This window comes from Poeciliopsis prolifica, unplaced genomic scaffold (genome assembly GCF_027474105.1).
Source record: "Poeciliopsis prolifica strain line A6 unplaced genomic scaffold, Auburn_PproV2 SCAFFOLD014, whole genome shotgun sequence".
In the NCBI taxonomy this organism is placed as follows: domain Eukaryota; kingdom Metazoa; phylum Chordata; class Actinopteri; order Cyprinodontiformes; family Poeciliidae; genus Poeciliopsis; species Poeciliopsis prolifica.
Window position 1 is genome coordinate 3,258,458 of NW_026562389.1, and position 126,543 is coordinate 3,385,000.

General features: G+C 39.2%; 6 protein-coding genes across 16 annotated transcripts in view; 3 read left to right on the plus strand and 3 right to left on the minus strand.

Moving 5' to 3' along the window:
* The first annotated feature begins 697 nt into the window (after positions 1–697).
* On the plus strand, positions 698–5,341 carry LOC129365735 (gamma-glutamyl hydrolase). The gene is made up of 9 exons (XM_055039163.1): positions 698–929; positions 1,037–1,151; positions 2,427–2,477; positions 2,571–2,655; positions 3,079–3,217; positions 3,401–3,507; positions 4,521–4,614; positions 4,711–4,848; positions 4,927–5,341. The coding sequence occupies exons 1-9, from the start codon at positions 812–814 to the stop codon at positions 5,043–5,045; spliced, it is 966 nt and encodes a 321-aa protein (XP_054895138.1). The 5' UTR covers positions 698–811; the 3' UTR covers positions 5,046–5,341.
* A 404-nt stretch (positions 5,342–5,745) lies between these two features.
* On the plus strand, positions 5,746–22,713 carry rnf122 (ring finger protein 122). Of its 3 annotated transcripts, none has more exons than XM_055039166.1 (6): positions 5,746–6,209; positions 12,391–12,547; positions 19,358–19,403; positions 19,481–19,522; positions 19,600–19,679; positions 20,763–22,713. In XM_055039166.1, exons 1-6 carry the CDS (start codon positions 6,185–6,187, stop codon positions 20,875–20,877), a joined length of 465 nt encoding a protein of 154 aa, XP_054895141.1. In that variant the 5' UTR covers positions 5,746–6,184; the 3' UTR covers positions 20,878–22,713. The 3 variants fall into 3 exon arrangements, with proteins under 3 accessions (XP_054895141.1, XP_054895140.1, XP_054895142.1); XM_055039165.1 differs by having other exon boundaries at positions 5,747–6,209; positions 19,597–19,679; XM_055039167.1 differs by lacking the exon at positions 5,746–6,209 and adding an exon at positions 8,156–8,484 and having other exon boundaries at positions 19,597–19,679.
* Positions 22,714–29,783: 7,070 nt separating this feature from the next.
* On the plus strand, positions 29,784–35,391 carry LOC129365738 (chondroitin sulfate N-acetylgalactosaminyltransferase 1-like). The gene is made up of 10 exons (XM_055039169.1): positions 29,784–29,891; positions 30,448–30,968; positions 31,049–31,149; positions 31,433–31,611; positions 32,339–32,555; positions 32,706–32,807; positions 33,423–33,604; positions 33,675–33,769; positions 33,854–33,935; positions 34,854–35,391. Exons 2-10 carry the CDS (start codon positions 30,606–30,608, stop codon positions 35,132–35,134), a joined length of 1,602 nt encoding a protein of 533 aa, XP_054895144.1. The 5' UTR covers positions 29,784–29,891; positions 30,448–30,605; the 3' UTR covers positions 35,135–35,391.
* Positions 35,392–35,863: 472 nt separating this feature from the next.
* sh2b3 (SH2B adaptor protein 3) lies at positions 35,864–93,975 on the minus strand. Its single transcript, XM_055039168.1, has 8 exons — positions 93,645–93,975; positions 73,480–74,592; positions 46,249–46,350; positions 44,922–45,010; positions 40,526–40,617; positions 40,208–40,422; positions 39,923–40,100; positions 35,864–39,045 (listed from the first exon to the last, which is right to left on the minus strand). The coding sequence occupies exons 2-8, from the start codon at positions 74,563–74,565 to the stop codon at positions 38,687–38,689; spliced, it is 2,121 nt and encodes a 706-aa protein (XP_054895143.1). The 5' UTR covers positions 74,566–74,592; positions 93,645–93,975; the 3' UTR covers positions 35,864–38,686.
* Positions 93,976–99,337: 5,362 nt separating this feature from the next.
* On the minus strand, positions 99,338–102,553 carry pheta1 (PH domain containing endocytic trafficking adaptor 1). Of its 3 annotated transcripts, none has more exons than XM_055039942.1 (3): positions 102,434–102,553; positions 101,946–102,026; positions 99,338–100,340 (listed from the first exon to the last, which is right to left on the minus strand). In XM_055039942.1, exon 3 carries the CDS (start codon positions 100,309–100,311, stop codon positions 99,442–99,444), a length of 870 nt encoding a protein of 289 aa, XP_054895917.1. In that variant the 5' UTR covers positions 100,312–100,340; positions 101,946–102,026; positions 102,434–102,553; the 3' UTR covers positions 99,338–99,441. The 3 variants fall into 3 exon arrangements, with proteins under 3 accessions (XP_054895917.1, XP_054895916.1, XP_054895918.1); XM_055039941.1 differs by having other exon boundaries at positions 101,946–102,029; XM_055039943.1 differs by having other exon boundaries at positions 102,130–102,553.
* A 6,259-nt stretch (positions 102,554–108,812) lies between these two features.
* Positions 108,813–126,543, minus strand: part of prr16 (proline rich 16) — a 19,022-nt gene continuing 1,291 nt past the window's right edge. Inside the window, exons 2-5 of one of the 7 annotated variants that reach the window (XM_055039731.1) lie at positions 117,287–118,335; positions 112,994–113,184; positions 112,432–112,518; positions 108,813–109,644 (exon numbers count right to left, since the gene is read on the minus strand). In XM_055039731.1, coding sequence (XP_054895706.1) covers positions 117,472–118,335 — 864 coding nt within the window. In that variant the 3' untranslated portion in view covers positions 108,813–109,644; positions 112,432–112,518; positions 112,994–113,184; positions 117,287–117,471. Of the gene's footprint in view, positions 112,519–112,993; positions 113,185–114,254; positions 114,332–117,286; positions 118,336–126,543 lie in introns of all 7 variants that reach the window. The other 6 variants (XM_055039733.1, XM_055039730.1, XM_055039734.1 and 3 more) reach the window with 6 other exon arrangements.

The window sequence follows — 126,543 nt, forward strand, 5'->3', positions numbered from 1 at the left end:
CAAAATATGTAATGATCATAATTTGTACAGACCTATTAACCTGTACAAGGCAACATTATAGGTCACTTAATTTATCCAGGATGGTCTTTTATTAGTGTTAACACAGCAGTTGAAGTTATTTCTGCCAGCTTGCTTTACTGCCATTTCATTGTGCTCATATTGGCCAATGAAGTTTCCTAACTTTAAGAAGTTGTGCCCTAAAGTTATGTAATCCGAGAACTTCACAACAGGTTACCTAATAAGTTATGTTTTCTTGTAGGTTTTATAAGCGGGAAGGTTTTTTAAATGCACATAAAAGCCCCAGATTTTCCTAAACGCTCGTGCAGCTCCATTGGAATAAGTTTGGAGTTTCTCAAACTCTCATTGTAATCACTGAAACGGAAACAGGCTGTCCAAAGCCTCGGCCTTGAACCACTGCTTTCATTTTCGCACACATGACCTTGTCTGACACCGCATTTCATGGTTTCCACTGAGACCTGCAACAAGTTCTTCAAGGTGTAAAAACCTTAATTGCAAAAAGCCCGTGTCAGATGCATGAACCTGGACCGTTTACAACATCAGCAGATGAAACTTTTCCCAAAAACTCCATGCCATCTGCAGGATATTTTGTGCTTACGTCAGCTGTGAACTTGTCCGACCGGCATGTGCAGTAAAACAGACATCACATGCAAAGCCGGGCATTCCTCACTTCCCCTTTCTGACTGTATCCGCCTCTACTTCTACATATATAAGTCTGTCGTTGCTATAATCACAAACTGAATCTTCTGGCAGGTTTGTAAGAATCATTTTTGCTGAATTCTGCAGAGGGGAGATGCCTGGCAGAAGATTTTTAATCTGCTTCTTCCTGTTTTCCGTTTGCCTCATCTGTTGCCATGAAGCCATGCCTGCTAATCTCAAACAGGAGACGCTGAACGACAGACCAGTGATTGGTAAGAAACTTTATTGAGGAGCTTTGCATGTAAAAAAAAAAAACCACGCAAAATCAGTTGGTCACAGCCACGTTTTGATTGTTTTTGTGATTTGTTTTGCTGATCAGGTGTTTTGACTCAAATGGTCTCAGATGATGTCATGAAACCTTTTGGAGCGACATACATACCCGACTCTTATGTCAACTACATCGAGTCAGGGGGAAGCAGGGTGATGCCGATCAGGTGGGTTGAAGGCGCCGCTGGTTTTACCTGTTAAAATGGCAGCAAGATGATAAGAAGAGGTTTAATATTGTGAGGGGAAAAAAATACTTTCTATTTGCAGATTTCTTTTTAAACTTTTTGATTTTGTGATGGAGAATGTTTTCCTCTTGATAATGGCTTTTGAAGAAACAGACTATCCCCCCTGTGACCCTGTAGTGAAAGACAATTCCACAATACATGAATGGATTAGTCAAAAACTAATGTAGTACCTGATTTTAACATGTTTTGCACCAACAACTGCTATCCAGTTTGTGATAACTGCAGTCATTTACCTCCATGTAGAGAAAGTTTAGTCCTCACATCTTGGCAAATTGTTCAGTTTAGCCACTTTTGGGGCTTACAAGCTTGAACGCTCTTTTAAAGTCAGGCTTCAGCATCCTAATAGCATTTAATCCTAGACTTTGACTAGGCCGCTTCAAAAACTCCAGTTTCTGAATTTAGAGTCATTCAGAAATGGACTAGCTTCACTTGAACGTAGCCTGACAATTCTAACATTATTGTGATAAATTATACCACTGTAGTTCTTGAAACCATTTTGAAGTAATGTAAGATCAATAAATCTCAATTTCTAACAACTATTTAATGCTAGGAGACATTTTAAATATGCAAAGTGAATAAAACAAGAAATATAGTGAATGAAACATTAGGTCATCCACTCTTTGGTAGAAAGAGACACATGAGAAAAACAAATAATCATGCTTGTTTTGTGTGTGATACATTGATTATTGCTTATTGAAGCAAACTTGCACACACACCATGTTTGTCTCCAGTGCACACAATGTCTTACTGAAAATCTTTGGGATTTTGTTTGAAAGGCGGACAGACTCTGTGTCATTTTTGTCCAGCTGCGGTTCTGACTTTAGACCAGAACCTCAGTGATGAAGCAACGGCGCTAACGCTTATTGCATGTTGTTCCTGGTTCTTTTGTGACCTGGACTATTTTTAGTGGATAATCCTGGGAAAGTTCACAACTTTTCCATGTCTCCCCCACTTGTGTACAACGACTCTCACTCTCTGGCGTCCCACAGAAATGGCTTCATAGCTCTTCCTAAATATCCGTTAATAAATTATTTATAACATAAAATAATACACTTATTTTGGGTGGTTAATATTTAGCTTCTGGAATGTTTTTCCCAATTCCTCATCTCAATCCAATTGAACGTTACAATAAAACCATATAACAAATGTTTGATGATTTTTTAAAATGCGCACTGACTGTGCTGCTGTGTTTGACAGATTGACTCTTCCTACTGCGGAGTATGAAAGCATCTTCAAGAAGATAAATGGGTGAGAAAACCCAACATATTTATCATTCTGCAGGAGAACCATTGAATCTTTCATTAAAATGTTGACCACTTTTAATTTCTTTGTGGTGTTCAGTCTGTTTTTCATCGGTGGAGCCGTAGATTTGATGACCTCAGACTTTGCCAGGGTGGCGAAGATTTTTTATAAACTTGCTCTGACGGTGGGTACAACGCATCAGGTTTAATTTTCTGCTTAATATTCTTAAAATTTTCTCAGCACTGACTGTGATTTGTTCTTCATTTTGTTAATTGTAATTCTTGTGATTCTTCTTCAGCCTCATTTTGCATCCTTTTCATTACCAATCAGTTTCTTTGCATTCATTTCGGGCATCTAAATAGAAAACTTTGCATGCTCTTAAGACACATACATTTATTTATTGTCATTCATTGTTTAAGTTATTTGTGTTTCCTAATTTGCATCTGCTTTGCTGACTCTGTGTCTTAGACTCAGTCAGTAATCCAGCTATGCTCTTTGGCTGCAAAGTGAGAAAGATTTCATAAGCAGCCTTTAAAGGTTATGCATTGTTCTCACGTTTCTTTTGTTTTCGGAGCGCAGGGAAGTAAAATGAGTGTGTTTGTTCCAGGCCAATGATGCAGGGGATTTCTTCCCCATCTGGGGAACCTGTCTGGGCATGCAGCTGCTCACTGTGCTGGTGGCCGAAGAGAATCTGCTCTCTGCAACTCCAGCTACTAATGTGGCTTTGCCCCTCAACCTAACCACAGGTGAAACCTTTCTGTGGCATCACTGATGTCTTTTAATTGCTTGGATTGTTTTTTTAGGTTAAGAAAATATAAACTGTTGTTAAACTTCATGGTTCAGTATGTATCTAAACCTCTTCAGTTTTAGTTTTCAACATTACTTAGATGCATTTTCATGTTTCTAAATTTATGCTTTTATTCCTACAGAAGCCTACTCCAGCAGGATGTTTCAAGGTTTTTCTAAAGAACTAATAAAGGCTTTGACAGAAGAACCTCTGACTGGCAACTTTCACCATTATGGCCTTACAGTACAGGTATCTTCCTCTTTTGTTGTTTTTACCATCAAAAAGGATAATTCGTCATATTTTTTATGCAAATGCATATTTTCTATTGAAAGTGCGTGACACAACTTGACACAGACGCAGTTTTTCTTGCAATCTGTTTGGACAATCAGAGATGGGCACCTCAACCTCATCCACAGTTAAAAACAGGCGTTTTGTTGTTCTTTTAATGCCAGAGTCACATCAAATCAAGCCATCTATCTGAACTGTACAGTAGTGAACGCTGTTCGCAGCTTTTGACAGCAACTAGAATAATTAGAATAAAGGCAATTTTATCGCACTGCTTGAACTTTTCCATATTTTGTTCCATATATATGTTTTAATTTGGTCAACCAACCACAACGTAGAGAATAAATGTGTCTGAATGAGATGGTTTTATACCAGAACAAATAGCAATGTGACATAGTCATTAAACAACTTGTACCATTATGACCAATAGGAAAATCTGACTGCCTGAGCCAGGATTCAATCTCAGCAGTGAAACCATTTAGGCAGATTAAACAAATTTACACAAAAACATTACAATAAAACCCTAATTAACTTACTTAGGCAGTTTGTCAGCAAAAAAGGAATGAAAAAAGTTGATTTTGGGTTTAGTTTCAGTTGAGACATTTACCCTAAACATTCAACCACAGCTGCAAAGGAAGAGTTCAGATCAGCACATGTTCTTAAAAGTTACAATGGCCTAGTCAAAGTCCAAACCTACATTCAATTAAGAATTTGTGGCAAGACTTGCTGTTCTCAAATAGTCTCCATTCATCTAATTGAGGTTGAGCTAATTTGCAAAGTTCAGCCTGAAAAACCTGCAGACGTGACTGGAGAAAAAAAAAATTGTGCTTGCCACACTTCTCAGATTTTCTGTTTTCTTCCAACCTCACAAACACAAACTACTTTGTGTTGGTCTACTACATAAATACTTTGGCTTTTCCAGCTATCATGTGATAAAATGCTGAAAACTTAAATGGAAAATGAAACTCTTCCTCCAGACTTTCCAGGAAAACGAGAAGCTGAGCGGTTTCTTCTCCCTGCTGTCGACGAACGTTGCCGAAAATGGAGTTCACTTCGTCTCCACCATTGAAGGTTATTCGATTATTTGAGTGTGGAAGTGAAAAGCCGGAGTGTTGCTCTTGAGTCGGGCGGTGACAGAATGTCCTTTGGTTTCCGCTGCCCTGCCAGGTAAAAGGTATCCGTTCTACGGAGTGCAGTGGCATCCCGAGGGGAACCGCTTTCAGTGGAACAGAAGGTTAAACTTTCCTCACTCCAGTCATGCTGTTCAGTTGTCGTCGCAGCTGGCTGAGTTTTTTATCAGTGAAGGTGAGAATTAAGTGAGAACTATTCTGTCATTACATGCTTAAACTGTGTATCGCCTTTGATCGTCTGTGCTTTGTTTAGGACGGAAGAGTTTGCATCATTTTGACTCCCCTGAGGAGGAAGACGCCTCGTTGATCTACAAGTTCACTCCTGTCTACACTTCAAACTTTACTGCCTATGAGCAGGTCTATTTCTTCTGAGTTTCGGAGGATGCCAAAGCCTGCTAGATGCCTGTATTTCATTTTGAAATGTGAAAATGTGGCTTGAATTTAGGTGCAACATTAAATACTTTTATTGAGAAAAAGATTATTTAAAGCCATGATAAGATCAACGTCAATGATATTGTGGACTTATGAAGACAGGTATTTCAAAAAGAGAGCACTTTTTTTGCAATATGCAGCAAAGTTGAGGGTACATATTGCTTCATATTTTCTTTTATTTTAGAGGTTTTCACCTTCTTGATAACTTTGTATGAATTGTATTGTCAAATAAAGTAAACTGATTGATTGTTATACATACTTTAAAATGTTATTATTGATATTAAAAGTATTTTTTTCTTTCTGAATGTGGAGTGCTGTAAAGAAATAATTTGACTCCATTACAGGTATCTTTTAATAACACTTAAATATTTCAAAAACAAATACAACCAGATGCAGACAAAAAAAATATGCATGAATAAAGAAAACATAAAACAGTGAATAGATTTGTGTTGTATAATGTATGTAAAAAAAAAAAAACAACAAAACAATTATAAGTGCATTTAATATTACTGATTAAATTAAACAGAATTTAAATTGGAGCTATTATTCCGGGGGGACCCTGCGGTGCCCTGGTGCCGCTGTCTGAACCGATTCGCCCCTGAAAGCCAACCCAGTCACAACAACGCACCGCCAGGCGGGCTGCGGATTGGACTCCCCGCCCGCCAGCGGCGCCTGTCGGGGCGGGAGCAGAACCAGAACCAGCGCTCCAGTTTCCCCGACTCATATCGATGCTGCCGCCGCCACTGGGTCACTGCCATGCCGCCTGTTAACAGAGACCGACTCACAGCAGCCAGAACGAAATGAAGGAATCACAATAATCAAAACACTTTCCGCGTTTCTGCGTTTCTTGACTGCAGAGATGATCCATCGCGCAGGCAACGCGACACAACAAAGCTTCTGGATTTGGTGAAAGGCGAAGCGTTTCCCCCCCCTCGGAGGACCAGGTGCTGCTGTCTGGCTCACCTTTCACCCAGCTGCTCCGCTGTCATCCCGGCCTTCTGGGCGCGTTCAGCCGCACAGGCGTTTGCGGCTTGTTGGTAAACACGAACCCGGCGGCGAGGACTCCCTCTGGTGCATTGATGCACCCGTTTCAGTGGTGTAACGGTGAGGATTCATTTCTATTCGTCTGGGCTTTATTGTGATGAGTGGACCGTTATTTACACCCAGAGACTCACTGCGAGGCGGTTTGTCGTTGTATAAATGTGACCTAATTTGACTTAATCAACATTTATTATGACCGAGATCATTGGGGATGCTTCCAATTTAAATAGGGAGTCTAGTAATTGATTGTTATAAAACCGTAAATATATTTCTGTGCAAACAAAATGCATTTGCATGTATGATTATATAGCACTTGCAATGATTTTTAATGAGAAAAACATCAAAAACAGCTGTGTGCTCTCCTGTCATGTAATAAAGGGTTCATTGTTCCAAAATCGGGTCACTTTTATTACATTTTGGCTATGAATTTAATTAACGTTTGCATTGATTTGCGGGATACAGAACTCTTTAATCAATGTGATCCTTTATTTTCATCCCCTGCTGTTCCAGCGGGGATCCACACAAAGCCAGTCTTTGTGTTCTCTTTGCAGCATCTCAGGGTAATCTTGTTAACACAGACTCGCTCTAACTTCAACCTATCACTTTCACCACTTGGCTTGCGGCGCTCTGGGTGTCTGAGTGGTGGCAAAGTTTGCAGAACTTCTAATTTTGGCTCTGTTTGTTGCAGCAAATGTTTTGGTGCCCCACTGTGACAGCTAGAGCCCGTCGAGGTGATGGATTGCAGGTCTTTTCCCATTAGCTTTGCATGTTTCAATGCAGCAGCCTTGTCTGGGGATTGTTGGTTGGTGCTGAGACAAAAAACAATTCCCCCCTTTGTGTGGCTCAACTCCCCTGCTATTCATAGCACACCCGCAAACACAGAGAGCAGCACACGCAGGGACACTCTGCTGGAAAAATAAAATAGTATCAGGGCGTTTGAGCTGAATTCTGTACTAGTGCAACCATGTATGAGGAGATTTCAGGGCATTGTTACGTATTTTTCAGGCTCATAGAGCTGTTTCACAGCACTATACTGCTGTCAATTGTTGTAAAAATGTTGTGCATATGAAAATTGACTCAAAAGTAATTTGACGCCTTGAAATTGGGCCTCTGTCCCTTTAAGAAGCTCCTGCTCCTTCCGATAGTCCCCCTTCAGCACATCATTACAACAATGCTGATGCTGCAGGAGTTTTAGACTGAAAAGTAGTTCCTATGATAAGCTCAGTAGACTTCCAGTTCCACCAGGTGTTTGCTAATTGCTGCTGCCGCTAGTCTGAAGGAGCTGAGTGGGGGAAGGAAGGCTCTGTGAGGTGGAAGCTAACTGCATGGAAAAGGCGGCACTTTGGGAGGCTAATTTCAAGGTCCTAAATTACAAATTCAAACTTCTTTCCAGTCATATTTGATATGTATTGCATTTTTATAACAACTGATGGTGGCATATAATTTTGCCATAAATAATATTCAATTTTAGAAGGATTTAATTTAGCCCTGTTGAAGCTGCATGGGCAGCACAGTGGCGCAGTTGGTAGCACTGTTGCCTTGCAGCAAGAAGGTTGTGGGTTTGCATGTTCTCCCTGCGCCTGAGTGGATTCTCTCTGGGTACTCCGGCTTCCTCCACAGGTTAACTGGTCTCTCTAAATTGTTTTTGGGTGCGAGTGTGTGTGTGCGTGGTTGTGTGTCCCATCTGTCTCTGTGTTTCCCTGCGACAGACTGGTGACCTGTCCAGGGTGAACCCCGTCTCTCGCCCGAAACGTTCGCTGGAGATGGGCACCATATACCTTCCACCCCACTTAGAAAATGGATGGATGAATGAACCTGTATCTCTCTAAAACTTCATCCACATTGATAAACCTTAACCTGTCCGTGTTTTTGACTATCTGCTCCTATTTACTGTTTATTTATCACGCGTGTCATCGTTTTCATTTTTTCCGACTTTCTCCGTTAGACCAGCAGGAACCGGCTTGCGTTTTTTTTTCCCCCTCTCGTATGAAATGCTGAATATTTGATGTGGAGTTCTGTCTTCAGCGCAGGCAGCAGCAGAGGCAGCTTTGTGTGAAATCGGCGTATGTAGGACAAACCCCCACCGGCATCTCGTCTCAGGGAGACATCCTCCGTCGAGGTGTTTCGCAGCTCTGCCAAATCACAGACGGGGCTTCCCAGGCTCCCTTCAAAAAAAAAAAAGAAAAAAGAAAAATGACAGCACAGGAATCTGTCTCACACAGATTTCCTTTGTCCTCAAAATGAGAACTTTCCCTCGCCAGAGCCGTCGTCCTCGCTCTGCATCTGCTACTCCCGGCGCCATGGCAACGAGCCGCCTCGTGAGAGAGCCGTTATATAGGTCAGTGGTCATGCAACGCTCCACCCAAAGCAAAATATTACACATAGCTGTCTGATACCCACACATGCAGAGGTAGAAAGCAGACAAAAGAAATCTGCCTGCACTGTTAGTCGCTGCCTGATGAAGATGCATGAAAGCTTTTGCTAATATGACCTACATTTGGTGTCTGCAGCAGCTTCAGAGCTGATTTCTGGCCTCATCTGTGCAGTGACATAAATACAAGAGCCACAAAATCCTTCAGTCCGTCCTTTGGTGTTTGCGTGCCTCTGTGTCTTCAGATGTTCTGCGTGTGGCCCAAAGATCGACTGAGTGATGGAGGAAAATGAGGGCCAAGCGTCTGTTTGTTTGCATGCTCACATCCTCGTGTGCGTCCAGCCTGGGGTGGGGCTGCTGAGCTCATATCCTCAGGGATATTCCCCGAGCAGGACTATCTGAAGCGGCTGATATTTTACAATGAAACATGTGTTTCTCATTATTTAACTTTGTTTTTTAAAAGCCGGAGTAGAGATGTGTGGATGGATGCTGTGCAGGATTTAAAGGATGCTTGACTGATAGTGTTGATTAATTTTTGACTGATAACAAAAATTGGATATCAAACGAAGGCCCAACACAGACAAAGGCGTTTTAATTTGAATTTGATCAAGGTGAAGCCAAAACTGCCACTTGAGGAGTTCATATTTAAAGACAGATTTATTTTTTTATTATTATTTGAGTATTCTTTTGTACAGTTTTGTCTTAATTACTGCTCTGACTGTGTTGGTCTTTCAGCAAACCACAGTCTGTATGCTCTGATCAATCGATTACTAAATTAGTCGATGATTATTTAATTAATCATTTCATCTAATTAATTATTTCAGACCCCAGATTTGATATTTTTCCAGTAGCTGCACTGATTTGTCACTGAGGTTTGTGTTTGCAACCCAAGCAAAACATTCGCCAACATTATGTCATGTTGCAAGTACGTCTAATATGTTGCTGCCTTAATCCCAGCCAAAATGAAACATGTTTATTTCGCCCTTCTCTAATTGGTTCCAGATTTCATTTGCTTGGATTTGTTTTTTTTTTATTATTGCAGTCTTTTCCTCGACAGAATTGATACTCCAATTTCATTAGGAACTCACTAACATTGAGATGCTTACAAACACATCTGAGTTTTTGTTTGTGTATCTGACTTACAGTTTTTGCTGTAGGGCTGATTTGTATGTAAATGACTGTGTATTCACGCAGTTTCCTCCTCCATCCTTCATCCACCTATCACCTATCTTCCTTCTCCATCATCCATCAAAATAAATAAAAACTCTGACCGCCTTCACACCGACAGAGTAGACACTGTTGGCCGTTTCTTTCTTTCAGGTTAAACTGAGATTTCATTGATTACCTCACAGGCAAGGTGAGCTAATAAGACACATTAGCTGCTGTATATGTTGATGGAAACATATTTGAGCGGCCTCTGACTCATTATCTCTCACTGGGTTAACGTGACCGTAACATCGGCCTCACGCAGATACCGACTGCTACTTTTTACTTTTACTTGACTAAATAGAAGTTGAAGAAGTGCTACTCCCTCTGGAGTAAAATGTTTGTGTACTTTACAAACCTCTCCCAGCTTCCTAATGGGAAATCTGACTTTGGAGGGCGTTCCAGTTAATTTTTAGAAACTGGAAAGTCAGAATTTCCGATTTCAATACACTTCTGTTGTGAATGAGGTGGATGGAATACCTGAACTTAATAATTTGGAGGGGCGACCCAATCCTTTTGTCTGGTTAACATAACAGCATTTTATTCCTAGAGTTTAGTACAGCTATGAATGAATCATAGGTCAGGTTCAAAAGGCGTAAAAAACCAAAAAAATTCTCTGAAAATGTCCAGGTTCTTGACAAAAATGAGCGAAGAAGCAACAAAAGTCCAAATAAAGCTCCTCAGTGATCGACTACGATCTGTCATGTTTGAAGGTTAATAAATCACTAAAGCGCAGAGACTAAATGTGACAAGAGGAAATGTTTTGACAGGGTTTTAACAGTGTGCACCAAACTACCTGGTGTCCAAACTACCAGGATTAGCAACTTTTCTCGGGGAAACCCTGATTCAAACAATAAATAACACAAGAACTTATAGCGAGAATCGCAGGAAGAACAATGGCAGAACAATGAAGGGACCAGAGGATCTAACTGGGGGTGATGAGGAACAGCTGCGGCTGAATGAAAGCAGGGAAATAGAGGAAGGTTACGTTCACACAGCAGGACTTGATGCTCAATTCATATTTGTATGCTTTGTTTCTGTGTTGATACAACTAAATAAATGCAACTGCAATCAGATTTCTATGTGAACGGTTGTCTATGGATCTATTTTAAAGTTTAACCAGCAATGGGAGGAGACAGGATTGTCACAAAATTATAAAAACACAAAGAAAGCAGAGCTAATGGGACTGCAACTTCTGATTAGATTGTGATGCAATTCACCCACACAGACTTCTTTCATAATGTCATAATTATAATTTGCAGCCATTGTTTATGTCCGGATTTACTCTGTCTGGCTTCTTCTGGTCCGGAATGTAAAGACGTAAAAAACATAACCTTATTAACACAAAGCGAAACTCAAAAGGAACCACAAACCAAGAGGAAAACAGCCTGAAATTAACATAAATTAATGAAGCAAAAATTCATGAAGGACCACAAAAAAACAATAATATTAAGATAAGAAATTAAACACAAATGAACAAACTGATGTGGCAAAACCCCAATGTCACAAATCAAAAACAGGACATGACAAAACCTTTTCAAACAATAAAACCACAAATACTAAAAAAAAACAAAGAAAGGAAAGTTTGGCTTCTCGGAATGAAAACATAAAGAATGAGAAATGAATTGTGACATTTTTTTAGAATAGTGTAAATGCTGCTCTGACTGAATGTTTTGGTGTCTGGACAAAAAAAGATTGTAATTAAACATATGTGGTTAGTTATATTTCAAACATCAAAGTCTGTTATGGACATCGTTTGCATTCAGTTGCTTTTTTTTAGGAACATTCTTCTTCAAAGGGGATTTATTATGCAAAATTAACTTTATGCGTGTTTTTTTTTACTTCCATTTTGATCTCAGCTGCTTCCAAAAACAAGCACTTAGAAAAACCACACAGCATTTTTGTTTTTGGTAATAAGTTAATGCTTTTTTTGTTATCTGGAAAATGAGTCGTTTCAAAAACCTCCTGATTGTTGAGTCACAATTAATTGGCACTGTGTTGTTACCTTGCAACCCCAGCCAAGCCAGATACTGACCGGGACAAACCGGGTCAACAGAAACAATAACACTGAATTCAGAGGATTTGTGCTAAAACTACAACAACAACGCAAGAAGTCCAGATTCTATTTATTCATTAAAATCAAATCAAATTTAAGGTCGAATTAAATTACATTTAAAATGACCTAATATGCATAAATTCACATTTTGCATGTTTTTCTTTTTCAATTAGAGTCCATACTGCTGCTAAAAACAGCTAAAGTGCTTAAAAAGACTCTCAGCTGTTTTTGGCAATAGGTTTTTGTTTTTGGTGCCTGGAAAATAAGCAGTTTAAAAAAAAATCCCGATTGCTAGGTCACGTTGGACGGGTCACCAAAGTGGAGCTCCAGCACTTTTGGTCAGCTGGTTTTGCTGCTATCCACGCTGCAGAATGGCTGCTTCAAAAGACAACTTTTAGTTGTTGACGAACCATTCAGAAACCATTTGCTGCATTCTTGTAGGCTGTACAGGAGGCTCTACTTCTGCTTTTCACATGTCTACTGTTGTATAATTGCGCTTCTGTTTGCATCCATTTTCAGTGGAAATGTTTTTAGCTCTTTGAGGCCCTAAATAGGTAATCTTTTTCGTATATGTAAATAATTCTGTTCATCCTCTCTCTGTCCTTGCTTAGGGTGCTTTTGTGGTCTGGGAGTGGTTTACGCAAACAAGTCGTGCACCATGCCGCCCATCACCTTCCAGGACCTGCCCCTCAACATCTACATGGTCATCTTCGGGACAGGCATCTTCGTCTTCATCTTGAGCCTCATCTTCTGCTGCTATTTCATCAGGTAAGAGAAATATGAGCGTTAACCGATCAAAAACAACCACTCAAAACGAATTAGCTAAATTCTGACTCAAACGAGCAATAATATTAACATTGTGTCTCTGAAAGTCAAGCTAAATTAGCGACTTACATGCTTATTTTAACAGGAAAATGACACGGATTTACAAACAATTGTAAATAGATTAATAGATTTTTCAAAAGCTGTTAAAGTGGTTAATTTAATAGGCATTTTTTGCTTACACTTTGTGTGCCTCTGCCCCGTTCAACATGGGGATTGAAGGCAGTGGAGAGTGAATGGCAGATGGAGCTAAATGCAAAGCAAACTAAATGCTGCAAAAGATTTAAGATGCATGACAGGACTTACAATTAAAGCTTATAGAAACAGTTTGACTGAACTTGAGCTATTTTCCAATGAACAACCGTCCATATTAATCAGTAAAAAGACTTGGATCAATACCTCCAGCAGCAAGAACCCAATAAATTATAGACATTTATGATTGAAAAGTGGCCAAGATGAGGAACGTCAAGGTGTATGACCTGCAGTTTTTGTTTTTCAAAATATAAAGTCATTGTTTCTGATCAAACACACCAATTAACAGGAACAGTGTGTTTGTTGTGTTATGGCCGGTAGGACTGTTACCTTGCAGCTGGAAGTTCCTGGTTTCCTCTTTTCTGCTTCCCTTCAGGTACTCTAGCTTCAAAAACACACTTATAGGTTATCAGTAAATCTAAAACTATGTCTAAAACTTCCTCTGGGTATGTGTCTGTGCAGACATGTTGTTTCTCTCTGTGAGCCTTCACAGCCTGCAACAGGTTGGCCTCCACATGTGACCTTACAGGAATAAGCAGGAGTGGATGAATTGATAACAATTTAACTTCAAAACACTAAATAAAATGCCAAAGTCATTACATTTAGTGACATGCGAGAAATAAATGTGACAATTTCATCACAATTCAGCCAAAGGCTAGTGAGTCACTTTCTAGAAAACAACAGGAGTCGGTGATGGAAATCAGGAGATCAACAGCCTGACAGATCCGTCCCTTTTTTTTTAAATCTACTGACAGAGAGACATTGTGTGTGTGTGTGTGTGTGTGTGTGTGTGTGTGTGTGTGTGTGTGTGTGTGTGTGTGTGTGTGTGTGTGTGTGTGTGTGTGAGTGAAGGCGAGGAACGCAGTGAGGGAGGGGAGGGAAACAAAGGAGAACATGGTGACCTCTCCTGCTGTTGACTGTGAACTCCCCCTGATGAAACCCGGAGACGTATGTGTCCAAAGGACGGGATGTGAGGCAACAGGAAGCCGCTGGTCACAATGTGTGAGGACAGCGATGAGCTCAGAATAACCGTCGTCTGAATAGCTCTCAGTGGGCGCGCACACAATCGTCACACAAAAGCTCACCAGGAAACACCAACACCTGTGGGAGGGATTTGCCTGGACGGCTCCGTATTTAGCAAATTGCCTGGCGTTTGATGTTGCAGAGGGATATTTTCAGACAGGGAGATAATGAAATCCTGTTCAAAGGGATCATAATGTCTCAGGTTGAGACATGTGTCAGCTGGAAGCAGAAAGGACAAAAGTCCTGTCCGGCTGAGTGACATGAGGCGTTCTTCCAGTAACAGAGTTAAATCACGTTCTTTATTAATCAAGGCACGAGGCTCTTGAAATTTATGAAGTAAGATATACATTTAATCAAGACATTTAAAAGTGACCTATTATACTATTATATATTCCTTGAACATTTCCTCTCCAGAAAACCATTCTTGGATCATGATATTTTAATCTTCTCGGTCTATTCTGAGATCCTTTCAGAAAGAGATATTTTGGGACGTCTTGTCACTTTAAATAAGTTTTGGTTGTCCACGCCCCCAACTCAACGTTTACACCCGCGTGTGAAAATGGCGGCAAACGCATGCACAATTATACAATCACACATCTTTGATTAGCAGAAGAAGAGTCTCTTGCACAACCAACAAGAACGCAGCAAGTGGTTTCTGAATATTAAGTCAACAACAATACACTTGTGTTTTGCAGCAGCCATTGTACAGCAATTAAACCGGCTGATTATACGTGCTGGAACTCCACTCTGGGAGCCCATCGAGGTTTTTCAAATAATTAATTTCCCAGACACCAAAAAACATCAACCTATTGCTAAAAAACAGCTGAGTGTCTTTTGTTGTTTTTAGAAGCAATAGAGACTCAAAAGGAGGAAGAAAAATGTACAAAATATGAATTTTGTACGTTCCCTTTAAATGTAATTTAATTTGATCTTAAATCTGATTTTAATGAATAAATTAAAAATTAAACTATTACTGAAGAGCATCTGGATTGTTTGCCTTGTTGTATTTTTAGTTTTAGTTTACCCCGGTCATTTTCTGGTGGAAATCATAAAGTATCCTATTGGAGCTGATTTGTTGTCAGACCTTTGACCCCTGGCTGTGTTGTTAAACTCTCACATCACTTCTGTTTTCCTCGAAGTTCTCGTCCATGAGTCACAGTCACTGAATCACTTCCTTCAGCTGCATTAACTAGACGATTGCCGTCTTTGTTAGAAGTGGGATTGTGAATTTATTTATAGAGCAGGTGAATCATCTCATTCAAGGCTTTCTGCTATCTCAACCAGCGTCTCTGGCAATCCTGGGTGGGAGTTTGTGATGTTTGCTTTTATTTTTTTTTTTTACTCTAGAGAGTGAAGAGTCTTTAAAGGCTCTTTTTGTCTGCCTTTCAGAGATTTAATTGTTCCCAGTTCAAGGAATGAAAAACAATTTCACCTTTTCAGACAAAAGAACAATATGACGAAACATGATGATGACAAATTTGCTGGAGAACAAATTGTCTTGGAAGTTGTTGCAATAAACAATAATGTTGTTGCTTTGGGACCTTTTTAAGTAATATAAAAACAACGGCATAATAATGCAAATAGATCCTTTCAGAGGTTACTCAACTTCAATTTCTAACGAACATTTAACAATGGCCCTTTAAGGCATTTTAAATATCCAAAATAAATAAAGAAAACAACCAAAACAGCAAATAAAATAGATACTGAAATCATTTAAACCATTTAGCAAGATTGACCTACATTTTGTTGGTGTGTTACATAAAATCCTGTTAAAACACATGAAGAATATAACACAAGGTTATATTCGGCAGGCGAGCAGCTGCTAGCTTGCCGTTTTGTCTAGTCAAAGTCTTTCCACAAAATTCTCTTGTAGTTAAATTATTTTCCCTAGTGCAGCAGAAATTCTAGGTAAAATCTTGTTTTTTCAGTGTTGCAAAAGGATGAAAATACAAGATTTCTGACTGCAACCAACTGAAGCCAACACCTTCACCTGCTCCAGTCGTTCTTTGCTTATGATTACACACTTTTATACTTCAGAAAGATGGTGAATTAAATAATGATAGATGAATAATAATCTGCAACACGTTCAAAAAGATGTGAAGTTTTCTGTCAGAGAAGCCTCAACGACACGAAGCATGTCGTCTTTGTATGTCGCAGTTGAAATGGTTTAGAAAGTGAACTGCCTCACATAAGACAAAAACAGCGTGAAGAGTTTCAGGAAATTCAATGAAACAGCAGAGAGGTCATGCTGGAGGTCAGTGTGAAGGTAGGAGCAGAGGCAGAGGTCTCGCTGGAAAGAAAAGGAAAACTCTGGCTGTGAGCCGACGCCGCACAACAAACGCTCGCTGTGGAAGTCCTCCTGCGCTCTGCCTCGATGTTGAGAAGACGACTTTGTTTCCACTGCGAATCGAGGCTGAGTTAAAGTGGCGTCGGGGAGCGTTTCTGATGCGTAGGGTTCACGGCTGAGGAGGCGAAGCAGGCTGGACTGAAAGGAGGGTGAGTCATCTGAAAACAAACTGCAAGGACTCAACTCTGAACGGTTAACGTTTTAAATCAGCCTCAGACAAAGCTAACCAGTGAGAACTGCAGATTTTTATAAATTATGAAACTACTTGAGGCTGGCGAGCCTCATTTCTGGCATTAAGTCAGGAGAGATGTGGAGTTATGCTTCGGTTTTTCAGTAAGAGTTACTTCCACTTCTCATATTTACTTCATGTGAGAAGTTGATTCAGACTCTAAAATGACACAATTTGTACACAGTAAAGTATTTAAAACGATGTGGAGGGCAAACCTGCAACTCAGTTGATTAGAATATTAACAAAAAGTTTCATTATTTACCTAATTAAATCCAAAAAGTGAAACTCGTTTAAAGATTTATTACATTTTAGACATAATTTTTGACAGTTAAGGCCTAAAGCTAATGAAAACCAAAAATTCAGTTTTCTAATCATGCAAAAAATGCTAAAAATTGTTTAACTTCAACATAAACTTGTTAGGAAAAGTTGTACAAATGTTGAATTGGGAAATTAAGGTATCTTAACTTTTTAGAAAGAGCTCAGAGACATAAAATCCAAGTCATGATGGTTTGGTGATGGTTTTGGTCGCCATGCTGGTTCTGGTCCGCTGTGTTTTCCGACGTCCTCAGTCAGTCCAGTATCTACCAGGAAACAGTAGAGCACTTCATGCTTCCTTCTGCTGACAAGCTGGATGCAGAGATGCTGATTTTATTTCCCAGCAGGACTTGGCACCTCATCACACTGCCAAAGGAACCAAAAGCTGGTTTAGTGACCACGGTGTTCCTGTTATCGATTGGCCAGCAAACTCCCCTGACCTTTAACCTCACAGAAAATCAATGGGATGTTGTCAAGAGAAAGATGAGAGACACCAGATCCAACCAGGCAGCTATCAAAGCAACCTAGGTTTCCATCACACCTGCGCAGCGCCACAGGCTGATCGCCTCCATGTCGCGCTGCATGGATGCAGTAATTCAAATATCGAGTGCATAGAAATATGCATACCATATTTTTGCTTAAAACATCCATTTTTGATTGGTGATATTCCAAGTTTTTCTTTAAAGCCACAATCATTAAAATTGAAAAAAGTAAAATCTCTAAATATTTACTCTATAAGTAATGAATCTCCTTTCTGAGATGACGGACAGTAAATGTTTAAGCAGTGTTAAATATTTTGAGATGTCGTAGTTTCTTGATTGAGCTGTAAAATGGCGCCAGGTGACAGGAAAGTACATCACGACCTCCGCCTTTTAAGAATCATGCGAACTAAAAGGCCCCTGCGAACAGTTCTTTCAAATCAATTTTATTTTTCAGATGAAGCAGTGAAATCTTCGCTCCCGTCCCCTTTTCTCCTTCCCCACGTCATTTTCCACCCATGGGAAATCTCAGCGGATTTAAACTGTGTATCCTCACATTGTTCATGTGAAGCGCTGTTAGCGGCAGTCGGCGTAAACAATAAACCAAGCGAGAAAAACAACTAATAACTGTCGTTTCCTCACTCCTGCTTTCTCGCTTCATATGTATTCTCTGCACTTATTTTTCACGATTTGAATTTAGTTGCCGTTATTTTTGCCTCCAGTCTCAGAGGTCGGGGCTGCAGGCATAATGCCAGGCCACAACTGCAGACAGTGACGGATATTTGGGTCTAAGTTTAGTCGTGTAAAAACAGGAGGCCAAAAATAGCCGGTTGAACCTCGGCGGCTCGCCAAGCGATAAGGATCTGCTCTCCATTGTTGGTGTTTTGGGGGGTGGAGCAGTGATTCAAAGACTTAACGTACTCATTAGCTGTGTGTGTGTGTGTTGGTGTGTGTGCACTGTTGCATTCTGGGTGTCGTTCCACTACTGTTTATGTGTGTTTGATAAAACGAGGCGGTGTTTGCTGTGGAGCTTATATTTTGCCTGTAGCCACTGTAGCTGTTCAAAAGACCTAAATTTGAAATATTTTTACTTATTTTAATTGTACGCAGTTCTTCAAATGTCCTGTGAGTAAATATATTTGCCCATTTGTCCATTACAACTGGAACTTTAAATATATAACTGGCTAGCTATCGTCGGCGCGCCGTTGGGGTTTTAATAACACACACTAACAATTTAACTCTGGAACTAAAAAATAAGCTGCTTGATTCAGATCAGCCATTGTCTTTTTTCATGTCTGTTTAATTTTTACTTAACCCTTTTTTTTTTTAAATCAAGGGATAAGTGCAACATCAGCAATTATTCATAGTATTTTTTTAAGTTAGACATTGCTTTATCTGGAGAATTGTGGCACCCACGTTTTTTGTACAATGTTTCATTACATCGATTCTGTTCTATTTTATTTCTTAAATACAGCAAACTGATATTTTTTTTGCACTTGTTCTATTGGTTTTTAGATAAATTTATGTGACAAATTTACTGTCAAAACATGACTAATATATAAAACTAATCTCTTAAACACACAGTACCTATGAAAAGTAATAACTGTTTTATAATTTATCAATAAAATTTAGCTTTATTGGCCATATGCAAAAATGTCAGACTAAAGACTGATTTCTACAAAATAATGACATTTAAATAAATGAGGGATTGCATAACGGACACAACATGGCGTCAATATCAGGTTTTAGACAAAGGAAGAAAATCTTTGAACGACCTTCAGAAATCCTGGAGAACTATTGATCAAGACCAACTTTAAAAGGGCCATGCTATGCAAAGGTACAAAGAAATAAGACTTCTTCAGCCTCTTCTCCACAAATCTGGACCAAATTTTCTGAAAACTGCACAACAGCTGAAACACCGACTTCCTTTAAATTCAGGCACATTGAGAAACATTCTGATGTGGTAACACCACTGGACAAAATGATATGCTTCAATTGTTGACTATGTGTCTCATGACTTTATATTTTTTTGTGCGTTTTTACCATCTAAAGTACTTCGAACTGCCAAATGAAGTTGATTGATTGAGATGTTTCCTTTTTCTCGTTGACAGCAAGCTGCGCCACCAAGCACAGAGTGAACGCTTTGGATACAGAGAGGTAAGGCAGGAAGTAAAACCCAGCAGCACGGCGAATCCCACATCACATTTCAAGGTGTGCGTTTGTTACCTCCACAGGTGGTGCTAAAAGGAGATCCAAAAAAATTAAATCTTCATGGGGTAGGTTTTGATTTCTGCTGGTAGTTTTCGAGCGACTGTCAGTTCTCACTCTGTCTCGTTCGTGTCTCTTGCAGCAGACGTGCGCCGTGTGTCTGGAGGACTTTAAAGCGAAAGACGAGCTGGGGGTGTTACCATGCCAGCATGCTTTCCACAGGAAGTGAGTAGCGGCACAGGGGAGTCTTCGCCCTCATTCGCCACCTCACACGCGACTTGCTAAAGCTAAATCTGTTTGGGTTGTTGGGGAGGTCAGAGGTCAGAAGCGAGAGAGGGCTTTGAAGGTTTTAACATCGTGTGATTGGGAATTAAGGATTCCCAATCACACAACGTTTCACTACTTATGGTACAACAAGCACCAAATTAAAAGAGATTACTGGTGAAATACTCATTCAAGCCTAACATTTATTGGCTTTATCACCAGTTGACCTAAAAATGAAACTGAATGAATGTTTCATCTACCAGTTCCACTGATAATAGGTGATGTTTAGATGATTACTTAAATGAAATACATTTTTAAAAAGTAGATTACAAAACATCATAATGCCAATTTTAATACTTAAGAAGGAAGGAAAAGTTTTATTGTGACCGGTGCATCATAATAAAACAAACATTACAACGAGAGAGGCAACTAGATCTCGAATAATTAAAGATCGGGTGTCAGTGACAATCTCGGCAATCCACATGGGGGGATCTATTCAGTCTAATTCTATACTTTGAGCCCTGAGCGACGTTATACTTTATAATTTATTTTACATTATATAGAATTCCTAATTGCACTGGCTGAACAAACTAAAGTTGTGTTGTCTTTACAGGTTTGAACAAGCTATTGGTGTATTTAAGTGTGCTGTACTGGTGCAGAGTTATTAAATGTATAATTCAGTACATTTTACAGTATGTCTGTGTTTTGTTTTTTAAAAAAAGGTTTGTTTTAAGTCATTTTAGCAGTTTTTTCTGTATCGGCTCGGTACTGACTGATATCCCTGGTTACAACTTCATTACCCAGAGAAATGTTACTAAAAGGAAATAAATAGTAAGAAATACAAATAAATAAATGAAATAAAAATATAATAAAGTGTATTTACAATAAGAAAATGGTTTTATCAAGCTTGGTCTTCCCAACTTTGCCACCATAGACTAAATTGTTCAGTTTTATGATTATCCATCGAATCATCTATGGTTGCAAATCATTTTCTTGCAATGCTAATGTCATTTTGTACTAGCGTGCGTTCCTTCTTCTTTGCAGGTGTCTAGTAAAATGGCTGGAGGTGCGCTGCGTGTGCCCCATGTGCAACAAACCCATAGCGGGCCCTCCCGAGCAGCATCACAGCATCGGGACTCTGCTTGATGAACTGGTATAGCCTTCAAAGCCCTGCCAGCCTGGGTGGGAGGCCGGTGCTCAGCGAGAGCAGGGACACGCCGCTGACACTCAGCGAAGCACCAACACAGGGTAACCTAGATACCACCTGGAGAAAAAAAAAAACCCTGAAGGTTGCTGCGAGATTTTCCTCAGCCGCCCACACACCCCTCCACCACTCTTCCTTCAGCATCCCTCCCTCCCTGCACCCGTTCCTCCACATCCTCGGCTGCTGCCTGCAACGAGGCCAACGGCGTCACTGAGGTGGAGGAGGCAGCTGTTCCATCGCCAAGCGGACGAAAATGAGCGTTGAGGGGAAGAAACACGCTTCGTCGAGGAGTCGGCGCTCCAGCCCTGCATGTCACAGTGGGCACAGGCATGAAATTATATCCATACCCGCCGAATCCCGCGTGGAAAAACAACAACACCAGCAGCCGACGCCTTTCAGATGAGGAGATCTGAGGGGGAATAAAAGCCACATGCAGACAAAAATCTGTCTGCAAATTGTAAAACAAAAAGACGTAAAAAGGACAGGTAGAAAAAGAGCGACAAGCTTTTCTGAAGACTAAATGTAATCCCGTTGTTAAAAGGTATTTAATGATTATTTCAATGTAATTTTTTGTGGGTCTATGTGATTAATTTCCCCTTTTCCACTGGGAAAAAGTCTGAAGCACATTGTAAAAAAAAAAAAAAACGTCTCCAATTGCCAAACTTTTACTGTTTACTGTATAAATACAGCTGCCAGTATTTTAAAATAGACAGGGTTTTTTTTACAGTGCATAAAAATACAACTAATTTTATGAGGTCCAATCTTTATCCCGACAACCACAGTTATGGATATTGTAAATTATTCAGCTATTCACGACACGTTTATTACTGCCCAGATATGTATTTGTGTTGCAATAGATGGAAGAAATCACAAAGTTTCTCACTGTTATAAATAATAATTAAAGCTTTTCGGAGGACTAAGTAAGGTTTACACAAACAAACTTTAAAAAGATAGGTTAAAAGTCACTCTTTTATTTTATTTGTTTGTGAGATAAATTACCTTCACCTCCATTTATTCAGGAACAAATCTCCCTCAGCTTCCTTCTTGTGAAACCGAATTCATGTTTTTATTCTGTATAAGTTTAAATAACCTTTTGGTTGTAAAGAATAAATTTCACATGTTAAGGAAATTTAAGTTCTAATTTCAAGAATAAAGTTGAGTTGAATGTTTTTATATTACGCTGAAATGCTATTTCAAGATAAAAGTGAGACTTAATGAAATAATTTTTTTCCCTCGAATTGTATTTTATTTTACAAATAGAGTTGTTCTTGAAATGTTCTTTTCTTGTTCCTTTAAACTGTGAAATAAGCAGTTTGTTTTTCTTCACCTAACCCAAATTCACCATTTTAAGTTCATTAAAACAATGTGGATAATTTTTACAGATTGCACTAATTGTAGAAAATGTTCTAATTGTATAAATTGAATAAGTTGAGGGAGAAAAACAGAAATCCAGCCTTACTGTGTCATCGTTTGTCATGATTCTCCTTTGCAGTCCTCCCTAGTTGTCTTTTATTTCTTAAAAGCGTAATACTGCCTGAATTAAGCTCAGAACTCACAAAGCACATTGTTGGGTCACAACAGACACCTGCACTGTGATTAAAATGCTGAGTGAAGTAAAAAAAAATAATAATAAAAAGATGGAGGTAAAAGGTGATTCTGTTGCATTTTTGGCAAAAAGAAAACAATAAATGATGCAAATGTTCACTCTGACTCCAGTCACATTCTACCTTTTATAAAACAACAGATGTAAATACTTGAAAAAAGGAAAAAATAAAGTTGTTTGCTCAGCTATTTTGCTTGATTCTTTAGCTGTGAATGTGGCGCCATCTTCAGGTAACAGTAGAAAACCCAATAGGACCCTTTGCTTTTTTTTTTTCACCTGCATGACTAATTAAAAACAAGTTTTAAAAATGTCACCCAACACCTGAAGTTGTCTTGTAATGTTTATTTTTTTACTTTATGTATCAGAGATTGTTAAAAGATCTACAGATCTGAGAGAAGACCTTTATCATATTAATATTTTCAGTTTATTAACTAAACTTCAGCACAATTTAGTGGTAGAAATATGAGAATGACAAATCTGCCTCAGCAGTAGTCTATTTTTATTACACCACTTTTAGTTTGTTCGTGTTAGAGCTGCAGGCCCAACTTATAGCGCTGATTTTAGAGCATCTTATATGCATCTGGTTACGTCATGTAACTACTATGCATCGTGTCCTTTACGAGTTCTTCCACTTCCAGCTGAACCAGGCGGAGGTGAGGTCAGAGTAATGATCTAGTGTCAGTGTCATTACAGCTAGAAACCAAAGATCAGCCCCGAAATCTGGGAGTAATGATGGACTCTGACCTCAACCTTAAGAGCCACATAAAGACAGTTATAAAGTTGGCCTTCTATCACCTGAAGAACATTTCCAGGACTAAAGGACAAGATCTATAGCAGTAGTACCCAAAGTCGGTCCTGCATGTTTTAGTTCTCTCCCTATTTTAACACACCTGGATCCAATGACGGCTCATTAGAAGGCCTAAAGAAGAGCATTAACAGACTGAAAAGGTTGTTATTACCAGCAGGGAGAGAACTAGAACATGCAAGATGCCGGCCCTAGAGGACTGAGTTTGGGCGTCACTGTTGTAGAGAAACTCATCCATGTGTTTATCTTTAGTCACGTCGATTCCTGGAACAATGTCTTTACAGGTAAAAAAAAATAAAAATCCTCCAGCTTGGGCTGGGGTTAACCTTTCTGACTAAAACCAGGAAGTTAGAGCACATCACACCAGTTCTAACATCCATACCCTGGCTCCTTGTAGCTCAGAGAATAGACTTTAAAATACTGTTGTTCGTTTATACAGTTCTGAACAGCTTAACACATTAAAGATTATATTAGATACATTAAAGATCTGCTGTTGTATCAACCTTCCAGATCTCTCAGGTCTTCTAGTTCTGGTCTGCATCCCCAGATCCAAATATAGAGAAGCCACATTGTTGGGCCACATGCAACATTGGTTCTTGATCACAGTGGATGCATTATGATGGGTAATACTGCACTGCTGTTTGTGAGGGGCAGTTATTGTAGTAGTTGTCTGAAATTAAGGCACAATATCTGTATTAACATAGGATTGTTTCTGTTGACAAAGACTATGAGAAAAAGAGGCAACAGGCTACCAGTTTAGAAGTCACCATAGATCAAACTCAACCATGAACAATTTCCATCAAATCTGTGAGAAGTTTGAAAACTACTGAAGCAAATAAATCCTCCTGGGGTCAACAGCTTAATGCTGCAGAAATGTGTTCGGTAAATAATTTTTTTTTTTAACTTGTCAGTGCTTGTAGTAATGACATGGTAATGTTTTTCAGTACTCATGTATAGGACTTTATAGAACATCAGCGGGGAAAAAAAGTCATGATGTAAAAAATAAAATCTCCACAGACAAGCAGTGTAAAAACATTGTGTTGTGCATGAGGACATATATGACGAATGCATAACATTGTGAGAAATCAAGTTAATAAAAATGCATTTATCTTCAAATTTTCTTTCCTAAGCTTGCTCAGGTTTTAGACCAAACCAGAGATCCAGGTGAATATGTTGCTTGTGCTGAAGTGCAGATCCTGACTCAAAAAAATATGAGTCAATATGAGTCTGCCTCAATGAACAGGTGAGTTTCAATATATGTCAAGCCATGTGTGTGATAAAGCCATTTTGCATATCATGAAAATATGATTTCTACAATTCTTCAAAAATTCTGAACTCCTGTCTGAAAGCTGTTGAGAAAATGTGCAGCGACAAGGTCGGTAAATTTATAGAATCTACATCTGTTTCATGAGAGTTAGGAGTCATAAATACTGAATGAGTAAATTCCATAAACATTTAACAGTAAAACTGTCATGATGATGAACAGACCCGATGCATCAGGAAGAAAATGTTTAGGTGTCATGAAGTGTGGTGTAAGTGCAGAGAAGAAGTCGGGACTGAGAAGTGGTGCGGCGAGAGACGAGCAGAGTGCCGAGACGGACTGGCGAGTTGTGAATGAGAGAGAGGAGCTTAAGTACTGGAAGGTAGTAAATAGAACAATAGACCTAGCTAGATGAGACGACTGATTGCAGGTGTGAGTAATTGGCACTGGAGCCAGCTGAGGGGTGGAGAGAAGGAAGGTGGCACAGGGAGGCTAAGAAGATCTGCTGGGGAATACAAAAAGGAGGAAACACAGAGCTGAAAATACTTCTAACACTGAAGACACACTAAGAGTAAAGATTGATTGTCCTTTTTGTTGCTTTCTTTCTCCAGGGTGTCAAGGTTTTTGCAAGAAATGGTAATATTCCTGGTTTCCACTCAATCCCCTTAATCCAACACTACATCTCCCAGTACATATTATTGAAGAATTTATTTTCAGCTTTGAATGTCGGAGTCACCATAATTTATGTTAATTATGGGGTTTAATTGTAAACCACAGGCACAAGATTTAGAATGGATTCTGATTACTGTATGGCGCCCTGGACATTAAACACTTGGTTAGTACAATACTTATTTGATACTGACCTTCATAATTTCTGCACATCTTTGCACTTGTCTAATTCATGTATTACTCGGCAGTAGTGTCATCATCAGGGTGACATATTTTTTCCAGATTGTGAAGCCTATGCATAGGGAGTTTTTCTTCCTTAACTCTGTCAATGGCACTGACTTCGTAGATAAAAACTACATCAAAACATTAAGGTTTTATAGGAGTAAGTTTGACATGTGTTCAGTTTGTTGTTCCGTTGTTACACGGAGCATTAATCTTCATGTTTGTGTAACAAAACTTTTCAAACTTGAATTTGTGATAAATGTTTTAATGCTTGAAATTCTAAAGACAAATTTTCTAAGCAGTTTACTTCTCACATAGATTGGGTTAAAGCTGGGCCATCAAGAGACTGTCCTGTCTCACAACTTTCTTGCATTTTCATACATGTTTATATATATTTTTTCTTTGAGTACTTATGTTGTGAAATATGCAACAATGTTTAACTTACAAACTTTATATGATCAGATAAGTCTGTTTTTAGTTGTCATCTGGACCATGGACAGAATTTCTTGCCAATGATGTTAAGGTAAGTGTTTTGGTTGGACCCTTGAGTTTCTTTAGCGCTGCTTGTAAGAAAAATTATCACGAGACAAAATCATTGCTCTTTCACTTGCTTACTTGTATAGAGCATCTTTCAGAAATCAATACAAACTAGACTTTATGGTGTGGCTAGCTCCATGCCTACCTCCACACCTACCTTCACGGCTTGCTCCACGCCTAGCTCCTCGGCTAAGTCCACTCCTAGCCTCACGGCGAAATCCATGGCTAGCTCCACGAGTAGCTCAAACCCAACCGGGATAGTGTTCTCTGACAATGTCAGAGCTGCCCCAGCCGGGGTAGTGTTCTCTGACAATGTGAGACCTACCCCAGCAAGGGTAGTGTTCTCTTTCAATGAGAGACACTACACAGCCGGGGTAGTGTTCTCTGACAATGAGAGACCTAACCCAGCCGGGTTAGTGTTCTCTGACGATGTATCCAACACTACATCGAAGGTCCCCCCCTCGTCGTTGGGGACCTTCACTTGCAGAAGATATGTTCCCAGCCGGGTCCACTGTACTGCCATGTAAATTTGAATCCGTTGTGAAATAATTGAACATTTTCTCCATGCCGGTCGTCATTATGTAGTCGATACCCCAGCCAAGTGGGACTGCGAAAGGCACAAGTGTGTGAGAAAAATTGAACATTGTTGAGAAATACTCAAATCAAATGTCAATGAGCCGTCTGGATCCTGAATGCTTCAAAGTATTGAGAATCCAACATTTAAAGGCTCTGAACATCTTTGATCTATTGTGACGTATTTGATGTCATCAATGACCAGTGGTCCAGGAACCACAGTTTGAGAAAGACTGATCTAAAGCAAGTAATGGTCAACCTCACATTACTTATTGGACCTGTTCTAGTTATCACTTCTAATGAAGGTTTTTGAATATGATAAAGCCCCCAAAAAGGCCCCTCTTTAGGGGGGCAGAATAATAATAATAAGAAACAGTACAAAAACAATAGGCCTTCGCAGCGCTTAACTGCTCTGGCCTAATTATTAGAAGTACAAAGATGTTAAAACTCATGGCAAAATGCTAATTAAAATAGCCTGTAGTGGCATTATCTTTGTATTGAGAAATGAAATGCAGAACACAGGCATCTCTTTTCATACAATTTCAACCTTGTAAACTGCAAGTTTTAATTTATAACATTTTAAATGTACACTATTTAAAACTATACTTTTAAAGTATTGTACATTAAATTTATTTAACAACATTAAAACATTTTATTCTGAATTATTTAAATGTTTTTAAATATACTATAAAAACATTTAAATAATTCAGAATAAAATGCTTTAATGTTGTAAAACAAATTTAACAATATTAATTTGTTGTTAATTTTATAAACTAGATTTTATAAAATAGAAATATTTCCAATCAAAATTATAAAAAAAGTAAATCACAGAAATCATAAGTTATTCTTATTTAAACGAATCAAAATGCCGTAACGGAACATGAGGCCTACTACCGTTAGCAACAGAGCTAAGCTAGTTAGCCAAACACTCTTCACACATCACTTTATTGCAAAACAAACTACTCCGTGTTGCAAAACAAACTAAATACATACAAACACAAACATACAAGGTTAGCATTCATCCACATGTCATTCTCCTTAAAATTTGATCTCATTAATTACCTTAAAAGAGGAAAAATTGTAAGAGAAAAGATCACGAGAGGAAATCAGGCTTTCACCTATTTGCTTGTATTGAATGTGGAAAAAGAGCGCACGAGTCCCCCTAGTGGATTCTTCCGGTTATGGCGCTAACTGTCCCTCTTCCAGACAAAGAACTTAATTACATCTTTTGCACATCTTAAACCAAGTAATGCAGATACTCAAAATAATGGAATCTAATGTTAAGGTAAATCTGATCAGTATTATACCCAGCAACACATCCCCGATTTTAAAGTTTATAACAGATACTGTGTTAAGGCTGTTGTACTTTACCTGAATTTGATGGGAATTAGTTCCGCAGTTCTTCAAGGAACCATTTACCCATTAATCTTTTTTAAGGACAGCAGAAAATTGTTTGCCACATTTTCATATCGTAGGAAACGGCACAAAGCTACTTCTTCCGGTTGAATGTTTTTCATCACATTCTTTAACGAGCCTGCAAAGCTCAGGACTCACATAGTTTCCTCTGGTGGTCATCATGACACCATACTTTTCCACTTGGCCGCTTGGCCGTGTTCCTTGAGGTCTCCATGTTATTTCATTTTATTACTTTTGCATGCTTCTTGTGAAGAGCTTAAATAGGATTGTGTTTACAGCAGCGTGCACAGACAGATCAGTTGCTCGGCTGTCTGGCTCTGGTCTGCTCACTTGTTCCCATACACCTGCTCTTTCAGGCTGAATACAGAAGTGATTCCATGGAAATAACACAGGGACGGCTCATTTATTCATTATCCGTCTCCCCCCAGTAGTTTTAGATTGAAGAAGCTGATCTGGGGTGAACTTTGCTGTGCGGTGTTAGCTTTGACTTGTTGCGGTGAATACTTACAAACTGTTGGATGACATTCTATTCTTTGGTTTTGATCGGAAGACATTGGGACTAAAACAAGACTCAAATCATTCTTTTGTCTTTTTCTGCTGACTTCCACATTAGTGACCCCAAACATCTGCGATGTCTGAACATGTTTTTTAACCAGAACTCAGCAGATGCTGCCGCTGCTTCTGCGCCAGCTGTGGTTTCGGACCCAGTTTCTTGCCAGGTGGCTGTTACTCCAAGCGCCGCTTCTGTTTTTTCTGCCGTTATCAAGCTTCCCGAGTTCTGGCAGAAGCATGGTTCCAGCATGTGGAAGCCCAGTTCCATCTCCGTGGGAAAACCACAGATGAGACCAAGTACTTCCATGTAGTTGGACTCCGTTTCCACCCGCCGTCTGATGTATCTGCTGAGGAACCCACCAAGCGCTGACCAATGCAATGCGCTCAAGGCTTTGGCTCGACCAACTGTCAGATGCGGAGAGGGCCGATCGCTTACTCTCTCTGAATGGCTTGGGGGATCGCAAGCCCTTCGAGCTGATGGAGAACATGCTGGCTTTACTTGGCTCGGGAAATGTTTCCTTCCTTTTCACGCATCTATTTCTGTGCCAGATTGCTCCACCTGTTGGCACCGTGCTGGCCAGCTCACTGCTGATCCGGACAAAGGATCATCGCTCCCTGGCTGAAGGAACATAAGAAATCGGTTTATATTGTTATATTAAACACTCACACCATCACAGAGTCATGTAATGTCCCTCATCGGGCCAGATCTCACTGCTCACGGGCATAAATCAACGGTTGACCCCAGAGGCCACCAGCTGACTCCAGTGTTGAGGAAGCCACAGAAAACAGGGGTGACATGACACCTTACATGTACTTCAAGTGATTTGTCACTGATGAAATGCTCCAGGAAACTGCAGAATAAACGAACATGTATAGTATTCAAAAATAGCGCAAGTCAATAAACACAACTGAAAAGGAGCAGGTTCTAGGCACGTATCTGTATTTGGGTCTCGTTCAGATGCCCCCCTGTGGAGCCTATTGGGAGATGGAAACAAAGCTTCCTGCAGTTTGTGATGTGATCTCTAGAGATCGTTTTGAAATTGCTGACCCTAATTCACTTTCAGGACAACTTCAGTGCATCTGATATTGCAAAAAAAAAAGGACAAACTGGTCAGGCTGTGACCGCAAGGTAAGCAGGTAACCGGAGAGGGAGGCACTGGAGAGAGGTGGAGACTGAGTGGAGGGAGAATCAGTTTACTCCACCAAAGTCACTTCAGCGTTTACTTTCAAAGACCTGCTTCATCATTTCCTCCTGAAGACACAGTCTAGCGCAACAGCTGTAAAGTTCAATTGTTTCCATCGATCCTTCTCTTTGGGTCGTACAATAGTTGGTGAGTACAAATTGGATATTTCTCTGATATTAATTTGATTGCGTAAGCTTTGGTTACACACTATAAACTTCCTCTGGGCAAATACGAGAGAAAACTTTAAAACCTGACATCCAAGGAGAAAAGCACAGCAAACTACAAAGAACTTTTATAAGTTTTTCAGTCTGAAAAATCTGCACATTTTACGCTGTAACATTTTTGTTTTGTAGGTCATGACTGCTAGAAAGCTTGTGTAAATCCGCCTTCACACACACGTGCACACACACGCTTGTGGGGAAATATAAGCAAGTCATTCATGAAAATGGCCTCTACCTGAGTTATAAAGAGCCAACTGTGTTGTGAATAAACTGATTATCCTGCGTAAGGTGGAGGCGCTTACAGAGAGAAGCTTGTTTCTGTCCCTCTTTGGCTTTGCAGCATGTCAAAGCTGAGGTCAGCGTGTTTCTCTGCTTTCTACAGCAGCAAACCCAGCAGTCAGATCGAGATTGAATTGTGACCTGATGTGAAAATAAAAAAAGTTTTCTTCCTCCTGTCGTTTCGTCCGGTTCTCATCTTGCAGTAAAGTCGGCGATCGGACCAGAACCAGCTGCACCAGTCACTGAGTGCCGTGAACAAACTGGACGACTTCCAGCAGCTGCTTGGCTCTTTATCACAGCAGCAGGTGTGCATGTTGGCAGCTGTTTAAGCGTTTCTAAATAACTTGAGAGACAATCCGGCATGTTGAGACGGTGGCTGCTGGCGCTGATGGCCCGGATCGGCCTCGTCACGTCGGGCTGCTGCTGCTTTCTGCTGCTCTTCTACCTGCTGGGCTGCAAGCCTTCATCTCACAGCAAACGCCCGACTCTGCTGTGGCCTGGAGGGGCCACCAGTAAGGAGGGCTACCTGGCCCTCCTGCAGGAGAGAGAGGACTCTCACAGACACTACATCAGCAGTCTGACGAAGCAGATAGCGGAGCTGAAGGTCGCTCTGGAGGAGAGGACGCAGCAGCTTCAGGAGTCCCTGGAGAAGGCAAAAAGTAAAGGGATTCTGCCTCAGGGCCTGGAGAGTCTGCACAATACCCCTACAAAGTCTGACCTCAAGGTAGGAAAACGCACTTCTGGATGATTTATTGATGTGAGCTGGAAATACACCATATAAATGCGACGCATTGTGTTCTTCAGGAGTTCTTCCGCTCCCAGCTGAAGCAGGCGGAGGTGAGCTCAGGTGTGGAGCTGCCCAACGAATATGCACTGATCCCTTTTGATACCTTCACCCTGCAGACGTGAGTACAGCTGTGCAGTCAGGCCTCCATCAGAATAAAACGAGAGGCGTTTAACCATGTGCCAGACCTTTTCTCCAGATGAACAAAAACAGAGCTGAAGTTATCTTTGGACCAAAAGGGGAGCGAATTAAAATCGGCGTCATTACAGCTAGAAACCAGAGATCAGCCCTGAAATCTGGGAATAGTGATGAACTCTGACCTGAACTGGCTTGTTTCACAGTTGGTGTCTGTACTGAAACATGCTGCACAAATGAACATGACGTAACTTTCCGGCGCTGCTCAGGGTTTACCAGCTGGAAACGGGGCTGACGAAGCATCCGGCCGAGAGACCCGCGAGGAGAGACCGCAGAGACGAGCTGATCGAGACGGTGGAGACGGCTCTGCACGTCCTGAACGGACCCCAGCAGCATGCAGACGACACCAGGAGGAAACGCACCTACTCCCCTTCAGACTTCATACAGGGTGAAAACTATGGATTCAAGTCACTGGCATAAAACACAAGACGACAGAAAATACTGCAACACAAAAATCTGCTTTTCCACTTATTTTATATGTAACCAACATGCAGTGTTTAGCTAAAAAAAAGAAATATTATCGTATTGAAGAGAAAATTGTGAGTTTTCTTTTGCATGGAAACCAAATCTGATGTAACCTCACTTTATAGGTCTTGGATTTCCTTTAATTGACAGAGAATTCAAATCTTTAAGTCTGAACATCTATAGACAGAAAGCATCTCTAGAGAGCACACATCTAATGTGCTAATAGTGGAGCTAATTTTGGGTTTTAGTGCTTTAGCATTCGAAAACATTTAGCTCTAGTAGTTTCCCTAATTTGGTTTTCTGAAAAATTCTAACCAGCTCATTAAAAACTTGGAGGTTCTGCATAGAACATATTAGAAAGAAAATAGATTTTTATCTTAAAAGCAAAATGCGTATATTTTTTGTAATTTGGCTTAATTATTTGTCAAAGTATGCATGCCCCAGTGAAGAATCGGTCGTTTATCAAACTAGTTGACGATTCTGCAACCAGATTAATCCGATTAATCGTTTCGGCCGTAGTTCCTTACAAAAACCCGACTGTTACATGAATCAGTCTTTAAAATCTCCCTCAGGAGTGAGTGTGTGCTTGCATTGTTGCCCCTGGGATCTGCGGAGGATCTGCGGAGGAATATTTTGGTTTTTGGTCTCAGGTTTGACTCGCACGGAGCGGACCAGAGGGACCGTCTATGAGCTGACGTTCAAAGGCGACGGCCCACAGAACTTCGCTCAGCTCGTCCTCTTCAGGCCGTTTGGGCCTTTGATGAAGGTGAAGAGTGACAGTGTGAACACACACGGCATCATCGTCAATATAATCGTGCCGCTGTCCGGGAGAGTGGACGCCTTCAAGCAATTCATGAACAACTTCAGGTAACGTCTGGAGGCGGACCAACAAAACTCTGGTGGGAAACTGTTGACCTGAGAGATCTGGGTCAAAGCTCATTTCTACCAATGAAGAAGTTAAGGAAAAAATGTTTAAATGTGGTATAAATGTGTTCTTGTTTTGTTTGTTTGGTCCAGGGATGTTTGCGTCCAGCAGGTCGGCCGGGTTCACCTGACTGTGGTCTACTTTGGCCGAGATCAGATCGACCAGGTGAAGGCTGTGCTGGATCAGATCACCAGGTAATGCTAACATCTAGGGCTGGAAATAATGACGATCAATTACTCTATTCATTATTTTGACAATTAGTGGATTTATCGGATGAAAAAATTAGCACATTCTCCAGCTTTCTCAATAACCCACTACATCATGTATGCATTTTTGATTTGATCATCTGCAGCAAATGATGCATCTGCAGCTTAAACAATACTTCCCACATCAACATGTGAAAAGTTCGTCCGTTTCTGCTTGTGAAGGGCCGATCTGGTTATTTATGGGTTAACCAATAAAAAACTGAACAGCAAAAGGTGCTTAATATCTTTTTTTTTAACTAAATTTTAACCAGATGGAGCTAAAACTATGCTGGAGTTCTGGGTAAAAGAAATCTTAAATGCAAAATGTTTACATTTTTTTGTAGTTTTGGTTTAATTAAAGCTCTGAGCTCATTTAGAAAGCGTCACTTTTTTGAGTCTGAATCCTCCAGTTAACAATTAATTACTAAATTACTTATTTCATTTCATGTTGGCATTCAGAAGCTAATAAAGATGGAAGAGAAAGCCTGAGTACGCACAAGGAAATGAAAGCCTCGCAGCTGAGTAATTGAGAGGCGACGGCAGACGTTTTGTCCTGTGTCTCAGGGAGACTCGGTTCAGGAGTTTCACCCTGATCCAGATGAACGAGGAGTTTTCTCGCGGCCGAGGCCTCGACGTCGGCACCAGGGCCTGGCGACAGCGGCAGAACGTCCTGCTCTTCTTCTGCGACGTCGACATCCACTTCACATCAGACTTCTTGACTTCCTGTCGCTGGAACGCAGAAGCCGGTGAGGTCGTGTCGCTCGTTTCGCATCAATCGCTACCCATAATGCTTTATTGCATTGTTCATTGTTTCAGGTAAAAAAGTGTACTACCCTGTGCTCTTCAGCCAGTACAACCCATCCATCATCTACAGCAATCACACACACATGCCCTCTATAGAAGAACAAGTGGTGGGTGAAGGAGCAACGTTTTGACTCTGATGGAGAAAATGTAGATAGATAGAGGCTGATTTAAACCTTTTCCTTCTGCTTCAGGTGATAAAAAATGAAAATGGATTCTGGCGGGACTTTGGATTCGGCATGACATGCCAGTACCGATCAGACTTCATCAATGTTGGTAAGGCACACCCACATGTTCATAGATTACAGAAATACTGAAATACCTTTAATAATTGTACATGTTTTTCATCAATTTTCTGCCTAAATTAATTGTAAGAGAGGTAAGTAAATTGTTATCGATTGTTTTTCATCATGAAAACAACTGAAAATCTACGGTAGAAATATGCTTTTAGTCTCGGAGTTTGTTTTTCTTTAAGCTAAAGGAGATTACTTCATATTTTTGGACACTTTCAGCTGGCAAAAATATGGCAAGAACTGAGAATATATTAGAATAAATAAAACATTTTCATAATTTTATCAGAGATTGGAAAAACAACAACCCATAATTAAAAAAATACTTCAAAAGCGTACACTTTAAACTAATTTGAATAATTAACTGATCCCACTGTAAAGTTTAAGTAGGATCAGTAGAATGTAAGATTGAATTGAAATAAATTATTCCTTTGTAACGCGAGACATTTGTTGTGGATTGGCAATATGTAAATAAACTAAATTGAACTGAAGTAAAACAAAATGCAAAAAGGACAAAACCTTTCAATGACCTGTTATCTTTAATATCTTAAAAATTATTATTATGGTTCCACAAAAACATTTGTATCACAATCGAAACACAAACGCCATTTTAATGACTAAACTTAAAATAAAATAAGTCTTTTACTGCATCTGAACATTCAATAATATGTCCACTTTCTAGACAAAAATGTATATAATTTTTGCTGTATACTTTTCATTCAAACTCTAAAAACATTGGACTGTAAGATGAGGTAGAAACTACATATCGACATCGTTTATTTTTGTATTTTTACATCATTCTGTACATTTTCTGCTCTGGAAGAGACCAGTCGCTGTTGTCTGAGGATCACAAGGTTTATATTTAATTTAATAACGCATCAGATTGTTCTACTCTCGCTGACAGGTGGGTTTGACCGCAGCATCAGGGGCTGGGGGCTGGAAGACGTCCACCTGTACAGGAAGTATCTCCACAGCAAGCTGATGGTGGTTCGAGCTCCGTCCAGAAGCCTCTTCCACCTGTGGCACGAGAAGAGCTGTGCGGACGAACTTCCTCCAGACAAATACAAGATGTGCATGCAAACCAAAGCCATGAGCGAGGCCTCTCACGGCCAGCTGGGGGCGCTCTTCTTCAAACAGGAGCCAGAGCTCCACCTGAACTCCCAGAAGCAGAGCAAAGAGATCTGATGCGGACATTCAAAGAGCATGTAAAGGCCAAACGAAGGCTAAAAGCTTCCATGCTTTTATTTTGGTAACATTCTGTATAATGTCTCTGATGGAGACAGTTAACCTTCTTAACAGAGAAGGTTAACTGCAAAAAAACAAACAGGTTAATAGCAAGAAAAACGCATAAAAGGCAACATGAATTTAAGCTTCTGTCAATAAGGGAACAAGGTAATGGCGATTGAAGTTAAAAGTTTTTTTTATTTTGTGAATCATTCTTTTTATGAATGATTCATGAAAATAATTATATCAATGTAACGATTCACTAACAGTACAAAAACAATTGTGATTTTTATTTCTCTTGTTTAGCTCTTACAGGGGTTGATTACAAGCATGGCTTTAATAAATCATTTCACCATATATGTATATTTACATATAAATATATATATATACACTCATTATGTATATTTGAAAGAGAGAAATATTCAGTTTAATACAATACCAAGCATGAAAATAAATAAATAAATAAAAACAAGCAAAACAACACTCAGGTTATTTTTTTGGTTAGGTTTATTTAAAAAAAGTCAAATATACAGTAATATATATATATATTTAATATAATTTAAATGCTCGTAACTGAAAGGGATGGCGACTCAATAGAAGGTGTGAGAAGCTGCTGTGGACATTGATGTGAAATGTTTACAGTGCGAAGTTAACAGACAGGATGAACAGTATTCAGAACACATTACATTCATTCATCGACTGGATGAAATCAGCAATACGACGGGGAGGGGAGGCGATCAGGGCTAATGACACCTTGATAACACTTTAAGCTGGTATAGAAGTATATAAAAATAAAGTAAAATCTGGCAGCTGTGGTTGTTTTGCAGCAGGTTTTCTGTTTGAATTTGACTGGTTTTTTGGTCTACAAGCGGATATATAAGCACCTAATTCTTCCACGCAGCGCGGTGTGAAGCATCTTTCATTTATTGCACGGCACGATCACACCCTGAGCTCTGGAGGAGGGGGGAAAAGCAACAGCAGCTTTCTGGCAAAGGCACAGTCACTCTCCCAGGAATAATAATAATTATCAAAAAAAGACATTAACTAAGAAGAGCGAGAGAGGATACGAGACTGGTGCTCAGAATAGTTTTCTTCTCTTTTATTTTTTGCGTTTACCGTTGCTCTGCTTTAGCAGAAATGAAACAGAGGTGACGAAGGAATCTGTTCAGACACATAAAGGCAGGAAGACCAAAAACAACCTCGTTTTTGTTCCCCTTAAAAGATGTCAGTCTAGATCACAATAACACAGGACGCAACAACCATTAAGTAAACCAACAAATGTTAACTTTGGTAGAAAAAAAAAAAAAAGATAAAAAAAAGAAGCTGGTCTATTACTACAAAAACTATCAAAACCAAGAGGAAAAAACGAAACAGGAAGCTGCAGAGAAAGACACACCAAACTTTAGGCGTAAGTTTACTGTGAGCAAATGTAAAATAATCTGCGGGAGTTAGTGTTAAAGCAAAGTTAGAAGATCCCAAACTCATCCCGCCGCGAGTGGATGTGAAAGTTACAGATAATCTTTGACTTCTCTAAAGTTTGGGATGGAGAATGACGGAGAACGCTGGGTTTTGGTTAAAGGCTTCATTCACTAAAACGCACACCTGAGTTGCATATTGTGGTCAAAATTATGGTTTTAAACCTTTCATAAAGGCACCTTTAATTATTAATGTTAGTGGTTCTGCAACATCCCACGCCACATTTAAACACCTTTCGAAACTCTGTTTACAAAACTTTCCTTTTAAAAACATATAATAATCGATTAGAAAATACATCTAGTGTAAAAAAAAAAAAAAAACATGACTCTTTGCAGCTCTTTTGGTTTCAGCTGCTATGGTGAAGTGAGAGAAAATACAAAGAATTAATGCTGTAAGTGTAAAAAAACGTAAAGCTAAGACATAACGCTGCTACCAGAATGGAGGAAGGTGCCTGAAACTGGGGAGGGGAAACGTCACCGAAAACCAAACGTCTCTGTTGGAAAGAGGACAAATCATGTGGACTCTCGATTCAGTCCAATCATTGTTTGTGTCTGGAAGTGCTGCGGAGTATTCCCTCACCGTATGCCACAAAAACAAGAAAGTGGAGTCAAGTTCTTCACGGATTGTTTAGCGCTATTTAGGGGACGAGACGAACGCTCGCCCCTTAAATATGTGAATATAGCTGGATCCTGCTGCCCTCGACGCCCTCCAGGCTGACTCTGATTTGACATTATAATTTAATAAACATGGAATAATTTATGCAGCGCCTCGAACAAATTTTTTAGTCCAGGTAAAATCAACTTCTTTACGGAAAAAGTCGTAAAATCCTTCCATAAAAACAAAACGAACAAAGACACGTTAAAATTAAAAGATGTAGTTTTAAAATGACGAGTTTTCTAATGTTAAATCTAGTTTAAAATGCTAATTCTGTAATCATTTATCTATTTTAACATGTTAGTTTACAAGCTGCTGATGTAAATAATGACGAGTCAGCAAATTAGTGACGTTCAATCAGACGAGAATCTAGTGTAGAAATGAAGACATTGCTCTTATTTCCGTTCATCTAACTCTGCAAAACAGTGAAACGTTTCACCACTAATGCATAAGCGACGTATTGGACAGGTGAGATTAAACTGATCGAGTGATTTCTAGAAGAATAAACAGCTTTCTGTCAGAAATGATCATTTCTCAGGTTTCTGCAGCAGAATGTGGAGCCAGCATTATGGCCAACGTTAAAATCCAGATTTGAACATTTTCTAAACTTTCACTGTCACTCCAGTTTGTTTGATTTTGTGGCATTTTCTTTTAATTCATCATCATTTTGGTGACATAATTTCTTTACGGTTCGCTTTGCTCATCTCACATCCAGACTCGGATCACAAACTCAGCTTCAGCCGACATGAAAATCCCGAATCCTGTTTCTTCTTTTTAACAGCGATCTAGATTCTAGAACTACCTCTTTTCTCCTTTTTAGTTATTTTCAAAAATTTTTCTACAAAAGATTGAGTGTATAGAAAAAATACACAAAGTGTACAAAGTGCACTGACACTGATGCGCACTTAGATGCTTAATAATGCACAAAGAGGAAGAGCAGAATTTGATCCCACGAGGAAAAAAGAGCGCAGCTTCGTTTGTGTCGAAAGGTGGAGGCTTTCCTCCGCTTTGGGAACTTTGTGCGGAAAGTTCATGCCCTAAGTTTTCCCAAAAGGAGCGCAAAGTGATTTCCCATCGTTTCAGAAATAACATCAAGTGCACTAACAAGAAAATCACAACAGGTGTTAATAAACTTTCTCTCTTTCGTCGATCGAAAACAAGATTAATCATCGTCGTCAACACTCTTATTAAAGTCCAAAAATACATTCATTGTGGACACTGGAGGTTCTGAGGGTGAGGCAAACTTGTTCTTTTGCGTATTTTGCATTTGTCCGTCTTGTTTGGATTCGTTCCCTCGTGTTCGTTGGCTTCGTTCTCATCCCGATGAAGGCAACGCTCTTCATTCGAGCGATCGCTGTGACCGCGTCTTCACCGAGGGGAGGGTCAGAGCAACATGTACTGGTTGTCTATCGCCCGCTTGCGACCGCGGTCGGGCTCCAGTTCGTAGTCCGAGTCCCGCTGAGGGATGATGGGAGTGTGAGGGTTGGGGTTGCGCAGCAGGGGCCGCCTCCCCACCGACTCGCTCCGGCGCAGGTGGGCGGGCGCCGACGGCGCGGCCTCCGGGTTCGGGACGGCGCGGCCAAACTGGGAGAAGGAGCCGGGGCCGGAGGTGGTGCCGGTGGGGGACGGGGCGAAGGCGGGGGGCTGGCTGGAGCTGCGAGCCAGGCTGCAGCGAGCCAAGCTGGGCTCAGAGCTCCACCGATGGAGGGAGAAGGGGACGAGGAGCGCGCCGGGGAGCTGGCCTGAGGAGCAGAGACAGGAAATGAGCCGAGGAGTCAACGCATCACAACGCTCATCATTTATTGTGATAAACAGCTTAGAGGAATTTTGATTCATTGTTGTCATGATAGTTTAAAAAACCCCAAACTGTCCACATAATCATCAGGATTATTTGTTACTGGTTTCTCAAAATGTGGGAATGTTTGTCAGGAACCGTGTTTGTCTTTAGGAGGTGGTAAAAGCTCCGTCATGACGGCGCTACCTAAAAGAGGTGAAAATACGTTTTATCGCCATTGTATCGCTAAAGGAAGGCTGCATTATTACATTTTAGACAATAAGTTGCCTATTTATTATTTTAAATGTATTTATTTGTATTTTTTAAATCTATTTCTAATACCGTATATACAACTTTAGTTGAAAAAAAATTCAGAATAATTGACAGACTAATTTATTGATAAAATAATTGGATTTCATAATGTCTTGTATTTTAACTTTAACTTTTTCATTTTGACAAACTTTAATGCATTTTATTTGAATTTTATGAATTAGTTCTCTAGGGACATATGAAATCAGCTTGATTATTTCCCAAATTCTACTGATTTTTATTTTTTTAAACTTCATTTTAACTATAATTATTAAGCCTGTAAAAGCTACTTTACATGTTATATTTCTGTATTTTAGACTTTGAAATGTTTATTTTCTTAATTAAATTTCTTTTAAAAATGGTTATTTGCATCTTTTAATTCGTTTCTAATATAGTATAAAAAGGATTACAGGGTTAAATTAAAAACCAATTTATTTTATCCAACTGATTGATAGAATGATTGATTATTGTAAGAGTTGCAGCACATGTCCCAGCCTGTAATGGATATTAAATAAAGTCATTATTGAGAGGCTAACCCTGTGAGGGGGGAGTGGACCCGGCCAGGACAAAGCTGGACAGCGTGACAGCTCCGGCTGCTCCGCACTCCAGGGGGATGGGGTAGAGGCGGAAGTGGCTGAGCATGTCCATGACGGAGGGGAAGCGCAGGTGCTGCACCCTGCATTGACCCCATTCGTTCAGAGAGAGGCGCAGGTGCTGCAGGAGGAAAAACAGAAAAAACAACCAAACTCTTATTTAAAACATGAAGAAGAAGAAGCAGCAGCGCGTTGTGCCTCCAGCTGCAAACGTTCAGCCGTGTTCACCTTTGCTTTTCCCTGGTAGTTGAACGTGAGGACGAAGTCTCCTCTCCGCGTCTCGCTCTGCCGGACCAGAAACACGCCGTGGCCTTCGGGTCCGGAGCTCTGGACCAGGTGGGCTGCCTTAACTCGAGAGATGGGGCCATGAAACCAGGGGAAAGAAACCAGGAAGTCGTCGGCCTTATGGATGACCTGCTCAGGGAGGGCGAAGGTGACGGGGCCTGGAGGGGCAAAAGAAATGAAAGAATTTTATAATAAATGTTGATTTTTTTAAACCTGAGAAAATGGAGGAAAAGCACCCACATTATCAGAGGAGCTACTTACTCTGACGTCCTGAGTCTGAGCTCCTCCTCTGATTGGCTGGAGCAGAGCTGTCAGCTGAGGACAGGGGGCACTCCAGATCCACACTGCCTGACCTGAAGGGGGCGACACCACCATTCAAAACCACTTTACACATTTAGTTTAAACTAATTGTTACTTTGAAAAGTTTTTAGCAACAGTTTGAAGTGAAGCAGCTGCAGGGTTTCCCTCAGTGTATTATAAGCCTGGCGGGCCACCAGGCTTTACTTGTGCACCCGCCAGGCTTAGGATTGCTCATTTATTTATTTATTTTTTAAATATTGCCTTTTTTAAAGACTTTATAGTTTGTGTTTAGCTATTAATTTAGCTAACTGTGATACTGAAAGGTGCTAAAACTGGTCGTTTAAAACTGGACAACAAAAATGCTACATCATTTTATTGTACTTTTTGGTGATTTCAACATGCAATATTTTTATAAAACAAAGTAGAAAAGATCAGCAAAACATCTGAAACATCAGATGTTTTCCTTAGTGAAAGAATGGTGTACAGGTTTTTAAGTTTTCTGGTCGAATGTTTCTCTCGTTGTTGGTTAGAAAATTATTTTTCGTCCAATTTCAGCAACAAAAATGAGATCTTTCTGCTAAAGTCATTGCTGTCTTTAGACAAGTTTACCAACAGGTTTGATGAGTTAAAAGTTGCTGGATGTTATTGTAAAAACCAAAGTAAAGCACACGACTAATAACTGTTGGAAAAATACTTTGTGTTGTGCTGAACATTTTTAATTTAAGAAGAAGTATAAAAAGCATTCATCTGCATCCATTTATTGATCGGTCAAATTGATACTATTTTAAATCTGCAGTCGAGGCCAAACAATGCCACAATTGGGTCAGGGGTCGTGCTGTGCACACACCTGGTGGTTTAGGTTGTTCTGTTCAGGAATAATATGTAAAAATGTTCAGAGAAAAACCTTTAAAACTATAAATCAAGATCGCTTTAAAAGATCACAACAAAATCTGGACTCTTGGAGGCAAAAGAGAACCACTTATAAAAAAAATTAGGTGATTTAAAACTTCTGCACAGTACTGCATGTGTATGTGTGTGTGTGGGGGTGTGTTGGTGTGTGTGGAGCTTGGTGAATGTGGAGGAAACAGCAGGCGGCTGAAGAAACACAAAGACACCGAGCACAGACAGGAAGTTGGTCCAGTTGAGATCTGAACTGAAACCCACTGTTCTTCTGTTTCACCGCGCTCACACACACACACACACACACACACACACGCTGCATTGTGTGTGTGTGTGTGTGTAGCTGCACAGACGAGAGTGGGAATGTTAAATAGGGAAGTAGGAGAAAATCCTGTGTAAATGCTGACTTGACTTTGTGGTGCTCTGAATAACAGGAAGGCGAAAGTCTCCTTCTGCCTCGCCAAGTGCGTTTGTGTTTTTGTCCTCCTGTCTCCGGGACAATTTTTGTCCTCTGTCTCAGTGAGGACGGTTCAGTCAGGCTGCAAAGCTTCGAGGATTTAAAAGAGAAACGTCTTGACGTTAAAGTTTATGCTATTTGTCTACCTTTAAATCATTTGTTCGCATCAGTCGCCTCACAGAAGTCAATTGTGCGATTAAATGTCGTTTTGCTTGACGTATAATTTAAGTCTTAGATGTTATAAACCTCAATCTGTAATGCTGAGGGTTCAGTGTCTCAATATGAAAGACTTTATGCAGCTGAACGGAAGAGAAATCCAAAAAATGCAGTCATGACTGATTTTCATATTAATGGGAAATATTTATGATGTTGATTTTTATCTCGTCAATAAATTTACAATCTGTAAGTCTTAAAGTCTACATTCTAACAATATAAGATTTTATACATTAGGCAAAATAAAATAACGTATCTACTTTCCCTTAAAGCTATAATATTAAAAACGATTTAAATGATGACAAAACAAACAAAAATAACATTTTAAAAATCTACTTTCCCTTACCAAGTCTCAAATTCAGAAAATACAAAGTTAGAAAAAAAATAGCTAAATAAAAATCATAAATAATTTAAAGCCTTCTTTACCAGTCTTAAAACAGGAACAAAATAAACAATTATAACTGACTAAAAATCTGCTTTTGATCACAAAATTCAAAGAATATAAACAATGATAAATGAAGATGCAGATATTTTTAAATGGTTATTTTTCCACCAGATTTGACAAGGTCAATATAGTAATACCCTGACTCTGTCAGTAGGGGGCGTTAATGACCACTTTAACTGAATCTAAACTCAGAAGAACATCCTGAGCTTGACAAAATAAGAATCTAAAGTAAAAAAAACAATAAATAAAAGCAGTAATGATCCTCCCAAAACGGTAGATCAAGTTGTTTACACTTTCCTGTCATTCAGTTTCTTCTTCAGCAAAATTAAAATGCATATAACTTTGGTTTAAAATAAAGGATTTTGATGAAGTCAGATGCTGAAAACATTGGAATAAAAATGTTTTCAGTTTATTATTAGGAAGAGAGTTATTCTCTTTTTGCTTTTGGGCTTCTGGATCCTCACTTTTCTGACTCTCAATCAGATCTAGAACCAGCACCGTTTCCTCTCCTTCCAGCTCCAACAATCCACTTTTTATAACAGACACTGTTCAAAGGTTTAAACTAAATACTTTTCTGCAGAAATATTACAAACATAGCCGAGTTCAAACCTGCTCCAGTTTGCAGAACCACCAATCAAACCAATGCACAGACTAACGGACACACATACACACACACACACGCACGCACGCACACACACACACACACACTAGCATGTCCTCATGCACACCTTAAGAAGCCCTTTCACTTTGCAAACACATACCTCAGCATGAGTAAACATCCAACTCAGCCAGAAGAAGAAAAACAAGTTATTTCTGCTCAGAGTCTCAGGAGGGAAAAGGTGAAAGTAGGTGTGTGATGATGATGAGTGATGATGATGATGATGAATCCTTCTTTAAAAAACCATTTCATGTCACTTAACTACTTCAGTTCAACAGTAAACTCCCTACAAATATATCTATTTATTGAACATGAGCTTCAATTCTTTTAGAATCTGGTTTAAGTTTTACAGGCGAGAGCTTCAAGAAAATATTCTGATGGATTAAAAATAGAACATTTTTATACTCGATTCAGTGTTAATAAATTATTTTTGATGCTCCCTTTTCTAAAAAGAGAGATTGCAAATGACAGAAAATAGCTTCAAGACAGTTTTACTAAAAATGTCTAAAAAAATATGAGGAAAAAAAATAAAGTTACTTTAATAAGAAAAAAGTTGAGTTGAGAACCTGACATGATTAGCTCAGTTTGTGCAAAACTGAGCTAATCATTTCAAAGTCCTGACGTTGATAATAATTTGATACGGACACCTTAAAAGATTAAGTATTAAATATTTTTGATAAAACTTACACCCAAGTATAACTTCACAAGACTCATTTAAAAAAAATTTTTTATCTTTCTGTTGAAGTCATTATAAAATTACAACTTTTTTCTTATATTATGACCTTATTCTGGTGATATTAGGACTTTATTAATTAACAAAATTTAGTCTGGTAATATTTTGCATAACAGAGTTGATCAGAATTCAAAGTACAAATAAATAAAAGTTTTAAAACATGCTTATCAAACAGGATGGCATCATTCCAAACTATGGAAACCCAAAGATGCATTGGTGAAAAAAATCCACATTTGTTCAAAAACAAAAATTTGATTAATTGATCAAATTGATTTATAGCCCATATTGGACCTTAACTTGGATTTTGTCTCAACACCATGAATAAAACATCCCACAATCCTTTGCCGTCTCACATGACCAGAAACACAAACAGCAACAAGATGTAGATGAACATTGCTTCTTAATTTCACCCATCAGATCGATATGTTAAAAATCGATCAACATCGGTCGATAGCGATCTTTTCTCAATTACTTACAAACTCCTGAAATCAGAACAAATCCTGTGCTGTTATGCCCGTTTCCTGTTCACCTACTCCTATGACATTTTTTCCCTTCACTTAACTTTCCACTCATATCCTTGTATTCGGCATTCTGTGAAGTTTTATGAGGAATCGCCTTTTGTGGTTTAGCCTTCTCCATGATTTACTGGAGCATAAAAATACATTTCTGTTTTAGAAACCATCAGTAAATTTGAGATTCTCATAAAACAGAAGCAAAAATTAACAGAAATAAACACTGGAACCCTGCTGCTCTATTTGGATGAATCTATTAGTGATATAGTGATATTGAAATATTCCTGTAGATTGAAAATACAAGGAGTTTAACACTTGAAACTTGTCATTTTAATAATTAACTTAGGATTAAATTAGTGGGGAACATTTCTGAAAATATTACAGGCTTTGGAGGAGAGACCTTTGGGTCATAAATGTGGTGCGTTCAGGTGTTTCTCACCTGTTGCTGATGCATTCTTTTAGCTCTGTGGTCCAGGAGCTGACCTGCTGGTCGTTGTCCGTCTCAAATATCAGACTCCCTCGATTAACCTGCACAACCAAAAATGGAAACAAGTTGCGTCACATGAAAACAACGAAATGGGAAATGTGCTATAGGTGTGTAAAATATGCTTTATTCTAATTTATACTGGTACTTAAAGGTTAAAGCAGTTTGGATCAAGCTGAAATTTAGCCTCATAATTCGGTAAATATGTTTTGTGAAGAAGTTTTTTTAATTTTAAAATTCAAATTCAGAGATTTTCCAGTTGATTTCAGAGTCTTCTTACATATTTGCAGGGAAATGATAGCTTTTATTATCATTTAAAAATTCAAAATTAAGTAGCAGGGACAGGGAAAAAAACATTACATTTTTCCAACATGTTCACGTCTTTTCAATCAAACGTAATGATTGTTTTGCAACAACTAGATATCTTTCTACACAAAATGTGAGATTCCTTAATGCTTTTTAGGTTTCTAAGTAAAAATAAAAATGTTCAATATGAAGCGATGCAAGTTCTGGATGCATGTTGAATTGATGGATGGATAACAATCCATCCAAAAGGTGAAAACTCAGTGCTGTCAAACTCATTTTTGATTTGAATGTGTTGATAAAAACCTGCTAAACTGTTAAAATATCAATGATTTCTTAAAATTAAATAATATTATTGAACCTCTTTTCAGTCCTTCCAGGATTTGTGATTCTTTTTGTGATTTCTTTGCAATAAAATTTTAAAGCGTTTGTGGTACTAATTCGGAAATATTTGCACTCATTTACGACGATAAATGTGACTTTATTACTCGCTGTATAGATATATGAACTATAATCTCACATCAATTAAAGCTGAGGCAGCTTTTAAGAAAAGATTTGATCATTTTTGAGAAAAATCTGCCATAATCTTGGTGCAAAAAAAGTGGGAATTTCCACAATAATTCTCAAGAATCTGGAGGAACTGATTGATATAAATTGGCATTAAAAAGATAAAAACTACATTGATTTGATTGATAACATAATATTTAGGCACACTTAGTGTTTAGTGTAGAATCTACAGGGCCACATTAAAAGCTATAGCTCTTTGACTTTTTTTTTCCTTCTGATTTCGGCTCATTTGAACAAACAATCCTGAAGAAAATCTCAAGACCAAGATGAATACTTATTACTTATCGCTACAAGGAACAGACCTGGAGTGAAACCAACTTTACAAATATATACAGAAATGTAAATGAATGTCTGATAAATGTTAAAATAAAATCGAGCCTGCAGTGGATGCTTTGTGCGGCGAGTTGTGTACCTTTAAAACGAATGTGTTTAAGTTGTCGGGCATCTCCAGTCGGGTGCAGCGACGGACTTCTTGGATATCTGAGCAGTGAGTTGTCAGTTTGGGACATGAGGCCTGAAAAACAACAAAACGTCTTCATTATCCTCTGGACATTTATCTCACCGGGCGTTGCACGTCAACATTCGGAGTCGAAACGAAGGAGATGAGACAATGAGTGAAGAGAATAATGACTCTCCCGGGTGTAAACAGAAACATGTCTTTGAAGATTTTCAAAACAGAATGATCCAGGTCAGATGGATGCTGCAAAAAAATAAACATCTTCAGTGTATCAGGTAGACCAGACTAATAGACGTTAGGTTAAAGTTGACAGGAGATAGAGGTGGAGGAGTGTCCCAACACATAATTAATAAGAACCAGATGTTTGACGCCGAAGCTGTAAAACAGACGCAGTTTCTGTCTGATGCGTTTACTTGAACAAAAGTGTGACTGTGAATCCTCCCGCGGTCAAAAACAAAGCAGTTGGTTGTGTGAAGCAGAACCAGCGCCAGGGTCCGGCCTGCCAGCACTGAACTGTTTGTTTGAATAAAGTGATGAGATTTGAGGCCCGGTCATGGCGTCTGCTTCAGGGATGCTGGGATATTCTGACACGTGTCAAGAGAAAATGATCAGAGACATTAATGACTGTAATGCCATCTCTGCTCCTGGTTTAAAAACTAAATGATCAACCATGACAGGCAGTTTAAAGCTACGATGAAATGCTACAAATTAGGATTTTTATGCTTGTTTTATTGACACAGATACAGATCTAATGATTACTGCAGTAAAATGGCTCTATGACCTGAGAATGTTTTTGAGAAAATCCTTCAGTAATTTATATTTCTCTTTTTTTTGTCCCCACAAAATGTGTGAATAAAGTTACATTTTAGTTCATGAAGAAAGTGAAATGGGTATAAAGTTCAAGTTTGGTTAATTACCGTATTAATTCAATTGAACTTTACATTGATTTAGTTCTACAGACAATTTGTACCGTGACTGCAGCAGCTTCACTGTTACTCTTGAGAAGTTCCTCAGAAGAATTTCAAATATTGTTTCTGACTCATTGCATGGTTAGTCATCAGAGAAATAAAACGGCTGTAGATAAAAACAGTTTCATCAGGAACTGATGACAGTTGATGACGCCTGAGATAAGAATGTGGAAGGAAAAACAGCTGGCCTGTGGGTGATAGTTTCAATACAACGTGTTTCACGATATCGTCAAAATGGTGTCAGAAACGTTCCTCAGAAAATACAGCTATGATACATAATCCTTTGTAAAATACTTTCACCCTCCAAAAGAACTACTACCAATTTCAATTCAGGAAGAATAAAACTGAATTAATCGACAGATCAATTACTAAACACCAGAAGATAAATTCACATTTCTTTTTCAGCATTTGTATTCCCATGTTCTGTATTTAATATGACTGAAATTCACATGTAATTATACCTCTGGATCAGGTGTTATTTTTGTTTGGGATATTTAATCAAAACTGAAACTGTCAATGCTGCAAAAAGTATTTTCTTGTCCACCTTCACACACATTTCGACATGTCTGGCATTCGATCCCCAGAGTTTAAGTTGATATCGACCCGTCCTTTGCAGCTGCAACAGCTTCCACTCTTCTAGTGGTTCCTTTTCACAAGGTGAAGGAGTGCATTTCTGAGAATGTTTCAGAAGCCTAGTTCTTAGGTCACACACTGTTGTTGGACGGTCTCCAGCTCATTTCTAAGGCCATTTAAGTTCTTCTACACCAAATCGCTTCTGCTTTGACAACTCAGACACGGAAAAAAAAAAAAAAAAAAACCTACTGAAACACAGAAGTCTTTAAAAAAAAGCTAGTGCATTTTACGAATCGGGAGAACAACTTTTCTATATGTTTTGTCGGCACACGGTGGACTGGAGGCGCAAAGATCCATGTGAATACCAGTGACGGTGAAGAATCACATTAGAAATTGTCAGTCATGAGCGTTTAAATAAATCAGGGATTTTCTTGAAGGTTTTGTTGCTCTGTGTGCCAAATAATCAACTTTTTTTTTTGACTGTTCTTTTTTTTTTTAAAGCAATGCAAACCGAGGGCTGTCGTAACATGATGCATCAAAATGTCAGTGGAGATGACTGAAATAGGAAATAAAATTGTGAAAATATGCTCAATCTGCAAGGACTTTATGCAACAAATATTTAGGAGTTGACTTCAACTCTAAAGCATTTATAAAAGGTAATTTTTTTATAAAGATTATTTTACACATAATCTTTGAGCTACATTTGTGGAATCTGGATAACCGTAAATGTGGATTTTTGGCGGGTTTCCACAATGTATTATAAGCCTGGCGGGCCACCAGGCTTTGCTTGTACCCCTACCAGGCTTAGCATTGTTTTTTTTTGTTTTTTTTCCAATTATTACTTTTTAAGACTTTATAGTTGGTGTTTAAGTATTAATCTTCCAGTTTTTCCAATGACACATAACTATCAAGTGATATTTTCAAATTTCCTGTGAACTTTAAACATATTTAACTCACAAAGATGGCAGCCATTTGGATTACCGCCCTCGCGCCCTAAGCACCAGGCTTAGCAAGTTTTCTGGAGGAAACCTTGCACACCATAGCTACACACTGGGAGGATTAAATAAATATATTTAGTGAAATTTGGGAAAAAATAAAACAAATTTTTTTGGTTTTCACATCCATCTCATATACATATTTGCTACCAACCAGCATGTTGTTTGTAACACATCATCAAGTGGTTAAAAATGTGGCATCTTGTGAGATGAATGTATTTGACCTCTGATTCATTAAAGCGTACACTGCAAGTGGACCAGACCAAACCAAGAAGACACAGATGAGGGGATGAGCAGAAGCAGAAGGAAAAAGTCGAGACATGTTGGACAGGAGAGAGGGAGGGATGGAGAGCAGCGGAAAGGGCAGGGAGGACAGATTCCAGGGATTTATGCACCGGATGAGTTTGAGTCCATGTGACAGTGTGGGAGCCTGAGGAATGTGTTAATCCTGCACACATAAAAACACACAGAGGACGGCTCTCTCTGACACACACCTCAAAAGAACGATTTATGTCATCGTTTGTAACTTTCAAAGCTCTGTGATTCAACCACACGGACTAATATCACCAATAAGAGACAACGTGACGCAAAAACGAGGGTGTGCGTGACTCATTTAGTGATTTCTGAGTCAAAATTGGCTGCGAAAGCTCAATTTTAGTTCAGATTTTCAGGGAAAATCTTTGTTCTTGTTTCTGCAGATGTTGAAAAGTAAGAAACTGAACAAAAATAAGATTAAATCAACAATACAGTGAAAGAGGGAAAGTGATGTCTTCACAAAAAAACAGATAAAATTAGCCTTGCTGTTTAGAGATGCATTGCTAAAATTTGTTCCAATCAATTAAATAATTAATAATTATAATTACTAGTAATTATTCCCAAAATTAGCGACGTGCTACGAAGTCAAACACTATGATTCCAATTAGGACACTTGATTTTGAGGTTTGAAGTTTTAACATTCCCTCCAGACTTTATTTTTGTATTAACGTCTTTCTTCATGGGAGATTTAAATGTTTCACATATTTTATTCTTTTCATCTTTTCTTCAGGTTCTAAGAGATCCTCGTTTTGTTATATTTTATAAATATGTCTAATTTTAATAATGTCAGAAAACCACAATTTCCTGATTATTCAGTCAGCATTTAATACTGATGGTGCACCTTTCTTGTGACATTCAGAAGGAAACCCTGCATATTATTACAAATTTAGCGATTTATGTTATGGAAAGACAGTAGCCCCTCTTCATGCAAGAGAACAATCAGGTTTTTAGTCAATCAATTAACCAAGTCTAGATTAACTTTTTAATCAATACCTTGGATCCCTTGTTGTGTTGTTTACTTTTCAACATGTGCAGCATTTAATCTGCAGAGGGCGCCATTCCAAAATAATGCTGTCTAATTCTGGTTACCGATCTGAGACACGGAAACAGGACCAACCGCTAAACCTCGCATCCGACTAAATAAATCAGAAGCAGAACATTCATTCTGAAGCCGATGCTCTAATAAAAGTATCTTAAGTTGCAAAGTATTCAACTAATTGAGAAAACAGCAGGTAATTCAGAGCTGCGGCACAATCAACAAATGTGACCAAAATCTTTACCGTACCAATTGCACCGGATGTGTGACCTCTAATAAGACGCTCTGCTCTCATTCAGACTGAGCATCAGTCTGAGCCCAGTGACTCATTGAGGCGAGTTTATTGTAAAAATGTGAATGAGTTTCTGACTAGTAAGAGCATCTTTGAGAAACTGTTTGAGGCTGTGGAGGGACAGAGAAGAAAAGAGAGCAGAAGAACAAAAAAAAAGAAAAACTTTCAGCAGATGTCTGAGCGGTTGAGCAACAACCGGCCTGATTTCTGTGAATCAGCTTCATCAGGGGAGCTGAAGTACAAACTCACAGCATAGTTCCTATTACTGCAAACTGCTCTCTTTAATGGTCCCCTGAGGCAATGCACACAAAGACTCAAACACACACATCCTGAAAAGGCTGCTGCAGTTTTTTCCCTCTTTGCTCGTCGGAGACATATTTAAGATTATTTCAAAAAGATTATTTGCAAAAGCGATGACCTTGATGAAAAACTGAGTAAGTCTGTTAGAAATGCGTCCAGCCTCCAAACGAGATATAGAAAGCCATTTCTTAAACTCTTGACTGACATCAATTCCTGGTAAATGTTTGTCAGCCTCATGTTTGCATTGCTCAATGAGACCTAAAGAAAAAAAAACTGACGAAACATCACAAACTGTTGCAAGATGACCTCAAGACAGAAGAAACATAAAACCCAAAAAGTTTGAAAAGACCTACAGAGTAGGAAGGTATGAAGGCAAAGAGGCATAAATTATTGGCAAGCAAGCAACGGAAATGAGTAATACAGTCAAACATGGGATCCAAGCCGTCCTTTAGCAGTTCTGAATGTTTTTCCAGCAACGCCACCAAACCTCATATTGCTAATAGTTTCAAATTAAATATTACTGCGTCCAAGTGGTTGCATGTGTTGCTAATGTTAATATCTATGCATATTTTGACTTTAATACTGTACAACTCTTTGCAAAATGGAAAACCAAACACTCCCAGAAAATTGACCAATATTTATGATCTACACTATGTACTACTGATGCAGTGGGTAGCGCTGTTGCCTTGCGGCAAGAAGGTCCTGGGTTCGATTCTCCGCCCAGGGTCCGATTCCAGGGTCTTTCAGCACGGAGTTTGCATGTTCTCCCTGTGCATGCGTGGGTTCTCTCTGGGTACTCCAGCTTCCTCCCACAGTCCAAAAACATGAATCTTAAGTTGACTGGTCTTCCCAAATTCTCCCTAGGTGTGAATGTGCATGTTGTTTGCCCTGCGATAGACTGGCGACCTGTCCAGGGTGACCCCGCCTCTTGCCCGGAACGCAACTGGAGATGGGCACCAGCAACTCCCAACCCCACTAGGGACAATGGTGAACTGATAATGGATGGATGGACTATGTACTACTATTACACTATTTTCTTTTTAATCTCCCTCAGAATATCACCAATAGGATGAAGCAAAGCAACACATACAGATTTAATGAAGCAACCTGAGTCTATAAACATGCAGGAAAGCTTTTCATTTATTTCTCAATAGAGCAGCTCTTCTTGCTCGCTGAGTCGTTTTCAAACAGACCTCAAAGCCTGAGATCTTTTCCATTTGCCGTTTGAATACAAATCCTGAATGAAATTTTGATTGTTTTATCCTAAGTCTTTGATGATGAAACAAACACGAGTCAAAAGATGTTATGTACCTACACTCATCTAAGTTTTTTTTTTTCTTTTTCACATTTTTATGAAAAAACCCCAGATCATCTGATAAATAAATAGAGTTTGTAAAAGGAAGAAAAAATGTGATGGCCATCAATGTCAGCTCAGAGAAACATCCTGATGGTGTGACTGTTAAAGCAATTATATGAACCCGCTCTGACTTTTCAGTTTCCACTCCTGCATCTTTTCACGTTGAGTCAACTTTCACTACTATGTTTTGACTTCAAACACGGACTTAGACAAATATCATACATGCGAAACACAGATAAGAAACGGTGACAATGCAGCCTGCATCCTGGCTCCTCAAACCTTCAAACTAAAAACCTGCCAGGTTGAGTACAAATCTGCCCTATTCTGTGTCTCCTTTGTTCAGTCTTTACTGTGATTGAACACAAGCATTTTCCATGAAATTAAAAACGTATCGTACATCTTTATCATGGTTTATATTTTATGCTGTTTATAAACTAAACTTGAAGACAATAGGCACCAACTTTCTTTGGCCGAGTGTATAATGTAATGAATCAATTGGTTTTTTCACCACCAACACCAAATTCTTCCAAATATCTGACCTGAGATTTTATCAAGCAAATAAAAGAGAATAAAATGCTGAAGGTTCTTTGAAACATCATCAGGAATTAAAAGATTGTCGTCGTTTATGCATCAGATCATCTGTGCCAAACCTTTATATGATTTAAATGAACAAAAACGTTTTTGAAGAAGACAGGAAACTTGCTAAGCCCGTTGCTTGGTGCACTAGGGCATTCATCCTGTCATCCGCCATGTTTTTGAGGTAAAACATGTTTAAAGTTGACAGGAAATTTGAAAATATCGTTTAATATTTATACATCATTGGAAGACTGGAAGATTAATACCTAAAGTCTTTCAAAAAGTCAATCATTAAAAAAACTAAAATAAATGAACAATGCTCAGCCTGGTGGCCGGTCAGGCTTATCGTACATTGATGGAAACCTTGGATCTGTCTTAACGGCTTTTGATTTTGATGCATTTAATGAATGAAGAAAAATTTCGATTTTTCACTAGCTCACCCACTGATTATTGATAAGGGCTAAAAACTGTATCAGGATCTTCAGACAACTGATTGATGCTTATCATCTCCAAATTGTATCATTTCTTTCATAGTTTCACTGTTTAGTTTTACATTTTAAAATCTTACAGATATTTTTGGCCAGGTTGTGCATTATTATTCCATAATTTAATCTTTCATTATTTTTTGGAATCCACTACAGACTAAACACAGAGCTCCCAAACATTTCTACATCAGAGATATTAAAGATTAGTGCTGGAGACTTGAGAGCCCAAATATCATTGAGTGATATACAAACAAGACAGGTCAATAAGCCACTAAATAAGAAACATATGTGTCAATAGCTACCGCTAAAGCATTTATTTTTACTTTAATCTATCCACGATACTCCAATTGCAGCATTGCAATCTTCACTTTGACTTAGAAAAGGAGCAATTTTCCAGACCATTTCACAAAAATAAAGCTAAAGTTTCTGTCTGTTTTCACAAACTGCTTCTCTCAGGTTTATGCAGCAAACATAAACACTTGATGACAAATAGAGACACGTCCACAGATGCAGCTATGCAACCTCTCACCCACACAGTCACAAACACATCTAGAGTTCGAGTGTACACACCCACACACGGGTGACACACAGGATGTTTGGAGTCCAAAATGATCTTCCCAGGGTCCCTTTCTCAAGGCCGTTGCAAAGGCAACTCACTGACACTCAACATTCCTCTATCCCTCTGAGGGTCACCGAAGCCAGCGCTGTCCGGGGCGCGTGGTTGTGTGTGCGCGCGTAGTGCGCCGACATTAGACTCCTAACTGATCCCTAGAGACGTTTTGGAAAGAGTATATGCATTTATCCAACACAAACACACACACAAAGAAATGTTAAAGACTACAGAGAGCCACCCATGAGAAAAGGCCATGACCTCAATTGCAGCAACTAACACATCTGTCTGTACTTCCCCTGGCTTCAGGTCGGGATCATTCCAGCAGTGCTCTTGTTGTTTTGCTGCACAGTTAAAGGACGCAGTGGCTGTTTTTTAGTTTTGATCTTATTGAACAAAAATCTATTAACTATTGAACATCAACTTAAATTAAAAATAAAATAAATAAGTAAATAAAAATGAAAAAAAAATCGACTCAGCCTTAAGTTATGGGTGAAACATCACATCCAATTTGACTCGATTTTGATCTAGTTGTGCAACTTTGCCAACTTCAGTCAAGTGCAACTAACAATACATTAGAAAAACACGGAGTAGTCTAAAATTGTTCAGCCAAGCTATAAAAAAACAGCATTTATATAAAAAAAAGCATTTTTATCTAAAAGACAAACATGAAATGTACTTTTGCTTCATAAAAAGGAAAAAAGCAATTTAGAAAAACTGATTAACCTAAGAGTCATGTCTTGGACTGTGAGGAAGAAGATGAAGAACCCATCTTCAGACATCGACAGAGAGAACAATCAAACTCCATGCAGATACACTATTACCAGGACCTTTTTGCTACAAGACTGCAGCGCTAACTGTACCACCATACCAAACACCTGTTCATGCACATCAGGAACATGTGTTACTGCAACAATCTGGCTGAACTTAAATCCCCACTACTCTTTGAATGTTAGCATCTCTGCCATTAATAATATACAATACTTTTAGGAATTGGCAGGCAGAATTTGCAATCAAATTCTGCATGCCTATTAGTGCATACATTATAACTATTAGTGGATGATAACGATTAGTGCATCCAAGTAGTCTCTTGATGTTGTTCTAAGGATTTGATAATATTTGTTTCATTTCATTACTTTGGAACCATGTGGCATAATTTATCCTGCCAACTGAAAAAAAGTTAATTGGAAATAACTATAAAAAAATTATCCTGGAAATGCAAAAGAGTAAAAATGCAGTCCGGTGTGAATTTGAAATTCTCTTTTGTTTAGCTAAGATGAAGTTTAATGTACATGTATGAAAAATGTGCCAGAAGAATAAAAGGAGGAACAAATGGCTTTTTAAACTGTTGTTTTTTTCCCCAAAGAAAACAAAACGCCCGTCAATCTTTAAGCTGACTCCCATCTTATGGACATTTTTTACAATTTTTACATTTTCAGCTCTCAGACAAACAAAGTAGTCTTTTTCTGCACATTGATATTCCCTAAATGATCAGAGCAGAAAAAGGATTATATTTATGCAGCTGAACTGAATGAATGTGGTCTTGGAGTTTGGCATTTTTGTGTTTCTTGTATATCAAACAGGATTTTTTGTGTGGCTCTTTTGAATTGTTTATGTGGAATATGTAACCAAGGCTATTGCTAAGTTTGTTGTTTTCATGCACAAGAAAATTTGAGTCTGTGTTTCGGGGCAGTTTTCACACATCTGCCTTCAGTTTCTTCTCAATAAAAGCAACTAAACCCAAATTCTGCTCTGTTTAAAAGAAAAAAATAATAAATGAATCCATTTATGCACATGTAGATTCAATGGTGGCATCTAATAGAGTTGATCTGCAGCAGCTGGTATTGTTTTCCACTCTGCTGTGACCTCACCACCTGTTTGTGTCATGCAGATAAACAATCCCTAGTTCCCTTATCCCAGCTCCACTCGGCTCTGTGGTTGTTTTTTGTCGGGGTCTTCTTATGAGAGGAACATTTTTTATGAAGCAGATCATAAAAGCAGCAACAATAAATAAAAATCGTGTGTTTCGTCCAAAATACAGCATCAAAAACGCATGAAATCACCTTTGTTTTGGAAACTGTTGCACATGGATGTTTGCAAATGTGCAGCCAAATAAGTTGTTTTAAAAATATTTTGGCGCTGAGAAAATGTCCCACTGCAACCTTTACTCATACAAGCTGACAGTATGTGTACGCTGCCCAGAGATCACTAAAGCTGATCACATTCAAAATAAACTATCTGTGGTATCATGGAGGATGTGGGAAACACACACACACACACACACAAAAGCGCGCACACACACACCGAGCACACTAGTCGCGAGGTTAGCAACGCTGATAGAGATGAGTGTGTTCTTGGAAACCTGTTAGAAGCTGTCGCAGACACAGCTTTCTGTGATGAAGAAACGTGTCACTTATTGCACTGCCCTCTTTGCAAACTTCTCAGAAATACTGATATATGAGCCAAACTTGTAGAAGTTAAGACAGCACATTTTAGATTCACAGAAATGGGAGCAGTTCCTCGTAAATGAATTAGCTGTGGTTGTGCACACCAATTAGCAAACTTGATGGGGAAGAAAAAAACTAGAAGGAAGAGAGCCTGAGGAAAAAAAAAAAAAGATGTTGTGGCAGAATATTAAAAGGCGGGATTAAAAACATGGTATTTTATTTCATTTTGCTACTAAAGCAAATATGCTTTCACATCAAAATTTTGGGAGAAGTAAAGTTTCACTCACCATTTTATGGCAGAAAACTTGAGTTTGAAATTTACACCAATGCTTAAAAAGAAATGATGCAACATAAAAATTCAACAATAAAACTGAAACACAGCTACGTCTTGACATTATAAGCTTAGTAAAAAAATACTAGCCCAGTTGTAAAGCAAGCAAGCATTGGAAGGGATATAAATAAAAATAGACAAGTTTTAAAAAAGGCCTGGGTCATAACATCTCTGTGACTTTTGCTTCTATTCCCTGCATGCAGGACCGACCACAAACGATCCAAAGGAGGAAAATTAGAGAAACAGAACCAGAGCTGAGAGCAGCAGAGACTCCAGTGATGCATTGACCAGACTCTCAGACAGACACGTCAAAGCAGCTTAAACTGCTTAATTCTGATAAAAAAGGGTCCATATTTGGTGACACAAATTGTCACAATTCTAAAACACAGAAACCTGCTGTTGGACATGCAAGTCCCGTTCTTGATGGTGCTTCCCAAACAGGAAGAGCAGCAGCATAAAGTCTGCAAACATTGTTCAATTTAAACAGGGATCTTCACAGCTAAATAAAAGTCAAAAGTAGTATTTTTTTTACTATGCAATCTGTTAGGGAAGTTCAGAAACTTTCTGAAAGTAGGGCTAATAAAGTCTGTGGAGGTAAGTTTTAAGAAATCTGGTCTATTTTTGTGAAAAGCTGTATTATCAATTGAAAACATTATTTTGTTGCCTTAATGGAAGTTAAATAAAAAACTTTAATGACCATCTACCTTCAGTTGATACAGATTTATTTTATTAAATGAAGCTGAACGGAAGGATCATTTTTAAACACCAACATCTCTTAGTGACAAAGATCCTAAAGTTCAGTAAGAAAGTTGTGGAAACATCACTCGGGTAAATATTATCTTAATGTAATTAAGGCGTACAATGTAAAATCTGGACATTTTTTGGGCTTTAATAAAGAAAAACCCTGCACAAACCCTTGAATTGTCTGTTTTTGGTCATTACTGTTGAATAAAGCTATAGTTTGAAGCAGCAATCAGCAATTTGAAATCTGTTGCAGAGCTCAGGCAGCAAAACTGTTGTGCCAAGTTTTAAATAAGCAAACATTTAATACCGACATAAATTTGAATTGCTAAGCAGATTATTCCAAACTTTGAAAATAGACATATTGCATCTATTTATTAAAAGCTGTTAGAAAGTATTACTGCAGAACTCTCATTTGTCGTTAATCCATTGACAGTTTCATGCGTAGCAGCAATTGATCGGGGTGTCTTGGTAGCCTGGTGGTCCAGGATACAGCCACGGCGTCCGGACCCACGCTCCCACTGGGATCTTCCTCTCTTCCCACTCATTTCCTGTCTCATCTCAACTGTGACCACCAAATAACACAAGAAGAATAACTTTGGATAACTACAACTGCAGCCTGATTAAAGCCGTTTACTGTCAGATATTTTGGGCTCTGGCGACTGAATCCATGTATTAAGCTGAAAACGAGTAATCCAACTTAAACCAAGCTTTACTGTGAGTCAACTTCTACCGTCGATGTTGAAATGTCCAACACAGAAGCGGGTCAGCTTACAGAGAAACAGAGGAGAGATCATGCGATTGTGTGCAGCAGTGAATAGAGCAGGATTCACTTCTGCAACAGAGTTTCCAAGAACTTTGACTGATTCATCTGTGGCAGTGATGTTTACATTATCAATGAAAGTATACTTTCAAATGTGTCTCTCTCAATTTCAATAAAGCGCGATTCTTTACATCAAGTTCAGGGGAAAATTGTGGTGTTCTGTTTCTGAAATGTTTTAGATCAAAATAATTTTAAAATCACATGAATAATTACAAGATCGAGTCTTTCACATCAGGAGGATTTTTGACCTAATTCCCTTTGCAGAAACGTCTTAATTCAATCATGTTGATTTCTGAGTTTGAACGGTGTGCTTGAGGTCAATCAAACGTATCTAAATTGGTTGAGACTTTGGCTAGGCCATTCCAAAACTTCATTTTGTATTTTTGAATAATTTGGAACTTTGTCCTGCTGCAGAGTGTGATTGGGTTTAACGTCACTCTCCTGCAGGATTTTCTCACAATTACATTGATTATATTGAGTCATCCAAAGCAGCTCCTAACCTTGTTTCTGAATTCCTATCTTAGTTTTAAGCAGCATGACGCATACCTTCGACAAATGTAATGTTTTCCCTAAGTTCTTGTGGATCATCAAGATGTCTTTGGTAAACGTGAGGCAGGTCTTAATGTTCTTTTGATTCTGGCTTTTCCCTTAAATCCTGTCAGCCCTGCAGAGGTTTAGATGATCCAAATCCAACTTTTTTGCAGAAAGTCTCAATGCCCCGATTATAATCTTTTCATCCCCAAGAAATTCAGGTTTGTGCCATTTCCCTACATGGCACACATTTGGATATATAGCTCATAGTTTTCAGAACGTCTACAGTCAGAACGGTCATGTTGCATTTTATCCAACTGTTGTGTCTTTGACGTGAGACATGCATCATAATTCTGTACCAGAGGAAGTCATCCGAACATAAACGACGGCTGAAGTGAGCAGTGCTGACACCCTAACCCTTAGCTTTCTTTGTCTCATCTTGTGTCATTATTGTTGCTAAAAATCGTTGCTAAAAAAACTTTCTAAAAAATGTTAAAAAACAGGACTGCAAACAGTAACATGACAGACAGATAGCATATTGGGGCCAAGCCTGTGCAGAGTCAGCTCAGTGTGTGTCAGTTATGGGTGGGTGGGTGTGTGTGTGTGTGTGTGTGTGTGTGTGTGTGTGTGTGTGTGTGTGTGTGTGTGTGTGTGTGTGTGTGTGTGTGTGTGTGTGTGTGCGCGCGCGTGTGTAACGGTCAGCTAAGTCAGTCCGGTAACTACGCTCATGCATATATACATGCATATACTCAGCATTTATAACCACTTATTTAGATTAACAGTTTTGTAGAATTACCAAAAGAAACATAAAATACTTTTATTTGTGTGCTAAACGAAACAAGTTGGATTTCAAGACAGCAGTAAAGACTAACAGTGCCAAGTGCAAAAAAAACAAACAAAAAAAAACCACTGAAAAAAGTAACTTTTAGGTAAAAGAGGACTGATAATGAATAACTTTTAGTGAGAGGTTTTTTTCATACAAAATATTTGAAATATTGGAATGAAAAAGCAGCTTGGACAGATGCTGTGGTCATTTAATAAATAAATAAAAAAAACAATAAATCACTGAAATCTACATGCATCCTGAAATAAAACGTGAACTTTTTCTAAATGTAACAAAAAAACAAAGAAAAAACACACTTATTAAAAATTAAATGTAATGTGTAGTTCTCCAGTTTTGCACCACAACAAAACAAAAACATAACACCATCCTCAGCATTTTCTGAACATCTCCCCTGCTGGTTGAAAACTGAACTTCATTTCCAGCACGCCAGTTCTGGCAATGCAATTAAAATAAATTACTGAAAAAGAGACGAATTTTCTTTTTTTTTAATTGAGGAAATCAAGAAACAAAATCATGAGTCAAGTGGTTTTTGGTATTTAAATGAACATCCTTTGACGTTACACACACTTGCTGCAGCAGTGCTTACTCAATGACATAACAGTGCTTTGTAAAACAATGTTTGCAAGTGAGTGTGTGTGTGTGTGTGTGTGTGCGTGTGTGTGTGTATGCGTCGGTCTGTGTAAGCACATAAGAATAAGATGAAAAGAGGCCAAGAGAAAACTGTTGGGCAAGGGTTGCACAGCTTGGGGGCTTTCCAATTGCTACCCAGCAAGGTCATGTGCGCTGGCATTGTGGTTGCAGGTTGAACACACAAATACATATGCACATACTGGAGGCTCATAAAAATAATGAAAATAAAAGCACACATTCAATTATTAGTAATCACCATGACAAATTCATAAATCCACACAATGACCAGCGCTTCTGATTTTTATTTTATTTTGTGAAGTTAAACGGCAAAGACCCAGGAGGCGCATGAAAAACTTCTGCAGAAGACGACGCTGAACTAGAAAGAGACAGAGCAAGAGATCTGACAAACATCTTGACCACATGACTCTAACCACTCCACTTCCTTTAGATGTTTCTCTTGATTTTTGTCACACTGAAACGTTCACGAGCAAACACGCATCCATTTTCAACCGTGTGAGCAAAGTTTTTCCACTCCGTCTGAGAAAGCTTCTTGACTTCCTTCGTGCTTTATCCAAACAAATGCAAACAAAAGCAACAAACAGGCAGTAAAAGCTGGTTTTGATTTCTGTTTTCTTCTGCTTTTCAGTCACTTTTTTTGATGTTTCATTGAAAGCAATGCACCGACAATTGAGTCATTTAAAGCTTGCATCACTAAGCATTTCCTCATAGATGTCTACATGCAGACGAAGGTTGAGTCTAACTCACCAAAAACCTCTTGGGAATCTCAAAATGGTCATTTCCATCTTACAATCTTGCAAAATCTGTTCTTGTTTTTCGCAGAGAAATCATTCATGAAACAAACAAACAAAAAAAAAAACTACTACCAGTAATGCAGTACTCAAAATACAATTTTCATAAGAAGATAAAACCAGCTACATATGTGTAATATAAAGAACATCAAAGAGTGGAAATGATGAAAAAAACATGCTGGAGTTGTTCGTACTCTGCCCGCCCACAACCACAGCTCAACGCAGAGACGTTGAATAACAGTCAAATATTAATTGATCTACAAGTCTCTGCCAACATCTGAGAGGTTTTATTTCCTAGAGACTTTAATATTGACTGCATCAAATGCTTTCCTTGGAAATGTGTGGGTTTTCAGCTTGGAAGGATCTCTCTATGACTCATACTATTCCTGACAAGAGTCATTACAGCTGATGGGTGCTAAATGCCGGCTCTGTAATCAGTCATAATCCCTTATGCCCACTTTCATGTGAGCATGCTGTGTGAGAACTTTTAATTAGGAGGAAGAAGGCTGAATATGGAATCATACTTTATGGAGACAGACTTTGAATCCACAAGATTATCATCAAAGACAGTAAGATTACCTCACTGTACAACAGGAAAATGAACTTTGGTGAACATTAGAAAGCTAACCATGCTTATTTTGGGGCACATCGAGTTGCGTAAACTACATGTCTTACACTTCATATCTCATCAAATCAGATTTTTATATTCTTCATGATTTTAGTGTTTTCTTGTTTTTTTTAAACTCTTTTCTTTTTGAGCTCAACATGCAGTCCTCTGAGGGAAAATGGAGGAAACATGAAGAAGCAGAAAGAAGAAACCCAGGCTGTTTTTTTTTTTTTTTTAAATGTTTGCATTTTTTAAGACTTTACAGTTGGTGGTTAGATATTAACTTTCCAATCTTTCAATAACATGTAATTATGAAGTGATATCAAATTTCCTGTCAACTTTAAATATTTTTTTTAATTCAAAAACACGACGGACCGCTGGCTGAATAACTGGGCTGGCATCCAACCACTGGGCTTATCAGGTTTTCTATTTACTACTGTTAACATATCGTGATAATATTCTGTATTTCTACAACTAGGACAAAGTAAACTAAAATATAACTGGCCTGAAAAGTTACAAAGTAGCTCTAAAAATGCTTTAAGTTTTCTGACGTTTCGCAGATAGAAATAGTTTTTGACAAACCTAAAACAAGAACACTTTAGTAAAAAAAAAAAAGAAAATGTGTCTGTATGTATTGTTAAATATTTGGTTGCAACTATAAATAATGATTGCCTAATAATTTAGACTTTTAATCAAACGCTTGAATCAAACTGTGCAGTCTGAATATCAAGCATTTCAAGGACTTCAAGCCCCCAATTAAACCCTTCAGCTCTACTCAGCTTCTATAACTACTGAAGAAATGAATCGACACAGTATGATGCTGCCACTGTCGTGTTTCAAGGGGAAAACTATGTTATATCAGGCTGATGTGCAGTTCCAGTTTCCATACACCTCCTTCTGTGGAGTACATGGATCTCTGCAGCTCCTCCAAAGTAAACACAAGCCTCTTGGTTGCTTAACATTACTACCAATTTAGTAGAGAAGCTCCAATCGGACCGACCTGCATGTTTGTGCAGATAAAAACATCATAATATCTAAAACTCCACATGTGCAGCTCTGAAAAGATGAGACAAAAGCAGTTTCAGCTTTGACCTATTTAGCTGGTCAGTCCCGCAGGTAATCACGGCTCAGTCAAAGGAAACAACCTGTGCTACTAAAACCCTTTCAGTCAGCCGGGACGCCATCATGGCAGATAAACTCCTAATTCTTGTAAATCATGAAATGATAAACTAGCTGGACAGTGTTCAGGCGGATCAAGCCAGATTTGGTGTTTTTTTGATAAATGTTGTGGTATTTCTGCAGAAAGTTGAAATGTCTCACAGAGGAACAGATGACAGGAGTAGAAACCAGAGTTGGGTCAATCTAGTTTCATTTACTCAATCACATTTACTTGACTTTTTTTTTTAAATAGTTGTAAGAATATTTTTCCTGTGCTGTACTTTTTATTTTTACTTGAGTAATTTTCTTATGAAGTATTGCTTCTCTTGAGTAAGATTTCTAGATTCTCTAACCACTGTCAATAAATCCCCTGAATAAACATGTTTTTAGCTGTTTTGTTAAAGTTTCAGAAGTTTTTTTATTGAAAGAAACTGATTGACATTTTTTTTTTACTTTGCCTGATTTTATTTTTTGTTATTTACATGATGTATTGTTATTTTTGTCCTTAAAATGCCAAAACTTTCACTTAACTTTACATTTGGATCCATCTGAAAATGTAATTTTTAAATATGAAATGATTGACAATTTGATCAGTTACATATTACTTGAGTAGACTTTTAACCAAATACTTTTTTTCTTTACTTGAGAAAACGTTTGTTGAACTAGTGCGACTAGTACAATTCTTGGGTAGAAATGGGCGAAAAAATGTACTTCGACTTTCTCAGTTTCCTTGAAGTTCGACCATATTGGAAACATTTTCTGGTGGATTTAACACTCCGGCTGCTGGAGGTCAGACTGTTTCTATAAAATGTTAAAATCCCCGTGGAGCTGGACATCATCTTGTGATGAAAAAGCTGGAGAAGGAACAGACGGGTACGTCTGCATGGATCAAATTTAAGAAACTAAACAGCAGGTCCTTCATGGCGGCGGCGACACCAAAGTTTGAGTAATCCATCGAAGTGAGCCAAAAAAGACAAACATGAGCACATCTAGTCTAGAGCTTCATCTGTGTGTGTCCATATATGTGTGTGTATGCTACATGATATTTTCACTCTATATACATGTGGTGAACACACACACACTCGGTAATCACAGAGCCGAGCAGTGTGCTTGCACCCACACAATACATGACTCACTTCGAGGCACAATTTCTAGGTTTCATGAAACTCAATCCCTGGAAAGAGGAAAAGATTAGACTTTGTGGGTGAGATACACAGATTGCTGTGATGTAAAATGAAACCGTCTCTGAAGAAGCGATCTCTGCTCTGAATGCTAGAATCAGCAGAGCCAGAGGAAGATGCTCTTTGTTGTCTTTCGTTAGCTATCAAACTGATTTTCTGAGTTTCCGGATTAGCAAAGAGAAAGACAATGAAGAAATAATTAGAGTAAACTCGGCTTTAATGGGTCAGAAAAAGTGGTTTGTTAACTTTAAATACAGTAGTGGCCATCATTTATCGTGATAAATTAGTGATTTTGAGGCCTATTCATGTTAACAATGGGATTTGACACCTTTGTGTCAAATCCCAATCACACAAAGAAACATCTACCATCTGTTGAGACTAGGATTGTATAAAAATTATTTCCTGGTTCGTTCATAAAGCTACATATCTGAAGCACAGCCGACCGGGGTGTTCAGTTTATCCATTCACCTGCATAAAAAATAACACCTGCAGCGCTCTTCCCAGCCGATCCCTGTGAACACCAGGAAGCAACTCCGGAAGGAGAAAAGCTGCTGTACTCCAGGCATTGTTCCAGTCATTATAAGGATGCTTATTAGTCTCCCAAAGAAAACAGTAAAAACCCGGACATTATCAGTATCAGTCAATAAAAATCCTCCCAGATCTAACTGGAAAATTGGACTTTATGCTGCTAACACTTAACTTTCATCAACTAATAGGAGGAAGTGAGAGCGTTGTGCAAATAATAACCCGGCCGGGACAAGATGCGCTAAATAATAAATTATAACATAACTAAGCTTCCTAGCAGATCAATTTTCCTCAAGGAATTTTAATACTCTAGCGACTCGAGGAATCGCTACAGCCTTACATGAGCGTCAATAAATATATGTATATATATTTAAAAAATGGGAAATATGATTTAAGGCAGTCACTGTGTGTAGCTTTGTGACATAATTTGATATATTATAATATATGATATATCAGGTGGGATAGTTGTGAATATGGCTAAAAAATGAAATAAATAGATTACCTCATTCGAACAAAAAAACCTTTTATCAAAAAAAAATTTGACTTTATTTTATTTTTTAATTGCCACGTTTCCATTGATGTAATTTATTAACTCCAACTTGCCATTACAGTCAAAAAATACAGTTAGCGATAGAATAAGCATCTTTAGCGTATAACAGATAAATACTGCAGCATAAACATATTAAGAAGGATGAGGACATTAGACAATAATATTAAGATTTTAAAATGTAGTATTTCTCAGATTTGAATAGTACATGTGAAGTTTAATTGACTTCCAATCAGTTAACTCTGCAGTACAAATCCAAATATATAATTTAGTAGGTCTGATATAAACTCGTTTAAGTCTATTCAGAACATTTCTATTAATTAATCCCAGGGATTTTTCTTAATGTAAAGTCAGTGAGACGCCTTGATGTTCACCTGTCCTCCTATTTTCCTGGCATGCATCTGCTGCCAGCCAGCCAGACCAGCGTCTTTTCATGTCTCCTCCAGTTTTGTTTCCTGTGTTTCTCGGTTGGATTGGTTACGTTTCTTGTTCAGCTGACTGGAGCCCATGTGTTGGAGGCTTCAGTTGTGGTGTGCAGCGAGAGCCAAATTAACACTGCGTGTTGCCATATGAGAGCCTGAAGTGCAACAAGTAACACAGAACAGATGGATACCAGGGTCTGGTTGTTTTGAAAAGTATTTTCCACTGATGTTGCAAACGCCTCTTGAGATCACACACAAAGACAAAAAAATGAGCGTGCAACTAGCAAAGAAACACAACTTAGACCTATAAATATAGATCACAAACATGAGTGCATCTTGACTCATTTATAACTCGCTTTATTGCAGCCTAACGTTCCGTTTTATTTCAAGACTGAGCTGTCCTGTATTTTCCTTGAGTTGAAGGCTCAGGATAAGTATTACATGACCCCCGGTTGGATAAAATAAACAAATGCTTTAAGATTTAAAATAAATTAAAAAAAGAAACAACAGCAGGAGTGCAAACACATAAAAACCGAAGAGCAAACTCCAAGAGCAACACGAGACATGGTGTAACCAAACACACACACACACACCAGCATGAAATGAAACCATGTGGGAGAGATTAGGGCCAGAGGAGCTGAAACTAACACATGCAAAAGCACAAACACACAGCTGAAAGGAGATGAGAGGGGTATGATTAGGATGGAGGCAACAGGAGGTCTGAGGAAGCATGTCAGACTCTAACCGTCTGTGGGAACTCATGCTGGAGGACACAACAACGGCATTTTCCTGGCAGGACTCCTCACCTTGTCTAGAACTTCAACAATGGGACTCCTCTCTGTCTTAGACAGGCAGCCGCAAACTGAAAAGTGTTTCCTGGGCTTTGCTAGGCGACAGGCTAACACTAACTGCCGCAAAACTGAAAAGGCATGAATATTTTTAACAGCCCCATTTATTGTGACCGCCTTTAAAAAGAATTCTCACCAGCCGGGTTTAGTACGCTTTAATCGAACTCTAGTTTGTTTGTTTGGCTAAAAGGTCCGGTTCGTTTGAAGCGGTGTGAACGTGCAGTCGAACCCTGATGCGGACCAAAAAAAAACAAACACTGATCAGACTAAAAAACTTCGTCTCGGATCAGTTGAAGTCAACTGACGCGTTTTAAATGCGCATGTGAACACCGAGCGCACCGGAGAAAACGGGAAGCAAGCTGAAGTGCAGAGCATTCTGGGTAAATTCAACTAAAAAAAAACGCTAGAGGGAGAAATAGTTTATAGTCTTTTACCAATGACAAAAGAAAAATCCTACAACCCTAAAAACTGACGCCACTTCATTTTTGTTCACATTTTGTGAAGAAGCAAGTTGCACTTTGTGGTTTGGTGGTTCTTGATGCAGTGCCACCACAGGTGAGGAAGTTCACCTCCACAGGTGTATTGGTGTAATATCTGAACACCTATATACTTGGTGCTCAGATATTAAAAGAGTTAGGCTCATTTAAAAATGTAACAAATGCTGCAACCTTGGTCTTCAATCATACAGAGTCTACCAGTCTATCAGGTTTGAAAAACCAAAAAACTCAAGTAACAAACTTTATATCACCCTAAAGGACCCATCCTCACAGTAAAACATGGAGGTGGCAGCATCAGTCATGAAGACAGAAGAAAACCCTCTGCAGGCTGAGATTGAGGGGGAGGTTCAATACACAGACATGGCAACAACTGAATGGTTTAGATAAATTCCTGTGTTAGGATGGCCCAGTCAAAGTCCAGCAACTGCTGGAACTATTGTGTGTTTGGCCTCATTTCCACTGATTGGCATGGCAGGAATTGGTGCGGATATGTTACGGTCCGGTCCATTCTGGACAGCGTTTCCACCCCTGGGCTGGGAGGTAAAACCCTAACATGCCGTCCTACATCAGTTTGCTTCCAATTCGTTATTGTGGACCATTTTATGTTGGTATCTTTCATAAAATCCTAGAAACATCCACTGATCAGGGTTTCCCCCCCCAGTGTATTATAAGCCTGGTGGCCACAAGGCTTTACTTGTGCCCCCACCAGGCTTAGAATTTGTTTTTTTTTAATGTTTGCTTTTTTTTTTTTTTAGATTTTATACTTGGTATTCAGATATTAATCTTCCAATAACACTTAATTATCAAGTGATATTTAGACATTTCTTGTCAACTTTAAACATTTTTTCACTCAAAAACACGACAGGCCACTGGATGAATGACTGCCGAGCGCCCCAACCACCAAGCTTAGCAAGTTTTCTGGGGGAAAACTTGACTGATGTTTAATTAAATCTACCTATAGGCGGTGAAATTGTGTTTTGTTTTTTTTGTTCACAATAAGGGCAAAGTTAAAACACAAGACATGATGGAAAACTTGAGGATAAAGTCCCAGACAGCACAGATAACTTCTCGTCTGTTCAGCTGACAAGACAAGATTTACTTCTGCAATGGAATAAGAAATGCCTTCCCTCAGCTTTGTGATTTTTTTTTTTTTTGATATCCGAAACAGCACAGACATGAAATAAGTCTCCTTAACAACATTTTAAAGAGGACTAAAAAAAAAAAAAGAAAAAAAAAAAGAATCAAAGAAGGAACAAGCATCCTAATCTGTTTTGAGTTTGCGCCACCATGTCAATTACAGCTTTGCAGATGTTTTCTCTAGGGCTTCGGTTGTGTCACATCAAATGCAAAGAGAAGAACAAAGCTGAAGATTTATAGGCAGCTGTTTGACCGTAAGAGTTACTGACAACTGTTTTCCGTAAATGCATTTTCACTTCTGTTCTCCTGGAAAGCGGCTTGTTCATGGTCCGGGCCACCGCTACGCTTTCGACTCCCACTTTTTTAACTCAGTTGGGTGACTCAGATCTGCATCAAGTGCAATTTTTAATTAAATTCAAACACATCACATTAAGGTTTATTTTTCAGGTTGGGGGGAAAAGCTCGGCACTCGGCATCAATTACATGGAGGTTAAAAAGCGCTCTTTAAGTGCGCTGATGTGTGAAGAAGCTTCAACTCGTGCGTCAGTTACGAAGAGCCTGGATCTTAATTTATCTCAGGCCTAAACACTGCAGGAGGACATTCTCTTTTAAACACCGTGTTTTTTTTTTTTAGGTCAGAACGTATGTGCTAACACTTTAGATTATAATAAGAAGTGAAAAAGCCACAAGTTTCTGCTGAACTTGCAAGACGGAACTGACTTTTCCCAGTAAGTCAATCTGTGGTGTCCAAACTTTTGCCATCAGAGCCAAAATTATTAAGTGGAAAGCACATGGGGCTTATATTTAATATTTTATTGGCTCTACAATAAACAAAATAAAATGCACAATTTTATTTGAATCAGCAAATTCTGATTTCTATTGAAAACAAATCAGTAGAACCCAGGGTTTCCCACAGAAAACTTGCTAAACCCGGTGGTTGTTGCTGTCGGCAGTCATTCACGCATCCGTTGCATTTTTGAGTTAAAAATGTTTAAAGTTGACAGGAAATTTGAAAATATCACTTGTTAATTATTGGAAGATTAATGCTTGAATGCAGATTATACAGTCTTAAAAATACAAACATAAAAAAAACCCAAAAATAAGGAAGCGGTTTCACTCTCTGCCACAGTGAAACTGTTGTAGATACAAAACATTAAAAAGGTCTTACAATATTACAGTAGAATAACACAGGTCCACAATTACATTTTGTGGCTTATTTGTTTCTTATTTGTGCTCCAAGATCTACTTTTGAGAAAAAGCAGGTCTTGCTACTGCAAAATTAAGATAAATGCAAAAACTTCGTTAATAAATGGGAATCTATTTTTGCCAAGAATATTTTATAAGATGTTAGTTATCTATGATGAAAAAAGTTGCCCTAAAAGATAAAAACATGTCCATCAAAATCAACCGACTATGCTTACAGGCCAGGTTTGCTCATTTATAGAATTGAGGTTGAGGGGCCGCACAATATCCTTCAGAAAGCCGCAAATGGCCCTGGCCCGCACTTTGGACACCCCTGTATTAAATCCTGTTTATTGCTCGCTGTCATATGACCTAAAACCAGCTCTATAGATTCAGTAAACATCCTGATGTGATTCTTAAAAACCTGAAGGGTTAGTTCATTTCTCAAGCTGATGCCAGGGACCCTTCAGCTGCACCTTGGCTGCTCTTTTCTCACGCAAGGGCTCCATCGGCTTCCACGGAAAGCCGTTTTGTGCTACATTATATCTCTGGTGTTATTTCTGTTTCAAAAACACACATTTACAGATAAAAATAAAGTTTGCATGCATTAGCATGACCTATGACTTCTTTTTTTTTCTCTGGGAAGCCAAGAGTTGCACACAAAGCGAGAACCTCTGCTTGCAAAAAATATCCTACTTCCTTTGTGTGAAAACCCGATTTACATTCACAAAAAAAATGCAGCTGCAGCAACACCTCTTTCCAGTATGGTGCTTGAATTACTTTTTCTGGGTCGAGGGGTGGGGATGCGTGTGCTTTATATTCTGTGTGTATGTATAGACGGGAGCATGCTTCTCCAGAGCGCTCCTTCCTTTTAAGGCCATTCTCAGGCTTTATCTGTCCGTCCTGCCAAGACTAAACACCCAGAGAAAAGAGAGGGAGCGTGGTCGGAGCAACAATGCAACTGGCTTACTGCACAGCAAAGAGTAGGGTCAATTCTGCCAACACACACACACGTATCACTCTGGCTCTATCATCAACCGAATTACCTCACGCACATGGTTAGGGCTGCAGCTGCCTGACGAGCTGAGGGCTGCTAAATATAAAAGGCTCAAAAACACACACGCGCGCACATGCTTGCAACAGCTTTCCTTGCAAACCCCCATGCAGAGACCCAGCCTGGCTCGTCCCGTCTGGAAGTACGTCGGGCTTTAAACCCAATGTGAGGAGTCAAGCACGGGTTTTAGACTCAAAGGAAGAGAAAGAGAAAACATCCTGCTGTGTGGTGTGAGATGAGGGGAATCTAACTCTTTGAGAAAATGCATATAGGTCAAGAAAACCTGAGTTTCTCAACGTGGCTGTGTCATATTTGCAGGGTAAGTAGGTTTTTATTAGCCACTGATTCAGAAGCAGAGACGTTGTGCCTGGCTGAAACCAACCCCAAACAAACAGGAAAGAGTGTGGGAGGTATAGCTACACACCAAAGGGTAAAAGAATGCATAAAGGTTGCTGATGCTTTGATGTAACTCAGCACAGAAATGCCACACTGGGAAAAATACACAGCTAATTTCACTTTTGTTTTTTTGGTCTTTTGTTAGCTATCAACGAAAGACAAAAAAGATAAACTCCAAACCCAACCCCTGCTTCCTGATGCCTTCTCACCTACATCTCTCTGGTCTCATTTTTGGCATTTAACATTAAATGTTTGGGGTTTTGACAGTTGAACCACACTGAACTGTGACTAGACAAGTTTAGAGCGAACCCCTCTCCTGCTGTTAAAACATCAAATCCTCCACAGAAGGCAACAACGTAACAAAAACCACCTGAAAAATGAGCAGCTTTTCTGAGGCAAAGCTAAATTTCATTGCAGCTTTTTTGTCATGTGGCGAACTGTGCAGCAAAGCACTGAAAACCAAACAATAACGGGGCAGAGGAAAAGGTTGGTGTTTGTAAAAAAGGAAGAGTGGGGGGAAACCCTGCAACTAAAACAGCTGGAAACAGGAAGTGACTTTTTCTGCCTTCTTCATGTTTGTGTTGATTTTAAGGGGGGTAAGCAGCAGCATTCTCTGGCGAAGTTATACTAACAAGCCCTTTAAAGGGTTTCTGTGGGTTTCCATCTTATTGACACACACAGATCTGCAGCCTTATCTCGCTCAGATATGAAACGCAAGAAGAGGAACCCGACAGATGCTGAAGGGCTTGGTGGCGTGCGCTTCTGAGAAGTAAAAGAACTTTTTGAGAAATGCCGACGCAGAATTCGATCAACCATAGTCCTGTGAGACATCTGCACTGAAAACAGCACAAACAATCAATTATCAGATTCTGGCGACGAAACCCAAAAGGTGCTGTGGTGTTGTTGAACACCTGCATGTCTAACCTGAACTAGACAGATAAATGTGTGAGAAGGCGGTTTGAGATTTGCGTTGCAAGCAAATCTGTACAAAAATCACCATGAAGCTTAAAGTAATGTGAAGTCTGTGCAAAGACTTCACTGATTTAGCTACAAGTCTTTGTAGCTAGTTAAACCTATATTTTAGACTCACTACGTTTGAGTAATGGCCACGTTCAAGATAAATAAACTTGAGAATAACCACGTCAGACGGAAAAAGCTCAAAGACACCTGCAGCGAGTGTGAAAAGCCTCAACATGCCTGTCAATGAAAACACGCATCTTGTAATTGCAGAAGTGGGATTTACTGGCAACAATGCCAATCACCTTCCTTCATTTTCAGAAAGGTTTTACTGTAAGTCACCCTGTATGGATTTCACAAGCAGCTGATTGCTTTAGACCGACTGACGCAGCCCTAAGCATTTCCACATCTCTTGTTGTTTCTTGAAAAACCTGTGAAGCATGTTTCATGTCATGAAACCACCAACCTAAAAATGTAGTGGCGTGAGAATATTTTCTTGTAATTTTCTGTAAAAGCTGCCATGTTTGAACCACAAAATGAATTGTATTTAATTGGGATTTTATTTGAATTTGGAATAAGGAAATAAGTTTTTCAATATTTTGCCCATCGTAGAAACTTTTAAAGAGGCGTTCATGGACATTAAGTTGGGAAGCAATTACAGTTTTCTGGGTTGATCACAAATATTTAAGATTCAGACTTAGATCGATACTCATATTGCTTTGCTTGGAAAGTTGCCACATATACCCAGAAAGTTGGCAGCAACGCACCTGCAGTCATGGCTTGGTGACGTTTGTGTCAGTCAAATCTCACTGCAGAGCAAAAGAGGACAGTGGCTGATTCTCACACCTTTGCTGAGGTAGATAAGATTAGAGGATAAGATTGGTTTCTCATGTAAGTATCAGCCACAACCCCTGAACACATCAACTCCGTGGTGAATCTTGGTAGCAGCAGAATCATAATGTGGGGGTCCTTTTCTTCAGCGGAATGAGAGAAGCTTGATAATCTATATCATTTCATTTCAAATAATATAACATTTAACATTTGAACTATATTTAACAGGGACTTTTATTGATCCATTCTGCCACAACCAGCTCTTTCAAGATACATATGATGGCCCATATTTAAAATGTGTTTAAATGAACTAATTAAAATTAGTTTGATTCGATGGTTTAGAGGCTGCTAAAGTCCTGAGGATTCACCTTCCAGCTGGACAACGACCCAGAACGTAAAGCAAGAACTACAGCAAAATGCTCTACTTCAACTTTGACTGAGCGTGATCTGATTTACCAATAAAAACCATGCTTTATTTTCACTTGGAAGTGAAAAAGGCTTCAAACAGATGCACAATTATACAGCCGTAGATCTTTGAAAAGCATAAGTTGAGGCTCCTGTGCAACCAACAAGAATGCAATAAGCGGTTTCTGAACGGTAAGTAATACAGCAGTAAAACCAAATGACATGCTGGAGCTCACCTTGTGACGGGTTTTGCTGGGTTGTCACGTTATACTCAGAAGGCTTTTCTAGATACCAAACAACTTATTGCCAAAAAGTGTCTTCATCATTTTATTAAGTGTCTAGGGGATGGGCAACTCCAGGCCTCAAGGGCCGGTCTCCTGCAACTTTTAGATGTGTCTCTACTTCAACACACCTGAGTCAATGAGGTAATTAGTAGGACTCTGGAGAACCTGACTGCACTTTGGAGGTGATTCAGTTATTGGATTCAAGTGTGTTGGACCAGGGAGACATCTTAGACCGGTGTCCTTGAGGACACCGGTCCTCAAGGACCAGGATTGCTCAACCCTCTGCTGTTTTTAGAAGCAGCAGAGACTCCAAAAGAAGTTTAAAAAATATGTGAATGCTGCATAAAACATCCCCTTTAAAATCATGGTAATATATTTTAAGATAGAAAGTAAGATGTGGAGAAATTCACATTGAAATTCAGATGTGAGTTCTATCCTATGTTATGTGGCGACAACAGGCGCTGAACAGATGGTTGGGAATATAGGTCCTACCTTTGGGGGATCGTACAGCTCCAGCTGGTACCTCTCGCTTTCTGCTCTGCCCCCTCCACTTTGAGCGTCTCTGATCCTCCTGACCAGCAGGCGGCAGCGTTGCCAGTGGGGCTGAGAGTCCGAGATAGTGTCATCCACCAGCAGGTACTTGAGCTGGCCCTCCTTGCAGCAGTCGCTCCTGTCCAGCCTCCGGAGCCGCATACTTTTGCTGCGTAACCAACGGAAACCCTTCAGGAAATGCGAGACGACTTTGGGCCGGTGCAACGCGGCCAGATCCTCTGAGTTTTGAAAAGAGAACGATTGGGAGGAAGAGGATGAGGACGAGCCTTCGTCCACTCTGTCGCCGTTGTTTGAGGAGCTGTTGATGGCGGTGGCGGGGTTGGGGTTGCTAGGAGACAGGTCCTGGGAGGAGTGGGAGCTGCGGGATTGACTTTTCTGGAAAAACCGCTGCACTGTCTTTTGGATCTGCGTGACAGGGAAATGCGTGACGTCGCCGTGTCCTCCAGAACCCGACACCGAAGAGTCCGAGGAGTGGCGCTCGGTCGGCTGGTGACGATCAGCAGTCGAGATCTCGTCATTGCTGCGGCTCTGAATCAGCAGCGACCCACCGCTGACACTTCGCAACCCGGAAAAGGAGTTTCTGGCAGCGCATCTCAGCGGCAGCTCCGGCTCTGGACTCACCACTACCGGCTCCACTTTCGGTACCGCGGATATTGACGCGGCTCCTCCGCTTGACCTCTTCGCCTCCCGGTAGTCCTGTGACAAAGTCGAGTGCCGCAGCTGGTTAATCAGGGCGTGTGGCGAGGGAGCTGTGGCGGAGGCGCTTCCGGAGGCGCCATCTTTGTCGACTTCCTGGCAGAAGTGCTGCTGGAAGAGGTTGGTGAAGTGCTTGGAGAAGGTTTCCGGCGGGACCAGTTCATGCTGCGGGCGCTCACTGGCGAAGCTCCGGTAATATCCAGCCAGCTGCCGGGCGGTGGCGATGGCATGCAGCTCACAGAACTCCCGCCAGCCTCTGGGTGGCGCCGCTATGCTCTGACCTCCTCCTGCTGAAGTGGTGTTGGCTGGATGGATAGTGTTACCATTCATTGCAGTAACCAGACTGGCAGAGAATCACTGCAGAGACACAGAAAAACACAAATTAATTGAGAACATTTTGAGGAGAAACTTACAGGACTGCAGCTACCGATTATTTTACTAATCCATTATTCTTACTACTAATTGATGAATCAGGCAGAAAGAAATTAGCACATTCTGCTGATTTTTTATGTTACCCTCTTATATCTTGTCTATACAATAGTAGGAACTCACAAAGAATTCAATTCCTTTTTAAAAAAAGAAAAATTTTACTGCATAAAATGCAACAACTTTGCATTTTCTTAGCGAACAATTTGTAGCAAAAGTTGCATCTGCAGCTAAAAATATCAATACTTTGCTTTGTAGCCAGTATTTTCTACTGTAAGAATATCTTACAGTGCAAAATGTAAAAGTTTGTCTTTTGGATATGGCTGACATATTGTCCTAAAATATCATTTAGGACACAGTAAAATTTTTATGTTGTCCTAAATGAAAACATTAGGCCTCCGTTTACATTAAACACATAATGGGATCCATTTTTGCGCCACTCTTGAACTGAAGTCAGGGCCCGCACATGTTTAATGCAGGGGTCACAAATGGCCCCCAGGCCACACTTTGGACACCCCTGCTCTAAAAAGTTGTAAAGTTTTAGTGTATCCATAGTTGAGGCTCACTGAGCACAAACAACATGCAAATAAATTGCAGTGATAATCAAGAGTTTCATCATTTGTGGATAAAGGGTCTGACTATGGTTCTTTGTATTGGTGCATGTGTTGCTTTTACCCCATTTCATCTTGTCACACAACTACAGCGATTGAAAATCTTTACTGCAAAAGTAATTGGGGAAATACTTTCTTTTTAGAAGTTCTGAAACATTTATGTGTGACAAAAAAAAGGAAAAACAGCAGGAATTTCCATCTGTAACTGGGCAAATTAATTTTTAAGAGCACTGTATTTTAAAAAAGAACAAAATATAACTAAATATATACAGTAAAAATGGTGTAAACAACACTGCACACCAAGAATTAACAAAAAAAAAAAAATTTTGCTGGTTAAAAGTTGAACCACTGGTCCAAACAGGCTGATTTTAATCAGTGCCCAGACTCTCAGTGGCACCAATTAGATTTCAAGGCTCTGAGCAAAAAATCTTAGTCGATCAACCATAGATGGGTCTTGTAGATAAAAGCATGACCAAAGTTCACTGAAAAGACCGACTGAATGAATGAAAAACTAGAAAACAGAGAAAATAAACGTTTGGCGAAGCTGAACTGAGAGAAGTATTTGACATAATTGATAGGAATAGGTCAGACAGTGAATGAGGCGCTGATTGAGAAAGTAAAATTAAAAACTTCTCAATCAACCACACTGCACGCAGAACCATCTGTGTGTTTCTGTTTTTGCATGTGACCCGTTTCAGTTTTCCTTCTGCTTTCTCACCTCCAAGTGAGTCAGTGTTGCCTTAAAGCAGCAGACATCAAAACCACAACATAAAATAAAGCCTTTTAAACATGCATCCTTTTCTCATGCATCTGGGTTTTTTCTTTTCCAATAAGAGTTTAGGATTTCATTTCTTTGAAATAACAACATAATTTGTTGTTGTTTTATTCTACACAATCAGCAAGAATAACTAAAAAAATGTCCCAAGACAAAGAAACTGGGGGAGGAAGTTGTAGTTTTATATTAACAAGCTGAAATGGGTTTTTAAGAACAAGAAACTGCAAAATTGTTCAGGCCTTTTCTCACTGGGTCACAGTACAAATTTTGGTGAGTTTTATTGGGACTTCACAAAGCAAAACCAGCAAGCAGTGGGAATTTCTCAAATCGTTTATTGTGACTGAAATATTTTTAATCATGATGAGAATTCAAATTTCAATGTGACAACGATTAATTCCTATTGATGACGTTCAAAAATGGATTGATGAATAACTTTTTTAACTAGGTACTAATATTTCAGCGTACTTGTTTCCTGCAGCAGAAAAAGTTTTGGACGACAAAACTGGAGAGACTACTCATTATTTGCATGAAAGACATAAACGTCTTTTTATTACTTGTTTATGTATCTCAGGTCATGTTATCACATTTACTGATATAATCATGTACAAGATCTTTTCCTAATATTATGTAGCCTTACATGGCTTGCTGATTTGCGTTTTACACATGAAAAACTGTGTAAAATGTGCATCACAACAAAGATCGTTGTGAAAAGCAAGGAATACAGTAGACAGGTCAAATATAAAATTGTGATGAATTTTAAATCTTTAAATTATCAGTTCATCCAATAATGAAAAAATATGGCGTAACATCAAACCATCTGAGCTTTTTCTGCTGTGACAGTCCAGCCCAATCTCACAGAGCAACACTGAGTCGATCCAGTATGTCACAGCTCCCAATCTACCAGGACATGGTCATAAACCTAAACAGACAGGCTGGGCAGGGAGAGCATTAATTAAAGCAGCAGTCCGGAGCTAAGGTTGGACAATCTGTCAACAGCACAATTATTAGCCGGCCCTCCACAAATCTGGCCTTTATAGACGTTTGGCAAGCAGAAAAAAACTCTAAAAATCCCATAGATTTTTTTTCCCCATAGACTTCTGCAAAAAGCAATGCAGAAGTGTACAACAATTATGTAGAAGACGATGGGAAAATAAAAAACTAACACTCCAAGGGAGACAATAATTAGCTTTATCAAGCTAAATGTGGGAAAGAAGCTGTTGGAGGAAGCAAAAGAATTCAAACTGGGGGCTGAAGCTTCTCTTCCAGCAGGAAAATTATGAATTTACAGCCAGACACCAATATACACATGTATCAGCATGGCTCAGTCAAAAGTCTTAGAGTGCATTCACGCCAGCCCTGTTTAGTCCAATTTAATCTGGCTAAAAGCTTTTTTTGAATAGAAAGTTTTCTTGGGGAGGTGTGAATGCTTAATCAAACTGTAATGTGGTCCAAAGTCTGTTCTGCCTAAAAACCTAGGTCTTGGTTCAGTTGAAATGAAATGGTGTAGTTTGAAAGTATGTGTGAACACCAAGCAGAAAGTGGACTATAGCCCAGGGCATTCTGGGTAAATACAACCAAAACAAAGTCTAGAGAAATCCTACAACCGTTAAAATCAGACGGTACTTCAGTTTTGTTTATATTTTGACCAGAGGGAAGTTGAGCTCGCCTTCTTTAGAGGTTTTTCTGTTCCTTCCTTCAGTGGTTCCAAGTGCAGCGCCCCCCACAGGCAAGGAGGTGAACAGATTCAGATTCAAAAGAGAACTGCCTCAGCTGAAAATGTCACCAATGTTGAAATTTTAGTTCACGATCAAAGCAAGTCTTCCAAGACTATGAGGTGGGAAAACACCTTTAAGCTAATTTGTGACAAATCTTACAAACAGCTATTCACAATCCTGAGTGAGCTCAAGCGATTTAGCAAAGAATAAAGAGCATGATTTTCAGTCTTTTCATGAGCAAAACTTTAACAAAAGTTGCATCTGTATTAAATTAAGGAGAATGAGTACAAATGTACACACTTTGAAAAAAAATCTCTCAAAAGATGTATAGTCAGCAGAATTACAAACCGTTCAGTCAACCAAGCAAATGTGACTGACTGTTGTCCAGTAACTATAAATATCCGGTTTTCGGCAGTTGTTTCTTGTTTTTATTATTACTTTTTAAAAGATTTTTATGCATGAAGTACAAATTAGTTTTTTCTTAACCAATTATTATGATAAAAGTATAAAAACGATCCTAATGTCCACTGAACAGATATAAACCAAGTTTCAATCAAAGGCTTTCTTATTATGAAGCACCATTTTATTTTACGGTTTCATGACATAAAATATTGTAAAATTTTGGAAGCAATCTGATCCAAAAACACCTCAGTTCTCTGCTGTTACCCTCTTCCAGTGAACATCAAAACACACTTACAGCTAAACCGCTGTAGCACTGAAAAGGATTCATTCTGTGCCAAGAAGCTTTTATTAACACAGGAAGCATTCATGTGTGTGCAAGGTTTTGTGAGCGAAGGATGATGGGAGTTGGGGGGGTTAAATACTGGGTCCAACATATCACAGAAACCCACAAGAAACAGGGGGGAGGGTGTGAGAGGTGGTGGCAGGGAAAGGGGAGTCGTTGTGGTTGAGACAAACATGGAGCAACTTGTCTCGTTATCTTGTGGCTGACGTTCGCAGATGAAAACTTGTTAAATCTTGGTACATAGTCTCTTAATAAAGCCAGAAAGTTTTCCTGGTGCGGCAGCGGTGGGTCTACCGACGGTCCGCGTTCGTCAATGAGGCTGGGCAAACTTGCCATCACGAAACATTGCATCACCACGGTTCCTGGATGTGTGCTGTCACAACAACCAATTCCCTTCCTGTAGTTTTCGGAGCATGCTCAGTGAGCGCTCACCCCCCTCCAGCTGGCCTCTCCCCCCCACCGCGAGAACCTGTTTCTATCTGCCTGGCCAGCCCAGCGATGACTCAGCATTGACCCACTGCAGAACATACACATACACTCATGCACAGACGCACACTTCCTCTTGTTGTATCCCTCGGGCCCGTCTCTGTTCCCAGGGTTTTCTCCTTTTTCTTTTCATCCTCTCGCCTCTCTCTGGCATGAGGATCGCCAGATGTGATCGGATCCTCGCTTCCCTTTATTTTTACCTCAACTGAGGGCCAGAGGGAGAACAAAAAGAGGCTAAAACTGCTTTGTTGTTCTTTCTCCGCTGTTATCCTGGAACTCTAACCCTAAGTTGATCCTTGGTTGCCGCTTTACGGTTCTGTGGAACAACGTTCAGCAGGAGATCAAACGACATAGGCAAGTCCAAACAAACTGGAAAACACTCCATCAGGACATGAGTCAATGCTTCAGCATTCTTTACTTTCTTTCAACCTCATCTTCCTCTCATGTCTTTCATGCCACTTAAAGTAATTTGACAGCTAAAACACCATGAGGAGTCATTGAAACTCTGCATGGGGCAACTTATGGATAAGCTGTCAAACACTTAAATCTGCTGCAGTTCATCAGACAAGAAGAAATAAATGTAGCCTGACCAAGTCACCTTTCATTTATACCAAAATGTGTCCATTTTGTCCCTTCTGATTCTCATTTCCTGTCCATAATCTGATGAACATAAACCATCAGATCATGTCTCTTTGTAGTTAAATGTTTTTTTGAATTATGGGGATAAATGGTAGTAAATATGCTCAAATCTAATTTAGATTTTAATTTAGTTACCTAATAATGTCTAAAAATTTTGTACTAACCCTGTTTCGATTGGTTGAGGCGCTAAATCTCATTTGTGACTTGAACGCTATAAAACGACAAATTACAACTCCAGATCAAACCCAAATAAACCCAAGCAAAATTTGTTTGACGTTTCAGAAGATACAGAGAAGCTGCAGGTTGGTTACTGAGGTCAGAACCAAAGAAACCCAAAAGAACTGCTAAGAAAAAAAGCAAATAATTACCAGGCCAAAGGTGCAACATGAGCAATAAGACAGAAAAAGAGCCCTAAGAGTGAGATTTGCTTCAAAATTAAAGCTGAAAAATCAACAAATATCAATGTGTGCACCATTGCAATTCTAACATACTTCTTAGAGGCAATACATGCATTCAGTTTCTGCAGGCAAACACATTTAAATGCCATTGATGTCACCAGACTTGAGGTGGATTGTAGAAACTGAGACACTAACCCTCACAATCAGCGGCGACGACATTGAAATACTGGAAAAAAATCTTGCTGCATTTCTCACACATAATTTGGAAGATGATTAAAATCAATCTTATAAAAAGCAACACTCAATTGGAACTGGTAGTGCAGCAATTATGACACAATGATGATAATTAGGAACAAATGGTCAAATAATTTAAAAGAATATTAACTTTTTAACATTTCGGGTAATTTTTAAAAAACTTTTTGATGCCAAACATAAAAATCTGATGCTTTTGTTCTAGTAGAGAATCACCAGGACCTGAGCCTAGCGTCTAGCAACATGAACTGCTGCTGAAATGCATCCAGTGCAAACTCAGACAGACAAATTGTGCACATAAAACCCAGAAAATTTCATATTTTTCACCAGAAAAGGCATTAAATTAAAATCCACAAAAAACGACGCTTATACAACACAGAGATAATTATCAGTGCAACTGGTGGAAGCCCAACTGCAGGGAGGTCCTATTTATATCTGCAGAGCCCGGTATCAGCTCTCACACACCACTGTGTGCTCCCTGTCGCCCTCGGTTGGGAACAGCTTGTTTGATGCACACACACACTCATGTGGTCTCTGAGCTTTCAGGTCAAGTATTCATAGCAGGCGACTGAAAGCGCCGACTTCATGCTGAGCGTCATGCAAAAACCGCCTGAGATGCGGTTTATTTCTCATTCATGCAAGACGCTGACTATGAAATAGAATGGAAATAATTTAATCTGGTCTAAAAACCATATTTCTGTACATCTACAAAATGATAATCCTTTGATGACAATCAAGTCACTGTAAGACTCCAGATTATTCTATGTAAAAATAACACTCAAAAAATATAAATATGGGATTAATAAATACTTTGATTATTCTCCCTCTATTTCAGCAAAATGTTGAATATTTGATGTTGATTATATTGTATTGAATTATACAGTCTGCAGATGTTACAACCGGCCAGATTTTATCGCTGTGACACAAGTAGCGTGTGGTTGTATCACTTCAGAAGTACACAAAATATTCACAATTATAGGTTGTTTCTCACACATGGTCAACTTGACAATATTACGCAGGGTTCCTACAAATATTCATGCGTTTCCACACTTTTCATTTGCTTTACTGTACTCTACTCATTCTAACATTTCACTGGTGGGCTTTGATTATCTGTGTGCTTTACAAATCATGAAACAACACAGCGGTCATGTTGGTTTTCTGAATTGGAGTAAAGGGCTTTTTCAGCTTTTCATCTCATTAGATCTGCACCAAGAAGGGTGAGATTATCTCTGATTTAATAAATCATATCTTGAGATATGTGATTGATGTTCATTTGTTTGCAAAAAATTCCAAAAATTGTGGGACATAAACCCAGATTGAATTAAGTCTAGAAACTTTAGTCTTTTATCTTTTTTTTAACAATTCTTAACCCGATTCCAGATGGTTCAAGACCCCATAAGAACCAGAGAAGCAAAGTAATACTTTTAATATTTGACATAATTAACGAAAAGATTTTATGCAAAATCCAACTCTGAACAACCTTGAGGAACTGCTTCACATATTTATTGTAACAAGATCTTTAGCTATGAGATTCAGACTTTATCCAGTGAGTCAGCAAATTGTTTCCTTACTATTTAATTTTTGTTTTAAGGCTGATAATCTGGGTTTTCCCACAGAAACAGCTGTGTCTTCATTTAACTGATTTGGCCTGGTCATATTTTCATCAATGACAGCACTGCTTGTTGTACGGGATTAATATCTCAGCAACTCTTGTGCACTTCTCCTTTTTCAGCGTTTTATATTTGAGTACTTTTCAAACTTTTATTAGCAACCCAATGTATGAAGACAAAGACATTCCAGATATTTAGTCGAGAACAACAGAAGATTTTATTCAAATCCTGTTTTCTAATTATGAAAGTTCACTGGATAGATGGATGATTTACAGGCAATATTTTCTGCTTTTGCCAGTTTTTAGCAGCGCTAAAAATAAATATCAACTATTTTGTGTTACAATCACTTACACAAACAACAAATTTCAAGTATTTCTCCACTTTACTAATCAGTGTAATGATTTGTTTTTCACTTTCAAGAGAAAAACTAATCCAAAAGACCAGGGTTGCATCTCAACAAGTTTGTTCCCATACTCCTTACACAGTTTGGTGGTTTACTCCTGCCAAAGTGGGATGTGCTGCTAATTGAGATTACTCATTATGTAAAATGTAATTTACAACAAGCCACATCCGTCTGGCTTTTTTATAGCTCCGGCCTTGTTGCAGAGATCGGCCGGATTCAATCTGATGCATGTGACTCAATTAATCTGCATGGCATCAAGGCCCGTTTAGACATCAAAAGTTCCAGATTTTCCTGTAAAAACCGGCTAAGGGAGGAAAAAATTAATTAATAAAATGCACCAACATGTGCACCACAGACTCCAGAAGACAAAAAAAGAGAAAATTTTTACTAGCGCCTCTGAATTTTCAGTCTGTGAATCACTGAATGAATCAGAGTGGTGGATAGATTTCCAGAGAAAGAAGAGAGGCGGTGATTTTGTCAGAGTGGGAGCTGTTCAAAGAAAAAGGCTGGAAGGAGAGAGAGATATCAAGCAGGGAAAGGAAGAGGAGGAGACAGAGACAAAAATCACAAGGATAACTAGAAATAATGAGAGGGCAGGCAGCAAACGAGAATAACAGGCAGGCAAGGTGGCGAGAGGATAGGAGATGGCGCCAAGTTTGTGGCTAAAGGTCCAGGTGGCACAGCAAGAGAGGAACAGAGACGAAAAGGATCTCGACTCTGCTCTGCCTGGGCAGCAATCACAGAAACAGGAAACCCTGCCCTGCCCTGGCAAGCAGTAACCAGCGCACACAGGCAGAGGCAGACACACACTCACACAAAGGCACACCAGACCACAACGTCATGTCAAGACCCGGGGAGATGATTCAAGAGCTGCTGAAGGAAGACCTTTTGTGCTGAGCTCTACAACAACAAGCACCGCTTGTAAAAACGTCTCCTGTTGCATTTGTTCACTGTGATAATAAAGACAACGTGGAAGGATTATTATATGAAAACATCAAATCGACCGCTTCCTCCCGCAAAGGCCAGAGAAACATCTTGGATGAAAACCCAGCAAAGGCCTACAAGATTCATGCATATTTAGAAGAACATGTTTGTTTGTTTTTTTAAAGCAAACACAGATGGGCCGGTTGTTTCATGCTCCATCTAAAGCCGATGCCTGCAAAAAACGGAAACTCATTCAAAATAACGCATCAAAGCAAGTCTACTGCTCCGTTTTCATGCAAAAAGCCAAACCTCATCAGCTCATTTTACACTTCTGAAGCTAATGAGTACTGATCTAAGCTAGCTGCTGCTAAACTTACACACTGAAAGCAGAGATGCTCTTGAAGATTTTCAATAAAGTTGCACTATAAATAATAAAACATAAAATTTCATCCTGTATTTCTGAAATCATCACAACGTTCTCAAAGCTCTCCTTGAGTTTTAGTGTCCTGGTCACAACATGTGGGTGATATAGAGCATCATTTTGTGGTACTTGTATAACAAAAAAAGCTTATAAATGACACCAAAAAAAAATCTATTACTTAATTTCTTTCATTAACTGTATGGATTTGAGTGCATGGCACAGCATTGAAACACAAATTCTGTTCTTGAAAAATCTGATTCTTCAGGATGCCACTTAAAAAAAAGTGTAATTTATGTAACACAGTAACTGCATTTACTCATGTTTTGAAATTTACTGGTATTCATTGACAGTTTTGTGGAACAAACAGTGGCGAAAACAACCCAAATAACAATTATACGTTAGTTTTACTTTTTTTTTTACCATTAATTAATAACTGAAATTTCACAAGACAATGACATAAATCAAAGTTCTTATGATAAATGTATTATGTGCAAGGATAGTTTGAATGAAATATTTAAAAAAATACTAAAACTCAGCTATAAGCACAACGTCTCATCTGTCGAAATTTCCATTATGACTGCGATTTAATATATTAGGTAGCCTTTTATGTGGTGAGTTGCATGTTTTCCCCAAAGCATGCATGTTAGTTATATTGGTCCCTCTATTTTGCCCTTAGAAGCAATTGTGTGAAAGCATGGCTGTTTGTGTTGCTCTGTGACAAACTGGTGACCTCTTCTCTCATCCATTGACCCCATGAGACCTTGCAAAGGTCAAGAATGTAGAGAAATTTAGTGGATGGAAAAAAAGTTTGCAAAGTGTGGCCAGTATTCAATCTTTTGATTGACTGTCTACAGGAAGCTTTTATGGATTATTTTTGCTCGTTTGTTTTAGCCGATAAGATTTACAATTTAATCACCTCAACTTAACAGATCAACAATACTTTAGTTAACGTGATGCTTCCTATTTAGAAAAATATTTTAAAAACTAGATTATAATAAACAGCCGCATGCGATTCATCCTGTAAAATAGACTTTATGAATTACAATTAAAACTGAAAATACTGAGCACCTCAGGCCATATCAGTTCAGTTGAGGACTTTTGCATGCTTCCCCTTTGCAAAAATAATTTTTTGGAAAATTTGAGGATAGAGTCGACCGACGCCTTTCACCCAATTGAAATAGGCACCACAACCCATTTTTGCTAATTTTTTTAATGGTCACTGGTGGAGATTTTTATATTTATTCAGTAAACTTAGACTTCAAGTCCCCTTAGATTTAAGTCCTGGTTGTAAAACTGTCCTTGAGTCAAACAAAACAGAATTTTGTTCCATATTCACTATAAGTAGGTGTTGGAATGACAATAAAAGTTAAAGTTATTTTGCAAATCTGCCAATCCAAAACCCTGGAGATTATTGCAAACAATGTTAAAACATGACAAAATTATCAGAGCTCAAAAGGATTGGCTTCATGTTGAGGTTAAGAAGTGGATTGAAGAGGTTTTTCTTAGTTGGCTTTAGGATGCTGTATACCTGCGCTAAACTGGTCACTTATCAACATCCCAATATGTATCATCCTAAACTTTTACATGAAACATTCTGACAAAGGTTGAAGCAGATCAGCTGGTGAGCTACTTGGATTAGGAATTCAAAGAGTGAAATAAAAAGTCTGACTGTGGCCACCAGGTGATGTTCTGTCAACACGAACTTGAAGTTTGTCCCTTTTTTGTACTACACAATCTGAAGTTGTTGCAACGCTGCAATGTGTTGAAACCATCAATCCGTTCAAATCTCAAAAAGGAGTTTGTTCACATGTGAAACATGTTGATCTCGCTAGGTTGGCTCTTCGGATAAAATCTTTTTTTTAAATCACCAAAATTTCAGGATGAATGCACTGAGTCACAGCAGAGGTCCTCAAGTCTACGTATCTCTTCTGCAACACACCTGAATCAAATGGCGGACTTCCTTCATCAGCAGTCATTCATTGAGCTGCAAAGCCATTGTAACCAACCATATATCTGATTCAGAATCAATTCAAAAACTTTTCCTGGATGGTAAATCATCCTAGAAGTTAAAGCGATAAACAACAATATTGTTTTGACTTCATTTTTAAGAAAATTAATGATGTAATAATGCAAGTACACCCTCTCAAAGACCAATAAAAATTAATTCCTATTGAAAATTTAACACTGGCACTGGAAGATATTTTATATATCTTTCACTCCATATATACATAAAAACACCTAAAATAAAAAAGATGCTGAAGTCTTTCAAAAAAAGACCAATTTACTAGAAAAAAGGACAGACTTGAGAAAAAGCAATCTTCCAACTGGAAATGATTGTTTTAATTTATTATGGAATTAATTGATTTATTGATTACTGTGCTTATATTCAGGTGTTTTGGGGAAGGGTGGTAATTCTCCGCAACTTGAGCTTAATTAAGCCATTAACTGAGCCACTATTGAGTTATGACACTTAATAGTTTAGAGGCTCAACAACATACATATTTATCAGTTATTAGTTTTTTGTTAATTATCAGTGCCCATTTATTCATAAAACATTAGAAATCAAGAAAAATTACCCGAAGCTTGAATATAACCAGTCTAAAAACGATCTTAAACTATGAAATAACACATTGGAGAAACAATAGGGTCCCATCAGGTTGTCCTCACAATCTAGTGTAACTTTACGCAGAAGAAAAATGCCAGGAATCCTCTCCACAACAGCTACTATTCAGCATTGTTTTGTCAGGCTGAGCAGCCGGGTCTCACTGGTAGCCAACACACCAGTTAACACGAACTGACATGAGGTGACCTTTCTCCTCGTCCCTTTCACTTCATGTTTTATACTTGAGTGGAAAATGCTGCTGTGCAACAAACAAAAGTGGAACAACCTGGCATTAGCTGCACGCGGCTAAGTGTTTTCTTCTACAAATCGTTGGATGATTGATTGGCTGCATGAAAGCGGAGGGCGACGAATAAAAGACCTGCAGTTGTTGCAGGCTCGGGATGGGGCCCTGACGCTCCGGGTTCCTGTTTGCGTGAAGTGAGATGTGAAAGAGCTTTGATGGCGAACAGAGCAGAAAGCGAGACACGCGCACCTTACATAATTGAAGAACTTATTGTAAGGGAGGAAGCAGCGCTGAAACATGAGATAAGTTTGGGCCCCGAGTTCCCACAACCCAAGGAAGGCATCAGCTGATTAAGGCCGCAACAAGAGCTTCTGCCTGTTTCACATTGAAACCTTACAGTTGATGCATTTGATCTTAAAGAGACGTTTGTGGAAACCCACTTCTAAAACCTAATGACATAATAAACTTCTAACACCTTGTTGAAAAAGAAATCCCCTCAGAAAGCTTCAATCCTTTGTTTTGCACTCACAGCAGGGGCCTTCAGCACCACACCAAAGAGAAGAAAACCCACCCTTCTTAAAAGTGAGCTCAACACCTGATAGTCAGGGGGCTCAGTTGGATTGGGGTCCAAAGATGCAACATTTGTTGCATTTTCAGTTGGTGTGGTTTGCTTTCACAATGCACTGCCAAATGATCCAAAATGTTCCTCCCCTCGCCTGTGGTGGCGCTGCACCACGAACTACAAAATTACATAAAAACCTCTGAAGATGACACAGAGCGCAACTCCCTTATTCACTAAATGTGATTTAAAAAAAAGAATACTGTCATTTTAGCAATTGTAGGAATTTTTTGTGTCTTTGGTAAAAGAGCAGAAGACATTTCTCCTGCTAGCACTAGACTTGTGCGTTTATTTTGGTGGTATTTACCCAGAATGCCCTGTTTCAACTCCTGCCTTTGGAGTCGAGCCAGAGTTTAATAGCATATTCACACCTCACAACAGACTAGAGTTTACCTACTAAACAGCGCTGGTGTGAATAGCCATTTTGCCTACTTTTCTATATTTTACACGCAAGTAAGAAAATATGACTAAATGACTAACATAAATAATATTTGCCAGCAGTATGTCACTTAATATGTGTTAACAGGTCCAAACAGAAAAAGATCGGAGCATTTTTAACTATTTATCTCCCTAAGGCTTGCGAATAATAAAAAATAACCAGCAGTTTTAGCACACAAGTACAAAATAAAAGTAGGAAGCAGAGAAATGGCAACACATTGGTACATAACGAGGGGTACGAATCGCAAATAAACCCCGAGTCTTTGTGCTCCACCTCTTGTTTATTGTTGCACGTATAGACAAAATACTGCCAAGTACACAGAGCTTTTGTTTTGGCTAAAATATTCTCTTGCTCTCTACTGCATTCCCACAGCAATAACACAATGCAGCTATTCTTAAGACGCACAGAAATAAAGTCAGGGCCACTTTCTGGCCGTTTCCTGTGGCGTGGGAAAGGGATGGAGGCGAAACCGCTTGGAAAGGTAGCAGCAAAGCTAGGGAGCTGGTTCTGCGATAATAAATTATTTATGATACACTGCTGTTTACATGTATAGGATGCTCTAAAGTCACATAATGACATGAAAAATCTGAATTGATAGAGCTTTTAGATAAGAGGTGAAAAAGTACCTCTGGGCCTCAGAGCTGTCAAAGTACAATAACTCATGTGGTTTATAATTTAGCAACATAAAAGTGACAGAGGAAAAGTTATTTGAAAAAACAATTTGAGTCAAAATTTATATGATGATTAAATGCCGGGAAAGTAGCTATTTAATGCCTGTTTTTGCTCACATTTCTAAATTACGTCTCTCAGGATGCGTAAAAGAAGCTAAGCTAGTTCACTGATAACATGGTGTTAACTGCAATTCACCTAATTTAAATACCAAAAAAGGGGATATAGTGGCAAAGATTGGGTTTTTCATCAATGACCTTCACATATTAGAGCGACATCTTCACTTCCTTTTTTGGAGTATCTTTAAAAAAATACATTTGTTCCCAGCAGCCTTCAGCTGCAGCATCATTAGAGACGAACACGACCAAATCTTGCAAAGTGGTGTAAAGGTTGCTGAGTGAAAATGTTTTCATGGTTTCTCCTTTTGCAACTTTGTCATTCCCAATTCCAAAGCACACTTCTGCATGCCATCGGACTCACTGAAACAGTTTTTGGTGCATTTTTCTCTGCGACTCAAACTCACCTCAACCCCTTACTGGAAATCCTTGAACCCCAATCTGCGTTTCTGAGAAACCAACAACAACAACTCATCATTCATGACTCGGCTGAGTCAAATCAGACAATTTCAGCCAATTCAAATATTTGAATGCAACAAGCATCTCCGTCATGACTTTATGAATGAGTCACCCTCCCACCGCCCCCCTGCTTGTAATGTGCTTCTGATTCATTGTGATTTGTGAAATTCATGGCAAGACTCAAAATCTTCAACGCTGTCTTCTGCGTGTGTGTGTGTGCGCGTGTGTGTGCGCGTGTGTGTGCGTGTGTGTGTGTGTGCATGCGCTTGAGGGTGACTGTGTGTGAAGGGATTTGGTTGAGAGATAATTGACTCCTTCAGTCACTCTGATCTGCTGTGAATCATCTGCAGCCATCTGACTTCCTGGAAGGCTATTTCAGGAGTTATAAACTTTTCCACATTGGGACTAATGAGGAGCCACTCCGAGTTTTAGCGCTCGCTCTTACAAAATACCAATAATCCAAGATTTTTGCTTTTCTGCATAGGGAGCATATTCTGCATTTGAGCATATGCTAACATGATGCAAACGGGGTATTTTCGCGTGAGAATGAGAGCCTACTTTCACTTCAGCCGAGGCTCGACTCCCATTTCTGCTAAATACACACATCACAGTAAGTATTCGGTGTGTGTGTGTAAGCACCAATGAGACAATTAATTTCACTGTCGTCACTTTTCCATTTATCTGATTTCGTGTTTCGCTAATAAAACAAACTACACAAGGATTTTCACCCAACGATCTTGTTTGAAAAGTGACTGAAACTTTGAACTGATGATCAAACTAACTAATTAAAAGTCATAAGGTTGTTTCAGCTTGGGGACTGGACAGATTCGTTGAAGCACACAGCTTTCTCTTCACAAATCTGATTGCACAACCTGAAGAGGAAACCTGCAGTCTACAGGCACATTCACATTTTTTAGCAACATCCTTGCAGTGCTGCAGATAAATCAAACCTATAATCAACATTCTTCTAACGAAAAAAACAGTTTTGCTCTGAAGTAAACACGGGCAAGTACAGTAACTTTAAATAACGCATATTATAAAGCACACTCAGGGACACTGCATGGATAAAAAGCTGATATTTATGGCATTAACAGCCATATTATAAATATATAAGCAAGATATTATAAATCCACACTTACTGCAAAGAAAGCATTTTGTCACCTTCAAAAAAAAACATTTTTAGTTCTTTGCATGCATCTGGGTTTTATTTTATATTTTCTCTTCTGGCAGAATCTGACCTGCCAATTTATCCCCAGAATTAGCTCCAATCCTTCTCATTTCACTCTTTTCACGCTCACATCCCCTCCCTGCAAGGCCACAGTGGGTCAGATCTTTCTCGTGGTCTCACCAGTGGATTTCTTAGAACCCCCCGAGGGAAACGGAAGAGCTGATGTCTGCGATAACATCTCAGATAGAGACATGGAACCATGACATTGCCTGATCTGCAGCTGATACTCGGGGTTACAGAGTGTGACACATTTTCTAGTTTGTGTTTCTGCAATGCCTGTTTCGCTTGTGCATGAGTACAAGCAGGGAGAACAAGCTGCAGGAGGTTCGAATTGACAAAAATTAAATAAAAAAATAGTTTAGTTTCCAAGAAGACGTTTTTTTTCCCTTTAAAGGAGATTTATTTTCAGTGCACAAACCGGCCAACCAAATAATCTTGTCAATTTGCAGAAAACCTTGTTATAACCCCACTGATCAAGTGTCATGCCACCATCTGGGGGAGAATCCCAGGATATTCATAGCAGTAAAAATGTACAACAGAGTTAATCTAATGTGCCACAAGATTCAGAGAAGAAAATTCAACTTCATCAAATTGTAGTGATTCAGTTTTATGGGTTTTACTTTACGGTTGGCATGAGGATCAACTCAGCAAATTTCAAGAAAACACTTAGAGAGCAACAAAAACAATTAATTTATGACTAGAAGTCCAACATAAGAGTTTGAAAACTTGGGGGGGGGGAGGCAAATAATTACAGAGATTTTGTCTAGGCCTGTCTTTTTCCAAAGAGAAATCTGCGGGCGAGTAAAACCCTGGAAAGCATGTTAGCAGACGTTACTTCCTCACCCTGGGGCACGTCTGTCTCTCTTTTGTGTTCAGTGACTCAAGGTGGGACAGCGATTGTATCTAAATGACTAAATCTTGCAGGAACTTCAACCTCATCAAATGGGTTCTGGTATTACTACAAACTCTAAAAGTGTTTCAAAACATATGGATTGGTTGAAATCTAGTAAGAAAGTCAATACAACATGACAGGAGCCTAGCTTTACACTGTGTTTGATGTGGAGGTTACAACCAGTATTATTGTTTCTAAGCAATTAACAAGAGAATATAAAAATCTGACTAGAATGAAGTGTTTTTCAGTGAATACTTGTATCATGTGATGCTCACCTTAATGTAGCAGGGACAAAAACAAGGCGAGCTGACTGCATTATGAATATTTAGACATTTTTACTTTCTTTTTTAAACTCCGTGAGAACATGCTTTCCATACAACTGTTTACGACAGACTTTTAAAACACCAGCTTGTGGCCAATTTGCAGGGGGAAGCGGTATCAGATGCAACATGCGTACATGCGTTCACCGTCTTCACGGCAAAAAAAGCTCTAAGCTGTAGAAATCCTTTTGCAGCAAAACATGTCGATAGAAACATGTCGACATAATCAATCTAGTTTGATCATGTTTCAGGAAAACATTTTGCACATCAGTTTATGCATGTCAGCAATGAATAATTTCAGTTATTTTCACAAAATGTTAACAATCAACTTGTTTTTTGTAATATCTAATGCATCTAGTGCTGCAGCTGCTTAAATTGGTGGCTTGCATGCGGCTGGATAAGATCTGAAAGCCAGACTTTTGATTAGACATGGGCAGGTGCGAGATTCTCACAGTGTGATAATGTTAACGCTGCTTCACAGCGTCGAAACAAAAACACTAAGCAACAAAGAATAATATGATCCAATTAAAACAGAAAAACAATTATTCTGACTGCTGTTAAAATGATGGACTACAGTGATTCCTACAGTGATAATGATGTTTGGAGGATTTAATTATTAATATTGAGCAAATGTTTAGAATAGGAATGCACCACAGGGTTTCCCCCAGTGCATTGTAAGCCTGGCGGGCCACCAGGCTTTACTTGAGGCCCCACCAGGCTTAGCATTGCTTATCTATTTAAGTTTTTTTTTTTAATGTTTCCATTTTTTAAGACTATAGTTGCTGTTCAGATATTAATATTCCAATAACATAATTACCAAGTGATAGTTTTCAGTTTCACTTGAACATTTTTAAGTAAAAAATACAGCAGGCAGCTGGATGAATGGCTGCCGGGCAACCCAACCACCAGGCCTAACGCTAACCCTTTGGACTGATATCAACATCCAATATTAATATTACATTTGTGGCCCTATACGATGCATTACTGTCACTGTCTCATGACCAACCCCTTCCAAAGACACAAACATAAACAGCAACAAGACGGACTAATATCAGCCCAGTTGTACATATTGAACTGATGCCAATATGTTAAAAAATTATATAGATACTGATGTTGATGCCATAATGTATTGTGCATCCCTAGTTTAGAATAAATCTCCACTATTTTTATTCGAGCTATTTAACTTTTACAGATCTTTATACAATTATCTGCAATTAGGTAGCTTTACTTGCTTAAACGGCTAGCCTGCAGTCGGCTGCTTGTCGCTCGCTGTTTTCTGACTTCTGTTTTTAAACAGCATTAATAAGAGGAATGGGTGGCGTCTCTTTCATTTCTACACCACAACTATCTGAGACAAGTATAGTAGAGTTCTTTCAGGCAGCTAACAAGCAGTGAGCAGCTAACAAGCAGTGAGCAGCAAACGGTCAGGCAGGGCCAATTCGGCGTTACACTAGGCTCCACACAACGAAATAAAACTGCCAGTCCATCTTATTAAAAGTAATCTTATAATTAATTTAGCAACAATTGTGCAGCAAGCTTTTGATCCTGCAAGCAGCACAGCAGAGATGTGTCTCAGTGAAGATGCACTTGTTTGAAGCCGAGGAATTGGACTTTGATTTACAGCAGTCATAAAACATAACAGTAAGCCTACCAGAAACAAGACAACAAATGGCCTGACATAAATATGAACTTTGGAATAGGCCAGGAGTCTAAAACTGATGACGAACATAGGCAGACTGAGCCAGGAGACCCACATGGACACAAACAGCACTGCTTTGGTTGGCCGGACACTCAGCATTGGCTCATAAAACTAAATATCTGCTTCCTCAAATGATTCTGCAAGAACAAAAAAAACTGAATTGCACCCATTTTAATATGCAAATAATGATAGGAACAAATAGGTAGACATGCACGATGCGTGACATGACTTCAGAGTTGCGTCATCACCATGGTGACCGGAGACAGTTCTGTGCCAAATTTTAGTAAAGATAAAAATAAAACACTGACAGGCAGCACATGTTTCCAAAGTAGAGAGTTTAGCTACTACTTGCCGGTATTTTTGTTTCTTTTCGGACAGACTAACGATGCAATGAAAAGACCAGGGGTTTTAACATGATGTCTATCTTAAATATATAGATATAATTATTCATACTTAATTTTAATTTATGTGCAAAAACATCTGCGTAGCACCGGTGACGTGCAGAAGGAGACCCTTTAAACTCCACGCCACCGCATTTCTGTACTGTGTTTGCTCAGAAAAGAAGTCAAATGTTTCCCACTTCTCCACTTCAACGACCGCAGCTGGTTCTGTTGGACTCCGGAAACCTGAAAAAGTTCGCCATGTAGCCGGCAGTTTTAAGAGCGAGAAAGGTGGGCGCAGGTCGGAAAAAAAAAAGGTCTTACGACGCGTACTCACGTTCTCCGTTATCTCGGACGGGCACCCACCGCAGCACGACGACTAACCACCAAGTTGGACTTCGCATAACGGAAATGTGCGGAGAGGCATCTAAAGTAGCATCTGAGCGCCGAGCAGAACAAAGTGGACTTCAGAGGGAAAGGTTCGCGTGGAAAAGCGCCTCGCTTTCTCTCTCATTGTGTCTGCATGCGACTGGCCTTCCACGACAGAAAAGAGGAAAAGAAACTTTCAGCCACGAACTTGATGTTCATTTCCGCCGTGTGAAGAAAAAAAAATGCCGCGGTCCAAGCGAGTGTGAAGCAGCTGTCAAGATGGACGGCGTAACGCCTGTCACTTCCGGTTTTGTACTTTCAAAATAAAAGGTTTTTTTGGTGGCTGAAAAATAAATCATTCTTACTTTCATCTCTGATCTCTAACCATCAATATGAGAATTCTTAATTTAATCTCTGAATTTTTTTCTTTTACTTTTATTTTAAAATTGTGACCCCAACCTCATAATTCTTATAATATTATCAAAATTCTGACTATTTCTCAAAATATTCATGTTAATCTCAGAATTTCTTTAGGACTCTGACGTCAATGCAAATGGCCTCATGGGAGCAACCAGTTTCAGTGACAGACATGTGAGTTGTGCAGGACAACTCACTTCCTGGAGAAACATGTCAGGTTGAAGGCCTGTATCCTCTACTTAGAGAAAAAGCATAAAAGGGTTTCATAAACCTAATTTCTCCTGAATGTTGAAGCTAATCTTTGTTTTTCTTTTTGTTTCCAACCATAATTAGAGAACCGTTTCAAATGTTTTGTACTTCTTGGTGCCAGGTTGGAAATATATCATGCTTTGAAACTTCTGAAGTTAAAATCCAATATGGCGTACATATTGAAAAAAAGTTAGTGATAGTTGTAATAAATTCTTCCAAAACATTTCTGACAGGTGGTTTCTCAGTAAATGAGCCACTCACGTGGGTCTGTTCAACCAGTATTTGTCAACATTTGCCACTTTACCTGAGAAAATAAAAAGATTAGAAATGAAAGTGGAGATAGTGTTCAAAATCAAATTGAAATTGCTCCATAAGAGAAAATGCAGGTGATCTCTAGTTTTTCACCAGCATGAAAAATGACTTATCCTTCTGTTCTAGAATGAACACAACACAATGGATGGATGGATATAACACACATATTACAAGATGTGAAGATGATTTTCAAAATTGTTTGAACGCGTTTTGACATTACTGAACGGTCTAAATGAAAATGGGTAGTTTTATTTTGAAATTCCGTTTTCAGGAAGTAGCTCCTCTGTCGTCGCGCTGCAGCCCAGAGTCTCAGGATCAGGAACGGAATGTGCAAGATGCAGAAAGTACTCAGACTGTCGCAAAACGTCTTTATAATATTACATTTTTAAGTAGGTCCGCCATAGTTGTAGATTGCATGCAAATAATCTCATGGAAATATACTCCAATATGTAATATTATCCGTGTTTTCGGACTTAAAGACCCTGCAAAGTTTCAGTTGAGGATGACATAAACAAGCCAACCCGCTCAAACTCAGTGGGGTGTAGTATCTCTATCAGCTTATGCAACTTGTTAGATCTCCCACCCCTCTGCCCCTCCACACACTAATTCACAATGCTTGATGGGTTGCATTTAAAGCACTTACGTTTGATTTTTTATTGCAGCAAGGCACATTTAAAACATGTATCCAGTGAAAACATGAAATGTATTTCCGGACATACTTTTATTCTGACATTGTTTATCCAGATGGCTACCTTTTGGGGCAGAAGTGTGAGCAGAAATGATGACCCAGACCAAGTTCTAAAACTGTTCCACAGTGACACCTGGTGAGACACAGGCTGCAGAGCATCAGACACGTTGGCGTTAATGACTGAAACTTACAGGAAACGACAACTTCAAACAGGAGCTCACCACGGATTTCTGCAGCGTTATTGCACGAAGCATTTTTATTGAGAAGTGAACACAGAGCATGTAAATGAGTGCAGCCAGAGAGAACCCACACATGTATATATGGAGAACATGCAGACTCCATGCAGAACGACCCCAGGTCAGGATTTGAACCCGGGACCTGCTCGCTGCGAGGCAACAGCTTCCCCCCTAACCCTGCTTTGTAATGACAGCAGATTCATTTCCATGCTCAGCTTTCAGGTTCATAAAATACAACATCCAAGCATGTATTACAAAATTACACGAAGCACCAGTAAAAAGTAAAGTTGAACATTTGCAATACTTTCATTAGAAAATATGCTTTTGTTCTTGAAATATACTCTAACCTCAAATTGTGACCAAAAAAACACAGTTAAAAAATGGTACAAATTTGTCCCGAGAGCTACAGAGACTTTCAAAGAACACGAAGTGTTTTTCTGTCATTATCCATGTCTATTTTCTTATTTTGTATTATTATTCTCATAGGGGGGCATCAAATATCAAGTGACCTTTGACTCCAAAACAGATTCAGGCACACCCTTGTATTGAACTTCTTAAGTTATTGTTTTTGTTGCTGGGAATAGAATGAAACATTTTGTGGACCAACAGAATAAAAAAAAAACACACTTGACAAGAAAAAGTAATTTTATTAAGGAGTCCGTCCGTCCGTCCGTCCGTCCATCCATCCATCCAGAAGGAAAACATCTGAGGCACATTTTTGGATTGACATTGACACATGTTTTGTGTCAATAAAATAATGGACATTAAATTGACTGGATTAAAAGAATACACACCTAAATTATTTTGCTCTTTAAGTTGGAAAATCATGTGACTATTTTGAATTAATATTGATTTTGATCTGCATGGGAAAAGGTTTAGACATCGCTCTAATATGACCTCTTTAGCCGGTCTCTGCGTCAAATTACATCTGAATTTATTCTTGTAGTGTTTTTAACATTATTGGACACACAGGTGAGCCCTTTATGACTCTAGGAAGGTCAGTGTCTTGGTTTAAAAAACAACCGATTTCTCGAGAATCTCCCTCAGAGTCTTGAATGAGCTTTGCTTCACAGTCCTCTGAAGGCTGTGGTTGTAACATTTGCTCAACTTCACCACAAATATGCCTGGACGAGCTACTTTAGAAACAACTGTTTGTGGCTTACCCTCCTTGTGAAGTTTGTGACTTTCTGTACGGCAACTGTCAAGTCAGCAGTCTTCCCCATGATTCTGTCAGCCATAACGTCACATTTCTCTATTACAAATTCCCATTTGGTCTTAGTTCATGTTCACATTTTCAGAGGCTTTAACTTATGTTTCAGAATCTAATTCTTCCTTAAAATAATATATTAAGTAAAAACTATTTTAAAAATGATATTCAGGTGACAGAGTGCTGCGTCCTAGATGCACAAAAGAGCGTTATCACAGATCCTTCCTCACAATAAACTTTATGATTACACCACTGCTGATATTTGAAGATTTTTCAGTTCTTGTATTGTTTTTTGCACAAGGACATACACACATTTTGTTTAAATAAATTACCTATGCTTAGTTTGTTAATTATAATAACTTTATTTTTTGCCCACACTGCACAATCTCTCATGCTTCTGTTTTTATATGATTTTTACTTTAGTTTGAATATTAATGTCCCTAATTGAATTTTCTGCTGGCTCCTGAATTTTCCATGCTGTGGAACAATAAAAGACATTTCTGTTTTGTTTCTATTCTATATTTTTATTTCAATAAGTGTTATCCACAATCATCTAACGAGCAGAAATAAATGCTCGCAAAGCGTCAGTAATAAATCTTTGTTTAATTTCTTGAACCGAGTGACCAAAACAGTAACATATTTTAACTTGGCACCATAGATACATTTTAATTATGAAAGCTCAAACCTTCAGTGGATTGAATATGCTTTAATAAGTGATTTACACAAAACATAGATATATTTGTGTACCGTGGTATAACATTGTACTATTGCTTTTTCTCTAAAAAAAAAAGACAGGAAAGTTCAATTATATAATGTAACACTGAAAATGCAACATAAAAGGGAAAATGCATTTTTCTCTTTTAAAAACATTTTACAGTCAAAATGAAACACTCATACATTCCTTTACCTTACAACTACACAAACATTACAATTATGTAAACATCATGTTTAAAAATGCATGTAAAACTTTAGATACCACGTTAAAAATTATGTAGGTATTGGCATTAAAAAACATTCTCACTGTACCTTTCCTATTGTCTGTGTGCACAAGCTGAGTGTTGATCTGGAATGATAGTGTGGTGCGTTGTTGCAGAGTACAGTAACTCACTCATTGTCAAAAAGTGATTGCATTAAGATGAACCTTTGGCAACAAGGAAACGTAAGGCAATGTTAAAATCACGTGGAAATGATTACAAGTTGTCTATTCTCAAGAAAACATAAGGCACATAAAAAAACAAATCAACTTTAAGATGGATAAAAATGTAAATAGCTTTAAAAGGCCCACTTTGAAGAAGTTAGTGTTCATTTTTAGTGTGGATCAGTAAATATCCAAATTGAAGAAAGTTGGGTGTTCATGTACGTTCCAGGCCTACAAGACGTCTTATCAGTAACATCCAAAGTAAATAAGTTGTAAATTCATAATGGAAACTCCAGACTGGATTGTGCATCAGACCAAGACAAAAACAGGAACTGGGACCAATAAATCCCGCCGTTAAACCGCCTCTTTTTCCACGGAGCATGCGACTCAACGGGGAATAAATGACAAGCACTCTTATGACACAGCATCGTCTGGCCGCTGGATAAGAGCGACTAAAAATAAAAAGGTTTCTATTGCCTTGATCAGAACATCCAGCTCTGCACATGGTCCCCGGTGACTGCGGCGAGGATGTCGGCAACCGCCAAGGCCTCTGGGGGGAAACCCAGGGAGCTTTGAGTGGGGAATGCAAAGCGCTGTTGATTTTATGTAGAAACCAGAACCTGGTGTAGGTGAACGATTTCTGTGTATTGACTGGAATCAGAAAATCAGACTGAAAACGCTCCGAGGGCAGTAGATGCATCTAATTACCTGACATCATAATATCGCACAAGTTTTTCAACATTGCGTCAAACTACATTGTATTTTAATGGAAACAAAAGAAAACCTAAAAATCCAGAAATGATCCGATTTAGATTAGCTGCACAGATCGGCTGCACTCCATCCGATCTGTGAGGAAGAAGGGTGGGAAAACATTTCAGTCTCTTTATGTGATAAGCCGGTATTGCTAGATCTTTCAGATTATTTGTGTTGGCCTATTACTCCTGATAATAATCTACATTCAAGTTTGTGGTGAAAAAGATTGAGGAGTATAATACTTTGGCAAGTCACTGTATAGTGTAGTATTTACTTTTAGTATGCTTCCAGATAACTAGACAGATTGGTAATCTTAACCCAAATGGTTGAAAACAAAAAGGAAAACAAATAGATGTTACAAACATAAAGGCAGCAACAGAAACATTTGCAGTGATTGATTTAGAAACACATTTTTCGGGTTGAAATAACCTGTATGACCACTCTGGGAGTTAAAGAAAATCTGATAATTCCCTTCTTAAGTTGTGTGTTCTTAATATTTTAAGAAAATTATTGAGAAAAAGAGAATATTTTGTGCTTCTCGATTGCAGAGCAGATAGTGTTAGATTATTGTTAAAAAAACATCAGATTCCTCTATAGAAGACAAGATTGGAAATGGAAATCAGTCCCAAATGTTTTGCTTTTGTTTAAATAATAAGGCTGATTATTGACATCAGACTGTATTTAATGTTTTGCTGTGTGGAAAGTTCAGGAAGCATTGCAGAATGACCAGAAGGGAATGACTGAACCTTTTCCTCCTCCGTCAGTCTACTGGCTCTGCAGCCACTGCGCTCTCAGCTCCTCCACCTCCCTGCCGTACCAGTCGTGGAGTTTGGAAAAGCAGGCGGTGTCAGGAGAGACCGGGCTCTCCAGAGAGGCTCCTAACCGCCGTGGTGGCACTGGCGGAGCCCTCCCTCCGTCGCCCGCACATCCAGACACCATCCCGGAGTCTGTGCAGCCGTCCCAGGTCACGCAGGACGGCGCTGCCTCTGCCGACCCGTTAGCCGAGGCGGATGGAAGTTTGCTCCATGCGACTCCGTTCTCCCTGGAGCTCCCGGAGATGAGCTGCACCTCATCCTGAATGCTCTTCTGAGCAGAGTAAACGGCGGCCATGGAAGGAGCGCTTGACGATGACGAGAGGGAAGACGAAGATGAAGAGGAGGATCCCCCGGACCTGGATCGCGCCACTTGATTCCGCCGGGAAGGCTTCGGCCTGGCCTGCTGGCCTCCAGCCCCGGCGGCGTCCTGGATCTCCTCCAGCTGCCTCTCCAGCTCCTTCACCACCAGCCTCATGTAGTCGAAGCTGGCTCTCGACAGAGCCTTCACCCACGACTCCATGGCCGCCTGATTCTCCGCTGCCAGCTTGTACACCCGCGCCTTGGCGCAGTCGAACTTGATGGCGAAGGCGAACTCCTCCACGGACTCGCACAGCTCCACCGTGCAGCCCTCCAGGACGATGACGCCGATGGGCTCTCGGCTGTCTCGCTCCTCAAAGTAGAAGAGCATGTTGCCCTTCAGGATGAACCAGCGGCGGTGATATGCCGTGTTGCGCTCGCCCTTTTTGAACAGGAAGCCCGTTTTGTCTGGTGGGGAATCACAGGTGGCGTAGTGCGCCACGCTGCGTTCGTTTAGCTTCATCTTCTCCGCCCTGAAGAGTCTTTATTCACCTAAATGAAGAAGAAACATCAAGAAACCTCAAGACAGATATTATTTATAAGCTACAGTGGGTATTTTATAGAAGTGCACTAACTTAGGGATGCATCGATTGCAGTTTTCTGCTGGATTGCCAATTACCAATCTTTTACCAATTCCAATTTTGTAGTTTTCTGAATGTCGCTAAATACAGCAAGAAAGACGGCGAGTCGGTAAGAGAGGGGTGGCGACTTGTTAAATGCAAATGTGCAGAATTGACGTGGTGGGTCGGTCTGTCAATCAAAGGCATTTAAACACCACTCAGTGGGAACATGTCAGACGAGAACAGTGGATGATTTTTAAACCTTTGCTGAGGCAGATCGAATCAGTGGATAAAACCGGCTTCACGTGCAAGAATCAGCCAATCACTGATATTCCAAAATTAAGGAAATCGAAGTCAACAAATCGGCACGCTTCCCTTACAAATGTCATATTCTACAATAACAAATGTGACATTTTTTCTGAATAATGACACTATTACAAACCAGTTAGGTAATATGGCTGATAACATGAATTTGTGCCATGTAAACAGGTAGATCATTCCTCATAAATCATTTGTTCTGGACCCAGCAGCAGCTCGCCCTTTAACAAACACTCAGTCAGGAACACATTACACCCGTTTCAGCTTCACTACACTGGCTTCCCATCTGCCCCAGAGTAGATTTTAAACTTTTATTACTTGTTGAAGCTCTTAACATCCTTCCTCTCCATTATTTTTTCAAGTTGTTGAGCTTCTCCAGTGGCACCAGGTCCTTGAGTTCGGGCAGTCACTTATTCCGGAAAATCAGCTCAATTCAAAAATGCTTTACCCCAAATGCGAACAAAATGTTGTCATAACTCATATCATTCGGGTATCTTCAAAAAGTCACGTGGATGGGGATGCTGTTGGGAGGAAGGTGTCTGGCTGATGTCATCAGTTATTGGTGAACACTGCTGCTAATCCATCTCATTTACTTTTGCCGCTCCTCTTTAAATTTCTGAATGATTAAGCCGAGCAGGGAGACGTTGGAGTGGGCGATATAATCCTTGCCCATAACGATGGTTTGGACTTCCCCCCTTTTCTCCAGGAAGCGTCCTTTTCAACTCTCCTGATAACATTGTTCAGATATTTTTTTTAAGCTTTTCAGCTTTAATCAGCTCTTCCCAGTTGTAAAAACAAGACAGTCTTGCCACGGTTACACATCATAGCAACTGTTTTAATGTCTTAATTGTTCTACCTAAAATTTTATACCTGATCTTAGCATTACTTGAAATGGCATTGGTATGTTTTAACTTACAGTAGCATCCTGTAGTCTACTCCCTACTGGCATATCAGCTAAATCAGTGGTTATAGTTTCACTTTCTCCCCAGCTGCAGCACAGAAAGGTAAAAACAACCTGACTGGACCTTGAAAAGCCTGATTGTTGCATTTTTTATTTTTTTTTTACTGTGTATAATCACATGTCCCACCAGTAAACCAGGACTTGGAACCTTCCCATTGAGTAAACAGCCACTAACCCCTGCTGTAAATCCACCTGCTGTAATGTCTCTGCAGCTCCTGGAGCAAAAACACGTCAGGATAAACAGAGGTCACTACTTACGTTCTGGTCTCATCACCCCAGTGCTCCCATCACATCTGGACCTTCCAGCTCATCGGTTCTCCGCCTCCATCATCATCCCGTCTCCTCAAACGCAGAGCAGACAAAAAAAAAAAAAGCCACATTTTACCAACACCGGCCAAGAGAAACGCGGTTTAAAACGGTCGGGATTAGCCGTTTCTTCCACCTCGGAGGGCTAATCCATCGCGTCTGCGGGAGGGAGGGGAGGCTGTGGGGGGATGATTCAGCCCTCAGCGGGGCTGCTGGTGGGTCACAAGCTTTTGACGCATCAGCACTTTGCGCCAACTTATCTCTGACGGCCCAACAGTTTCATTAACGCGAGCAAAAGCAAGAGGAACTTTTTGCCGAACCCTGTGAGAAACAGCCAGCCTCACTGCCTGCGCCAACTGGCCAGGAGGAGGCATTTAAACCCCACTCAGCGGGAACGTTAAAACGCGTCCAATTGCGGCTCGTGAAAACAGCCCGAGTACCTGCGGATAAAGGCGACTCCTTCCTCCTCCAGGCTGGTGTTCTCTGGTTCCTTTAATTTGTAGTTCTTTCTTTCTTTCTTTTTTCTTTCGTTCCTTTCCTCCCTGTCACGTGACCAGCCAAAGGGGGCGCTTGTTGTGCTGTACCAGGCGCGGCTCGCGTGGGCGGCTCCACCGTCGCTCCGGGGAAGCGCTCGCGTTCCCCGAGTAAAGCTGGATCACAAAAAAAAGTGCCCAACAAACACGTCGTTGTCCTTGGAAATACGAAGCCTCGGTATTTCCCCACATACTCAAACAGCCGTCGGAAGCTCCGATAGTTACTGGGAAAAATGTTTAGACCATAAACGTCTCTGTGTTTTTTGTGCTGCAGTTACAGCTGCAACTTTTTTTGTTTTTCCATCTTTGCACATCCAGAGAGGCATTTTTGCTCATTCCTCCTTCTCACTTCCAATGAACGAGCTGTTTTAAAAAGAAAGCAGTGTGCTTCAGTTACATCAGTTTTCATAAATATCAAAATCCCATATAAGGATGTGTATCAATTGTGGTTTTGCAAAATTTTATGGTTTTTTTTCCTTTATTTTAAACCTGAAAATATGAATAAAAAATATAAGTTGTCTATTTGCAAACTCCTAATAGCTCATAATGCACTTTAATTATCTGGTTTGAGTGAATAAAGGGCTCTTTGGATTGTAAAGGTGTCAAACCCTTGCACTAGTCCATTCTAAGAAATTACAATACCAGAGGTATCCAACACTCGTTACAACACAGTTTATTGTTTTCTTTCAATTGTTTTTTTTCCCTTCTTTCATCCAGATCAGATTGGTAGAGTGCACAGCAAATATTAGTCCTGTTATAACAGATTTTCTCACCTAAGCGGCAGATCTCTGTAGCTCCTCCAGAGCATCTGTGGTCCTCTTGGCTGCTCCAGTTCAGATGGATGACACGTTTTTGGTATGTTTTTGGTTCCACTGTTCAAGTGATGGACTGAGAAATTTTTTTTTTCTGGAGAAATTTAAACCACAATTTTTATTTTAGTATTTAAAACTGCTTTAAAAAAGAAACTATATGTATTAATTACTTGACTTCTGAAGGCAACTGTTAATATCAAGTTTTATTTAGAAGTATTAGGATAGCAAGGCATATGTTGTTATTTATGTATTTATTTATTTTGTTAGTTTTTTTGTTGGATAAAGGGTTGAAAACAAATATCCATTTTCTTTCCACCACAAAATTATGCCCTGTCTTGTAACAGTCTGCATTAAAATAAATAATAGAAAAGCGAGCTTTGAGATATTGTTCTTGAGTTAGATAGTTCATCAATTAGTAATTTAATTGGCAGAGATTTCTTTCTTTCACAGACGAAATACCAAGAACTTCATCTATAAGTCCAGCGCCTCAACACAGTTTTACAATCTTAGACGTAAGTAAAAAAACAAAAACAAATCAATCCGGGAGCTGTAGCTCATCCAGAATGCTGTTGCTGTTCTTAAATCAATGCACTTTATGAAAGGCCAGATTTTATAATCATTTTATTGTTCAATACTGAATGTTCTTGGATCAAAATACAATAAAATGTGAGTTGGAGGAACTAGTCATCAGAGGCCTGGGAGCACTTTGTTCCCGTTTCTCAACGCCTGAATGCCTTGAGAAATGGATATAGGCAGAAAGCATTCGGTTCTTTTAATTAAAATAGACGACATAATCAGATCAAATTTTTCGTTTTTCTTTTTTTTTTTTTTTTGCAAAATGCTTAAATATTACATTTTAAATGTTTTTCGTTGTGCACTCATTGATTACTTCGAATCAATGAGTGCACAATATTAGTTAGTTTTTCACCTACTTTAACTGCTTTCATTCATCAGCTCTTCAAGGTGCATTTGCTGCACTAAGTAGATTTGGTCAAAATAACCTCTTTTTTCCACATACATGGTAGCCAGATGTCAGAAATGTATGACAACCAATCTGCAGTTGTTATCCTTGAAATAGGTTTTTGATGAATATCTGTCAACATACACACATCCAGAATTAGGAATTCAGAAAGCTCTAGAACAGTTCATAGTCATTAGTTCAGTAACTGACTAACATGTTTTCAGAGAGAACTTGTTTACATATTTATTAGAATTGGCAAGTATTTTAAACATGTCATAATAAGTTATTTTATCTCCAGTAAAAATATTATTTAGTTTCTCTCTAGTCTATTCAGATTCACACAAGATTATGAAAAGTTCACAAAACAAAACTAGAAATTTCCAGCATCAACAACATAACCCTCGAGTCACAGCAGAAAGTAATGCTGTGTACATTACATGTGTTAACTCTAACAATGAAACCAGAGATGTTTCCCAGCATACACAGAATAAAACATTAGTAAGGGTTTGAGCTGTCACAGGAGAAAGCATCATGTTGAAAACAAAGGAAACCAGCTTAGACTTGGGGAAAAGACATGTCAGCACTCACAAAGAAGAAAAAGGCCAGACAATGTTATCACAGCTTTCCTAAGTGTCAAGAACTGGAGTTAAGGGCATCAACAACAAACTCCCCTCAGCACAGGACAAGCCCAGTCGAGGAAGGAAGGCAAGGATTATAAAGAACTAGAGAGAAATGTGTGTAAAATCTCTTTCTGATTAGATAGAAATTGTAGCCTCAAAGAGAAAGATGAACCCTGTTCAGGAATGAATTGTGTGGTCGCAGAACAAAAAAACTCCACTTGTGCAGAAATGAAACCTTCAAGTGAGACTGAAGTACGAAGACACCCCGGAGAAAGATCGTCATGTCCGTCGTTCAGCTGAGAGAAAACTAAAGCTCTTTGGCCATAAAGAAATTGCTTATGATTTGAGAAAGAAGGTAGAGAGAGGTGTATAACCAAACACTGAAACACAGCTTTAGGAGGATTGTGCTGCAGAGATGCTCGTTTACATATGGAAGTGGAAATACTCTTAGGGAGGAAGTAATCTGACTGATGAGGAAGAGTAACCTTTCATCATCCTCAAAATAAGTGTTTTATTTTGATAGAAATTTGATTTCTGAAATTTTGAAGGATTTCTATCAAAGTCTGCCATTAAAGATTTTGATAGAAATCCTTATGCAATCAGCAGCGTCACTGGATCTGAGTTGTCGCTTTGTCTTCCAAAATGGCAATGCCTCAAAACATCTGGTGAAGAACTGGCTCCAGATAACCTAAGTGAATGTTCTTTTTTGTTATAGATGGTATCTCCTATTTATTAAGTACAAAAACATGTTTTGACGAAATCTTCAGATACAATATATTTACACATATAACTCAGACAACTCCTCCATGACTCAGTGGAGGTGCACCATATACAGAGGCTATAGCCCTCAACACAGTTGTTCCCGGTTCAATTCCTCGCCCCAAGCCATTTGCTGCATGTTTTACCGTTGTTTCTCTGTCTGCCCTTCCTCCTACTGTGGCATAAAGGTTACCATTAAAAACACCTAAAGGGATGACATTATGTACTTCCCAAGCACATAGTCATGTTTTATAGCAGTCAAGTAAATATGTTAGCTTAATAAAATTGTATCAAATTTGACATCTTGAAAATGGGCTTCTGCCTCTTTAAGAAGCTCCTGCTCTTTCTGACCCTGTATTCAGCACGACATCACAACAAATAACTGTACTTGAAAATAGTTTGCATGATGAGCTCAGCAGACTTGAAGTTTCACCAAACGTTTTCTAATTGCTGCTGCCGCTAGTCTGGAGGAGCTAAGTGGAGAAGGCGAAGGAAAGGTGTGCTCTCTTTTAAGAAAACATAAAATCTACCAGTTGAAGGCAAATGCCAGAGGGCGATCATATCTACCGGAGCTTTAAGGTCGCAGAATGGACCGATATTTTACGGGAGCTATGTCGGAGGTTTACTGAAAGTGACAATGAACGATTGAAGCTTGTTATCGAAAATAAAAGATAACCATCAGTACCAGGAGTAGAATTTGGGCTCAAGTGGCTTTTATTTTTTGTGGAATAATTTAGCTTCTGTGTTAAAAGTAAAATCTTGTAAGGATCTAAAGTTAGGATGTTTGAATGACAATAATTGTGTTGGTGTTTTAACAACTAGGCACCTTTCTACTTCTCGACATCAGTACCGGATTAATTATGCCGCTATTCATGCTTCTTAAACTTAGTTTATATAACTCCAACTAAATTGCATATTTCCATCCATAATTACACTACACTTCTGAATAATGATTCTTTTTTAATTAATAACAGTCAATGCAATTCAGCTGCAAGCACAAACACATTCCTCTTTGGATTTTTTTTTTATTTGCTCAAGGGCACCAAGGCAGTGAGTTAAACATGCATTCTTTTTTTTTCCTCCAATGCAAATTACCCAGCACGTTGTTTCCAGTTCACCGGTTTGAACGCGTCTGAAGGACTGCCTCTCTATCCTCCAGGCGGTCCTCTGTGACCCTGCCCTTCGTTAATATGGCGCTCAGACTGCGGCCCGTGTCATATAGTCTTTATAAACTTGACAAGACACCATTAGTTTGCTGAAATATCTTGTGCAGACAGTTCACGGCCCCCGAGCATCGCCAGCTTCTATCTCGTCACGCTAATCTCAAGCTAACAGATGCAGCTGATGATGCCATTTAGTGGAGTTTTCACCCCCCTCCTGTTTTTTGGAACCATTTGCTCGCGCTGCCATTTTTTTTTTTTTTCTTCTGTTAGCGATTTTGATTAAGTGCAATGCACTTTGCAGTCAGTTTAATTTCCTCTTTTTGGCACTCGGTTCACAGAGTCATGACATCGTAAGAGATTTGTCTCCAAGAGCACAATTTCTAAAAATCGAATGCAGACGGCGGGGAAAAAGTCAACAGTGAAATATTTTTTTGACGGGGGAGTAAAGTATACACACACACACACACCATCACTGGGTGCAAAGTATTATTTACTTCTCACAAGTTAGTTTCAAAGAGTTTGTGAACACACAAGAAAAATATCACTGACAGCTTTCTTTTGAACTCGACATGAATTCAGTCTGTGTCCAATGAGAAGAAAGAGGCAGAGTTTGTTTGTATTCTGTCATTGGTTTTAAAAATTGCACATTTTGTCACATTAAAACCACAAACTTTAACGTTTTGCATTGGGATTTTATTTCATCGTGAAATATGCCTAAATACAATCCAGTGCTTTCAGTTGCCTTTAGATTTTAAATAATAATAAAAGTTTACCTTCCGAGGTCCATGGTGACTCTGGAGGAGCTGCAGAGAGCTACTGGACATCCGTTAGCCATGCTCTACAAAATGATCTGACCTTTACAGGATTTAAAAAGTCACGCAGGGGATGCAGCAGATATGTGCTCTGGTCAGATGAGACCAAAGCTGAAATTCTGGCCTAAATGTAAAAACACATTACCCACGATGACAGCATCTCCATGGTCAGACAGGTAGTGGCAGCATCATGCTGTGGTGACGTGCATTTTCATCAGGACTGGCAAGTGAACGAGAAGATGGATGAAGCTAAATACAAGACTATCCTGAACAAAACATGTACAACCAGAGCTACTGTCAAATAGTTAAAGCACATTCAAGCGGACCAGTCAAAGTCCAGACCTAAATTCAGTTCAGATTGTTACATAGATGCTCTTCACCCAACTTAAAGGCTCACCCCTCAAACATTTGCAGCCATAATTGGAGCAAAAAACGGCTCTGCTGTTATTATAACATTAACTAAAGAGGGTTGAATACCAATGCATCGCACTTTTCAGATTTTTATTAGAAGAAAAACTTAAAACAGTGTATAATTTTACATCCATGTGACAAATTATGCACCACTTTGTGTTGGTCTGTTACACAAAACCCCATTAAAATACACAACAGTTTGTGGCAGGAAAGTGACATAATGTGAAAAATGTTTTTTGTAATTACAAGTGACTCGTCTGGAAAAGCTGAATAGAATATGATCCGATTTTTATTTTAGAGACTGGAGAATGAACCTGATCAACAAGCTGAGAGGATATGAAGAATACTGTAGCGAGAACGAGTCGTACCTTGGACTCATTTAGACATCCTCTTTGTAAAAATGCATAGAAAAACACAGTGAGGGCAGGACAGAGTGAAGGGCCAGTCATGCATTCATTCATTCACCCAAACCTCCCTTCTGATAAAGCACAACAATTATTTGGTTTATGACACTTTTCTTCTTCATCGTATTCTTTTCTTAAAAAAAAAACAAAAAAAACAAAAGACCTTTGTTTAATAAAGTTGTTTTTTTATCTCTACAAACACAATCTTGTTCATCTGCCTTTCTGGAAAAAGTACTATATGAGGGAATGTCATATTTTGTCTATAAACCTGTTGTCCAACGTAATATCAAAAATATCATCTTTTTAAATGTTAAAGGTCTCTGTAGAAAAAAATGGCTGAAATATATAGATATCAAACATGTTTAATTATATTTGTACACAAATAAAATTTGATGCAAATTATCGCCTCCTCAACAATCCTTTAAAGCTGTAATTTGCCACATTGGACTGAATCTCTCTGCTTTTTAACCGTGGAGTATGCATGGATGCATGGCACCGGTTGAGCAAATACAGAAACGATGGACGTTAACGACTGGACAGACCAGCGGCCAAATCGATATTCATTTCCAAACACTGGTCGCAACAGAAACAGTCCAGGGTTGGGATATGGCACATACTGACATCATACTATTTTCTCCTTTTCTGCAGTCCAGCAGAGACGCTGTTTTTTTCTCCCAAGGCGGGCCTGTCGGGCAATCTGTGCACAATTATGATTCTTAAAAGGCAAATTCCATCGGTTGAGTGGAGCTATTGATTTCCATCTGACAGAGCAAAAGTCTGTGTTGGCGTCAATCAAACACCGATTGACATCATTTCAACCCGCATCTTGTGAGGCTTCATCCAAATCCGCCTCATTACTTTTCTGGGCAGCAGTCCGATCTAATTTAGACGGTTTTATGAACAAACATATCACTCGCAGCGGCCGGCTCTCTTGCCTCGCCTTGTTTTGGAGAGTAATGTTTTTTTTTTGTCGTTTTTTTTTCCACCTGTACAGCTGTCGCCTGAAAGTTGTTTCATGCTCAGAAGAGGATATTGTCTTCTGTCAGTTCAGAGCCATTAGCACTTTCAAGCACCAGAAGGCTGATGTTTGTGCTCCTTCCTCCCTTATCAACCCGGGTCGATTAGAGTGTGAAGCCAGCATCCACTCCTTTCAGAGCTCAAGGATCTCAATGGGCCCTGCAGAGGAGAACAAAAAAAAGGGAGACATTAATGTGGATATCTGACTGCACAGAGGAGAGGCACTTGACAGTCGGAGCAACAACAATTGCTTTTTATAGAGAGCCAAATGAAAGGTATCACCGCCCAGTCACAGGCGCCCGGCGCCACCTCCGCAGGTTATCAAAGTGAATGGGAATCATTTGACGCGTTTTCCTCTGTGCATTACAACCACTTCTTAGAGAGCTGTCGTCTTCAGTCAGGTCTGGAGCAGTAGGTCACCGAGGACAGACAACATTCTGGGCCACTGTTGCTCTCCTGCATCTGATCCAGTTGTTGAGATGTTTCTCTCTCCAGAACACGAAGCAGCTGAGCCCTCTATGTTTTCACTTCAAAGGGGCGTGAAAGCCTCAAATTAAGCCATCGAATCTCTGTAGGTTGCACTGGACCATCATGGCCTTTGACTCTTCCTTCCACGTGTGGCTGCATGACTGCCCCATTAGCGCTCGCTCTTTGTACTCTTATGCTTTGATGTATCCCTCATATGTATCCCTTTAAAGTCATAATTTATGCAAATGACCTACTCACTTTCCAGCATCATGACTCGGTTTGACTCATGGGCTCAGAGGACACAATGAACTGTAAGAAAGTAAACCTTACATGCACCAGATTTATATCTGAATGTGTTGTTGTTCTGAAATGATTACACTAACTAAATATTTCCAGAGGTTGAAATTCTTTTTTAAGGCACAAAGGCAACATTTATGGAGATGCACTGATCAGAATATTGTGGCAAATTTTATTTAATCAACATCGATTTTAGTCAAGTTTGATTTCACTTTTGCACCAACAAAAGTTGTAAAATCCCAGCAAAGCAGCTTGATGAACTTGACTGGCAACTAATCAGAAAGATGAGCTCCGCAAATAACGTTACAGCAAATTATTTCAACTCATTTTTTAAATTATGGTTGAAAAACAGATTAGAGTTGATGATGAGAGAAAAATGATTAGAATAAAATGTTTTTATTTCCCAGATTTCTGAGCCCTTCCTCAGGGTCGCGGCCCCTGCCTTGAAAAATATTGAGACAGTGAACAAAAGGTGGATAATAGAAAGGGATTGGAAGGTTGGATGGGCAGGAAGTTAGACAAACACATGAATGGATAGAAAAACCTGAGGTATGGCAGAACAATGGACAAATGGATGGATAAATAAATAACTGGGCAGATGATTGCTTGGAATAGATGGATGTATAGTCTGACAGACTGACATGTAGACAGATGACCAGACGGATGGATACGACTTTAAGACATACGTATCCAAACCGGTAAAAACTCTTAACCTTCATTTTATGTTAGAAATGAACCTTTAATTCAGGATCTTCTGTGCAGACACAAGCCCTCTGGCATGCAGCGTCATAATTGCTTGTTTAATTTTGTTTCACGCTTCCTCGTATCGTTTTCATTTTATGTGATTATATTGAAATGTAGCTCATTGAGGAAAACAGAAATCAAAGTAAATGATGCATGCAGAACGAGGACGAGCAAACAGACAACCGTGTCTCTTCGCAGGACTATCACCAGCAGCAATCAGACGGAGAAACAACTGCTAATTAATATTCACTGGCAAAATGTGGGTCTCTCTCTGACTGTCGAGTTTTATTACTCGCTGAGTGTTTGCCAGGTTGGAAAATCAAATCAGACAACAGGAGGAGTAGGAGGATAATAAACACACATTTGACTGCAGTTGGGCAGAAGTAAATCAGTTATGACCTACAACAGGGAGCTGCACAGGTAACATTAAGAGGACATTAGAGGTGATTTCAGATTTATGCATACGAGTTTTCATAATTTAAGAGTGAAGTTAATAAGCCCTTGACTTAAATTCACCTCCTTGGATGTTCTACCCTTTTGTTTCTTTTACAAATCAACCGTAGTCAACATGTGTCTTTTTTTAAACAATAACCAATAAGTAAAAAATGATTTCTGCAACATAATGACAATCAAACACAAATATTTTCTCTGACTTCATTGGAATGAATGTTAATGCAGCCACTTATTTTAAGTTCAACATTTTATTTCATTGTCATTATTTTGTGTAATCAGTTTTCTGTTTGACAAGATTTTTTTTGTGTTAAAAAATAGATGCTGTCGATCATGATTGATTTTAAAAGCAATGAAAAGGGTAACAGACCCGAGGGGGTTGAATACTTTCCATAGGCACTCTTAAACACAGAAACTAACATCTTCTTTTGCAGCACAAAGTGTTGTTTCTTTGATAACAGCAACCTCACCCACATGTACACGGAGACGCATGCAAGCAGAGAGATTGTTGTGCATACAGATGCTGCTGAGTGGGAGTGAAGCATCAGCCAAGGGGAAAAGAGAGAAAGAAAGAAAGAAAGAAAGAAGGAAAGAAAGAAAGAAAGAAAGATAGAAAGGAAGAAGGAAAGAAACAGTGAGCGCAAAACGGAGATACAGAGATACAGCGAGAGTAAAAAAAAACAGAGCTGGGGTACGAATTAGAGCGGTGAGCTGGAGGGAGTGGGTCAGTGCCGTTGATTCAGGCCTGACTCACAATGGAGGCGGTCGAGATCCACCTCCTTCCTGCCCATTACAACTTTATCTTGGAGCCTAGAGCTCTGGAACACAGATAGCCTTTAAAAGACAAAAAAACAACAAAAAAACCCAGCAAAACACTCCCACAGACGTGATCAGGGAACCGTGGTATTTTGCTAACAGGAGCAACCTCATTACAAATTATGAGAGTATTTAATAATGTCTTGTGAAAACAGAGGCTTTTCTACTTACTGAATGTCAAAATATTCTCTCTGATAAACACGGGTTTAATCTTGCATTAACCATTAGCTGTTTGTCATGGTGTCTTCAGAGTTTATTCTGCAAGAATGAAGCAATATTTAGTGTTATTCTGTGGCTCAATACCAGCATTAAATTATGCAGTAAGATGGGAAACTGCCAGTGAGCGGGTACAATTTGCAATATTTTGAACTTTTAAATCAAGTCCTTATTGTACAGTAAATAAAACACAGCGACTTGTCAAACGACTGATGCTTTCTGTATAACTTTGAGTCAACTAATATCAACAGTAACAGGGAACAAAAAAAGGGATATTTGGACAGCTTCATTTTTACAGTGTTCTCCAAAAACATTCACATCTTAGGACTTGATCACATTTTAGCAAACTGAGCCAGGAACTACATTTTGTTTGTGATCAATCAAATAAAAAGTAGTGCCTGACCATAAAGCTGAAGATGAAGGACAGGATTTTTAAGATTATTTAAAATTTGAAAAAAATTTCTTATTCTAAAAAAAAAAAGAACAAACAAACAAAAAAAACAATTTAGTCGCCCACCAGTGTTTTCAACTTGATGATTTCGACCCTTGTGGACACCACTGCTGTAAACCTTTCTATTGTAGCTCCGGATGTGAGTTTGGGTTTGTTATCCTGTTGGAAGGTGAACCTTCATCCCAGCCTCAGGTCTTTTTCAGCCTCCAACAGGTTTTCTGTCTAACCAACGACTCTGACCAGCTCCTCTTTCCCTGCTGAAATAGAAACATGATGTTTACAATTTTATCCTTGTTGTTTTCCCATCTTTATGACTTTGTTCAGTAATGCTCTCTAACAACCCGTGAGGGCTTCACAGAATAGCTGGATTTATACTTTACAAGCGCAACTGGTTGCGTTGGGTTTTATGAAGGGGTATTAAAAGGATTGAGGGAAGAAGCACCACATTTTAAAGATTTTTTTTTCCCAACTTCATATTTATGCACTACTTGGTGTTGGCCTAACTCATAAAATCCCAGGAAGACTCATTAAACGTTTATGGGTTGCAGTTTGACAAAACATGGGACGTGAATATTTTTGCGGAGCGCTGCACCTCAGCGTTTGTATAAAGGATCTTCTGCAAGATCATTTATGTGTGTTATCACTGGGTTGCAGCATGAATGGATTTTTAAAAGGAGCTCTCCTCTGTTTATTTCCCAGCATTTTTAAAACCCAGCTTAAATATTCCCGCCTATCAGCTAGGAAAATAAAAGCAGATAAGAGGGAAGTATCCTTTTATTCAACTGATTCCAGCCCCACTGTGTCAACGCCTTTCGCTTTGGGTAAACAGTGCTTCAGTAAGTAAGGATGCACTGCAGAAGAAGAGCCCTCCCATGAACTGCATATAGTGATGATACTGGCTGACTCTTTTCGGCACTAATGTGAATCCGTGTGTCTGCATGCTGCTGCCAGACTCATTAGGTCTCACTGATACAAGATAAATAGAGTGAATGTTTCACACTGAGCAGTCATCAAGAGGCCCAAAAAACACACAGCAGCAAACATCATGCATATGTCTCTTCTCCTCTCTCTTCCACACTTTCCTTCTTGGCCTCTACCCGACTCCACGCTGTAACTCAGTCGCTCCTTTTTTTGTTGCCGTTTTCCTCACGGCTGGAAGTCTGCTGATCCCTAATCCAGATGCCGATTTTAGATTGTAAAGCTGACGAGTTCACGGATCTGATTTAGTCATCATCTTTTGCTTTTTCATACCCTGATTTTCTCATCTATCCACCCCCTCAATCCCAGAAAATAATAACCCCTTCCCCATTTCCTAAAAAAAGCTCACCTACATCTTGAACTTGCTGTGCCTTTGGCTGATTCCTTGCTTTAGGTCTCCCCACCACCCTCAGCTGCTCATCCTTCCTGTTTAACACAAATAATATGTGCAGCAGCAGTTGGGAGCTTTGTCTAGTCAAAGCTAGGAACATAGGTTGGTACAAAGGCTGTCTGAGGCAGGGCTGTTATCTTCTGTTGTCTAATGCGGCTAATTAAGGGCATCGCTGGGAGGAAGGTGCTACTATTCTCATCTAACTCAAGGGTATGCTGTCTCCCCAAGTCTGCCAAGCTGACATGGACTTGTAGAAACACATACACAACTATGAAAGGCGTGCGCACACACATATATCCCTTACGCTTGGTCTCCGAAACAATTATTTGCTCCCCCCTCACACACACACACACACACGTGGCAGTCTTAGGCTTTATTAAATATACTTCCTAATAATAGAAGCTGATAAAATGGAGAGTGCTTCTGCTGAAATTAGGCTGAGATGGTATTATATTAGCGCAGGATTTTCTTTTTTCCAGATGGATTATCAGTATTTAAGAGCAGAACTGATAAGCTTACAGATGATTTAGTCTCATAGATATGAGAATAGGACAGTCGGTCCAGCCTTCTCAGTGAGCGGAGGCTGGGTGAATCAGCACGAGTGAGAGTCGACGAGAATTTTTTTCGCTCTGAATTTGCTCACAAATCAAAGGTGTGTGTGTGTTTTTTTTAAAGAAACATTTCTCTCTCCCTCTCCACCGTTCCAGCTACTCTTCCCTCATTATCTCTTGCTTTTTTCAATCCCACAGTCTGATAACGTCAGAAAAACGCCACTTGGACTGGGAAGCAATGAAGGAGAAGTCAGAATGATTGTATTCATACAGATCTGCGCAAAGATCCAACTCAGTATTCAGGCACAGTAATGAAACGACTTCCTATATGACCTTCTGTTCATATGTATTGATTTGTGCTTGCAGTTCTGGTCAGCAACTTATGTCCTCTCCACAGAGTGAATGTCATCCTAGGATTTATTGATGCATTTGAACTGTACAAGATATATGCACTAAACTATTTTGGAATCATAGTGTTTTTTTTTATTCTAAACGTTCAAAATATTGGTAAAAGCCTAAACGTATATTTGCACCACCACCACCGATTCAGATAAATGTTCAGTGCAGAGAAACCACACACACACAGACGCACACACACACGCACGCGCACTTTGCTACCATTTCGGTGTGGATATCTGACCACTCCTCTTATTAGAAACTGTGAAGTTGAATACTTTATTAAGTTTTCTGGGACAGGGAAAGAATTTCAGCATAATACAAGGATTGATTTATCTATTCCAGAACCAGTTTCATTGTGTGTTTGGGATCATTTTCATGTTGGAACAACCAGTTGTGTCTAACTTTCCACTTTCTGATCCAAACTGTTATCCTGGTTAGGAAGATTAAGCTCAAACCATCAAGTTACTGAAACTCCAGTGTAACTGTCCACAGCGAAGCAAAGTTAACTTGGACTGAGACGGTACCAACCAAGAAAGAAGCCCCTTTGCCAAAATGGACACACACCAGCGACTGGTTTTTGGGCTGGACAATGCAGGCTAACATTATGTTTCTGCAGCTAAACAAACTGGTGGCAGCGAGACAGTTTTTCTGTTTGGATTATGAGCTGTATTTGGATCCTGAATGCTGCTCTCTGCTAGAAAATCTTGATGCATTTTTGTTGTGCAGGAGAAGAAAAATCAGGAGCACAACAGCCATTCAGAAATGTAGCCTAAAAAAAATACTTGTTGCTTCCAAAGGTAACATAATCAAAAGTCCATACCATGCTTTGTCATATTCTTTTCAGTCCCCTGTAGTCATTTTTTCAAAAAGGTTTGACTTTTGGTTCATTCCTACTCTTTTAGTTTATTCTCGCATTTTGTTCTTTATGCATATAGATTTTGTTCTCTTCAGTTAGTGTTATTTTTGTCCCTCCTTGATTTGAAGTTTCCTTTCCTCTCAGTTCTTCTCCGATGTTTATTATTCACCTGTCTTCCTCCTGCCAGTTCGCACCGTTCCACAGCTATTTTCCATCCTCCGCCTGCACTCTGCCTCAGCTGTTTCCCATCTGCCTCTGATTAGTTCTGGTTTTCCATCTCTACCTCCACGCTTCTCCCTGTATTTAAGCTCTTGGATTTTCATTGTTTGTTACTGGGTTCTCCTGTAACTCTGCGGTTTTGTGTGTTATCCTGTCTGTTTGCTTCCATGTCCCACTTTATCTGCATTTGCTTCTGCAAGTTAATATTTATTAGTAAATTTCTCCAATTGTTTAGGGAACAATGACTTTTTCCAAATCAGTCCAAGTTGATTCCAATGTCTTTTTTCCTTTAACAAATGAAATCATCATTTGAACTCTGCTCTTTCCTTTTACACAGGTTATCTTAGGAATTAAAATTTAAGTGATGGATCTGAAACGCTGAAGTGTAAATAAACAAAAAAAGCAACAAGATTAATAATCACATTTTGATTTCATATCATTTTAGCTCCAATAACAAAATCTTTAACATTAAAGTTTGATGTTGTACCATCTTTCCCACCTGAAATAAGATCAGCTAAAACAACTAATCAAATGCCCAAAATTACTACAAGATCCACCCTGAGGTTGAATGTATGCAAACGTCTGACTGGCACTGTGCTTATGTGTTTGAAATTTGTTGGCTAGAATATGAAGGAGGAAGGTGTCCTTGTTTCATCCAGAAAGACATGAATTAATCACAGCCCCCTCGAAGAAACAACTTCCTGACTTTGAGACTTGCTAGTAACGAGATTCTCCTGAGAGACACAGATGCAGTTTCACTGTTTTGGGTCGACTTTTTGAATATTCCCTGATCTTTTTTTTTTTTTTTCCTTCACGCAGAATTCACTGCCTATTAATGCGTGTATCCACAAACACATGAATAAATCTCATAAGAAGACATACTCGCTGTGACGCATCAATGCACACGTGCATTTGCTCTTCCTCCCTTTCCCCTTCCTGCCAAACACAACCACACACACACTCACCGCTTCTCCCTGAGCTTGCTGCTTTCCATCTCAGTATTGCCCTTCTCGCCGTTCCTTCTCGCTTTATCCACTTTTTCTGTTTTCAAACCCTCTCCTCTCTCTTTGTTTGGATAATCCAAAGTTCAGCTCGAGTAGAAAACACTAGGAATCGTTTTCAACAATGTTTGAGTTGAGACCTATCAGAGTCAAACCGTGGTGGTGGTTGTTTTGCGTAGGATTGTTTTATGGGGCTTTAGGGAAGGTGTGTCAGGAGGCACACAAGGTGGTGGAGTGTGTGTCGTTGGAGGGAAACTGTGGCTGACTGAGAGCCCTCCATTTTCCAACATCAGTGGATGAGGGAGAGGATGAGGAGGCGGGGAGGAAGAGCAGTAGTGAACCGGGCTGAGCCGTAAGTCGCTCATCTCGGCCTGTAAGTGGAGTTCTGCGTCGTCTACGTCGTACTGCATATCACAGTCTGGGCAGTAGCCATGATACTGGACCTTCTCGCTGAAACGGACCCGCTCTCTCTCCCGGTGCTCCCTGCCTGGAGCCTTGGGACATTTGTTTTTCTCATGCCGGAGAAGCGGCATCGGCCTGGGCAGCGTAGGAACCAGACCAGATTCCTGCATTTCGCTCTCTCCTGAAATGAAGCACGGAGTGGAAGAGAATAAGTCCTTATTTGGTTTCAGCGGGAAAACGCCACCGTTCCTCAACAAAGACCCATTAGCCTTGGATATATTCCCTGATAAGACCAAAGTTGGATGAGGCAGGTTCTTGATGTTGTGTTCCTCCGTTCTCAGCGTCGTGTGTCTCGGCGGTGGCAGTGGCGGGTGTGGCTTCTTGAGAACCGTCAGAACTCCAGGTTGATGGATGGGTACCGGACTCATGGGCACCTGCGTCTTGAAGATGCAGTCCTCGGGGAAGAGCTTCATCTTCTCCAGGCTGGACGCGGTTGTGGTGGTGGTGGTGGAGCTCGAGCTGGAGTTGAGCGTGTCGGTCTTCGAGCTGTCGGTCAGTCCGTCCTCCTCCAACTGGAGGTCTCCAGTCAGGGTGTCGATGTCGTGAACAACCTGGCGACAACGAGAAGATCCATGTGTCAGTTTGGGAGCTCAGGTCACTCAGTAGAGAGATTACAAAACTATTCATAACCTCTGGAACTTGGTCGGGATTTTTTTGTGATATCTCTACCATCTTTGCACATCAAAAATAGAACTTCAGAATCAGCTCTAGTGTCACAGCCACTGAAGAAATAGAACTAGTGTAAGCATTAAGAGTGGCCATTTAACTGGCCTAATATGTTATAGATATGCAGAGAGCAAAGCTATTTGCGACTGCAAAATTACACAGACTGATATTGGGATGTCGACTGTTATTCAATACACTGAGCCATGACTGTTTGTGCATCCACTTTACCACTATGATCTACTTTGTGTTTGTTAATGATGGAAAATCCTGATACGTTAGATAGGATTTAAAAAAATAATCTTTTCTACATAAAAAGATGTTTAAGGCAAGAGGACAAAATGGGGACAAGGATGTTAAAACACCTACCTAGAGGAGATGGACAGAAAGTGATGTCCTTAAGAGACAGAACAGATTCAAGAAAAGACCTGATAAATTCATCATCATCCAGTTCATCTACTGTATGCCAACCTTTTAGCTACAAGCTGCCTGGGAATCACCTTGATGGCACTAAAATACAGATTTATGTGTGTAAAACTGTGCTGTCATAGCTGTTCTTACAGATTCAGCTAGGACAAAACATAACACAACTTGCTTTTGTAACAGTCTGCCAGCTTGCTGCTTATCTAAATGCTTATTTGTCTGTTATGTGTGAACACAGGCCGGGTCCATCCCATGAATTTAAGGAGCTTTTTCATGCCTGAATGACTCATAGGTCAGAGTTAAGACGCTTAACAAACAGAAAATTAGACATTCCTCTGAAAAACATCTAGGCAAGGCACTGAAAATGAGAGAAAAACAAACCAAAGTGTACAGTATGACTTCTTTTTCCACTATATGTCAGCTGCAAGCACACACAAGATCCTTTAGATATGTTTATAATGTATGGCAAAATCTCCTGGACAACTTCTTGAGTTGTGGCTTTGATAATAAAGAGCATAAATTCTAATGCAAAATAAAAAGGCATAAAAGCGACAATTTATATAAGAAGAGAGCTTGGGAAGAAAACAGAGGGCAAAAAGATATGAAAAATCAATAGGCTGGCAGACTGTTGCAAAGTCGGTACAGTGAAGAACTGCTTAAGTAACAGAATGAATCTGTTATCTCTGAATGTTATATAATTTATGAATACAGAGAACACTGCGGAAAACAATTAGGAGGAGAGGCCTGGAATAGAAGTGTATAATAAGGAAAACTGGAAAATTGGTTAAAAAATGCAGCAGAAATTTGTATTGGATTTTATCTGGACCCTTTGGAAATAACAAATGTAGATGATGCGTTTAAAGCTTACACAGAACTATCAATGATTTCATTTGGACAAAATCTACAGACCTGCAGATGTTTTTGGGACTTGATGAGTTGATAAGTTTGTCTATACATTTATCTACACATTATTCCATCCATTACGCACTTATCTATTTAAAGGTGATAGGGGACTTGAGCTTTAGTAGGTGTTAGCATCTTCCAACCTCCACAAAGCAATCAAACAAGTGCTTTAATCCCTTCTTGATTCATATGGGATGTACTCATTACTGCTGCAGCTTTGCTGTTATTGGCCAAAACATGAAAAACAGTTTAAAATAAAGCTACCATCAGTGCAGTAACTTAATCTTACACTAAAAGGATTTCTAATAAAAATATGGCCATTAATTTAAATACATTTGTTCAGTTGAACAAATGTATTTAAATGTCCAATGTATCTCTTTCAATGGCCATGGGAACCTTGTTGGAGTGCATAAACTATTTGAAATACCAGAACACTTAAATACAAATCTGAAAATTACTTTACATTTCAACTAGATAATGATCTAAAACACATGGCCAAGTAAACAGAAATGGTTCATGAGATACAAAACCAACATTCTTCGAAGGCCATCACAGTGAAATACTATGAGATTTTTTTAAATCTCTTAATCTATTTTTCACACCTCAGAACAAAACTAGCATTTTTCAATGTTATTCTATGTTCTAGTTAAAAAAACAAATACATTTTAAAGCTTTTTCCCATATTATTCTTAAAAGGTAGGAATACATTTGGATGGCACTACAGATGTCTACCATAACAAACACTGTCCAACCACAATGGAGAAGAAATAATAAGTTATTTAACTACTCTGATATTCAGAAATATTGACTTTTGTTTCATAACCATTTTTAAAAATCCACCCAAGATATTCCTTATCAAATTAAATTGTTTATTTTCCCTTCTTTAGAGCTGCTTTGCTTTGATACACACAACTGATTATTTTAAAAATCGCTGCCTGACTTTGTAAGTAGAAAGAAAAGAACTTCAGCACGAAATGTCTACGGAGCCTTCCGATGGGATTTATGCTCCTTGAACTTTTTTGACATTTTGTCCCCTGACATTTATAAATTTCTATGTATTTCACAGGATTTTTTCTTCATACAACACACATCAGCACATACTTATAAAGTGGAAGGTAAAGGGTACATGGTTTTCTTTACCAAAAAAAAAAAAAATCTGAAAAGCATGTAATGCATTTATATTTCGCAGCTTTTACCCAAATAACTCTAAATATTACAAATCACCTAATTATTCTATTCAATTCAAAAGTATGATTTATCAAAATGAGAAATTAAATGTTGTAGCTCCTCTGGAAGCAGTCTGTCTTGAAAAAAATCTAAAGAGGCCTCTGGTTGAAGACATTGCAGATTGTCAAGATATAAGAGTCTGGACAGCAGAGACGGTTTTACTCAGTAACATGTCTAGAAGACGCATATTGCTGGTAAGCACTGCTAATCGACCTCATTTTGTTTTGCTGCTTCACTTTAAATCTGTATCTGGTATTGTTTGAGCTTTTGACATGCTGCAAGTTGCAAAACAATAACTTGTTGGCAGGGTTACACACCTTTACAGCTATCCAAAAGAATGAAAGCAAGAGCAAAAGTCCTTCCAACTGCACAACATCTAAAACCAGAGGGAATAATTATCCAAGCCTCAACCCCAAAAATTATGAACTATAGTCTCCAAATATAACAAATTAGAACTAAGGTAACAAAGCTATTCCAACATGCTACCATCATGAGTGGTGTAATTATAGAGTCCACTTGTGTAAGATTAATATCAGTATAAATATATGTTCTGTAAGAGCCTCAGAAGTTTAAGAAACAAGGAACAATGGACAAAAACAGTATGACGAAGCAATATGTGGCAGAAAACTAACAGTGGATAATGTCCTGTACACAGCATTCCCATGAAACATGGTGATGATTTTCTTCAGCAGGGAAAGGAAACCTAGTCTAAGCTGTAAGAGAATGGATTAGGTTAAATATAGGAAAAAACCTTTATAAAAGCCTAAAAGAGGTTGCAAAATTAGAAAACATCTTGTCCAGAAGTGATGCTGAAAAACTAGTTCATGCAGTTGTTACTTCAAGACTGGTCTACTGTAATTTATAATCTATAAAATGGAGGTTAAAGCCTCCAGCTGATCCAAAACGCTGCAACAAAAGTTCTGATTCAAATGAAAAAGAAACAATATTTCTCCTAATTTAGCTTCCATTGATCGAGTCCCTGTGAAATCCACAAAGGAATCTTGTGTTACTCCTTGTCCCATATAAAGCCCTTAACAATCGACTCCATCAGAGATCTGATTGTTCCACATGTTCCTGAGAACTTTGCTCCCAGACTGCAGGTTTACTGTTGGTTCCTAGAAACTCTACAAGTGGAATGGGATGCAGATCCTTTAGTTATCAGGCTACTCTCTCAGGTTTAGTCTGTGAGGCAGAGACCCCATCTATTTTTAAGATTTTAGATAAATCTTTGAGATAAATCTTAGTTAAAAACAGAGATATGTTGCCAAGTTGGGCTATCTCCATAGAAACATCTAAGTCTATGGACTTGGACCACTGGAGGACCACTTTCCCTCCCTCTGCTACTTTCTTCTTCTGCTACTCTCCAATTTGCATTATGTGATGTTATTTCAAATGTTAACTTTATGTTGTTGTTTTTTTCTCCATAGAAGATGCATCTGGTCTGGTATTCTGTTTGGCTCTGTTGCCTTCCTGGAAGGAGGCATAAACTGAGACAATGGTGCCAACAACTAAACTCTCTCCCTCTCCTGCTGTTAACTTGTTTAACGTAGAAAGTACTCCTACATCAATTCTTCTGTTTTTCTTTGTGTGTATCTCCTGTGATTCCTCAAACCCCCAGTCGGATTTGACTGTTTGTACTGAGCCAGGTTATGGTTCTGCTGGAGGTTTCTTCCTGTTAAAGGGGAGTTTATCCTCTCCATTTAATGATTTAAGTTTATTTGATAGGGACAGACACACATTGACACACAAACTGAACAAAACAGCAGTCCCATGTTTGCGTCAGTGCAATAACAACAGCTAATTCGCAGCACTTGTCCCTAGATGGGCTTTTAAAAAGTACCTCTAAAAATTTAAGTGATGCTACGTGCATGCTCAGAATGAGGGATTGCTTTAAAGTCATTGACACAATGCAAGCGATTGTCGCTATGTGCTCGTCCAGGAGGAATGAAAGCTGCAAGTCAATGACCTGATGCAATCTACTGGGTTTTCTCAGAAAACTTTTTAATGTGTTTGAATTGTGAACTGAACTTAATGCAGTGTTTGATAACTACCATCAGTAGTTAGGTACATTTTTTACCTTCAAACAAAGCAATTTAATTTAAACAGCGTACTGTTGCATTTTAACATAGGATGTATCTATGAATAAATTGAAACAACTTGCTTTTGTGAACTGCCTGAGCTGTGACTTGGCACTATTTAAATGAACTGAACTGAACTGAATAGAGTTGAAATGATCTTGGAGTGGCCCAAAGGTTCACCTACCAGCAGAACACAAAGACCAAAACATAATTGCCTGCACTGGATTTTATGTAGGCACATCCACACATAAAGTATGCAACTCTTTTCATGTTTGGTTTTGGTAAGTATTTTTTTCAAATCATGCAATCCGTTTACTTCTACATTGCAGTGTGTCCTGCTTAGTGTTAACGTTTGCAGTTGCAAGATGACAAAACATTGAAAAAAACACCAAAAGGGTATGAATACTTTTATAGTTTCACAGCTTCAGCGCCAGATCCCTTGAAGATCATGTACTTAATGCTATGTTGTGAAGAACAGCATAGAGTATTTATTGACCTGTGGGGTTTAAATGCTCGTCTAGATTTGCTAACGGTGGTCAAAAGAGAAACAGAGACAAGGAACGAAGTAGAGAGAAGAAAATAATAAAACGAGTGGAGAGAGCTTAACTCTTCATGCTGTCTTTAAGTGGATAATTTGTTGGGACACACACAAGAGGTAATACCGGTATCCCAGTGTGCAGCCCCCGCTGTAGGCCAGGGAGCCCGGGCCGCTGTGCCAAGCATCCGAGCATGGTCCTTCCTCAGAGCCAGACTTCGCTCCAGCCCTGTCTACGAGTTCTAACAGATAAACGCATTTCAAACGGATTATGCCCCAAACACTGGCTTTGATAGTAACATCCCCTCCAGCCCTGTGTTTAATGTGTGAGCTGTGTCAGAATAACTGATCCTCTATACAATTTCCTGCAAGGAAGAAAAAAAAAAAAAAAAACGTAATAATAAAAGAATAAAAGAAAAGGGCACATCAGCGAAGATTACTATAGACAGACTACAATGCCCTCCTGTTGTCATTTAACTGTGATGCCTGCTGTGATAGATTGTAAACTGCTGAAAAGGACAAAAGAAGTTTTATTAATCTCAAACTGTGAGTGAGAAAGACAGAAAAAAGAAACAGGAAAGAAGAGGGAGAAGGAGAAAAGGGATGCAGGGAGGCAGATGCTGTGGAGTAGCCATCCATAATGCAGGAAGCAGAGGCTGTATGCAATAAGATTTCATTAGAATGACAGCTTGTCATGTTAAGGTGAAAGGTTTGGGACGGGTGCCTGGTGTGTACCCAGTGCTGGAATGCAAACATAAGACCAACAACGACTGCAGGTTGATTACAACCGAGGTGGCAGCCCGCGATTCTATGACTGGAATCAGAAGAAGAACTGATTTGATACCAGAAAACAAGTCACAGAGGGACTCAGTGAGAATAGCCTGCAGTATAAATATTTAAAATTCAAATTAAATATAAAGTATAAACCCAGAGCCATATGTGTGAGTCCCTATTAGCATCTCTATCTCTTCATCACTGAGCTCTTAATGCATAGTTGACAGGGGTGCCACCAAGGAGGCCACACAACTATATACTCACAGTTTTTATTCATATAACGTTAAAATAGGAGAGCGTGTGTTTCAATAGGTTAAAAAATTTGTTGGTAATGCTAAATTCTGAGAATTGTGTCCAATTTTAGATATCTTCTCCTGTAAAGCTTTCACAGATTACAAAGTTTTAAAAACAATTAAAAAAAATTTTCTAGCCTTTTACTATTACTACTTTACTATCATTTTCACATTTCAAACTGGCTATAGCATGTCATCTCAGCCTGATTAAAATGGTCAACAGTAGTCTCTGTGTTTGTCCTCTTGAAAATTTTAACTCGCACTGAGATCCCCAAAAGCCTGAGGACATTTCCAAATCCAGAATATCCCAATAAAGACAGAAACTGATGACTCAAAATAATAGAAAAGCTGTTTTTTTTTTGTGATACTTTAAGTTGTCAGAGCACTCCGTCCCTTATTCACTGAAACATTGCCAAAGTGGGTGCAAGTTCATGTTCTGCACCAGACATTTTCATACCCAAGAAAATTAGGAAGAAAACAACCCAAAAAACAAAATAAAATAAAAAAAACTATGTAACTGAAAATAACTAACTGAGGCCGTGCTCTCTGCTGCAGCATGCTGACTATGCATAGCTTGTGAAATAAGGTCACATATTTAGATTTTACAGTAGTATTTTACAGTAGTTGTGCCTTTATGCTTGCTATAATGTAACATTCAAACACCAAACTAATGAATGGCTAACTTCACGTCTGCTTCCCACAGTAACAACTTCTACTCTGAAAAGTGTAGAAGTTGGAAAGGAAGGAATTTTGGAGTTTCACTAGAGGATTTCTCTATCTCTGATTTACTCTCACTAAAGTCACATAGATCAGAATTTTCCTTGCAGATATAAATTGCCAGTTGTCTTTAACTTTTTACTTTTTTGATAAAGGTTGAAGTTTTGAATCCACTCATGTTCTGCAGCTTTTAGGGTGTTTTTGCCAGAAATGTTTTAGTTTTAAAACAAACTCTGATTGTTTTCCCTCTTGGTCCGGTTTGTTTATATAGGGTGAACACAGGGCAGGAACCAAAACAACTATATTGAGACGTTTTGGAGGAGGTGTTCTCGGTGTGGTTCAAAACAAACTCTAGAGCAGTTTGTTTATGGTTTGAGTGCGATCCATTGTCAATCCAGTGCAGCTACGAGAGGCTCATTGCAACTAGGAGTGCACAGATTTATCGGCTCTGATTTTCTTAACATCGGAAGATCAGCGATCGGCCAGTACTTAAAAATGAAGCCAATCTTGCACCAATCTTGCCTACATCAGCAAAGGTCTAAAAATCAACCACTGTCCTCTTTTGTTCTCCAGTGAGAGGTTTGACTGATAGACCAACCCACCGGGTCATGTCTGCAGGTTTGCCAGTAACAATAGTCAACCCACTGGTGCCAACTCAGCGACATTTCATACAAATAAATAAATAGTATCGGCTAAAATAGATTTTTAGAGATTGGTAATCGACAATCAGAAAAAAACTGCAAACGGTGCACCTCTGCTCCCTAATCTTTACTTATTTTTATTGATTTTTTTCCTAAACAAGAAAAGAAGTGGTTCAGGTGTACACAGTCGGTTGATGCATTTGTAGGCAGGAAACGTGTGTTTAACAAATAAGTAAGAAGAAATTGTAGTTTTAAGTCGATGAAGAGAAAATCTCCGGATTAACTAGTGCATCTCTTATTTTTATGTTACTTTTTGAGGGAATGGAGGCTCCATAATGCCATCACTCATTCCTAGCTCTGCTTGACCCAACCCACTTGTGTCCCACCACACCTTTGAAGAACTTTCTGGAGACGCCATTGAGCTTCAAGAGTTGAGATTTTTTAACAGGGAAGGCAATGGACACACAGAGTGGTTGGGATTAGTGAAAAATAATAAAAAAAAGAC

Excerpts from the sequence above, each read along its gene's own strand:
- LOC129365735 (XM_055039163.1), top strand. The coding sequence starts at position 812 with ATGCCTGGCAGAAGATTTTTAATCTGCTTCTTCCTGTTTTCCGTTTGC. Across the intron at positions 2,478-2,570 it reads ATCTTCAAGAAGATAAATGG|TCTGTTTTTCATCGGTGGAG; the intron begins GTGAGAAAACCC and ends TGTGGTGTTCAG. Across the intron at positions 4,615-4,710 it reads CTTCGTCTCCACCATTGAAG|GTAAAAGGTATCCGTTCTAC; the intron begins GTTATTCGATTA and ends CTGCCCTGCCAG.
- rnf122 (XM_055039165.1), top strand. The coding sequence starts at position 6,185 with ATGCACCCGTTTCAGTGGTGTAACG. Across the intron at positions 12,548-19,357 it reads TTCTGCTGCTATTTCATCAG|CAAGCTGCGCCACCAAGCAC; the intron begins GTAAGAGAAATA and ends TCTCGTTGACAG. Across the intron at positions 19,523-19,596 it reads AAAAATTAAATCTTCATGGG|CAGACGTGCGCCGTGTGTCT; the intron begins GTAGGTTTTGAT and ends TGTCTCTTGCAG.
- LOC129365738 (XM_055039169.1), top strand. The coding sequence starts at position 30,606 with ATGTTGAGACGGTGGCTGCTGGCGCTGATGGCCCGGATCGGCCTCGTC. Across the intron at positions 33,605-33,674 it reads TCGCTGGAACGCAGAAGCCG|GTAAAAAAGTGTACTACCCT; the intron begins GTGAGGTCGTGT and ends TCATTGTTTCAG. Across the intron at positions 33,770-33,853 it reads CCTCTATAGAAGAACAAGTG|GTGATAAAAAATGAAAATGG; the intron begins GTGGGTGAAGGA and ends CTTCTGCTTCAG.
- sh2b3 (XM_055039168.1), bottom strand. The coding sequence starts at position 74,565 with ATGAATGGTAACACTATCCATCCAGCCAACACCACTTCAGCAGGAGGA. Across the intron at positions 46,351-73,479 it reads AGCTGTACGATCCCCCAAAG|GCCTCATGTCCCAAACTGAC; the intron begins GTAGGACCTATA and ends GTTGTTTTTCAG. Across the intron at positions 40,101-40,207 it reads ACTACCAGGGAAAAGCAAAG|CACCTGCGCCTCTCTCTGAA; the intron begins GTGAACACGGCT and ends TTCCTCCTGCAG.
- pheta1 (XM_055039942.1), bottom strand. The coding sequence starts at position 100,311 with ATGAAGCTAAACGAACGCAGCGTGGCGCACTACGCCACCTGTGATTCC.